Source organism: Ciconia boyciana, chromosome 3 (assembly GCF_034638445.1).
Source record: "Ciconia boyciana chromosome 3, ASM3463844v1, whole genome shotgun sequence".
Lineage (NCBI taxonomy): Eukaryota > Metazoa > Chordata > Aves > Ciconiiformes > Ciconiidae > Ciconia > Ciconia boyciana.
The window spans coordinates 119,275,820-119,419,998 of record NC_132936.1 but is presented as its reverse complement, the minus strand read 5'-3'; the positions used below and the strand labels follow the sequence as shown (position 1 = coordinate 119,419,998).

At 41.7% G+C, this 144,179-nt stretch overlaps 5 protein-coding genes across 25 annotated transcripts; 3 read left to right on the top strand and 2 right to left on the bottom strand.

Moving 5' to 3' along the window:
• Positions 1-30,657: 30,657 nt before the first annotated feature.
• On the top strand, positions 30,658-35,860 carry PROKR1 (prokineticin receptor 1). Its single transcript, XM_072858559.1, has 2 exons — positions 30,658-31,157; positions 35,164-35,860. The coding sequence occupies exons 1-2, from the start codon at positions 30,661-30,663 to the stop codon at positions 35,858-35,860; spliced, it is 1,194 nt and encodes a 397-aa protein (XP_072714660.1). The 5' UTR covers positions 30,658-30,660.
• A 14,394-nt stretch (positions 35,861-50,254) lies between these two features.
• APLF (aprataxin and PNKP like factor) lies at positions 50,255-75,650 on the bottom strand. 5 transcript variants are annotated; one of them, XM_072857409.1, is made up of 10 exons: positions 75,289-75,490; positions 74,168-74,319; positions 72,686-72,812; positions 69,797-69,975; positions 66,612-67,000; positions 60,312-60,437; positions 57,733-57,779; positions 56,262-56,300; positions 50,934-51,018; positions 50,598-50,738 (listed from the first exon to the last, which is right to left on the bottom strand). In XM_072857409.1, exons 2-9 carry the CDS (start codon positions 74,264-74,266, stop codon positions 50,960-50,962), a joined length of 1,065 nt encoding a protein of 354 aa, XP_072713510.1. In that variant the 5' UTR covers positions 74,267-74,319; positions 75,289-75,490; the 3' UTR covers positions 50,598-50,738; positions 50,934-50,959. The 5 variants fall into 5 exon arrangements, 4 of the variants coding, with proteins under 4 accessions (XP_072713509.1, XP_072713508.1, XP_072713510.1 ...); XR_012041742.1 differs by lacking the exon at positions 50,934-51,018 and adding an exon at positions 57,042-57,101 and having other exon boundaries at positions 50,648-50,738; XM_072857408.1 differs by lacking the exons at positions 50,934-51,018; positions 75,289-75,490 and adding an exon at positions 75,514-75,650 and having other exon boundaries at positions 50,255-50,738.
• Positions 75,651-75,849: 199 nt separating this feature from the next.
• On the top strand, positions 75,850-78,553 carry FBXO48 (F-box protein 48). Its single transcript, XM_072857412.1, has 2 exons — positions 75,850-76,156; positions 77,536-78,553. The coding sequence occupies exons 1-2, from the start codon at positions 75,851-75,853 to the stop codon at positions 77,695-77,697; spliced, it is 468 nt and encodes a 155-aa protein (XP_072713513.1). The 5' UTR covers position 75,850; the 3' UTR covers positions 77,698-78,553.
• Positions 78,554-86,425: 7,872 nt separating this feature from the next.
• Positions 86,426-114,658, bottom strand: PLEK (pleckstrin). 15 transcript variants are annotated; one of them, XM_072857383.1, is made up of 15 exons: positions 114,566-114,658; positions 111,697-111,820; positions 110,407-110,607; positions 109,593-109,759; positions 108,251-108,363; positions 107,734-107,841; positions 107,255-107,423; positions 103,414-103,569; positions 97,930-98,111; positions 96,596-96,687; positions 95,676-95,860; positions 93,892-93,996; positions 92,107-92,190; positions 90,860-90,929; positions 86,426-89,969 (listed from the first exon to the last, which is right to left on the bottom strand). In XM_072857383.1, exons 7-15 carry the CDS (start codon positions 107,300-107,302, stop codon positions 89,830-89,832), a joined length of 1,062 nt encoding a protein of 353 aa, XP_072713484.1. In that variant the 5' UTR covers positions 107,303-107,423; positions 107,734-107,841; positions 108,251-108,363; positions 109,593-109,759; positions 110,407-110,607; positions 111,697-111,820; positions 114,566-114,658; the 3' UTR covers positions 86,426-89,829. The 15 variants fall into 15 exon arrangements, with proteins under 15 accessions (XP_072713484.1, XP_072713498.1, XP_072713487.1 ...); XM_072857397.1 differs by having other exon boundaries at positions 103,414-103,564; XM_072857386.1 differs by having other exon boundaries at positions 107,734-107,844; positions 114,566-114,657.
• A 1,249-nt stretch (positions 114,659-115,907) lies between these two features.
• On the top strand, positions 115,908-131,920 carry CNRIP1 (cannabinoid receptor interacting protein 1). 3 transcript variants are annotated; one of them, XM_072857406.1, is made up of 4 exons: positions 115,909-116,236; positions 116,929-117,073; positions 123,708-123,808; positions 130,804-131,920. In XM_072857406.1, the coding sequence occupies exons 1-4, from the start codon at positions 116,058-116,060 to the stop codon at positions 130,832-130,834; spliced, it is 456 nt and encodes a 151-aa protein (XP_072713507.1). In that variant the 5' UTR covers positions 115,909-116,057; the 3' UTR covers positions 130,835-131,920. The 3 variants fall into 3 exon arrangements, with proteins under 3 accessions (XP_072713505.1, XP_072713507.1, XP_072713506.1); XM_072857405.1 differs by lacking the exon at positions 130,804-131,920 and adding an exon at positions 126,436-127,088 and having other exon boundaries at positions 115,911-116,236; XM_072857404.1 differs by lacking the exons at positions 123,708-123,808; positions 130,804-131,920 and adding an exon at positions 121,894-123,345 and having other exon boundaries at positions 115,908-116,236.
• Positions 131,921-144,179: the final 12,259 nt, after the last annotated feature.

Below are 144,179 nucleotides of genomic sequence, written 5' to 3'. Positions count from 1 at the left end.
TAGAAAGGCATGAATAAGCGATGGGACTGCTTTAGATATAATGGGATTTCATGTAAATAAGAATTGTAGGATAATTTAGGTTGGAAGGGACATCAGACCAATCTCCTGTTAAAAGCATGCTGCTTTAAACCTAATTTGCAAGGGTTATGTTAGATACATTGTTGGAGAGCCATGGGAAGACCAACAGAAGCTGTTCTGTACCTTTTCTCACCTCAGAGAAACTTAAAACATATGAACAACATCTGTAACCATCCACTTTGACACAATCCATGTGCTGCTGCTGTTACTAGAAACAGTTACAGAAGGAATTATTTTATTCACACAGATGTTCATTTAAAAAGTGCAATTAGTATTTCTATATATGCACTCTCCTCACAATTACATCCTCAAACCTTTTACTAAAACTATCATTCTTTCACTCAAAAGTAGAAATAGCTTCAATCAAGCTATATGATAACTCACAATATAAAATATCAAGTCTCAGAAAGAAAAAAGGTACAGTCTGTGTCAGAAGCACAAATTTAGAAGCCCTTGCATAAAATCTATTCACCCGGCAGCCAGCACACAGAAGAGGTGTTTATTTAACCTTTTGATGTACAAATAAAGCCTGAGAACACATAGTCTCTCATATCCACTTTTATACATCTATATGTATTACTTGCAATGACTCGCACTGGCTGAAATGAGGTTGGATCAAAAGTTTGGATGGTGCATCTTTGATAAACATCTTACAGATTTCCTCCTTTCAATATTCTCAGCCTTAAGGCATGGCTGATGTCAAACAGATTGAGGTCTACCACTACTTTAGCAACTGTAGTTGCAGAGTAACTGGGGGAAAAAAAACACCTGTTTCAGCATGTTTCAATACCATGTATTAAGAACACTCACACTTTCAGAAGCCTCCAGTAAATGAGAAGTAGCAAGTGCTGTGGACTAAAAAACTGGAAATCAATTTTGTTTTGTTGAGATTTGAGCAATTTTTTATAAAACAGTGGGAACACATCATTGAACCCCATCATTACTCATTAGACAACATGCTTGCATTCTTTACTGGAAATAAAAACACTTAAAGATACAATAAATTAGCAGCTTACAATTAATGGGAAAAAACCCACCAGTCTTACCTTCTTTTCAAAGAACACACCAATAGGTATTCCTACCTGCAAAGTATGTTGCTCTTTCCAGTGTTTCTGCTATAATTTTGCATGCATGCAGTAGGAACTCCCCAATTCTGCTTTTAAAATGATAGGCTGTCTTTTCCAGCAGTTTTTCTGTATAGACACAACAGAAATATCGAACTGGTGAGTTGTACTGCTGTCACTTAGACAGTGGAGGTGTTACTGAGAATTACAATGCCAATAATTAATGTGTATAGTAGAAAAATGCATGTCAAATTGACTTGTAAAGGTCTGCTGTAGCATTATTACTAATTGGCATCTCACTGTATGTAATTATATTATCATGCAGCATAATTGAGTGATAACGCAAAAATAGATAATTCATGGAAGAAAAAATACTAGACTGGGTAATTGTGACTGTGCAATACATGTGGCCTGCACTGAAGTTTGTCATGTCTCATACCTTTTTAAAAAAGTTTCTGAAACTTTTAATGGTTGTTTAAAATTGGCTCCTGTACTTCACAAGCCCAGCTGTAGAAGCAGCAATATTCTTTTACTGGGGCAACTGGTTCTTCCAGAAAAGACAAAGCTTGTCTCTTCTCACCTCCACCAACAGATGGAATAAAAGGTGTTGCCTCACTCCCTACAGTACTTATTTCACCTACATCTTTGCCACTGCTGATCCTGAGCCTCCAGAAGTATGTTTGCACTGACCTCAAGGAGAGCAGCAAATCTCCCTCCAGGGACAACGTGCATGTTACAGCTGTACTCTCCCTGTGCTCAAAGCTGTGAGAAAGCATATGGCCAGTATCATACGGGCCCGTAATGGCAGTCCATCACGCTTGGGTGTGCAGCGAGGCTGGATATCTCTCTGAAAAGCATGTACCTCACTTAAGTTAACCCTCACTTAAGTTAACCCTCACTTAAGAGGCAAACAGATGTGTTCCCACACTCAGCGCTACTCAGTTTGCAAAAAATGCCATCTAGTTTTTAAAGCCAATGAAAGAACATACCACAAAAAAACCAGAATACCTAAGCTGCCACTTCAGACTCTGTATTCATGAAACACAGACAGCCCTGCCAAGACAGGGCACCCAACCTCCTACTGCACACCATTACTGCCCCATCCTGAGGCTGCAACCCAGAAACCACCAGCCTTCTTGCCTCTGCAGTAGAACAGCTCCTGCCCTGAGGGGCTTTTTCACGTTGCAGCAGCTATTTAATGAAAAAAACCCACCAAATAAAAGTACAAGCTCACACAGCCTGCCTCTGCCAGAAAAAAAAACCCCAAGGTTTGCTGTTCTTCAGCACAACCTTCTAAATGATCAAGACTGATCTTTCACAAAGTAGCTGTAATGGTGGCTAAAGAGTTCAAGAGCAGGTCTTGCCTGTGTCTTTTCTGTCCAGAATTCATCCACTTTGCTTTTTACCACATATGGATAGCACAGAAAGACTTTACCAAAACAGTAAGACTCCCTGGTCCCACTTTACAGTAACAGGTTTGTTGAGTTATAACTCGGAATTCTCCTGTGCAAAGAAGTCCAGGCTGTCAAAAACCCTGCAGTGTTATTAATAAAAATGTCTACTGAGAAATGAAACTACTTTTAACCTGTATTTTATTTCCTGAGTTCCAACTTTCTCTCTGCCTTCCCACCTTTCCCCTGCATCTATCATCCAGCTTGAGTCTAAAAATATAACAGCTGAACAGAGGGCATAAGCTGTCTTCATCTACATGCAGAAGGCAACTGCTCCTGCAGTTCATGTGTGTTTCACAATCATGAATTATAGAAGTTTTTGTCTTCTCTGCAAAATAAGCCTAAATAGTCTCAGAATCATTCTGGCGTAACTCCTTGTCATGATGGTAAAAAGGCATTAATTGCACAGTCAAAGAAACTGCATTATATCATTCATAATAAATGACATGAAGATTGAAAATCTTGGAAATAGCATGACAGCTACAATGAAGGACATGCATCATTCTAACCTTAATCATTCCAAATTGTAAGAGTTTCAGATGGGGGTGTTTCAGTGTGTTGCATGCAAGAACCCTGTAAACCCAGAGGAAAGCTTGGGATAGACTCCTTCCAATCTATCCTCGTTAGTAACAATACAAGGCAGTGACTGAAGAGAACGACAACTGTGGAAATAAAAATAAAAAATTAAAAAAGATATTGCAAGTAGCAATATTTGGTGCCTGTAGCACCAAAAATACACATTTTTTAAAATCAAAATTTTGTTAATGATTAGAAAGCCACCAACAGTTATGTTGTGCCACTGAATGTTTCTAGCACAGGAAAGGCACTCCCAGGAAGAAGAGTTTCCTCAGAGCTGAGAATTCTTTCTTTAAATACTCTCATTCTACCCAAGGAAAAAAAAAAAATATATATATATATATTGTTTTTAAGACCAAATGTGCAGCATGGCAGCCTGTGCTGTTTGGAAAATCCTCATGTCTGAACTTCTGACAGGCAAGAGCTGAAATGTCTCATCTGTCAGACAAAGTCAGGGTTGACGGACGGCGTTCTGCACTTTGCTGAAGAAGCTCACCAGCATCCAGGATTTGACTGGTAACAACCTGCGGGGCACAGTGACAGCCCAGTAACTTGGAGCATTTCATCAGGTGTATTTCTAGGATTTATTCAGGGAAAGCTACTCATATGACCCCTGCACCACCCATGGAAGTATCCTAAATACAAGTATGAAAGATCAAGATTTCACTTTTTTAAATTAAAATGGGCAAGGGACAACAATGAAAGTTATATTTGAAAGGTTGATTTTTTTCCTCCCCTGAAAAAAAGAAAACCCACAGGAAACTCAGTAATTCCTCCCTGGATCCCTCATTAAACAGCTAGCTCCTCCTCCAAATGCTTCCATGCAAAATATATACAAATCTCAAAACACAAGTCTCAATTAGTCCGGCACAGACTTTAAGGCTCTGTGCTTCTGAATATCTGATTACGTGCAGATTTAAGCTGCTCTTCTGCCCTCAGAGGTAAACAGATTATCGTTTCCAAATGACAAAATGCACAGGTTATAGTTATTCATATCCATGCCCTTTGTGACAATCACAAGTAATCAACAGCAATCAGATCATTACAAAAGAGCAGGCTGGGCAGATACGAAGTGCTGAAATTCAGCCTCCCTGGGAAAACAAAGTCACATTACCATATGCATAAGAAATGTTAATTTTTGATTGTCTAATAGTTGGGGATATTTCTAAAGACTGTTTTCTCAGTTTTATATCCTCTGTGCTCTTAGCCCCTCTCCTTGGATCCAGTTCTCAGCTTACATATACAGTACCAGTCCTCATGGCTCAGGCCCAGCAGTAACATGAACATACTAGAAATCCCACCTCATTTCCCATTACCTTTTCAGCCCCATCTTTGCCAATGCTGCAATGAGTGCCAAGAGCTGAGCACAGGTGGAGGGTATATCACCATTCAGGATCAATTCACTACCTGGATTACTACTTCTGAGCATGTTTGGAGGGGGCTTGTCAGCCCTGATGAAACGTGTGCCAAAGCGTGATCTGTTCAGGTCTGGCAGGCAGTAAGAGCACTGTATATCAACGCTTGGTCTATGTACACTCTAGGTTAACTCAAGTAAAGCACTTGGAAAGTTATCTTACAGCTGCGGGAGTAGATAAGTAAAAGCAGAGGAGCAACAAATTATCCACCACCAACATACCACATCTACATGGATTAAAGAGGAGCAAACATTGGATACTAGCTTGTCTCTTCTGCACAGTTCTTTGGAGACAAGAAGGGTGGCAAATAAACTCTCAGAATATCTACTAAATAATGTGTCTTCATATAATTAAGTATATTCTATCCAGAAGCCTTCAGCTTTTAGACTATTCAGACAGTTTTCAGAATAATTATCTGAGAAGTCCAATTTGGACGTTGCAGCCAGCACGGATTTTATTGTGTTGGTTTTTTTGTTTGTTTGTTTTTTTAAACTTATGATTGAATAGTTGGAACTTCTATTATCTGGTCAGGGCAAAATGATTTCTGAAAGTTATGAGTACCAAATGATCATGATTTTCACTGTTATACCTATTTTCCTCACTGATTAAAACCTCGCATTTCTTCAGCGATCATTTAATTTATTAGGAAACTAACACAGCAATTCATTTTTCACAAGTTTTGCAAAGCATACACTTGGCAGCGGCTGGAAATCACATCAGGTTAAAAAATGCCAAAACAGAGGCCAATGCCTGGGAGCTTTGACAGGAAGGGAAAGAGGAGAGAAACTGTCTACATAACGCCTCTGAGGCAGGTGGTCTGCTGCTCCAACAGCACTAACAAATCCCAAATTACAACGCTGACGTGGCTGCCTCCTCCTTCTAACAGCACTGCTGCCCTCTCAAATAGCAAGTTTTCTCCTAGTAACATCTCATAATCCCATCAGCAGTAACTGAACTAGTGAGTATACAGTCACAGAAGTCAAGCGTGGGAAGGGTGATTTTAAGAAAGTTATTTACAGATTGGATTTCCATTTCTTACAGCCACTGTTCTCACTGCACAGCCACATCCCATAAACCCAGTTAAATTCACAGAGCCTAGCAGAAAGCAGGGACTACTGCTGAATCACATGTCCTGTGACATTAACTATCTTAAATGACAGGAACTGTTTTTCATTAATTTATTACCTCTTCAATTTCAAAGCAGGTAATAATTTGTAGGGCTTCCCATGCATAAGGCACAAGCAATCCAGTTCAGTCAGCTTCAAAGATCATCACAATTATAAAGCAGCAGAACAAGTGAATGGTGAAAATATATGCTTGCAACCAGACAAATATAGGTAAGAGAAAAAAGTAAATTCTTCCTGTTTTCATGACTTTTGTCACAAAACTAGTGTTTCAGAGCATGGTATGTTTGCATGCTCTGGTCAGCCACGTGGAAAAGGCTTAGGAGAGGCTCACAGTATAGAAGGCTGTGCAGATGCATCACCTCACAAGTGCCCATGTCCTTCCTCAGCCAGGACGTTGGACTCCTCGGGTCCCTACCGCAGGGTGTGTCAGCCAGGCACAGCCACAGCCCACAGCAGACACGGCGACTGCAGCTGTGCCCTGCCCGAGGACACAGGAGCTGTTCTGCAGACTGCACAGGGGCCAGAAATACTAACATAGTGTGCTATGCCTACATCCAGCTGTGAAAAGTCCCATCTGCGCACCCTTTAAAATTTTCCACATCAGAAGAAAAGCAGCTTTTAAAGTACAATCAAGGATGTTCATATAAATAACACTTCTATAGACAGACTGCCTGCAATTTTATTTCACCTGTGGCTTGTAGCCGAAGCATTACCATAGTCACATAACTGTTTTTCTGCAGTTCTGGTGTATGACAGAGTTATTGGCAACACAAGTGCTATTGAATAGTGATGTTCTGTAACTCACCTGCATTACCAATAAATCCCAAACCTTCTTAAATAACTGCAAAATAAAGAAGACTTGTGCCCTTCGTCTCTGAAGACCTAGCTAAGCTCCAATATTTTCTTTTATATCGCAGATAAATCTGTTTTCCAAAGACGCCAAGAATCAGGACTGCCCTCTTGCTGATGTGCAACAACTGCAATACCCAATGCTATCACTTGATGTCTCTGTGCTGAACAAAATCCCTGGCAGGCATGGTCCCCTGCCACACGGCTGTGAAGTGAGCAGTGTGGAAGCTAATTTGGCTTTCTGCACTACATCTCTTCAGCACCCATCTCTCTATGAGACAGACTTCTGTACAGTATGATACAGATGGTACCAACTGCGAGACAGATAGAAGAGCAAAAAAGTTGAAGATACATAAAAATATGCAAGACGACCTTACAACTAATAACCAGTAAGATCAGCAAGAAATAGATACACTTTCTCTTTACTGCCAACATATTGGTGTATGTCAGTTACTTAACATGGAAAGTGAGCAAACACGTAATAGAAAGCTGAAATGTTAAACATCAAACTATTCAAATACAAATACTGGCCAGTCATCCTTAGGAAGCTGTGTTGAAGAATGGATGAGGAAAACCTAAGTACGAAGACATCTGCTTATTTCGGAGATAGCTAGTTCAAAAGTAGGTCAGATATGTTTTCAGTACACTTCTACAGTGTTTGAAATGACTTTGGTATACCAGAAACCTTTCCACCAGATGTACTCTGGCTTAGAGAACTTTTGAGTTAGAAGCAAGTATTACTGGGACTCTTTTGCGGTTACGCAGAAAATTGAGAGATGCACCTGTCCTTAATGATCTTCCATCAACAGACTCACAAATACAAGCCTCTGATATGCTGATCCTTACAAGCATTTAGGAAATTTGGGGTCATCTTAGGCCTCCCCACAAAACCACAAACCTCCAGTCACTTCCCAGCTATTCCTTCCCTGCTCCTCCCTGCATCTTGCAGAAGACAGCAGGCACAGATTTTCAGTCCCACTAAATCTGTCTGGTGGTGGAAAGCAAAGTTAAAAACCTGATCAGCAACTTCAAATTCCTCTTGCCAAGTAAACTGCTGTTCAGAAGAGATGGAAATTGCAATGTGAGCTTGTCTGAAGTGCAGCCAGTAACTCAAATGAAATGAAATATATCCATTATGGGCTTGATCTTTGATTTTATTTTCAGGTAACATGGAACAGTACGCAAATCTAAACTCTAAACGTGCTACTTTGTCCTTTTAATTTTAATAAGGCTATAAAATCTATATCATAACTTTAGAGTGTAAGAACAGAGCAATAAAATCATCTATCTCCAGCTATTTATTTTAATATAGATTGCATTCCTAATTGTTTCCTACCATTTTAAAGCAATTTGCCATTCACTGAACTTCAACAAATGAGATCTTTGAAAATACAGCTATTAAGAGAGATTAATAACAGCTTCTCACCTCTTATCCCAGGAGCCCAAGATATTCTCCCATTATTGCTATTCCTCTCAACATACTCTTCATGCAGAATTAAAGAAAAGGGCATGAGTGAGAACATGGAAGCCATAAGCAGTTTTCAATTGTGAAGATATGGCAAGATAGGCAATAACATTTTGCTTCAAAGCATAGCCTATTTAGTCCAGTGAAATTATTTTGGCTTTTAAAATTGTAAATCCACTTAAAACTAGAGGTCACTGAGCATTCAAGCTGCCATGCAACAGTAGTAGTCAGGTGCCTTCTGATGCTTGCAAAACTCAATGTTAGCAGACACACTGTCATAGTGCTAATGTCTTGTTTCAATGCTCTCTTTGATTAAGATTTGTTTATTACTAAGGAATATAATCCCTCTAACTGTACACTGCTTATGCTACCTACAGTATTTTGGGTAATCAAGATGCTAGAATTTCTGAAAAAGTGAGATTTCTTCAGAGAAAGGTCAGGACAGTGCTAACAAAACTTAATTGCTCTGAACATATATAACTGCCTTCTGAATCTATACAACTTTCCTTTATTTAAGGAAATAAACAGTGAGCAGTTATCAAACATCTGTATCAGATGTTCCAATGCGAGATAAATGCTGAGTCTTAAATAAAGCCAACTATCTATTTTGGAGGTCACTTGATGTTTACTCAGAGAAATCCTGACAGTTTTTCTATGAAGAGTACAGCAGCTAATGCAATACAAAAAAGAAGAATGTTCAAAGCCAGTTAAATCTCTTTGCTAACATAACTACTTGCTATAAATCAAGACAAGGTTGTCACTCCTTTTGGATCAAGGTTAATCTACTCATAACCATTAAATTCACACACATGCTTTATCAAGGATCTATTTCACAGCTTCTCACTCCAATAATCTGAAGCATTACCAGCTGAACAGGGAGCACCATGACATTCCGTATCATAGATGTGGAAAAGCAAGAAAGGATTTGTACTGTTATCTCTGGCTTTCATGCTATGTTTTTAGCTGTACAGGAATAAGATCAGTAGGAATTGGTTAGCAATAAATAACAAGGCAAAGCTATAAAAACATGAAAAAGCATAGGAAGACTGGCACACTATTGGTTTTTTCCCAGCAAATGATGGAGGATATTTCTGCACAGCAACATAAGTGTTAACCTATCTCCTCAAAAACTGTAGCTAAAAGGTGACCAAGCTAAGCCTCAGCATTCCCAAATGCTGGAAATTAGTGAATGCTGAAGCCCAGCCTGTACCCCCTTGCTAACAAGCTGAAATTTTATTTAATTTAGTAGACTTTGCTGTACTAAGTGACAGATACCTAACTAAAAGATACCAAGTTTTCCAGTGAACAATCCTGAAGCACAGAGGAAAATTAGAACCCTATTCTACTGTTCGTATTTCCAGGAATTGCATTAAAAAAAACCCCTAGCAGTAGTAAAAGCCATATGTTTCAATAAGAGTAGACAGACTACTATGTTGCTTTGCAAACACAGCAAATCAATAATGGTTTTACACCATCTGAAGATTTGCCCCTCTTCCTCTACGATAATGTATTAAAATATACCCTGTTTGCTGCAAACCTTCTGGGCAGTTTGTGTGAGCACTGTAAATCTGTGCTAACTCAAAAGGCTAAGGAAAGGCAATGATAAACAGAAGATAAATGCTAACTTGAAAACTGTTTCCTCCACAATCAGAGAGAATTACTTTAAGGCATATTAAATCTAGGCTAAGTGCATTTAGTGACCCACTAGCATTTGCTGCTGAAAACTGCTGGATTGGAAATGTTAAGCCTCTGCTTTGATTAACTATCCAGTAATCTACAAGGCTAGCTCTAAGACACAGAACAGATTTATCTTCAAAAGGAAAAAGAAATCAAAATGTTTCCTCTCATTAACTTTTGAAAAAAAAAGTTAATTGGAGAGGCAGCAAAACACAGATCAGATTAACAGAGAGATGAGGCAGTGACATTATTCTTTTTTGCAGCAGGAGTAAACAATGTAAATTTTAAACTAATTGTCCTATTTTAATGTTACCAGAGGTATTTTTGGTGCCCAGGATTAAACTCACAGCAGTGGCACATTTAGCATATGCAGTGCATTACTGAATGGAAACCCAAAACTGTAGGCTGAGTAGTTTATCTTACATTTAACAAAATTCACAAGATCCTCCAAGATCCATCCTTCATGAAATGACTGCACTGATTACGTGAATACTCCCTTGGAGCACTCACGTGGATGCAGAATGAGCAGACAAGGAATGGATTCACAGCACCAGGCACTCAGAAATTGAAAGGCGCCATCACAAACAATCCAGTAAATCAGGTTTAAAATAGGCTATAGAAGAGATTTCAGTGAATTAGAAGTTCAATGAGTTCATCCACTGACATATGCTTTCCAAAGTGGCATTTTCACAGATTAAAGCAGCGCCAACCTCAGTATATTACAAAAGGTGTAATTACCTGGCAGTAAGTCACACGTTTTTGCTAAGGAAGGTCACTGATGCTTTTTATGAAGATCTGCATAGGTACCGTGCACTTTAAATGGGATGAAGGTTAAGCTTCTTAAATTCACATAGAAAAACAACAGCACATTTAAAGATCCCACATGGTGCCTCATCTCACACAGCCAAAGGACTGGGATTTTCCTCACAGGGATCTGGTGAATGCGGGAAGCCCCAGGAGAGCTGAGGGAGGGTGAGTATTGCAGCCAGGACAGAGCACACATGGCCTCAGCACAGCAGGGAGCTCCAGGAAGGCTTCCACTCCCAAGGAGGCTCTGCCTCTACTTCCCTCCCTTCTGGCAGAAGACACTAAATGGACATGATTCGGCACTACAGTTTTAGCCAGACTCCAACACGTTTCAGCCCATCTGAAAGAACTGAAACTATACAGAAACATGTAACCAACGTACCTGGTTTCCTTTTTGTGGTAGCTTTTCTGAACCCCATAAAGGACTTCTCCCTGCTAAGAAGTCCTGCTGTTTTCAAACTAGAGGAGATTGACATTGGTTTCAAAAGACTCCCTCAGGCACTTTTTTCCACATGCACAATTTCTCAGTGCAAAATTTCACTGGCATGCCTTCACCACTCTGCCAGTTGGGTGCTCATGGCATGGTCTTAACCCGATCATACTTCTCTGAAAGGACAAACACAACAAAAAACTGTCCATCATTTAATGCAACAATGCAGCTGGGACCAAGACCATCAGATCTGTACAGGTAATGTGGTAATGTCTGCTCTTGTACAGACTGAATCTCAAAAAAATTGGTGGTCCTTCCACCTACAGCCCTGCTGAATGATTAATTAGGCTAAGTGGACTGCTGGACTATGGGATTAAATGCCAAACTGAAAACAGGTTGATGGAGCTTTCCCTTCCAACGGCATTTCTCTTGTAAATGAAGGGAGCATCTACTCCAACTGGGCTCCCAGGCCAGGAAGGGAGCAGCATCTAAATGCAAACACAGGTAAAGACAAATACTTTTCTTGCCACCTGAACAAGAGGTAGCCAGCTGGAACTACTCAGCATCAAGCCAGTCAACAGGAGAAGAAGCCCTTCTGACAAAGCATTAAGAATGGCCATATTCTCTGCCAAGATTTAACTTCAAATGGATCCAAGCATAGCCTGAAGTGAACTGCAGCATAACTGTACAACACTGATGAAGCTGAGGCAGGGATGACAGCAGCAAGCTTTTCACCCAGGAGGAAAGGACACAGCTGCCACATGCCAGCCAGATGCCAGCAAGAACAACACAGTCCTGATCCTGACATGGTCCTCACAGGCCACCCAGATGTCTAAATAGCATGGAAAACACTTCATAAAAAGAAACATGCTATCAAGAGAGCCCAAATCATATTTGCTGTTTATCCCCATTTTCTTTAACCTGCATGAAGCCTTCCAAGTTGGCATTTATGCACACCTCTTTTAGGAGCTAGGAGAATTTTAACCTTCCTTTCTGAAACAGGCAAAAGGAGCTAAGGTCTTCAGCATACTGAATACTCCCCTTATTCCCATAGCTCTGCACCAACTCTTTTAATCAACTAAGTGTACCTACAGCATTCCTAATACCTACTGCACATTCAGGATCACAATGTGTTAATCCCAGCATTTGCAGTACTGAAGGTAATATAGGTTGGAGATAAAGTAATTCAAAAAACTAAAATACTGGTGAGGTTTTAAATACCATTATCTATCAACACTACCTTAATTTTACAGGGTGCATACATAGGCATTGCAAAAATCCCTTTGCCCTTGGGAAGGGCTGCAACTTGCTTTAATATTATGGCATCATGGATTTTCTTAATCTTTCCTCAGAGCACCAGAACAATTCTATAAATTTCCTGACTTATCTTGCAAATTAATTTGGAGCTGCAAATATGGCTCTAGAGGCTGATTCTCCCTATGTCTGCACTCTGTTTAATTATGCTCAAGGAAAAGCAGCAGCAGCTGAAGACAGAATGCTGCTGCTTTGCCAGGGTAGTGTTCACCATCATTGGGAACAGGAGTAAATGCACTGCAGATGACAGGACACTGGGGATCTGACTATTTTAACACACCCCTACAAACCCACTGGAGAGGGCACTCCAAGTGCAATGGCAGGTCCATATACTCTAATGCTCTTGGTCTCTAGATAATTCTAAGTCTTGGAATAACTCATGGAAAAAAGGCAAGTGCTGTTCGATACCCCAAACGGTTCATCTGACATTTTGGAGCTTGGGAAAAAACTACATGACTAAAAGCTACGATCAGCAGCTTGGCATTGGGCCATCCAGCCATAAGCATGATTTATATTACATCTGGCTCCATCAGACACTATCCCTATAATAGAGCTATCAGCACCTTAGGTGCAAAACGTCTTTTCTGATGCAACTTTCAAGGTCACCTTTGTAGCACACCAGAAGTTTTAATTGAAGAAAACTTCTATTGAAGGTCATCTGCCTCAGTGGGGGTCTGAGTCTTCAGCCTGAACTGTAGCCTGTCCCCATTTCCATGCTACACTGACATTTCCATTGTCCACGTTTATCTCCCACGCAGTTCATTTGCTGACAAGCCACCCTTTGAGATTAGTGATGCTTAAACAATTTTCTACCTGCTCCTTGATTTTTGTTTCTTTTGTTCATTAAAGAGCTTTTTAAAAAGTCACTTTCTAGGTGTTCTGATTTCTCCTTTAAATCAGCTTTTTAAAATGGCTTACTTATGATGTGCTATGGTTTTTCAAGGTACAGAGCTGTTCATTTGGCATCATGAACAGTTATGAAGGCTGAATTAGGCTTAGTCCTTCTGAGACCAGGACTGGGACATTCTTCCAAGCTTCTTAATCTGTCCTGTTCTGGTCACCTGTTTCAGAAGTGCAGATCTCAAATTAATAGGCAAACAGAAATGAGGCAATTGTGAAGAATCATTTTAGAGCACCTAGATCTTTACTTGATGCAAATCTGTGTAATCAGGGAAACTTCAGTGATTCAATGTATAAAGAGATACCCGTGTCATGCTAAAGAAGCATATAAAACTGCTATTTCTGAAGCTGAGCAAATGTCACAAACCAGGGGCCTGGTTTGTGTGGGCATTATTTTACTTGCTCTGGCAAGAGAGAGAAAACAGTATGTTTTCACACGGTCTACACTGAGCAGCATTTGTCATTAATTATACTGGATCAATTCTGCTTGGAGAGACCTCTAACCCCCAGGAATAACCACTCCCCACCACCCAAGACCATTGATTAAAAACTGCTTCATTGCAACACTTGTTCAAGCATCACCTATGTGACCAATCATCTTATTTAAAGCCAAATCCATTCCCCAGGAAATCCTCTGTTCTAATCCTTTATACTATTCCTCCACTTCCATATTTGTAGAGCAGAGTTCTGAAGTTGCCGTAACACATACCTTTCATTGCCAGGAGCTTTCCAAAAACCTTCCTGGCGCTGCCTGAAGATAGCAGCTGAGCTCTGACCTCCACAGATAGGGATGTTCGCTACCCCTGAATAGTGCACATGATGACTCAGCATCAGTGCCAAATCAGCTACTAGTTGAGCCCAGAGCAACGACTACCAAAGCCTGCGCGTGGTACAATCTACAGAAAGGTGCAAAAGCAGTCTCAAGCAGAGAAGCACCAACCACAAGATCACTTCGACAGTGACGTGCAGAATGATACACATGCAAGCCCCTGCACCAAACATATGAAACTATTTACAGCCAAAAGCTGAAGTGCTCTCACAGAACATTGCTTCTGGCTTAATTAGCGATTGGGTTTTTAGCTACATCTAGTGACTATTGTGAAAACATAATACCTATTAAAATACTTCAGTGATGAGGAAGATCACCTGAATCCCAACAAAAGCAGATGACTGACTTTCTTCTATGTGTTCAGTCTTTCAGGTTGCTTGGCCCTAACAAAGCTTGCCTTTTACAATCACCTATAATTTTGCTTGTTTTGCAGTCCTAAAGTCACAAACTCACAGTAGTTCCCATTCTGCCTTTTTTTTTTTTTTAAATGACAGTCTGAAAATGTTTTTAGCTTAAGTTCTTCAAGGTAAAAATGGGGGCCAGCGTAAGATGTAACATTAAGGTGCACAGCTTGCTTTTTTTCTCCCTCCAAACATAAGTCGTTCCCTGTGAATACTCTTTCTCCCATAGAGAAGACAGCCCAACAGTGATTAAGGTCTGAAATGTGAAAGCACAGCGAGACATTTTGGAAAGGCAGTTTCTGATGGTGAGCAAAATAATATTAAGTGTAAAATTCAGAACAGGATCTGTCCCCAGTCACTAGCTCCTATTTGCTCAGCTTTCTCCTAAGGCTGATTTTAGTTCTCCTGTCAGCCGAATTCCTACAGCTCTTTTGCAGACAATCAAGTAATTTCATTCCTATAATATTTTTAAAAACCTAGGTGAATACTATTTTCCCAAAGAGTAATTGGGAGGGGGTGCGTGGGGGAAGATTGTCTTCTATTATGTATGGACAACACAGTTGAACAATATTCTGCTAGATCAGTACATCCTTCTGTCGCATCTTCATCCCTGCCTTTTAATTCACATTATTTGTTGTTTTCTTCAATAGCTTTGTTCAATAAATATGTTGTCAAATCCTTGGCATTTACATCAGAGCCTTACATTTCAGCAACTCGCCATACTACCAGAGGCTGAACAATGTTACTTGCCCAAGTATCTTGTCATTGCTTCATAATGCATTTACACTGATTCCAGAGGCCAGTCATCACGTCCATAAAGAAATCTCTTTAAAGGGCTATTTCAATAGAAAAATGTAATTTGAAGCTTTGAAAGACCATGCAGAACTTAAAGAACACAGCTTCTGCAAATTTCCTTCCACAGACTTTCAAAAGAAAAAGCAGTTGCTTCTGCATATTGTGGGAACTGAATTCAATCTCAAGGACAGAATAATGCGTGTTATTGTCCCAAGCAAAATAATTTTAGAAAAACAAGTGCTAAGACATTTCTGGCTGCTCTGGTATCAAACTATTAGAAAACAAATGTTAAATCAATTTAAATGCTAGCTCCTAGTACAATCCATACGACGCAGCATTTGCTGAGCTAACAGGCAGTTTACAGACAGATTCATATGTTGGTCAACGTTGGTCTGATTCAGCATATCATCCAACAATCAATACCTCCCTTTGTGATATTCCAGCAATCCAAAAACTGTATTTGAATGCTACCCACTTCTACACATTGCCAAATCTGACCCCATTTCATGTAAGTCACTGCTTTTTAGGCCAGCTGTTCTTTCCTGTGGATACATAGGTAAATCGCTTATCAGTTGTGCCCACACAAGACCAAGAGCTGATAAGATGTTCCTTATTTTCTTCCACCAGCCTTGGACGAATCCCTCACTGTAATACAATTATGTAAGGTTACACATTATTGTTGCTGCTACTACCTCCCAAATGCAAACTGGTCAGGTTCAGTTACACTCTAAGCCCTGAACTTGCAAACAATGAAGAACAAGTGCTCCTTCCTCAAAGAGAAATGTAAATGTATTACATACAACAGACTTAATAGGAGTAAAGCAGCAGCATACTAGAAATACAACCCAACCATGCTAGACCTTGTCGCCTCTTATTCACAGGAATTATATATACATATATATATACACACACAGAGTATATACGAGCATGTATTGTCAGAGAATCTGGGGACTCCAACTGCATAGTAATGCAAGTACAATTTAGGACAGGTCAGACAGAAGCTTTATTAACAATGATCATAGTGAGAGAACATTCAAGACAGCGTCTCCCCCTCTGCTCCCCTGTTCTCTGCCAACTGATTGTAGAGACCCAACCTATATACTGTTTCAGAAAAAAGGAAAGAGGTGAGGAAAAACAATCACTTCGGTGTTAACAAAGCCGGGTATCTGTCCCTTCAGTAGCTTGCTAACTGCCACAATTCTAAGGAATCAAACAGTAAATAACATGACAATATGGAGAGATGGCTCTTGGTGGAGCCCATAGGAACAGCACACCTGGTACTATCTTAGCTCAGAAGTGGGGACTTGGAAACAATCACAGACTGTTAGCTTTTAGTTTAAAGGAATGTTCTTTTACTAAAGATAAATTCTTAGCCAGACATCTCAATCTTAAATATTAACAACTTTACCACCACAGTAAGTATAAATGAGTATATACATGTACACACACATGTACACATACAGATATCTCTCTGTATCAGGAAATACCTACTCAAGTATAAAGTTATATCAACGCATGACTTAAAAGATCCAGGACCTTTATTTTTCAGTTTTCACAGTAACTTTAATAAATAAAAAAATTACTTAGTAAATATTCCACCAAACAATGTAAGAACAACAGTTCCAAGTGTCCACACTGGAGCTGTCCACACTAGGCACTTGGAAACATTTGTTCTATACTCCAATTGGCAATTTCCCATAAAGGAACGTGAACATCACTCCTGAAATCTGTAGCGAGAGGCTACTCCTGCCTATTTCTGAAAATCACAAAGGGATGCTTGTATTGCAGGGGACATTACTGGGAGATATTCCTTTAACTACAAATGTACCATAGCAGCTTCCACAGATGCAAACACCTGTGCATCCTTAGACACCTGGAGAACTACTTTCAACAGACCTATGAAACAAGAGCGAGCACAAACCAACTCCTACAGCATTGGCAGGAGAGAAGTGTGCAGTTAGATGAATTCTAAAGATTTTTCAGGTGTTTGGACCTGTTAACTGTGAAGCTATGATCAGTAATTCCTCATGATCTAAATGATAATATGGCCCTATGTGGTGCTTGTCATCGTCAGGTATCAAAATGTTTTTCAGAAGACAATGATATTATGCTTTCATTTCACAGTGAGAAAGCAAGGAAGTGTGCAAGTTAACCACAGCTACCCAGTAAGTCAATAGCCAAGTCAAAAACCCCAAAACTTCTTCCTTAAATTCCAGTTCCAAATTTTACATATGAAAACCCAAAGATTATTTAAAATAAAATTTTGATGGAGCCTACATCAATTTCTGTGACCTTTAAATTCTAATACTAACATCAGAACTAACAGCATGGGCATCTGAGCCTCTGTTCCCCGCCCCTGGCCAGCTATTTGGTTCATACATCAAGACATATAGCGGCATATTTTTGTAAACTTTCTCTCTTTGTTGTGCAGACTTTGGAATTGATTTGGGAGGAATTTTTGCCTCACAGCAAAATTACATGCCAGATTACAATAACATCAACTAAGCGTGCTTTACTGAGCATCCTTTAAGATTTAGTAATGTTTTTTTTTCTCATATCTATCTCAAAAATAACTATTATTTTCCAAGCATCACAATTCTTCCATAAGAGTGTTTTGTTACCTGCCTATTCTAATACCGTTCCTAAACCCAGCACATATATGTGACTTCATATTTGCTCATACATTGTATACATCAGATCACAGAGGATAAGAAACTGCTTTGAAACTTAGAAGTACCTGAATCCTTCTTGAGCCTGCAGATCACAGAATCAAAATAAAGTCCATGGTTCCAAACCACACTTCTCAAAGCAAATGTTTCAGCGAGGGTGATTTTCCAGGCAAAAACTCAAGGTCCATCCAGAGCAGGAAGAGACAGATCCTGAAGCAAGGTTGCCCAATAAATCTAGGGTCCATCCAGGAGGCAAGGCCAGAGGCAAAATGGCAGACAGGCACAGCTACAGTGTGCCCGGTGCAGGGGGTAGGGATGTGCCCCGAGCTGACTTGAAATTGGGCTCCTGGACCCCTGGGCAGGGGTGTGGGTGGAGGCTCCCGGTGAGGCTAATCAGGGTCATTAAGAGCTACTAGTGCCTACAGAGCTCTGATAGTGAGTTTATGGAATCAACATTTGCAAGAATTGGGATTTTTCATTATCTCTTTTTTAGAAGCTCAATTTAAAGATTTTATTTTTTTTTTTTTTCCCCAGAGAGAGCAGATTTATGCTTAGAGCAGTGGGGGAACCCTGCAAAGTATATCTCTTTGCCTGCCTTGAAGCTTAAAGTGATCAACATCACCATCTGCTCTGAGAAATCTTAGCCTAGTAGTTTACCCCAACAAAGAGAGGAATGAGAAATACAAGGTTTGTCCTATCATTCATCATTTATACCCACCAAATGAATGAGAAAAAAAATATAACCTTTAAAAGTTATGCATACCTGAATACTGAATGTGGTACTGTAGGAAATTCATACTAGATGCATGCTGGAGGGTGGAGGGATGGAATTTTTCAGCCATTTGTATAGAGTCCCATAGGCCCTATTAACTCCGATTCCATCCGATTCACGGAAATGATCTGTCAGTAACTAACAGGTATAATCACATTAAAAGTAAAATTTGACCTTTCAGGAGATAAATGGAAATGTTTGATCCAGTATTGACAACTTGCAGAAACTTACAGGAAATTTGAGGGTTTGGAGATTTTTTATCCTTTTATGCATTAGGTCACATAATCTCATGAAGAACATCTGAGTCATTCTTGAAATCCATTGCGTGATATTTGCTGGACAGGAGTTGAAACAATTTTTCTTTAAATTTTAAATCACATCAATTTTTCAAAGACAGATCTTGTCACTTCCTTTGGCAGAGGAGTGAAGCAGGCATTGACAGACAGTGAGGACTTCAATGTGGTTTCAAATACATCATTTCATAATATAAAGTTAACTACAGCAGACTTGTCATGGTGCATCCGCAGAGCGCTTACAACGGCCCGTTTCCACCTCCCTCTACCCCACTCAGTTCAGCAGTAACTTGTTTGTCTGCCTGTGTGACTTCTGGACAGGTTTATCATCTCTGAGCAACCCCAGTCAACCCAATTACTTCGATTAATTTTTTTATATTTTCCGGATTAGATCTTTTTCAATAGTTCACCTTTATGAAGCAGAAAAGCATTGTTTCTAATGACCGGCAATTTGTGTTGCCTGCCATTTTAATTGCAGAATTAGTTTAAGACTCTTGCGTGTGAGCATCAAGGCTCAAGCCTTAGACCACCCCACCAGCATCAGGAGACTTTCTTTAAAAAACCAGCAAAAGGGCTGCCTCAGGCAAGAGGACCTGTGTACCAGAGCTCAGCTGCAGTCTGATATTTCGCTTCACATCAGTAATGTTTCAGGAAAAAACAGTGCTGCAGCAATGCAGAGCAATGCAAGTAGAGGAAGGAACTCTAAAGCACTGCTGCAACAACCCTTAAAATGATCAAAATTATCTTAAGGCGGTTTTGTTCTGAATAGCCCCAATGTATAAGAAGTGGCACTGGCTTTAGGACCTGTTATTGGTATAGCTGAGGGTTCTCAATATTGTCTTGTATATCCCCTGCTGACTTGTCAGCCATATCTACAGACTTTCCTATGGCTGGTACAAATGCAGCTGAGGAGGAGCTTCCCCTCATAGGAGCAGCCTGGCACACCTCCATCTGACTGGTTAGACTTCCTGACTTAATCTCTTTAGTCAGATCTACACTAGACAGGGCTGGAGGATGCCAAGTCTCACTGTAAAAAAATGCATACTCTGAAGACAACAGGCAGTTGAACTATTCTGGGGAGTGCTGGTCCTTTGACTTTCAAAGTGTACTTTGAAATTGCTCTTCCTTAGCAGGGGACAGAAGTAGGTTCCTTGCCTCCCAAAGGAACCTTCACGCAATGTTTCACACCATCATGCCTGTGCCTTTCTCACTAACCGGGCTGAAATAAATTTATACATGGTCTAGTTTTCTGTGGGTTTAGCAAATGACCAATGAGTTAAGAACTCAATTGGCCAAACAGAATAAAAACACAAGCAAAAAATGTTCCTCTGCCCAGGAAACCAATGCAGAAAGCTCAGGAAAAATCATTTGCCCTGGCAGAAAGAACATTGCGTAATGTCCCTGCATAGTAGGGAGGGGGCAACTTTTCATGGTCTTTCATTGTATTTATCTTTGACTAAAGGCCATGTCAGGTTCAACATGGAGCTACAGACCTGGAATATGCAGCTAGCTCTAAAAGCAGCAAAAGGTAGAAAATAGTAAGGTAGAAACCTCCAGTGGTAAAGTAATGTTTCAGGTACTGGATAGAAAAGAATCTGACAATGATTTGAGAGAGGGTTAGTAAGTCTGAAAGGGAAATGAGCCTTAAAAAACCATCTCAGTGGTACTCAAATATCCAATCTGTCATCCCTTTCTCTTCAAAATGAAATCCCTGCAGCAAAATTACATAAATTAGGGTACTGGGAAACTGTGAATTTTTTATATAGTTAAAAGTGTCTTTACAGGTGTGCTTCCTGGTGGCTAATGACAACAAATCAGTTAATAAACAATTTCATTTGAAAAGGCCAGCTGGGCTTATATTAAATATTTCTTCTGGGAAAACTTTGCACTTAACATTTCAAGTTCATTTAAATAAAAGTTTGCTCAGAAGAATACTGTGGGAAAGAGCAGGCTGTCCATCAGCAGGCCATTCTGCTATATCCCCCAGCCCAGGAGCTAACATACCAGTCTGGAAGGGCTTATCTCGCCTGCCTCCCTCTGCATGGACAGAAACTCCTCCAAAGGGTATCTCACAGCAGCTAAATGATGCTCTAATTCACAAACAGCATTAGATCCACTATGCTGGCCTTTGTGCATTATATACCACAGGATGGTATTTTTCACAGTGAGCTCCTACCAATTTACTTTGGTATCAGTAGTCAATAAGCTCAAATGACCTCTGAACACCTAAATTTCTTCCTAAAAAACTTCCAGAGATTGCATTCTAGCTGACTAATCCATGAAGCTGAGAAATGCCAGTTTTGGCTGAACAGCCCATTCTTCCTGTGTTAGTTTTGTGGTGTTGTGACTATGTCATAGCGCCTGTACAGTGGGTCTTTTAAAATGTTTACAATGAATGGGGTTTGATTTCAAAAGGGCAATACCATTCGCTGCAAATTTTGTTCTCTACCAAATATAAGCCATAGCAGCCTTAGAAAAGGTTGGGACTTAGCTTACATTTTATTCCTCAAGGACTTGTAATTCTGGAACTGAGGGCTGCCCCTTCCCACACAGCTGTAGCTATGCCACATTCTCCTGTTGCCTCTAATTTGTCCATGTCATTTCTAAATACTCCCTGAAAAGCAGACCACCACTGTTTTGAACCAGGAGGTGCTAATCTTGTGATCCCAGTAAGCAAGGCACTCAGGCTTTGTGAATTATCACCTAAAATGCCACTCATTAGAGCTAACACTACAAAGAGGATAGTACAGATAATCTTACCTCCCTTCAGACAGTGGGACTCCTGAGCTGTGCGGTATTGAATGGGTCTCCAACCATGGCACAGCACACCATGCTGATGCCATCTGTAGAAAGGTTACCCCACTTTGGTCTTTTGAGCTTGAACAGGATTTTCTGAAAAGAAAACAATTCTCTTTATCATTCCTACTATCAAACAAAAAGGATGTTTACATGAGAACTTGTTGCTGCACTTTTTAGTTAAAGACAAGGACACACAGGTGGTATAATTGCCAGTCCTGAGGGGAAGCTGCCTGCAGGCTCCTTCGTTACAATCAGCCAGCTAAGATTATCTTGCAGCAGGGGATGCGTACAGCACAACACAGGCACGAAAGCCAAGTTATACATGGGGCACAGGGCAGCACAGCACAGCCTATGCTTACACAGGTTAACTGGTTTGTGGATCACTAACTGCTCCATGGGCAATGGCCCTCCCCTCAGAATTACTATGACCACAAGCAGACAGAAGGGCAGGTTTGCATCCCTGCCAGCACCAAATAGCTAAGAGGTTCCTTTCTCACTGTGGGGGTTTTGTTCGTCCTGCCCCGCGGTATTTAACTCCATCTATACATTGCACCAGGAAGGGAGATGCTGAGCCCTTGGCTCTGACATCCATGCCCCTCAGCTGTCCCTCTCAGACAAACCAGCATGTGTCCTTTTGACCCTGACCCCAATCATCTGTATTCCCCCAGAGCCACAGACAGGCAGCAGCACACCACAATCCCACACTCCCCCACACCCACCACACTCCCCACATGCTCCACCACACTCCCAGCTGCGCACGCAGCAGTCAGCCCGGGAGGGCACAGCCATCATCCCAAAACATGGATGTGCACCTTCTGGGATGGATTTGCTTCACCTCCACCTAGTTTGGGGAACACAGACATACCTATCATCTCCTGTCAGAGCAGTCACTTCTACAGTGCTACTCTCAGACTTCAAAAATATTATGAGAAGGCGGCTGATCTGGCCCTGCAGTTTTGACACCACATTGGAAAAACCACAAAACCTTTTTTAAAGTCAGAAATAAGGTGTGAGAGCAGCTTTTCATGACTCATCCTGACACCAAGATTGTGGTTTCATGCTCTCAGTAGCTTCAAATGAAATTACTGTTAGGCATTATTCTGTTGGGTTAGAAATCATTTCAGGTGTGTGCAGAAATAACCAGCAATATACATAATACCTGTAATAAGGTTTTCACAGTATATTAATCCCTTTCTCAGATTGATACTGAACTCTGACAGCCCTTTAAATCTCAAATAACTTGTGAGAAAAAAAGAACTATTAACTTTTAATGAAGCACCAAAAAATGTCTCAGGCAGTAGAATGGGTGATGAGCTTTAAATACTTCATGTCTTGCTACAGAAAGAAGCTGGGGACCTGGAGTAGATAGGACCCCTCTCTGCATGTGCCTAAGCAAGCCAGACTTCCGTGATTCACACTGCTTGACATAAAAGTGCTTCATAGTGACATACTCTGGTCTGTACGTATCTGTTTATGCTGAGATGGTAGAAATAAGGAAAAGAAGTCTTTTAGGTAAAAGTGGAATTATGGGAACTGCAGAGGGAAATTCTTGGAATCATTCTGCCTGCCATGGAAATACAGGGTGAAATGCCAAATTGCCAATGACAAATGGCAATGGCAAAACCACCACAATAATCAAAAGGGGAGACATGAAGGAGCAGGATTCTGTCTGTGGCAAATGAACGGAAAGTAATGTTCACTGAAATAAAAGGAGCAGAAAAAAGAAGATGCTGAAGAGGTGATACTACAAATCAAAGGGCTTTGTCAACAGAGAATAACAATGACAAAGGAAGTGCTGACAATTTAGCTTAAATTTGAGACTGTAGCTGTAATGGATGAGGATTAAATTTTTTAAGAAATGCAGCATCCAACTTTTCCTACTTAGACCTCCAAAGAAGTCGGCAGATTTTCAGAAGGATGTATCTCCTACTGAGACACTTCAATTAAAAAGCTGCTTCATTTCCAAAAGCATTCTGCAGCTCATAGCACCCACTGAAAAGAAGATGCACTAAGTGTATCTTTGAGTAAGATCCAAAATAAAGACGACTGCCTCTGAAAATCCAAAGGAGCAACAAGCCTGACTGAGATATAGGACATATTAAGCTCCTTTTAGATGTTTCTAAATTCAAAGGCTTTTGACTATGGAGTATGAGTAAACCAGTTCTTGAGGAAGAGACCAAATGCAGACTTCAGATCTGGATCAGAGATATTAAAATGAGGAATTTAAAGCAGGACCATTAAAGTTCTATCTGGTGCAGCTAAGAAACATTTAATAGTCTCATACAGAAGACATGACCTCTACATTACAAAATTTCTTCACCAACAGGCCAGGAAAGCATTTGTCAGAAATTATTTGGGTATATGTAATGCAGCCCAGGAACAGCAGTATAGATCAGATGATAATCCTGAGATCTCTTTCCAAAATGTTGTTCTATATGAGCCATATATTATTTCATCTTAATTCTCTTAGAACAATGTTCAGAAATAAAGAAAAACTGTCTGCCTTCTGCAGTTGTAAACCTTGCCTAATAAGTGTTCTTTTGTACAATGGGCGCAAAGGCAGAAGCAGAGGAAAATTTCCAATTGCCAGGTAAAATCTCCAGTTTTTAAGTTTGAAAAGGCATTCCTAGAAATTCCAAGTAATTGCAGTAACATTCGTTAGAGGCCAATATCAAAACAGAACATTTCAACTGGCTAAACTGATCTTTATCTCCAACTGGCAAAAAGTTTCCAAACACTGATCTTTGCTATTCCATATATGTGGCATAGAACAGACAAAACTTACAGTGCTGTGGCTTTTCAGGAATCTCTGCAAATGGGTTTGACAGTCAGTCTAAAATTAAGCAATCCCTAAGAGCTGACTGGGACTACTGTGACAGGGAAGAGTGTTAGCAGAGAACAAAGCTGGTAAGCGAGTGGGGCAAAGGAGGCTGTCTCAGTGATCTTCTGCCTTGCTGCCACAGCAAGGAGATACATTGCCGCACGCTGCCACTGCCCACATCTGGCACATTACTATCCACCAAGCTGTGAACATGCCCAGGCAGGATTTGGGGAGAAAAGCACTTAACATTTGCCTTTCAGAGGCCTTCTGCTCAAGAGAAGGGTTTGTGGTAACAGGCATTTGCCCTAAGGAAGGCCGAGTTAAAAAAAGCACAAAGCCTAACACATCCAAAAGAAAAGGAAAAAAAAGTAATATTTAAGAATTAAACAAAACATTGAATGTTTAAAGACTGAAATGGGTTTTTTTGTGGTCATTCATGTCATACTACTGTGGCATCAAAACTTGTGCACAGTCCCTGGGCTGGTCCCTGCTTCCTGCACTGCCCCAAATACTGTCACTTTTGCTTTAGGTAAGATGGGCTTCTCCAGTAAGGAGTGCTAAGTGCCAGCTAGGAATATAAACTTCTTATAGCTATTTCTACATATTTCATAGACTATTGTTGAGGGCAGGGAGTGTGCTTCTCACAGAAGATTGCCACACTACGCTGAGCTGAGCAAAATAAACACCATTTTCGTACATGATCACAAAATGATGAACAGAGATGAAGAAAACAGGAAATACAAAATGGAAGATAATTTAAAGTTTTTTAAAAAGAGACAAGTAAAAAGAAAGGAGCTTCTGCTTGGAAGAAAGTCACTGATTGCCCCTGGGTCACCTTGCACATTAAGCGAGCTCTGTGCAGCTCTGCTAAACCTTGTGCCATTCAGCTGTGAGATCTGCCTGAATGCCACTGTCCACAGAAACCTGTGCAGCTCTGAAAGGAAAAGACCTTTTCGACGAAAGCACCATCTCTGCTGTTCCAACACCGCTGACAGCTGTCTTTGTGGGGTGTCACTATGGTTGCTGACAGCCTGCTCTGCTGCTCCTTCAGATGCTTTGCCCCTTTTCCCAAGCTGAGAAGTGATATGCTCAGTAAGGAAGAGGAAAAAGGTGGTAAGAGGGAAGTTAACATGACGACATAATCTATTAATGAAGTCAAACACTTCTCTGCTCTCTCCTTCTCAGGACTTTTCCACAGCCCAAGTCACCATTGGAACAGCTGAGTATGGTGGGATTACTCCTGTGTGCACATTTTTGCCAAACTCCATCTAAAAGTCACTCTCCTCTAGTACCACAAGGCATGTTTTGACGTATTAGAAAAATATACCTAACTCTTTATGTAAGCAAGTTGAGTGTCCTTTTGAACATAAATGTCAGTTACACACTCTTAGATTTAGTAAAACTCCTGAGCCGAATGTCTGGTTGGAATACTGAGCAGAAATACACATGGTTGCAACTCATGTGTGCTGCTACCTTTTGTTTGTTTTTCCAGAAAATCACAGGATGTCTGATGCTTTTGTCACATTTCACCAACTGATTTGTATTAGCAACATTTGTAAAACTCCAGCTATAATTTATGCAAAGCTTATGTAAGTCCCCTAGGATTAACTACCTCACTCAGAGTCCAATTTATTTAGCAATTAGGAAAAATAAGGCAGTAGCTGGTGAGTTTGCTGTTTTGAAATGAAAGGCCAGAGTCCTAAGGTCTGTTCCCAGGCTAAATGCTAGCTTTAGAAACTCATTATTTGAAAGTCTCTAAACAAGTACTTTACATTGCAATTTTTTTTGCATCACTTAGCCTCCAAATAACTTCCTTGTTCAAACTGTGAGCATACTAATGAAAAAAACAACCAACCAGGGATATAAATTGTTTACATGACAGTTTTCAGAATCAGCTTTTCTTTCTCAGCCTGAATTCGTCAAACTGGTAACACTGGTTTCAGGAAATGCACTGTGTCACTGTGTAAAATGTTGTGACACCATTGGGGAATCACCAATAAACACTATCAAGGAGAAACCTTGTCCTATGCAGAAATCCAACACCAGAATCATGTGCTCTCTACAAAATATGGAGACTTTGAAATACAATGTAATAGAGCGTAATCATGTGATAAAATGGATGTCATACATGGGCTGTGGGGAAGGATCTCTCAGTCTCTGCAAGCCTTCCAGTGCCCCATTCCCAGGAAAAGGAGACCTGCAGGCTGCAAAGGCCCTGGGCTAGGCAATGCTGGGACAATGAAAATCCCAGCTGTGCACAGGCAGATGGCTGCCCAGGCCATACCTCAGCCTGGCTGCCCCAGGGAGCTGCTCCTTCAGCACATTTACACCAGAAGTCACAAGAGACTACGGTTTTTGAAGGCAGCCTTTGGGACTTCTTACACAGCACCTGCAGCTGGGAAATCCTCCTGTGTATACCCCATGGCTTTAGAGTCCTTCCACTACCACCCCAGCCCTTGTAGCGGAGCAGGTTACCAGGCCAGTTATTGAGGCTCTAGACCCAGCTTTTAGCTTTCACTCTGCCCATTTGCCTGTAAGGGCAGCCCTCAGGACCAGTGGTTTCACTGTCTATTCAACAACTTCTATTCAGCTACTACAAAGCACTGCCTTGCACAGCATATGCAAATCACATCATTTCACAATATTACTAGTATTTTCTGAGGAACAGCTTGACACATATAGCACAATTACTTGGAGCACAGTGGATGAACAACTGCTGGACAGAAGCTCCATATCAAGCATGAAGCGCAGATCTGGAGGGGCTGTAGTTACCACGGCTCCAATGCCAACTTGCCTTGAGTCAATGGGGATAGACTGTTCTGCAGCAGCTGAGGTTGTGGCCTAAAGGAATATAAATAATTGGGTATCATGTTGCTTGATTAACTCACTAGATAACTTAATGTGAGACAGCTGAACAAAGTCTTAAAGAGATCATGCACGTTCCTAATGTAAAGCTTGCAAGAGCTCCCTTTAGTGTACTAGCTTTTCTTAAGGAACATTTAAGGTTTATGTGACCCATTTTAGGGATCTTTTTGATGTGATTCTGATGTATGCTGTAAGTTCACTTTGCCTCTCCCTATACTTACTATATTTACATTTTTTGTGACAGAATTCAACAAATGTTTAATTGTTGAATTGTACAATCCAAATGTAGATTGTATCTGATTTCCTCATTGTTAATTTGGTTGCATATTAAAAATCCCTTAATGGCTTTTCACCTATTACACTGACTGTTAAAAATAAAGCCAAGCAAAGTATTTGCTGTCAAATTCTTAATGCTGTCTGCTGGTTCCAAGACAGTGAGGACTCTCTGGCCTTTCATAAGTTTTCTGGAAGAAATGTCACATTAGTGGCCCTTTTACCCCAGACATATTGCACATTAACAGATTTCTTTCCTTATCTCCTTCTTCCAGAGATAAGTGCCCACTAGCTCATGAAAGCCAAGTCTTGTGAGCGTGCATTGTAGGCCACATATTTTAGGTTTTCTGCAAATCTTCTACGCTCTTCATGACCTTCTACAGCCTCCTACAGTCTCATCTGCTGGGGACTACATAATGTGTCCCAACTATGCATCTTGGAAAATGTCAGCTAATGTGAATAAGACCAGAGATGCAGAAGAGGAAAGGGGATCTGCTGTGCATTTCCTTTCCTTCTGGAGAACTGGGAAGCAAGAGAACTGCTCCCTGGGGTGTGAGTGCTTCAGAGCAACGAGGAGGCAGCATTAGCAAAGGACACCAAGTCCTTCAGGATTCACTGCCATTTTTCTGCTCTAAGTAATTCCCTGAGAGGGCAAGGAAAGCTGTCAGGGGTCCTCTTATTTACGGCTATTCAATGTTTGACCCTCCTTCTGCAGGAGCTGCCACAGCAGCAGTCCTAAAGACAATAGCCATGGAGAGATCCACGGAGAAGGGTCCCTGGGAAAGTAGTTCACCCTCCTTCCTCCCCCTCCTCTCCACTGAGAGGTTTGTATTTTGCTTCTGTGTCACATCAGGTATAGGTAGCTGCTGCCCAGCACAGACAAAACTCAAAGAGCAAGTGAAGACTGGGGTTTTACACCTTCCATGGTCAGGCTTCGTAACAAAGCTGCTCCGTTGATTCGATGCATTCAGGGGGTTTAAAGCAGGGAAAAAAAAGGGCTGTGCTCTATTGTCTCCGTATTGCACTGCCTCTTTAAAATCAGAAATGCACGGACAGCTTCAAGGTGCCTCCCACTGAGAAAAGGCTTTAGATGCATGCACAGAGACAGCAGAGCCATCCTCCCCTGAACTGCAGGGCAAACCTGCTTGGGAGAGAAATGATCATTCAGCGAAGTCCTCTGGCTGCTTTCAGTGATCCTTTCTCTGCTCCAGTGACAGCAGCACATTTGCAGGGGAGAAACCTGGAGGCTATCCCCAGGGTGCCCGAGACCTCCAAGAAGACAAGAGCAACTGCAGGTACAGTTAGCTGATGGTGTTATGTCAGTTTACGGATGATTGAGTTGTCTTTATTTATTGTAATGCACTCTCTCGGTATTTTGCAGGGAAACCTGTCTGAAACAGATACTGCACCTTGCTTTGACCAACATACAGATTTTGCATCCAAGTATTTATTTCGTATTTCTCTTAAATTAATGTTCACATTTCCAGGCAGCTGTTGGGGTGTCTTGTAAAGCAGTCAATTGTTTGAACTGTTGTTTAGTTTCAGGCTTTGGCTTTCTGTTATTCTGTTGTTCTGCAACTCTCAGTTTGAAAAGCAACGTGGAGACAGAAGTTGTACAAGAGAGTTTCTCTCACAAATGTATTAAGTGTTGGTACATCGGGGGCTGAGGGTGGTTCCAGGGAAAGAAGGGGGCAACAGCTCCACTATGCAGATTGTCCTTTGTAGCCGTAACGGACATTGTTCAATAGCATTTGACACCCTGAAGACCTACTGTCTCAAAGCAGAAAAAGCGGTAATGCCCCCTGATTCCCTTCTGGGATGGGGTGGGACTGTCCTGACAGCTGGGAGTCCGGTGTGAGGATTCCCAGATGTGGCATGGGAAGATGCAAGAAGACAGCCCTCTCAGCATTTTGATACAGAGTAGAGGCAAAATTAGGGAGTAGATTAGATTTTTTCCCTCAGTGCAGAAAATGAAGAAATTTTTAACATTTGGTACAACCAGCAGTACAAAGAGGGGAGCCTGCTCCTCCCCATCTTCAAAAATTCAAGGCACTTTGTCTTGCTTAAGGAAGATTTTCCCTTTCACCTCAAGAGCCTGTTTGTGTAAGCACTCTCCCTATGAACAGCAGATTTGCCTTCACAGCAAAGCCCTACAAGGTGGTTCACAGGACAAAATCTTGTCTGTGCAAATTGGCAGAGCTCCACTGGTTTGAGAGAAGCAATAATGGATTATGCTGGCTGAAAATTTGTTCCCCCTACTCAATTAATGGCTGCCAAAAAGGAAAGAGCTGGCTTTGCTATTTTCTTGGGTCTTGGCAACTCTTACTTAATTAAGAAATCTATTTAGGAGCCTGGACATCAGTTCTCCTTTCATTCTCACCTACCACATCGCTCTGAGACATCTAGCATAAAGCAAAAACTTTGTCCAAAAGGCACATTAGCTACATTTCAGCAAACTGAGGTGTCATTTTATTTTAGTTTTTTTACCTTGCACAGGGATGACAGCACTGTGGGCTTGAAGGCTGGTGGAGGTTTAAACTGGATTTTATACTCCCATATTGTCATTTCACTGTGTGCTGAAAACAAAATTTCATCACTGGTAAATAAAACTTCTGGGTGTAACAACCAGTCTATTATGCAACTCAAGGGATTTAATGATAACAGAAGCATCCTTTCACAGGGTATTTCTTCCCACTGTGCACAGCCAGCAATATTGCTGTGGGGCAGTAAGGTGGCTATTGCTTTCCCTCAAGCACAGTATTTTTGCTGTAATTTCCTCTCAGGAAATGTTTTCCTCTTTTTGTTTCCTCAGGAGATAAATGAGGCTGCTGCTCTATAATCTCATGCGGACAAAGACAAAGGTGACTCACTGCTCAGAAGGAAACTTTGGATGAGGTCTCTCGCCTCCCACCGTCGTGCCCTGCCACCCTGGGTAATTCTAACACGAAACCAAGGGCCAGCCAAGCCACATGTGTCAAAAGAAGACAGACATGGCGATGGAGCAAGCTGAACATAACCCAAATGCTACTGTCAACCTCAACTTTGCTGCAATCTACAATCTCCACGATGGGGATTTAACCTCCTTGCGAAACTTCTCCTTCCCTTTCAATTTCAGTTACAGTGACTACGACCTGCCACTGGACAGTGAAGATGACATGACCAAAACCCGCACCTTCTTTGCAGCCAAGATTGTGATCGGGGTGGCTCTGGTTGGCATCATGCTGGTCTGTGGCATCGGCAACTTCATCTTCATTGCTGCTCTCGCCCGCTACAAGAAGCTGCGAAACCTCACCAACCTGCTGATTGCCAACCTGGCCATCTCAGACTTCATTGTGGCCATTGTGTGCTGCCCCTTTGAGATGGACTACTACGTAGTGCGGCAGCTGTCCTGGGAGCATGGCCACATCCTCTGTGCCTCAGTCAACTACCTACGGACCGTCTCCCTCTATGTTTCTACCAATGCTCTCCTGGCTATAGCTGTTGACAGGTACGTGGGGTGCTGTCACTGCACAAGGAGATGGCCAGAGCTTCTGGGGTGGGCTCTCCAGATTTCTAGGTTTTTAACATGCTCAGCTGTTCTGTAGGATCTGATGTCAAGGTAGGTACTACACAGGCCTGGGTATCTTGTTTCATAAAAATCTAATCACATGAGGTCATGACATTACCCTGGAGAAAACTCAGTGGAAATTTCTTGATTGAACTTTTCAGGTAAAAAGAATGTTGATTTATTAAAATGATTTCTTTTTTCATAAGAATATGCCTGATTCAAGTGTAGGAGAGGATTTATGAAATAAAGGAAAGAGGAGAAAGAGAGAGACAAATCAGAAACACCCAGAGACGAGGGTGTTCATCAGCACTGTATAATCCTGATCCAAACCATACATCTCTAAGAAACCTTCACTACTGGCCTACACAGCTTTTCTGAGTCTAACCTCTTCTATAAACAGTGAAGTAAATACTCTTCAGCAAGAGAAATAGTTGACTGGTGATACAGAATTTGACAGGTGAGTTTCCAACAGGGTTATTGCCTTACAGGATATTTCTTTCTCCCTCTAAGGTATTTTTCCCAGTTTTTGTTTTGGTGTGGAAGAGAGTAGAAGGTAAGACTTCTATCTAGCTTGCAAAATAAGAGTTCTTATCCTCTGTCGTGCCCTACTGAGAAAAACCAACAATCATTAAATTAACCATTTGATAGTACTGAGGTCTTAGCTGCATGCTCCAACCCAGAAGTGGATGCTTGGTGAGTATGGCCAGCACTCTCCTCTCCATTAAAATACTCTCCTCTCATGCCCTCCTCTCTCTTTACACACCTCTCTGAGGATGGCACAGTGGCAAGCCAGGAAAGACTCATGGGTCATTTATGACACCCGTATTTATGGCACTGTCCAGAAAATAATAAAATGCTATACCAACCTGGTTTAGCAGAGATTTTCCTACGGCCTTCATAATGGGGTAAGCAGAACATAATGATATCCACCTGCAGCTTTATGCTGCAGTCCTGAGATATTTCTATGCCTGCCTCTCACTCCAGGAATTTTAACAATATAATTTAATTGTATTCTTTCTTATGACTCCTGTTCTTTTAGCCTCGTGTACCACAGACTCTGACGGACCCAGGCACTGAGGATCAGCTTCATGCTGACATAAGTCTGACACGACTGACTCACAGAAAGCCAGAGACCTGCCGAGTAAAGAGAAAGGCTGTCACAACAAGTCATCTTTTGTGTACAAACACAATATACATCTCTGTATACCCTCTGCATATATACACTGTATGATTCCCAGCTCCCCTTCCCTTTTTTTTTTTCCAATTTCTCTCATGTGCCATTTTATGCTCTAGTCTAATGTTGTATAGTTTTTGGTATGATCCAAAAGACAGATCAGGAGCAGTTAACCCTGCTGATGGTTGTATAGATACAGCTTGTGCATGGCTGATTCAGCTGTTACTGCTGTCAACAGAAGTCTGTGGAAAGACTCTGGGGAAGTTCAGAGATGTTTTGCCTGGTGTGGGGGAAAGGACAATCAGCTCCTATGAAACAAATCCTTAACAAGCATCTAACAAAACCACCTTTGAACAGCAGCTGAGGACTCAGGGTTAAGCTTCTAAACACTGTCGTGTATGCATTACCATTTTCTATTTCTTATCTTTTTCAACTTCTGAAAAATGTTCTTGGAAAGCTCTGCTAGTGCATCCCAGGTTGATGAAGTAACATGGGTCATTGAGCCCTTATGCCTGCTAAGAAATCAGAAGATTTCTAGCATATCTCCCCATGCATCTTTAAAAACAATCCTGGAAAGGATTAATCACTGAAGTTTGTTGTAAGAACACACTGTTTTGGTTTCACTGCCTTTTTTTTGTGTGAGCTTTTGACTTGGTGAACACAGAGAAACCTCATTCATTTAACAATCAACCATTCCATGTTGGTTATGTCATGTGGGTTGTTGACTTCGGTCTCTAAAAAGAACAGGCTTCTAACAAAAGTCTTCCCATGTTTAGATCATTTAAAAGGGCTCACCTGTGTAGAGAGGGTAAGCCTGTTCCACAGGATTTCCCTCGAGTAGGACTCTCTTTCATCTTCCTTGATATCTAGTCACATGAAACGTAGGAATTTCACATATTTAAGGCCACATCTACACTAGAAAATAATGCAATGTGAAAGGAGAGGATCTGAAGCGCAAGAGTTTGTGCTAAGGGTCCAATGTCCACACTGTAAATATTTGAGGGGGTTTAGCTTTAGCTGGGTCCCCAGGACTGAACACCCATGGGCACTTGGTGTGTTTTATGTATACTTTTGGAACACATCTTCCAGGGAAGTTTCATCTGAACTCAGTTCATGTGCTCCAGGACCACTCCGCAGTAACAGCCCAAGTGTGGTATGCAATGACAATCAGGAAAGCTCCCTCCCGACTCTCTTGTAGAGATTTACCCCACACAGCCAAATGTTCTGCTGAGCAGATATGCATACTTATGAATGCATACACATACATTATCCCACAACCTTGTTTCCACAGGACCCGATCTAAAAATATTCATTTATCAGCTCCACAATGAGGCTGAGTAATTCTGCTGTCACTTGACATATAGCCTGCACTATTAAGAGCGATGAACAATTCATCTGCTTCCAAGATCTGGCTGATGAAAAGCGCCACTGACTTTCCGTTTTATTTTAGAATTAATACATCCTGTGGATGCTATCTATGTATAGAATATATACAGATAGAAAAGCCTCTGAATGAATGAGAAATTCCACTTTTTGAAACAATCCTTTGTGTTAAATACAATTGTACTAGGAGGTCTGGAGTGTCTCTGACAAAAATCTCCCTTCAGCAGAAATATCCTTATCTTTCTGGGACAGTGTACTCTAATGTTAGCTCTTCTCACATCTATAGCTTCTTAAAAAATCAACACCACCAACCTCTAACCAAACAAAAAACCCCAGAGTGAATGCCATTTTGCCCTAGCCCCTTTTTAACTTTATCGAGGGCAACTGATGGATCTTGCAAGTAATGTACCTCCGTTTCTCCACGCTTCTTTGTGAAACACTGCAGTATACTTTGCAGCTTTACAGTCATAAGGACTGCAAATACCTAACTCAAGTTTTATGTTTTGGCATATTACTTAACACAGCACATTTAAGATTAATTAGCAATAGTCACCTCCAGCAGATGAAACAAAAATTTGCATAGGCAGAAAATGGATACACAGTCCTTTGTTGGTGGTTTGAAAACATGCTCACCTGTAACCATTCATTAGCATCAGCTTCAGCTCTCTGCAGCCCATGGAATAACCAAGAAAATAATAAAAACAGTTACATATATTTGACCTCTTGGTATAAAAAGCATATTTAAATTGTTCTCTGCCTAGGGAAAACATTTTCATGTTTCTACATGTTTGTCTTTTTACCTGCAACTGACTAGGTGTATATTACTGCGTGTTTCAAACTCTCACTTGAACACGTGCTGTCCACCGAAGAATTTCCAGATGCTGTATCATGGCACGTCCCAGATACGACATCACTTGCATATTTTGCTAGGTCCTGCAAACATATTTGTCAGTAATAGGAATATTCCCTCTCTTTCTCCTCTTCCAGTCTTTCCGTAACTCCCAGACATGTGATCTGTGTTAAAAAGTTTGTGATACAAAATTACAACTTTTTCAGTTTGATCTTATTAACACATGGAGTTTAAGACATGTCTCAAAACCATCCTCAGACACCCTAATGTATGCTCGTATTTTCAGACTGCCAAGTACCCACTGTCCTAATAAACCCTTCAGCCACTCGCTCCAGAGTTTCTGCCTCGATTTAGGAACTCGGCTCTAGGCTGCTACTTCGGAAAATTTTCTTACCTCTCCTCACAGACAAATTTGTCAGGCTCTCTCCTTACGAATGACAGCAATTGCCTTCTGCCTAATTCTGTCCACTTGTATTTTGAACTGTGTTCTGACTAATACTGTTTTCAGACTTCATTTTGAATGTATCTGTCTGTTCTAGGTATCTGGCCATTGTTCACCCACTGAAACCACGCATGAATTATCAAACAGCAACCTTCCTAATCGCCTTGGTCTGGATCGTCTCCATACTTGTAGCTATCCCATCCGCATACTTTGCTACTGAAACGGTGTTATTTATAGTGAAAAACCAGGAGAAAATTTTCTGTGGTCAAATTTGGCCAGTTGACCAGCAGATGTACTACAAATCATACTTCCTCTTCATCTTTGGCATTGAATTTGTTGCACCTGTGATTACAATGACCTTGTGTTATGCCAGGATCTCTCGGGAGCTTTGGTTTAAAACTGTACCAGGATTTCAGACGGAACAGATCAGAAAGAGGCTTCGATGCAGAAGAAAAACTGTTATGGTACTGATGTGCATCCTGACTGCCTATGTTCTCTGCTGGGCACCCTTCTATGGCTTCACAATTGTCCGTGACTTTTTCCCCACCATCTTTGTGAAAGAGAAGCATTATCTTACTGCTTTTTACATAGTTGAATGCATTGCTATGAGTAACAGCATGATAAACACCATGTGTTTTGTAACTGTAAAAAATAACACCATGAAGTATTTCAAGAAGATCATGTTGCTCAGATGGAGATCAACATATAATGGAAGCAAATCTAGCACAGATTTAGACCTGAGAACAAGTGCAATGCCAGTCACAGAGGAGGTAGACTGCATAAAACTGAAATAAATTTTCTGCAGTTCTAATCTCACATATTTTGGAGAGGGGGAAAAGAGGAAATAATGCCTCCTCAGCAGCTTCTCCCTTGTCTGTGGGAATACCCACCATTGGTGAGAGCCCTCAAAAAGCAGCCGACTATGCATTTCCACAAGAACTCTTTTCACTGGACTGCTGTATAATCCCATAACTCAGACTGATGCTGTGCTTTAGTTCACCCATCCGTAAATTTGGGATGCAGACACTCGTTTTAGTTGTTTAAAATTTAAGGTGAACAAAAAAGTCTATGAATGCATTAAAGCATATTACAAAGATGGAAGAGTTGACTGCTGATCCTAGCAATGATGCCTCTTTGTCTCTTCTTAAGAGAAATCTTTTAACCCCTTTGAGCTTATCATTTGTACCTTTAAGCTATTTAGTGTCCTTTTCCTTCCGCTCACAAGAGGAAAGATGGCAAAAAAGCCCATTTTGCTTCATGTCACTCTTTATCATCTCAGTTTACCCCTCACAATTAAGCTCCTTGAAGTCTACAGACCACCAGCTTTCTATTGTTCAATGTGCAGCATGCTCTTATGAAAGACACGTTCTCTACAAAGCTAAATACTGCTTCACAGTCTAGTGAAAGCCTCAAGTCTCTTCCTGTGACACCTTGTTTAAGAATATTTTATCAACATTCCACTCTGTAGTTTTATGTAGAATGCTATTCTGTTTATTATGTGTTTGGAAATGGCACAGCTACATATTGAAGGGACCTGTTCCCTTCTCTCACCTCCAGGCACCCTACGGCCAGCTTCTGCTGCCTTGAGTCACTGAGCTCTCACAGAATCAATCACAAAATCATAGAGGTTTTTGTGACATCTCCAGATTGTCTAGTCCACGCCTGTGCTCAAGCAGGGTCAGCTAGAACAGGTTGACCAAGGATTGTGTCCACTTGGGCTTTGACTGACTCCAGGGATGCAGACTCCACAGCCTCCCTGGACCACCTGTACCAGTATTCAACAGCCCTCACAGTGAAAAAGTGTTTTCTTCTGTTCAGATGGAATTTCATGTGTTTAAATTTGTTTTTCAGTGGGACCCATAAAAAAGAATAGCATGTTAGTGGGAAAAAAATTCACCCTGCTGAACCAGGCCTAGACATCTTATCAAGTTTGTGTACACCTTCAAGATAAAGTACAAGTAGGGCCAAAATAGCATAGAGATCTTGAGACGATCTGTCCTTCTGCAAGCAATGGAGACAGACTCTAGACTTCAGCAAGTTGAAGTTGAGTTGCTCATTGTCTGGTCAAACGTGAGGCAACAACTCAAGATGAATTCTGCATTGCCTCCCCCAGTGCTGTTTTTACTATTCTGATTTTGTGCCATTCCAGGACGGGTGTTTCTTAACTGATAATCGTGATAAAGCAGGTGACAGTAGCAGTAATACGTACTCATTTAAGCTACACATAAGATGTCATGCACTTTTGTGTATTGAAATCAAGTCTTTTCTATTGTGATGACAAATGCTTCCTGTTTTAAAGTATGTGGTACCGCCTACTTTTGGAGTAAATGGCTTTTGTAAATAATTTGTCTATTCGTGAATTTAAAGTGAGCAGCAAATCCTGCTAATAAAACAGTAAACATGGAGTCAATATCAGCATTGTGAATTATTTTTGACATTTTTCCCTTAGCCATAATTTTCCTACCCAAGTGACTAATGTGAATTATCCCATTTCTGCTAAAGAAAAACTACCAGGCTGACCAATTAAATTTAATGGCAAAAGGATATTCAAATCCATTAAAGTGCTCAAATCCTCTCGTCATTAGCTGCTCTTAAAAAATACACATTGGAGTGTATACACGTCATAATTTGCTCTGTTAGGCAAAACAATTACTGAAATCATTCTTCAAAATGACATTTTTGAATAGGGATAAGTACTAAATCCATTTGTTTCCCAGCCTGCCAAAGAAATTGAAAGGACCAGAGAGTTGGAGTATTTCATCATCAAGAGGCTTAATCTTGTAATTTCTCCTGAAATCTCATGGTTTCTTCTGAAACTATGCACCCATATTTATCTCCTGAAACCCATACTAGCTATTGGGGATTAGCTAGCAACACTACCTGTTATTAGAGTGTCCCGATACTCTTTCCACCTATTTTTCCTAGACTTTTCTTGGTGCAACAAAGCCAAACAACTGACAATTTTCCACACCTGGAAATCCACCTCAGGCTGAGTTATTTAAAAAAAAAGTTCAACCCCCACCAAGCAATATAGTATCAGGCAAAAACTGGGGGAAAGAATTACTTTAAAATTCTGGAAATCACTCTGAGAGCTGCCCAGTGTTCTCAGCCATCACCACATGGTGATGTCCCTGTGAAGGGTAGTAAAGCAGCAGCTGCCACAGCCCCTGTTGCGGATTTAGGTTTTGGGGTCTGCAACATTGCTGTATTTTGACATTTTGAGGTCTTCCCAGCAGCAAAGCAGTGTTTCAGCCTGAACCACTGGACACGGCAGGAGAAAAAGCTGTGCTTTGCCCTCAACTGCATTTGTTGTGAGCAGCATCCCCCAAAAGAGGAGGATTCCCACTGAGGAAGGCTGGCGGTCCCCTGTTTCCTGATCAGAGCAGCCAAGCAGTCACATCGCCCTTAGCCTGCATCTGCACCAACTCCAAACACCCCAAAACTAGTCACAGGCTTCAATTTCAGGGACCAATGTCTGCTCCTAAACTGAGCTCCCCATAGGGCCCAGAGCCCCCAAGGGCCTTGCATGGGGACAGAAATCCCATGGAGCTTTTTTGTCCCCATATAACTCATTTCATCTAGGGAGTAACAGGGTATGGCCCCCTCCATCGGCCAGGGCCTGCCTGCCACCCATGAGTGCACTTCAATGGAGAATTTACAAGACTCTTAAAGTCACTTAAATACTCCCTTTAAGTGCAGAAGTGTGCAGCGGGGACAGGCCCCAACCTGAGTGGCTCCCTCGGGCGGGGGGGAGCAGGCAGGCCACGGTCCAACCAGAGCACCTGAGGGTGGGAGCCAGACCCCACAATCCCTATAGCTTAAGTGAGTTGTGCAGGGAGAAAAGAACAGAAAGGCTTTTTTGTACCCACACAACCCAGGCTAGGGAGTGTGGGTGCCAACGGGTACTCCAGAGATGGGTGCTCCCTCGTCTCCCTGTCACGTAGGGGCTACCCTGCTGCCTCCTGCCCGGTGCCTCCCTGCAGAAACACTTTCTCACTCACACTGAATGGCAACATTTAGTGAGGAAATTGAATATGGACTGCACCTACCTGGAGCTCTGCTTGCAAGAGCCATGCTTAAACAGAGAAAGAAAAGCACAAGCTGGGAGGAAGGCAGCATCTGTCACGGAGGAGAAGCAGCCCCTTCCAGCACAAGCTCTTACCCACTGGAAGGCAGATAAAACCTCTGCAGCCACCAGCTGCCCACTACTATCTCCAGTGGCACAGCAGCAGTAAGGACTTCACTGTGCAAGAACTGTGGGATGTGTCAAGGATGAGGAGCGGGTGGGGGTGAGGCATCCTCCCAAGAGCTGTTAGCAGGGTTTAGATAACCATGTAGTGAACAAACCAGATGCCACCATGTCTCAGTTGCGGCTTGCTCCAATTTTTATTGCCAAAAAGCAAAAATATGGTGCTATCACACCGGATTCCTAGTGAGCTGTCCTCCTGTGGCACAGCTCCCAAAACTGCTCCCAAAACTGCTCACTTCCTTCTGCAGCAGCTCCTCCAGGGATAACTGAAAGTAAAATCCAGTCCCTGCTCCTTCACACTGGCTCTCCCAAAAACAAAAAAAACCCAGGTGTAACTGGAAACTAAAATGGTGACCCTGAATGGCTAAGAGAGGATTAAGAGAAGAAAAAGCAGTTATTCTCAGCAACGGACACTGAAAAAATAAAGTATTTTAATAAAGCAATAGCAGGAAAAGAAACTCCAACCATTGTCTCTCTACCAAAGGAGGATTACCTGCAAAACCCCAGGCCAGGGTGGGTCACAACAGCCAGGATGTGAAATTTCCCTGAGGACTGACTGACTCACTCAGGTGCTCAGACTTAACCGTGCTCCTTCTTCTTTCAGCCTGGCAGCCTTTCCTGTGGCAACAGCACCCTCCAGCTGCTGCCTCTGCAGCACAGCATCACACGCCTACTGCATGGCCCTGAAAACTGGGCCAGCTCAGCCAGCTTGGAGACAGGGCCATGCAGATATTCCCAGGATTCCCATGCCTCCAACAAGCAGCAACAGATGCTTCAGCTTTCGGCACTCAGGCATCTAGGTACTTACCCAACACTTCTGGTGTCTGCATCCTCCCTCACTCCCTGTGGCCGCAGAGCTGTGACCCTCGCTGGGTGCTTGGGCTACCCTTTCCAAACACTCGGTATCATCTGTACTGAAAAAACCCACACCATTGAGCAGAAGAAAGCACAATTGAGACAAGACAGACACTACTCCCTTTGGACTCACCAGAGATCCTGTTTTCTCTCCTCCGCTCTGTTAGGATCCTGTTTTGCAGACTCTACCCTAACACATGTTGCCAGGAAAAGCCCCAAAACCACCGATGAGACAGGGATCACTGCAGCTTCCAAAGTGACCTTCCTAATACCATCCAGAACAAGAGGATGAGGGACAAAACCTGATATAAAACTACCAAAAGAAGCATGAATAATAAGAACCAACACTGAGCACAAAGTTGCTCAAAGCACAAAGACGCCTCCCTCAAAACCAGGACTGGTTTTGTTTCCAAGAACAACTGGGCGGCACACTGAAGGGCTGCTCCCGGGTGGTGCGGAGAAGGACTCCTCCAGCGCGGCACGGTGAAGGACTCCAAGAAGAGCCAGGCGGCACAATGAAGGACTCCTCTGGGATGGCGTGATGACGGACTCCAAGAAAAGCCAGGCAGTGTGATGAAAAGCTCCAAGAAGAGCTGGGCAGCACGATGAAGGGTTCCTCTGGGGTGGCACAGTGAAGTGCTCATCCGGGGCAGAGCAGTGAATAGCTCCAAAAAGAACTGAGCATGCAATAAAGGACTCCTCCGGGGCGGCGCAATGAAGGACTTCAAGAACAGCTGGGCAGCACGATGAAGGACTCCAAAAAGAGCCAGACGGTGCGATGAAGGGCTCCTCCGACTCTGCACGATGAGGGGCTCCTCCAGGGCAGTGCAGTGAAGGACTCCAAGAACAGGCAGGTGGCATGATAATAGACTCCTCCAGGGCAGCATGATGAGGGGCTCCTCCAGGGCAAAGTGATGAGGGGCTCCTCTGGGACAGCATGGTGACAGGCTCCTCCAGGGTGGCGTGGTGACGGGCACCAAGAAGAGCCAGGCAGCGCAATCAAGGGCTCCTCTGGGGCGGCACCATGAAGGCCTGCTAGAGGAGCTGGGCCACACGATGAAGGACTCCTCTGGTGCGTCGCGATGATGGGCTCCTCCACCACGGCGCGATGAAGGACTCCTCTGGTGCAGCACAATGAAAGGCTTCTCTGGGGTGGCACAATGATAGGCTCCTCTGGGGTGGCGCACTGAAGGGCTCCTCTGGCATGGCGTGATGACTGGCTCCTCCGGGGTGGAGCAGTGAAGGACTCCTCTGGGGCAGCATGAAAAAGGACTCCAAGAAGACCAGGGTGGCATGATGAAGGAGCCTGGTGAAGAGCACCAAGAAGAGCCAGGCAGTGTGGCGAAGGGCTCCTCCAGGGCAGCGGGATGAATGGCTGCAAGAGGAGCCGGGCTGCGCAGTGAAGGACTCCTGAGGTGTGGTGCGATGACGGGCTCCTCCGTGGCAGCATGATGAATGGTGCTGCCGGCAAGCTGGCGACAGCGGTGGGCAGACACCACTGGCAAGCTGGCAATGGCCTGGCAGACACCGCTGGCAAGCTGGCAACAGCGTGGGCAGATGCCGTGGGCAAGCTGGTGACAGCCTGGCAGACACTGCTGGCAAGCTAGCAATAGCATGGGCGGACATCGCCAGCAAGCCAGACGCAGCATGGATGGATGCCACTGGCAAGCAGGCACCAGCCTGTGATGGGTATTCGAAATTCAGTGGGTATTCCGCACCCCCTACTATCAAATTGGATGGTAGAAAGTGCTTACTGAAAGGGCTTACTGAAATGGAGCCTTAAGCCACAAAAGGCCAAGTGGGATACTCGACTTTCCAAAATACTTCATCAATTGAATAATCAGTATGGGCCCACTGGGAGCCAAGCACTCTTTACAAAAACTAAACCTCATGCTCCACCTCCTGATGAAAGAAAATATCCAATAGCATTACTGCCAGGACAACCTGTCATGGTAACTTTACCACAAATTGGAGCTGTACCTATGACTCTAACTAAATCTCATGGCCCACTTGCCTGGGAAGCTACTGACAGCAGCAGTGCAAAACACAGAATTAGTGCACGATGGATTTTTCCTTCTTTTTAATGGGGCAACCTGTCCGGAAAACCCCACCGTGACCAGTTTGTTTTACCCTTTTATCTTGCAATACAGATTTTGATAATACTTGCTTCCCCACGAATGCCCACCTGTCTCAACTTAATTGTAATCAAGAAATCAGCCACAATTGTGTCAACACAGATAAGCCACCTGTCTTGTTACTAACAGACAGCAATATAAATGTGACTTGTAAAGCACAACCACCTGTTAATGAGGGATATACTTATGTTATGATTATTCACAGTAACTCTTACACGTCATATAGAAAATGCTGTAACATAAGTCATTGCTCAATACATGACACAGTGAAGGGACACTATGATGTTAAAATATCATGCAAATGGAACGCTCTGAAGGGACGCAACATAATACTAGGAACAATAGCTCTCAGAATCACCAAACCTATCACAATGATGTCCGTGCCTACTCTGAATACTCCCCTAGTTTTACTAAGGAGCCTTACTCAAAGAACCCTAGAGAAGCCATGATCCCAAGCCTGTGTTACATATACCAGAAGTATGGGACTAAATTCTAGACGACTTGGCCCTCTTAATCACAGTAATGCACAGAATCAAAGTATATTTAGAAAGTGAATGGAGCAAGGATCCTAAGGGTTTTAACCGAATTCTCCGACTCTGGGGAGTGACAGGCCAGGAAATAAAAGCAGGATGTCAGATAATCAATGGATCCACCTATGAGAAGGCATCTCAAATCGCTGTGAACATTACATCAAACCCAATAGCAAAAGATACAAAACTCTGCGCCTCTGAAAGACTGAACTGTTGGTACAATTTTATCCTAGTACAACCTGTCTTTGCAGTATGCCTCTGGGTTCACCACAACATGAGACGACCCACCTTATCCTTTAAATTTAAAACAGACATTACTGAGCCTAGTACAACAACATCCGCCCCAATTGTAAAGGATAAGAAAACTCTGTCCCCACAAATTTCTAAAATTGGACCCTATGCCATCAAATATACAGGCCAGCAACAAGTGCTATTTAATCCACCATGGTCCCTCAGACGAGTGGAACTATCAACACAGATCAATATCTCTGCAATTAAACCTACTTGCTGGCCATTCCTAAGTGTGTCCCATGCAGGATGGTTAGCATGGTTGCATGGATGAGCCCTCACCTCCCCAAAATGATCAAGAAGAGATGTGACTGGTATTTTAGGAAAAGGATTAGGAGTATTAAACAACATGGACACTGAAGTTTTAGCAAACAAAATAAGCTCAGCAACAAGTAATTTACACAAATTAGAATGTTCATTGCAATCTTCTCTATCGGCACTGGGAACTAACAAATGTCTCTTATCTGATATATTACCTCAATGGGAAAAAATTAATTAAAAAGACCACCAACTAATTGTGGACGCACTAGGTGCAGCCCAAATTAATGTCTCTCTCGCTCTTAGTTGTATTCAAGCTCAATTGTGGGTACAATCTACTCTGGCAGCAATTGTAAGAGAAAGTGAAGAGGGCACCTTACCCACTGAAATTAAAAAAGTAATCTGGGATAACGTAACTGAATCTGAAAAGAAATTCTAATCCTAGTAGCATCTAGTCAATTTTACCTATGACCCTATTGACAAGTAAAGCCACAGCTTTTGTTCTAACCAAACGCAATGCTTCGGTATACCCCATATGCCCAATCATTGCACTGGGATTAAATCACAATGGAACTGTCACCCGTCTGTTAGAACATAAGAGTATGGGCCCAACAAAATCGGAACAAATGGCAAACTACTGACATTGATGCATGCATTGTATGGAAACAACAGTGATTTACTTGTGCAAGTAATACCATTAAGGCCTAAGACATTTGTCTTGACACAGAACGATGTGTTTGTCATTTTGAAATACATCCTAATGAAACCCCTGAAACTGTACTTGTATACGTTGGAAACGGACGTGTTTGTATGAGAACCCTTGGTGATTCTGTACTTAAAGACAATACCACTGTAGATGTATACAATCACTCAAATATTTGTATTTGTAATTTTACCAAATTACTGAGATGCAACTTTAACTATTCAGCTCCTGTCACAACCCACCAACTGGTACAATCTAACTATACATTGCGACGAAGGGCTCCTCTAGGGCAACGCGATGATGGGCTACTCAGGCGTCAGGCGATGAGGGGCTCCTCTGGGGCGGGGCGATGAGGGGCTGCAAGAGGAACCAAGCTGCGTGATGAAGGGTACCAAGAAGAGCTAGGTGGCGCAATGAAGAGCTCCTCCTATGCGGCGTGATGACAGGCTCCTCCAGGGGAGTGCAATGATGGGATTCCCCAGGGCAGCATGGTGAAGGGCTCCTCCTATGCGGTGCGATGATGGGCTCATCTGGCGTGGCGCTACGAAGAACTTCTCCGGCACAGAGCAATGACAGGCTCCTCTGCCACATTGCGAGGAAGGACTCCGCCAGGGTCATGTGATGAGGAACTCCTCCGGGGTGGCCCAACGAAGGGCTCCTCCAGTGCGGCGTGATGATAGGCTCCTCAGGCATGGCACAACGAAGGGCTCCATCAGGGTGGCACAATGAAGGGCTCCTGCAGCGCGGTGCAGTGAAGGGCACCAAGAAGCGCCAGGCTGCGTGATGAAGGGCTCTGGGGCAGTGCGATGAAGAACTCCTCTGGGGCAGCACGACAATGGGCTCCTCCAGCATGGTGCGATGATGGGCTCCTCCGGGGAGGCACAGTGAAGGGCTCCTCCTATGCAGCGCGATGAAGGGCTGCAAGATGAACCAGGCTGCGTGATGAAGGCCTTCTCAGGGGCGGCACGATAATGGGCTCCAGAAGAGCTGGGTGGCACGATGAAGGCCTCCTCTGAGGTGGGACGATGAGGGGCTTCTCCATGGCGGCACAATGAAGGGCTCCAAGAACAGCCAGGTGGCACGGTGAAGGGCTCCTCCACGGTAGCGCAAAGTGTAGCAACAGGCTACACTTGGCTTTCAGTCAGGTAAAGGAATCAGACAGCTGGCTTTGAAGGGCGAGGCGGCAGCAGCAGAGCCAGAGCATGAGCACAAGGTACCACTACACTAGCTTGTGAAATCTGGACTAGGTGTCAGCTAAGCGAGGCATTTGTTTCTACCAAGTTTTGCTTCTGTTCAGCTTTTCACTGTCAAAATACTCTGTCTTTGCAACTTGAGTTTCTTACCTGAAGCTGGAAAGTCACCCAAGAACTGGTCCCATCCATATATAGCAGAGAAGCGCACTTGGTGACCAGTCTGCTCTAGTCTCCTCATCTTAGTTTCAAGCTCATCACAAAATGCTGCAAGAGAAAAGCCACATTACTACAGTCTGTTCCAGAAGAAAAATAAAGCAGAGACATTTACTTCTGGGCTGCCAAACACCAGAAGCCAGCAAATTCTGTAAATGGGGACCTAGAGGGAAAGCAATGAGCAAGCCAGTGCACTTTAGACCAGACCCTACAAGACTTTCACAAGTGTGAGGGCAGTGGGGTCTCTCTGAAAGCCCCCTCCTGAAAGCCCCAGGCACCACCTCCTCTCCCTGCAAGCAGCAGGGATGGCAGAGCAAGAGGCACCCACACCACAAGCAAAGACACATTTGTGACACTGCTCTGAAAAAGCTGACTCCACACCACCTTTTCAGTCAAGCACCACAATGCTGGCCAGCACCAGAGTTAAGCCTGCTCAGGCAACTCCTGCTTGGCTCGGGTGTGATTTACATACCCTTCTCTCCATGTCCAGCACAGGAAGACTGGAGCACAAAGCCCCTCCCCACCCCCCCACCCCCCCCCGTGTAGCTCAGTGCATGGGCCAGGCTTCATTTATTCCACACAAATAATTCTGTCTGAAGAACAGGTTTTGAATGTGCTTCCGTTCACGAACCTTCTTACCTGGCCCTTGTTTCAATACTAAAACAACTCTGTTAGTTTCCAAATGCCAAGGGTTAGTTTCCAAATGCCAAATGTTAGTTTCCAAATGCCAAATTTCCAAAGGGCCAATGTGTAATGACCTCTTTTGAGGTCAAAAGAGGCAGCACCTGGGGTCTCCAGTCTCTGACTCTAGTGCTCAGCCTCTGAGCTGCTGGGGCCTCACACTTAAAACACCCAGTGTGACACCCATATTACACGCCCTGGAGCACTCCTTGTGCCTGTGGCAGCTCCGGGCACAGGCTCCGGACCTCTAGGCAGGCTGCCCGCCGCCTGCTCCCCGCAGGAAAGCGGCTTTCTCCCCTCGCCAATACCTCAGGACAAGGTGTCCGCTCCCTCCTCCTCCTCAGGGCAGCGCCGCTCCGGCGCGGCGGCAGCTTCACACTCAACGCCCCGCCTCGCCTCGCGCCGGCCGTTACCGCCCGAAGCTTCCCGAAGCCGCGCGTGCACCCGCCGCCAGGGGGAGGGGAGGGAGCTCCGGGGGAAGAAGGGGGTCGCCGACAGCCCCGGCCAGAGGCGAGAGCAGCCCGGCAGAGCTTCCCCCCACGGCAGAGCCCGCCCCAGGGGGCAAAGGCTGGCAGGGCACGGCAGGTAAGCCCAGCGTAGCTGAGCCCTGCCCAGCCCCGACGGCCCCTCACTTCAGCCCCGGCCAAACCCCACCTGAAGCAAGCCCCAGCCCCGCGCTGCAGACCTGCTCCGGCCCCTCCTGGGCAGGGCTTGCTGAGGCGGCTCTGCCCTGACACAGCCCGGCTCCAGCCAGGTCTTGGGCACGGCCTCCAGGCCAGCTTCCCTGGGACGGGACAGGCCCTGCCTCGCTGCTGCGAGGGTGGCTTCCTGTCCCAGCTCTTTGGCAGCCCTGGGTCAGGCCAGGCCTAGCTGCCCAGCGCTGCCCATCCCGACACAGCCCCAACACGGGGGAGCAGGAGGGCTCGAGGCCGCAGGGAGGGCTGAGGCCACGCACAGCTTGGTGCGGGAGTGGCAAGGCCCAGTCAATGCTGGGTTTGGTTCCGCCTCAGCTCTTTCCCCGAGAGGAGCCTGTTCACATCAACAAGACAGGCACATGAGCCGGTCAAAACACATAGCGGTGGGTGTTGCAGAGGGCACCATGTCCACAAAGTCCTCCTCACCACTGACTGGCAGCCACAAAGAGGACAGTGGCGCCTTTGACCCGCTGCAGAGAGGGAGGGGATTTGGCCAAGCCCTGTAACGCTCTTCCGTGTCAGTACCAAAAATGTTCATGTTGACTTCCTAGAACAAAACTGTAACAGAATAAACTGGGAATAAACTTGGTAAAGCTCTGTAGTTGAGCATACAGAAATCTCTCATTCCCTTGTTGTCCAGACACAACTTTGGTTTGTCACAGCAGGATAGTGAAGAATTAAGAGGCAAGAGGAGGAAAGAAAAAGTAAATTAAATTGAAAATTCATTAATTTAATTTTAAAATTAAATAACATCATTTTAAGTAAAGAGTTAAATTTCATTTCCCACTCAAAGAAAGTCATTATCCAATAGTTCATGTGTATTCAGGCAATCACAACAAAAAATTACAACAAAGAGGGGGCTGTGCTAAAGGAGCAACAAATCGGTTTCCTTCTCTGACAGTGTAACACCTTGTCACGGGCAGGTACCTGGATGTGGACTACCAGAAAGCCTCCACACCCTCTCACCTGATGTTCCCATAAACAGGCTAACAGAGGTTAGTCTCGATCAAATTACTGACAGTTGATGGAAAACCACTCCTGAGAGGCATGCCTGGGCTGAGGGGCTTCTGTTAATTCTCATCTGAAAAAAACACTGTCTGTTTCTGAGGATGACCCTTCAAGAAAGACACCAATTGGAAAGCATCCAGAGACTACAACTAAGAAGGATCAAGGTTTCAGGAAACATGGTCTCATAGGATTAATCATAGGATGAATGGACTTGTTTAATGTCAGGAAGAGAAGGCAGAAGAGAGGTGTGTAAGGGCCTTTAAATATCTAAAAGGATGCTGCAAATGAAAAGGGAAATAACTTCTCCCTGTGCTCCATGTTGACGACAAGGAGGAACAGGATTGAAGCAAAGGAAATGCAGTTGAGGTGTTTCAGAGGCAGTTTGAAAGAGATCTATGGTATCATGAGTTAAGGAGGAAGAATTACGGTTTGCACCTCATAATGCAAGGAACGGAGAGCTTACACATCTTAGCCCTGTCCTATGAAAACAGATAGGTACCCTCTAAGGTGACGGCCAAAGAAAAGGTCTTCTTATTCACTTCATTTAAAGTACTGTGTTTCAAAATACTTTTTTTTGGGGGGGTAAAGATTTCACCAGTCTATTTTTTCAGAGCTAATAAGCATATATTACAGGGTAATTTGATGCAGAGACTACATGGTGAAATGTTATACTCTGCCTTTTGGAGGCAATTAGCATAGATTGGCCTTTTATTATTTCACTAATATACCTACAGAATAAACTATAATCAGAGTGAGTCTAATCATAGGACTCCCTCTAGACTTGGCCCACTAAGTTGTGGTGCATTCATGACTCGCTGAACAAATACTGGGTAACTCGACATTTGAGGGTCTGCTGAGTGTCTGAGTAGTCTCATCTGTACCTCAAACGGAGTAGTTTCATATTCCAGTATCCTGGAGTTACAAGTTCATCCCTCCAGAAGATTAAAACTATATCCTGCTGTTAAGGAAAGAATACAAGAATGGGAAAATATGCTTAAACAGAGATAACTTCAATCTACCAGTATAGAGCAGCTTGATTATGGCTTTGACTTTCCCACTGTGTGCTGCTTTGGTCATACATAATTTTTTCAGTCCTGATGTATCAGTAATAAAACTTGATCTATTGTGCAAAACCAAGAATTACTTCTAAATTTGCTTTTGTGACTACATATCTGACTGGGAGCCTCCACTGATAAAAAGCTATTTCTACTTTCAAAGTAAAGGCTACTAGCTCCAGGGAGCAGCTTAAATAGCCATTGACAAGATAACGCTATGATACAGAATGCTTCGGCTTGAGGAAGCATTCTGTATCACAGAAGTCATCAGGCACTGTAAAAAAAACCCCACCAACTAGATTCTTTCTGTATGAAATAGCTTTAGCAAACAGTAAGCCACTGGCCAACAGAAGCTGATGTTGTCTAAATTCAGAACCGTTACCCATTGTGAATGTTTATATTTTCACTATCTACAATTTTTGAGAGAAGTGTCTGGCACACAATTGGCCAAAGATGATCTTGCATCCAAAAGCAGCCCAATGCCAGTTTACAGCAGTGGCCATTTTATTTTAAGCAGCAAATATTTTGCCACACAGCTGAAAAGCTTGAGTGTATTTGGATGTGTATTTTCAACCATGATTGGGCAGATGTTCACAGAGGAGCCAGAGCCACACAAGAATGCTTCCCCTGCTGAATTTCAGGATTGTGTCCAAAAAAGTGCCAAATTCACATGGCTCCAGTCAACTGTCCTGAAACATACTAAAACTTTTTAACTTTATTTCTTGAAAGCTCAGGAAAGTTTTGAACACGCTGAAGGCAAGATCTTCCAAAGTGTTTAGAAATCACGGAGACACAGTTACAAGTTTTTCCCACAGTCTGTTACAAGTTTAATTGTGCAAAAATACAGTCATCAAGACTTCAGCTTTGTTGTGAACTAAACACAATTCCAGTGATGTGCATGTATGGAAAGAGATACTACTGTAATTAGAGCAAATACACCATAATTGCTGTTGAGACCACCAGTGGTTTGATACACTGAGATACTGTTCAAGGGATTTAGACAATCTGTATTTAACTACTGTACATCAGGAGAATCAAAGAAGTGACACCTAAAAGAAAAGCTAGTAGCAGACCAATGAGGTTTAAGACTGCACTAACTCAAAAGAAAATTTAAAAAATAGTTTAGACAGATTCCCAAGTGATGGCCAAGAACTAGTCTGCGATACTGCAGGTGTGAAGTGTAACTCCTCTTCATTCAACACAGTATATGTTGTGTTTCATCAAAATAAAAGGCTTTCCTAATGCCAGTATTTCTGTCAAGCACAGGAAGATGAAGCATTAACAACCTTTAAAATTGTATTTCAAACTATGAGACACCAATGGTGTTGCAAAAGAAATAAATGAGGGGGGGGGTGGAAAAACCATAAACAAAAAAAAAGTTTCAGAGCTCAGGCCTCTGGCTCCACCACTTAATAAAACAAAAAACACCCATCAAAATAATACATATGGACAAGAAAGGCATTACTGAATCCCCTTGCCCCCATTAAAATCTTCCTGTAGTGCCTACGTCACTGAGGAAAAAAACAGTTTTCCAAGCAATTCCTCTCCTTGCGTGTCCATGTTTTAACACAACCAGATGGGACATTTGTAATGTTGTTCCGTGCAGCTACTTTTTGGTCTTAACAAATCTACATGCTTCTTGCAAAAGCGTTTCAACATCTTCATTATCCTTGTCTTCTGAACTTGGTTCCCAGTCAGAGTCTTCATCAGTACGTTCACACTCCTCTTCCTCATCATCTATAAAGCTGTCAGTAAGGTCATATTCATTTGGTTCATCATCGTCACCATCTTTCTCCACAGCCTTTTTTCCTGTAGGGACAAAAATGTCCTATATTCATGAATCATAAATACAGAAAGAAAGAGACCTTCCAGAGACTTATCTAGTTAGCCTCTCTCCTCATGAGGAGAGTATTAACTAAAGCACTCTACCCAGTGCTTAATATTTTGATTTTCAAGACTTCCATGAAAAGCTGTACCATCTCTGACACCTACTGCAGCACTTACCAGTCTGATCACTTAGAAAGTTCTCCTTAGTGGCTCTTCTTCCAGCACTTGGAAAACAGTATCAGGCCTCTTCTGATAATGTCTTCTGGTATCAGAAGATAACAATATCAGATAATGTCTTCTGATAACTCTCCTTTCCTTAAGGAGTGGCACATGCAATTTTCCTAGTTGTCTTCCTGCTACTTCTGTACCTAAACAATACATCTACCTTGCCCTTTAGCCTCTAGGTATTGCTAGGCGGCTATTTTGACCCTAGATCTTCTGCCTTCGTCCATACATACTTACTTAGGTCTACTTTATACTCATACCCTTTGGAATCTGACATGGCTTTTAATTTCCATTCACTTCTTTCCTGAGCTTCAGGTGAGAGCAAGGAATCTGCTAGATCACTCTCCTCCTACATTCTCAACTGGGATCCACACTGGATAGTCTGTACTTCCTTTCTGAACACAGGTTAAGGAAACAACAAACGCCGAACACTTCTTTCCCGCGCTGGGTGCGGCCTACCTGTTTCCCAGTTCAGTCTATCCTGTCATGCTGCTTTCTAATCTGCTGTCCGTACATCTTCTTCAAAACTTACATTTTGTGATCAAATTGGCTTCTGCCTTCATAGTATTTCACAATACTCTGTATTGGCAGGATTCAAAGACTCAGAAACCTCTATTGACAAGAAACAGATGCTGTTCACAGCATGTTCCTAAATTTTTTTTAGACAGCTTGTTTTGCAGTATTCTTTTAATTGCCTGAATATGTTGGCACATTTAAACCTAGTCCCAGAGGCAGGATAAGTCTGCTATCTGAAGAAACCTTATCTATCTGACTTGGTAGTGTCTGTAGAAAGCTACTGCCATGGCAGCATTGCCTTCTCCTTTTATTTATCAGCAGCTGTGAACCTTCAACAAGTTTATTTCCACTGCTTCCTGATTCTGGCAGATGTGCATAACCCTTGCTCTACAAGTTTACATCGTCTCCCTTTTTTCTTACATGTCTACAATTCTTAACTAGTCACAGTCTGTTAATATTCCAATCACGTGTTATTCTGCCCTTAAGTCGTACCTCTGAGTAAAACTATGTTCATTCCTCTTCTTCCCAGCCTCCAATTTTTGCATTATCTCATCTAGAGATAACCTGTCAATGATCTCATACAGATAATTTACCTGTTAAGTAATTCTTGTCATCATCTTTCATATGAAACTATAAACATGGGGTTGTTTTCTCAGCTACAGACCCCAGTCCAAATCATCAACCTTTATATTAACCATAAGCATTTCTTAGCAACCTCTTGCAACCTCAGGTCAGAGCCCCAGGCACTCAAGCTATGCATGTGGTGAACAAACGAGAACACCAGTACCTTATGTAGTCACATCACATCCTCTCTCAGTTACATTTTTCTACTAGTGGGAACATTCCTATACCAGAATTATCTTATGGTCTGATCAACGTTTTATACTCTATAGCAACTCTCACCCAAGGTTTTCAAAAACATTTACAGCGTTAGTCCAGTTTCTCAAAGACACACAATTTTGTGGATGAATTGCACTGTAGAGGCACTGAATGACCTCCTAGAATAATGTCAGCCACATGTGACACTGCCAGTAATATAACTGAGAAATATCCTATGGCTAGCAATCTATATTCTTTGAAGGACCGACTGTGCACCATCTAGCAGAAAATCCTGAAAATGCCAATTGGAGCTGGAATCCACTATTATGCTTGCTAGTTTATTGTTTATTAGACTTCAGAGGAACTTAATCATGTCCATGTTTACCAGCAGAATTTCTTAGAAGAATCACAGACTATGGTCCACACGAGGCCCAGGGGGATACTCGACTTTCCAAAATACTTCATCAATTGAATAATCAGTATGGGCCCACTGGGAGCCCTGGGAGCCCAGCATTCTTTACAAAAACTAAACCTCATGCTCCACCTCCTGATGAAAGAAAATATCCAATAGCATTACTGCCAGGACAACCTGTCATGGTAACTTTACCACAAATTGGAACTGTACCTATGACTCTAACTAAACCTCGCAGCCCACTTGCCTGGGAAGCTACTGACAGCAGTGGTGCAAAACAGAATTAGTGCACAATTGATTTTTCCTTCTTTCTGATAGGGCAACCTGTCTGGAAAAACCCACCGAGACCAGTTTGTTTTACCCTTTTATCTTGTGGTCTCCTCCAAGATGAAAATAAGGTACATAGTCCTACTGCTGTTGCAGATTTTTATAATACTTGCTTCCCCATGAACGCCCACCTGTCTCAACTTAATTGTCAATCAAGAGGCAATGGCGTGGGCAGACACTGCTGCCAAGCTGGTGACACTTGGCAGATGCGGCCAGCAAGACGGCACTGCCATGGGCATACATGGCCAGCAAGCTGGTGCCAGCCTGGCAGATGACACCGGCAAGGTGGCAACAGCCTGGGAGGCACCACCGGCAAGGTGGCAACAGCCTGGGATGGGTATTCCCAATTCAGTGGGTATTCCATACCCCCTACTATCAGATGGGATGGTAGAAAGAGCTAATGGCTTACTGAAAAGGAGCCTTAAGCCACAGGAGGCCCAGTGGGATACTTGACTTTCCAAAATACTTCATCAATTGAATAATCAGTATGGGCGGACACTGCTGGCAAGCAGGTGACGACGTGGGCGGACGCCGCCAGCAAGCTGGCAATGGTGTGGGCGGACATCGCCAGCAAGCTGGCACTGCCGTGGGTGGATGCCGCCGCCAAGCAGGCAAAATACTGATTACTTCTATCAAACTATATCTATTTCTTTATTTTTCCTACAAATGTAGGAGGAGCACCTATATATCCCTAGCAATGCTTTTAGATTTCAGCAGTGAATGATGTACTTCCTTCCATGTCTTCCCAGTCCACCTCTTTCCACTACAGTTTAATTCAGCCCCAGAGCCCCTGTGCTGCTCATTAAGCACAATTCCGCCTGTTCCCTAGTACCACATTTATCAAGATGACCTTGGAACTTTCTCTGAAAGTATCTGCTCCATGTGGGGAGAAAAAGCTTGCTGACCACCCCTTTCCAAGAGTTATGTTTGGAAGTGAGCTGATTAGCATGCTAGAAAACCTACAAAGAAGTGTGTAGCAGAATCCTGCCTATTCCATAGCCACAGCAGGTCATTCATCCAGGTAGTAACAATGTAGTGAGATCACTCAGTAGTGACAATTTAATGACAGCATAACATTTTTTTTTTTTTTTTTTGCTTCCCCCCTTACAACTATTTCCCCAGTAACTAGCCTTAGATTATTTCTCAGAACATAGCCCACATTCTCTACAGGAAATTTACAATCCCTCTGGTAGCAATTAGACTAAAAATGTTTAAACATGTCAAGTGTCATGTAGATGGTACCCTTCTTTTCTTGGCTGGTGGAGTTTAAATACACTTGTACGGAAATCAATCCTGCTGTGCTTAACAGTGCAGTTGTGCCAAACAGCATGAAATAAAGGTTAATGGAGCCCTGACTGTCTGTATGACCTTGCACAGCTCGGTACAGCTGCCTCAGATGTGAACTTGCTGAGCGCAACCTTTTACAAGCTTTCCCCTCAAGAGAGCTAAGCAGCCAGTCAACAAGACAGTGGGGAGGGGAGAATCAGCAAATATGAACAGTACTTTAATTCATTAATTCCCTTCTTTCCCCTGTGCACAGAGTATCAATTCTTCCCTGGTTCTTACTTAGTAAGAGGAGTTGAATTTGACAGATTGAATTTCACTTCCATGTTAAAGTTTTACACACTTACAACAGAAGCACTTGCCCATCTGTAGTCACACTTGGCTGACCACTTGCCATGAGCTGTACAGACAGGATCTACCATTCGGGTAAGGAAAGCGTTCTTATGAAAGGCACAGCTACAGTTTAAAACCTTCAAGATTAGATTTAGACTTTACATATACACACAGTCCAGCTTGCTTCATTATAAAATCTTAACCCCTCACTGCTCTTACAGTGCTACTAAGAATTTTCACCATGCTGTAATACACATTTCTACAAGGGAGCAGCAACCAAGATGGGGCTGGTACTTGCATCATGGGATGCAGCAAACCAGACAGGTAATATATACACCTCAGAATATGCTAGTGCACAGATACAACCCTATCAAGCATTCAGTGATAGCAAAAGTGCACACATACATGATAAGGAAACGGGATGGGAAAGAAATTTCTCATCAGAAAGTATAAAAGCAACCTAGTGCATCCACCCGCAACAGAAATGGAGGCCAAAACACTTTGCCTAGAAAATTAACTACAGCTATTTGCACTTTTATTTATTTTCTCTAGAAGGCAGATCTCTCTATTTTGAGGATTTCTTTAGAAAATGCCCAGCCACACCTTGGTGATCTCAAGGAAGACAAGCCAGTTCCCACTTCCACTTGAGATGCAGCTGTTCCACATCCTCATGCCTTGTTCAGGCCAGTGAAAGCGAAGACTGCATATCATCAGACTTTCAGACTGTTCTTTAAAGTTCTTTTAAATTATTTTATAAAGAATAGGAAGCTTCACATTTGGAAGCTGAGAGACAGAAGAAGCCTGGAAACAGACCTAAAGGATATTTAAAACTGGACTCTATGCACCCGCAACATGTAAGTTAGCACTGTTGGCAGCAGCAAAGCAAGCTAAGTGTGCCACTGGTAAATGGAGGAGATGTTCATACGCAATATTACAATTTACATTATCAAGAGAGACTACACCTTGCCTGTGCTACTACATAATCCTCACTGATGACTAGAAACTAAAGTAGGCAGTTTACAGTGAAAGCTGCCCACAACTCAAAGGGATTAACCTTCTTCTATGCTTTAGTCCTAACAAGCCAGTATCTTACCTGAAACATCGATACCTCATATTAAGTATAAGAAAAGCTCATCAGCACATGCACAGATATCACTTTAAAGTTATTTAAAAGTGAATGCAAGGCAGAAGGAATATCTCAATATTTCAAGAGCAATCAATCTTTACTAGTTAAGGGGCAACCTTAACTAGTTGTGGATGAAACATTGGATTCCTTTCATCCTATTATGACCCTTGTGTAAGGAAGGAAGAATCGATTTAGCCACATGTGTGTCTCCTTAAAACATTTGTTTGTTTTCTTGTCTGCTTCCAGGGAAGTACAGGTATGCTTATCCAGGAAGCCTGGCACAAATCCAATTTCAGCACTATTACTTGTAAAAATGCAGGCAGGGTTTTACTAAAATAACAACTACTTCCTCCTCAGGTAAGTATTATCAAGCATCTCCAGCACTATTAAATGCCCAAAAACCAAAGCAGATCGGCCATGTCCCATGCTGATGTGCCCATTCACAACATTAGAACATACTCACCATTCTTTGAGGTTCGTTGTCGGGTTCCTCTTTCAGTTACTAAAGAAAAGAAAGTTATCAGTCAGGACAGAGTACAACCTAGCATAAGGGTTATTCACAGAGGTTGCTACAATAAAAGACTGACCTATTAAAATAAATGCTGCAATGACTGTGCTATATTTACAAGCATAAAAACTATTCTCCTGCCCAAAAAACCCTTTTTTTGGTATTGAATTATTCCTGAGAGAATACCCAGATGAACTCTTCTTACAATTACAAACCATTCCATCTGCAGAAAAATGTCATCAAAACTGGTGTTTTTATTTTTAAGCAAAAAATTGGTGTATTTCAAAGCATTTAAATATTTTACACCATTGTTTCCATAAATGCAATTTCTCCTTAATAATGTCATAATCCTGATTCTTTGAAGTAAAATACATTATCATTACATTTCCATAACTGTTCTGCTCTGAAGTATGGTTTATTGCATTGGCGTTTCAAGTGGGAAAAAAATCTCGGAGTCCAATAATCAAGAAAAAGCAAAAAAAAAATGCAAAGTATCTCTTTGAATTCTTGAAGAACAGACAAAATGTAAACAGTACATTCCCCTGTGTTTTTCAACAAGTCTAGTTACTGGAATATAAAAGACTAGAAAATTTTAGAATAGAAACTCAGATTCGGTTTTAATTATATTCCCTCCAAGCCTCAAGAGAACATACATGCAAAAATTTGTTCTCTCAGTAAGAAAGTCACTGGTCAAAAAAAAAATTAAAATAAAATAAAAAAATATGACAGACATGCCTGCAATGTTTGTTTTAGAGCATCACAAGACTTTAAAATTGTATGTTACCACAGGATTTCCTATCAAAAGAAAAATAAGAATAAAAAGTAAGTATGAGATCTTAAGATATAAATCTATACAGTTAAAATAAAATATTTCCGTGTACTCATTTTCCTATAGGGATAGGAGAAAAGCTATAGAAATAATTTACTGCAGTAGCCATTTGAAATGTTGCAAAACACTTCAGTAACACCTAAATATATTCCGTTTTCATTGTAATACTCCAGCTCTGAATGAGGGAAGTAGAATACAGAGACCCAGTAATATCACAATATACCATGTTTAATTTTCAATAAATCCTATCAAACTCATGAAAATAGCCACTTGCCACACAGCATTTTTCTCAATATGTAAGATACAAAGCATAAAAACTATGTCAATTGTGTCTGACCCAGCCCATCTCACTTCAGTTGAAAAACATTTGAAGAAGTGAGTGCAAGTTTGCAGCAGCCAAGCAACCTTCCTTATTAGAGACAAGGGCAGGACCTCACACTTAAGAAGAGCAAGGGTGCAGGGCAATACGAAGTAAGCTGCAAATGCAGTGTTTTTCACTTACAGTAGCTGAAAGCATTTTAGTCCAAATTTTTGGTATCCATTTCTGGGTTTTGGGGTTCCCTCCCACTTTGAGCTATATTAAACAACTTGGCTTACCTGGAGGTGCACTGTGCTTGTATTCTAACTTGTGCTGTGGATTCTTCCTGCAAAGAAGAAAACAGTAAAAGCTTGATTTGCCACCTTGCTCCACACTTAACAAGCCCAGAACTCCTTGGTATTTTATGGATAATTTTCTTTTTAAAATAAAATTCTGTGACCAGTGCCTTACTGCAGTGTCTCAGCTTATAGAATGTAGGGTGGAAAAACATCAGGTTACTCTTGTGTCAGCATTAAAAAAAAAAATAGATGGCTAATCAAAACCAAGAGATGAGAGAGTTTCCAAAGTTGTACGATAAGATGCATTTGTTCAGCATAACAACAACTGATCCAATTATTTACTCTCACTAAAAATGAAACCAGAACATAACTTCTGGTGCATTAAGTACAATGCATGCACAGTGCATTACAGGTCTGAGACATCCAGGCATAGCTTCCACATGCGGAAACATAAGGCTACAAATTAAATAGTTTGGGCAAATTACAGAATTTGGAAATAACTGCTTGTCTCAAAGATCACAGGGAGAGGCCACAGAAGGATTCTTCAGGGAGATTACTCACTTCTGCAGTATGCTGCTGCAACCCAGCAAGTTCAGTTTACAAATCTGTATGTCTTCTGTTAAAAAAAGCGTCAAAGTAATGAAAGAAAATTTAAAGTCAGCTTACTCCTGGATCTGCAATACATGTTCCCCTCATTCAGGCTGTGATCCAGGTCATTAACACACTGATTGATCTTCCCCCCCCAGTTATCCAGTGCTGCTCTACTGCTTTAACTTGGTCCAACTTCCATTGTGCTAATCTGTGCTGTTAGTACATTAGAGGCTTTTCTCAGGGCTGCATGTTAAGATAGTTTCAACACGATTTATTTTTGTACATAAAATTTAAAAAAAATTCTAACATTGGAAGAAAACCAGTTCAGTTGTCCTAATTTTTGCTTCTGAAAATAAGCAACAATTAATGCCCACTATTTGAGAACATTGCTTGAAACTTGAGATGAATTTTTGCAACTGCAGAAGTTTCTGTATATTTTACAAAATACCCTTGCCTTGTAAAATCAGTTGCTTATTTATGTTTTCTTATTCTTCAAAGACCAGGGTAATACAGTTAGTCTTCAGTAGAAAAATCTTATTTTTATGTCAAATAACTTGTGACAAATTCACACGCTTCAAGTTGATTTACAATTCTATAGCTACTGCCATCCCAAAGTACATTATGTGTGCATTAGAATTTTCTATGTGTGCACTAGAATTTATTCAGATAGTTATCTGAATTAAAAAAATGGAAATACAGCTTCCTATTAAATACACTGTACTGGAACAAGAAGAATTGCCTATTTCAGTATTTTACTACTATCGTCAGCATCAGACCACTTCATCCCTACTCAAGGCATAGCATTTAGATCATTTAATTATGCTCCCTTCAAACAGTAGTGAACAGATAAAGACAACAAAAATAATAAGAAAACCCTTCAAATTCCATCTGTTGCTTCGTTGAAAGAATTATCGCTTTATGGGTGCCTCCTTTCCTCTACCCCCAAAGAATGAAACACAGATTAAGAAATGATCAACTAATACAGCACAGAGGTTGTATTATCTGGAAGGAGAGATAATTTTGGTTTTGGATAAAGTATCCATTGTACTCCTGAAAAGTATGTTGGCGATTTCGTTACCGGTATAACCCCAGACTCCTCATCCCGAGATAAAAAATTAATCTCATCGCTATTTTTCAGAAGAGAAACACTTTTTCTCCATTAGCCAAACATAACATGGCTTTTTTCTTAAATGCTACCCTGATTTTATTACATTTCAGAGAGAACACACTCTTTACGATCACAACACTTTCTGGGAGAGAGGGGAGAAAATGTTTCTGCTCAGGCACAATCTTTATTAACAGCAGCCGTTAGTTTCAATATGGCCCCACAGAGGTGCTATGGCCTCAAAATATATCCTTTTGTCCAGTGTGTCAATTACACAGCAATCATTCAACTCTGCTAAATAAACGTGTAAAACCTAGACACTGAGGAAAAAAAAGGGAATAAAACAATCTTTTGAAGAAAATCAACAGTGCTTAAAAGAAACTGCAGTCAGCCATAAACTGGATTTTATTGCTGTTACCCAAATTATGCTTTTTAACAAATCACATATTGATTAAAATAGAGTTTTTGTACAAAATCTCAACAAATACTTTATCAAAATTTAAACTAAAAGTTACATATCATGAACAACATATAACAATAAATTATTGTTTATATAAAAAAAGAACAGTTTACTACATGTTGACAAGTGAAAAAGTGTTGCTCTCTAGGTCATTGCATAGGTTCCAAAAGTCAAGTTTTCATGTTCACCAGCTGAAATCACTAACAAGTATTTTGCAGAGACATTGGTGCTTTAAAGGTCACAGCCTGTCCACAGTAAATTTCAGAAAGCAGTGCGACTTCAGACAAAGCCATAGCAATAGGCCACACTCAAGATTTAGCATCAAGAATTACTCATTATTCTATTGCCATTTTGTAACTCCGGGGAAGAACAGTCTTAACCTGTAAAACAAGAAAAGCCATTTTGTTTCACAGTGTTTCTTACCTGTAACAAGCTGTTCCATACGGACATTCCGGCCGGTTATCATTGTTATCCTGAGTTACGATCTCTGTTTCATGATAGTCATCATCATTAGGGTGACTGAACTGCTGAAAGTGAATGGGATTCTTCCTGCAAAAGACAAATATGTATCGAGAACTGACTGTTTCATTTAAACACAAGAAGCGGAGAGAAGAAAGGTGTTACTGAATCAGTGACAACTCATTTTTCTGTGGTTATGTAAAGAGGAGCTTTTAATGTTTAACTTCATGCAGAATGTAAGACCTACTTTCAGGATAACAGAAGAAAAGCTTTGTTTCTGCACAGGGTGCAAAAGAAGTTAAAACAGGAATTTTCCTATTTGCCATCAGCTTTAAGTTTCAGACCTCCAACACATACACAATCTACTGATGTAGTCATATAGCATAAATCTTACTCAGTGGACAACTTGCTCAGTTACGACTCCCTCTGGAGCTACCGAAGTGTGATAGAAACTTCTACTTGAAGTCTTAGCTCAAGTTGGAAAGGCCAACACGTGGCAGCCAAACAACTGCAATACTAAAAGACTCCCACACCCTTGGCTTATTGCATATTAGCTTCAGGCGACCTGTCTCAACTATTATTTCTGTTCTGTATGCAAGTTACTACTCACTTGAATACTTCAAATGCCAGCATATTATTCCAGATAGAGCAATCTATTGGACATTACATTGATTATGCTGTCAAGTTTGGTTGGCTACCATGACATTTTATTTGAAGTATCAAATTACAACGATGACACAAAGTTGTACCATAAGACATAACAGGTCTGCGTGTAGTTGAGTCACACGAATGTTAGTGATGAGAGCACATTACTAGCATCCATGACTTTTTGCTCTACAACACTTATGCAGTTGAATCCAAGGTGAGCAAGTAGTGAATACAAATATATGCATAATTCAAAGAACATTTCTGTTCCTTCTAGGCAACAGGTTTGTATACACACCATACAACACAAGAACACCACCACTTAAAGAAGAGTTTGCTTTATAAAACTTCTGTAAGTGATGTTAGAAAGAACACAGAAAAACAGGTTACGATTTCAGGATAAATTAATGTGACAGATCAAAACATACTACAAAAGTTATGTCAAAGCTAACATACTGCTACCAATAGTAAATCTACTTTTTCCCTATGATTTTTTAGAGATACTTTTTTCAAGCATAATATTTAAAAGCAAGAAATGTGAGATATTTTAATAAATTATTTTCCAAGACATCCACAAAATAGTTCAGTGATTTACCACACTAATACCCAGAGTACATAAACTTCAATGTGCTTGTGCAAATTATAAAAAGTGAACTGCTTGTGTCAAGCAAGAGGAATGACAACTTCAAACTACAGTATAATTACTGTTTTAATTTACACTCGTTACAGCTGCATTTAGAAACACAAAGCCAGAAACATGTATGTAGCTAGCTACATACACAACAGCTTCCTCATTGATCACAGGCATTCTTTCCTTTAAATTCACAACTACCTCTTATGAACTTTACAGGGAACAGTCAATATTAACTTCAGCATTTCAACTACCATCATAACAAAAAAAGCTTTTGCAAAATGATTACTTAAGCACTGTGAGTTCTACTAGCCATTCAGGCCTCCTTTTAGGCATTTGAAAAAGATTAGATATTTAGTATTAATACTTTAAATCTCCATTTGCCTGGTATGTTTCACTCAGGAAACTCAACAAGCAAGCTACAGATAAACTCTTCAATGAGCTACTTATCAAAGATCCAGTGTCCCTTGGATCTATTTACATAGGTGACAGACTTCTCATCCTGGTCTTTTAACTTTTGCAAACTGTAGGGTAAGTAAATACTGTTTCACTAGGTACCATTGCAAGGTTGCATTTACCAGTCATTTACTCTACCACAAGTTCTCAGGAAACATCATTTCTTACACCAAATTCAGGCTGGCTGCCTACTTCTTTTCCCATTTAAAAATAAATAGGATGAAACCAAGTCATTTTAGAGGCTACTTGCTTTGTTTTCTAAATGCATAGAGCTAGCTTATTAGCAATATTAGCAAGAATTTTGAGTCACTTGAGACACAATTCATCTTCTCAAAGGGATACAAAAGCAACTAATGTTCTGCAAAATCATTTTTATATTTATTCCTGCAATAAGATACATGTAGCATCACAGTCACCAAGGAAAGAAGGCCTAACAGCTGTCACTTAGCCAACCTATTGTATGTTAGGAGATATCCATTTCCTTTCAAAAATTTCCTTTGAAACCTACTTGCACAACACCAAACAGCCCTTATTGGGGTGGGGAAGGAAAAATAAAGTAGTATGGGAGGAAGGAGGAAGAGAAACAAAGAGGTCTTGATGTACACTCCCTATCACAAGACTTGGGGATCCTTTGGGCCAGTGGATGATGCTCCTTCAAATTATACATTACCTGTGAAGCATCTTAAAACGTGTCCTACTTCAGATGCTCAGGACTAGTAGAAACATCTTACCTTTACCTGGATAATTTATACTTATTCCACTTCTATGTGTTGTGCAATGATATCCAGCAAAATAAATAGAAGCAGAGAAGTGCCCAGCTTATATTAAGCAAACATTTTCTGTTCTTGCAAAAATCTAAAGCTTCTTCTTTTTATTAAGGGTTTGGTTTGTTTGAAGGGTTTTTTTGTTGGGTTTTTTTTTGGTTGGTTGGGGTTTTTTTAGACACAGAGATTTGAGTTGTAAGAGCACAACATCTATCATGCCATGAGTTGCACTCCAAAGTTAATTAGTTTCACAACAAAACCTCACTGTACAGGAATGTGTTATTCACTTGATCAAAACAAAATCATTAAGCTTTACTCACACAAAAATTAACCAATTAAAAGCTTATGTTAAGAATAAAGTTTTATGGGAGATTTGCCTTCTCATAAACATACTCACACAGTTACTGCAACGCTCCTTTCACAGAAGCTCTGAATTTGTGTACTCACGCTTCATGATGCAGAGAATTATGTGCATAAAAATTATGCAAATAAAACTGATAAAGTTCTTCAGAATCAATGCAGTCATCTCAGGCGGAAGTTGAGTACTGCTCAGTGAAATATTTAAAACAGTTTTTTGTCTGTGCAGCTACCAAAAGCAACTTAAAAGCTTTTTCTAAAGCAAGTTTAACTGATTAGGTCAGAATCCCTGGCTCTTCATAATCAATTCAGAAGACCCCTGCCATCTCAAGGACTTATTTTCTCAGCTACTAAAGAAACTGGTAGTGAAAATGTAATGAATTACCAGCACTAGTTATAAAGCCGTAGAATTCAAGCCTGAAGTTATGCCACAACTATGCCTAAGATGTTTGTAAGTTCTAAATTGTAAGTCTTATTGGAAGACAGGACTCAAAAAAAAAAAAAAAAAGACAGATGCAGGTCTTCAGCTGCCAGATTTACAAGCTTAAGGTGAAAGGAAAAACACTTACTTTCATAAACAAACAAGGAGCAAAGTATTTAGAAGAATGCACATACAAATCCAAAGATTGGTTGAGCATGCCCTGCTTTGACAGCTATGGGACAGATTTACACACACCCAGTCAGCAGAGCACTGTATCACAGGCTAGCAAAAGGATAGAATTGTGGACAAAAATTGTGGGCTACAGTTTAGAGATGAGAGTTCAGGTCTACCTCACCCCTTCTATGCAGCCCTTTAAAAATAAATCCAAACCCAACCACCCTTTTCTTTTTAATTCCCTATTCCTCTAAGTTCAGAAAAATGAGCAGCAGACAAAATGAACACAAGATGGTATTCAAAGAGTAAGTTCTTTGACAACAGATATAGTCAGATATAACATACACAAAGCACTTTGTCTCCTGGTGATAATAGCAGTTTCTTTCAATTTGGTAAAGCTTCAGGCTACCTCAGAAAGAGAATCTGACACTGAAGGATGACAACAAGAAGTATCCCTGGAGCAAGAGGTGTGCATCAAGCTCAACTCTTTCAAAAGCAGTGTTTTCAAATTCATAAATGAAGAAACTGAACTATGGGTTACAAAGTTATCTCCTATATGTTTAAGATATGTGTTAGAGAAATCTAATAAAATTAATAGAACTAGCATTTAATCTTTTCAATTTGTGCTATTTTAGTAGGCACCTACCAAAGGTACCAAAGTCATATCCAAAAGACAAGTATCTCTTAATAGGAGTTTACAAAATAAAGACTAGAACTCTGAAGAACATTTAGTTATTGGATAAATTACATTTTATGAATAAGAAAACTCACCTAGAAAAAACACAACTTTAAGGAAATGTTATGGTTACCAAAGCAGTACTCATTTAAGAAGCTGACTCCTACAGCACATCTTGTTAGAAGACACCTTTCATAAGGTTAAAGTAATGAAGGAGAGGGGAAACCAACTACCCATTGTACTCAAAAGAGCACTCAAAGCAGCCCCTCTTCCTTAGCAACTCTAAAAACTAGTTTTTGCTCAAGGGAAACACTACACAATGAAAAACTGAATATGCTATCAATGTGTTCCTTCAAAGCACCCGTTCACATCACACTTACATACACGTTCTGTTAAAAATACGGGTAACTGCAATGACTTGCTTCACTCTAACACAGCTATCCCATCAATGCAGAAAGACTACTTGGTGGCCTTGTATTAAAAACAAATACTAAGAGAGACTACAAAGCATATTTCTTTTGCTGCAAACAAGCAGGTTCAGTCTCATGACATTTCCTGAAGATCAAAGCTGATGTTTTTGATACTTCATCTTTACAAATTTCTCCAACAAAGTAAGATTTTGTTGTTATTTCAGAGCATTATTTTTTCTTATAAAGCAATACTTTCCAAAAGTATTGCTGCCAAACATTTTAGAATAAAGACCCAAGAAGAAACATGCACATGCAGACTCCTATTCCATATTATCTGTAACTAAAATTTGCCTTCCTAAACATTAGGAATCCTTCAGCATATCAGAGCATTAAATCAGCTTAAGCCCCATACAGGGCAAAACGTGTCTGAGCAAAACTAAAAGAAGCTGGAGCAAACTAGAGGCTACATTTGTACTACTGGATCAGCTTAACTGCCTAATAATGAATGTGATGAAAACATGTTTTAAGGGCAAAAATTGAGATATGTGAAAGAAAGCCACATGAAAACTGGAAGTCTGATGTGTTCATTAACACAACAGCTTTATGCTTTTGATTTACACAGTTATCTGCAGCATTAGGCACACCAAACATATACAAGAACCCATTTACTTGTGCTTGCTTGTTTTCTAAACAACCTCACTGTCGTCTCTTATTGCTGAAGCCCCAGGGGGAATAATAAAAAAATAAAATCACAGGACCTACTGTTTCCTGGCTTAGCCTTATCTTTTGTACTTACAATGTACAGGGATTTACCTAGAGCTCAAAACCTTCTCCTAAATGCAGTTGGTCAGGTCATTGGTCATTTGCTAGCCTCAAGACCACCTCTAGATTTGTATCTTCCCCTTCATGTATCAACACATGGCACTCCAGATCTTTTCTGAGCAGAAAGAATTAGCAGGAGACCAGGCACTCAGCACTGATGTTTTGGAACTTCACTGGAACATTTGTATCCCACAGATTTGTAAGACAGATCTTTCACTGTGAATTGAGAGGGTATGAGTGAGAGGAGAGAGAAAAAAAAAAAAAAGAGAAGGAAAAAAAAAGCTCTTCACTTGTATTACCAAAGACGCTGACCAGATAAGGGTTAACATGGAGTTTGTGAGTACGTCTTGTTCTGTTTTTAGGGAGGGAGTGGAAGCTAATGAAAAAAAGCAGACTGGCCAAGTTATAATAAAAGTAATTCTTGATTATTTAAGGAATGACAGATAATAAGTATTTTAAACATTCAGATCACAAAACATGCAATTATTTCAATAAATACAATCATCTTTCACAAAACTTTCATTTGCTAATAAAACAAGCCTACAGGGTCTATGTTGGGCATTTCAACCATTTACGTCTCTTCTCCCTCCTGGTACACGCAGGGGTTTTTTTTAAATTTCTTTTTAAAATGGACCTTTGTTTCTTATTTCCTACAACATTTCATCTTTTAATTTGTTGAAGTACTTCACCCTTTGTTTGGGTTATATTAGCAGTTAGCAAGACATCCTGGCTCCTCTTTTCATACTTCTAAAATTGCTGTTATGCCATTTGTTTCTCATCAGTCCCCTGCTTACCAAAAAATTTTTTTCAAATCAAAGCTTGTAACGACTTTACTGTTTCCTCTTCCATCGCCAATACATTACTTCTTAATAATAAGCTATCTTAAGCTAGTTTTAATTTTGCTTTACCTGTAACAGCCTGTTCCATACATGCAAGGTGTCCTCTTATGCTTGATCTGTTTGGAGCTTTCTGAAGCATCTGCACTTCTGGTTGAATCAGAAATCTCAGTCTTGTAATCCAGATTTGCATCAGTCTCAAGAATCCCTTCCTGGGCACCAAAATACTGGGAAGTCCTGCCCCAGTGAGCTTGTTCGCTTGTAGAACCAGTAATCTGCTCTTTGTTTTCTGTTTCCTCAATTCTATTTTCTTTACTGGAGATCTGACCTACTCTTTTAGACCATTTACTATGCGGCTGCCTATCATTTTTTTCCAGAGAACTTCCAGGGTTTTTTGTTCCAGTCTTGCCATTTCCTTCCATGTTTCTCATGGTACTCTCAAGAGGAAATCCAGATGTATTCTGTGGAACAAGGTTACATTTTGAAGGACCTGAAAATTTACACTCTTCAGAATTAAAAGCTTTAAGGTCAAACTCTGCCTCATCTCATCATTCCTGTTTTCACAATCAGAGAATCATAGAACAGCCCAGGTTGGAAAGGACCTTGAAAGATCATCTGGTCCAGCCTTTAAAATCTTCTACTCCACTTTCCAAACTCAAGTTAGCTGCTAAATACAGCTGCTGAATGAAAGGCTCAAGTTAAGAACACACATGCACAATTTGAAGAAAAACTTAGCCTAGAGCTCCCGTCCTCAGCTTCAGTTTCCTCACAACACAGTCAGGCTCATCTCTCACCACCTCAGTTTGTGAATAGTCCAAGGACTTTAGTTTAAATTAACTTTTAATCAAAAGTACCGCTCCTGAAAAATGAATGGGGGTTATACATGTGAAGATATAGTAGACTCTCAAAGAATGTATACTCCTATACAAGAATCAATTTTAATCCCTTAAGTACCAAGATATATGGAATATATATATTTATCTGAGAGATCTATGGGAATTCATGATATACACCTTGAGCTTAATCCCACCCCAATACATCTTAAATGCTTCAGCTTGTGACTAAATCGGAAAACAGTTTGTCAGTAGATACCATCAGGCAAAGATTTCAGTTTTGACAAATACTGCATTTTAAATTTTGGAACACACATACATTTAAAGTAAGATAATGTGCACTTCAGAAAAAGAATATGGGATACATAACCAAGACAAGAACATTGTCCCATCAACCAAGACATTACCCGGAAGCACACCTATATTGATAGGTGAACTACTTGGATACATCACGGAACTATTCAAAGGTCTCTGCTCTCTACAGTTTATTATCTAAGTTCCCCCCACCAGTAAATTTACACTTAGTTTACACAGATGTGTTTGGCAGAGCTTGAAAATCAGCTGGTGGTGTCCTATTTGATTTTGTTCCTTTCACTGCAAGCCTCAAAATGTTAACCAAAACCAGAGACAATTACATTTGAGCAGCAATGTGATTAAGAAAAGGCAAAGTCAGCATTAATATCAAATGATCCTGACAGCAGCATACTTAGTAAGTCAAATCAGAGACAAAGATGACTCTTTTATCGAGACTCACAAAATAAGGCTCAGCAAACAACTGCAGTTTAGGAAATAAGCCTTCATTTGCAAAAGGAGGACTAAATTACTCTAATTTGCCACTCCTACTTGTGACTCCTCTACTACATACTTCAACCCACTGCTTATACTGTATATAATGAGACTAAAGACTTTCACATTTATTATGATGACCAGTTAAAAAACAAGTTGCAATCAAGGAAAACCAAAGACAACAGCAGTACTGGCACTGGTTATAACACGTATGTGACCACACTGCCATCTGGCAGCTGCTGGTGCTGAGAAGAATTAAGATTCTTTTTACTTCCTACTCTACAGCAGATTTCCTCAATCGCTTTAAATATGACAGCAGGAGAATGATTTTGGTTTTGATATCAAAATTCCAATCTTTTAGAGCTCTCTGATTATTACTTTTGCTTATACTAACCCATTATTTTTTCTGCAAAGTTCTGAAGGCAATTTCTTACACTGTGCTCAAGGTAAAAATTAGTTATGAAATTATTAGGAGAAAGTAAGTAGACTTCATACTTACAAACGGCAAAATGAAATAATTCATTATGTAGTCACTCACCTTATAATTTGACAAAGAGAAAATAGCACTGCAGCTGGTATTACGATACCTAGCCAACAACAAAGCTCACCACTCAGAACACTTTTTCCAGATTAAAAGATACCACTATGTTATATCAAAACTACCCTCAAGGGTATGCTCTCCACGAGTAGATCATTTCCATTAACCTTAAGATTTAATTAAAAAAACAAAACCAACCCCCAATTGTTTTCAGTGTCAAAACCGATGAAGCATACCAAATTAATAGTATTTTAAGTATTTTATCAGATCCTAGAACAGATCCAGACCATTCTAATGCTAGAGATTAGAAACACCTCCCCTGGTTGTTCACTTAAAGGAAAAGTCAGTGAAAGCCTCACTTAGCTCTCACCAGCGTATGTTTTGTTTGGTTTTGATAATGATCCTTCTCTTTTCATTATTTGCAGGGTGCTATCAATAAGCATTTAACTGCCTATAAACGCAGCTGTACTTTAAAGACACACAGACGCACTGACCAGATGGACTGAAGTGTCTCTTCACTCATTGCCACATATTATTTTGTAATTCAGATGACCTTTTTTCTTTCCTTTTTTTTTGACTTAGATTTTTAGATAGTGGCATAAGCACACTCCCTGCTATCTTTCTTCAAAACACAGCAGTTGCTAAGCCACATACCATAATATTCTGATCATAAAACTTCACCAACTAGAATGGCACTAGTTTGGGAAAAGTCCAGTGTGCATTACATCAGTGTCATACCATCACCTAACCCTAGAGGGTTCTCAGAAAAAGAAACCACACACCAAGCCACTTCTAGGACCAGTACTTCAGCCCATGTCTTCCAGCCTCTTGCTGTAAAGCTGGAAGTCTGGTATTTCTGTGGAACATTCGGGGCCTAAATCCCAGATCCCGAGAAGGAAGTGCAGAAGACCAAGTCTCTGAAGACTTCCAGGATCCTTGCTATAGAGCTGTCCAATGGACTGGCATTTCAAAATAACTGTTAAACAACAAATCACAAGCAGAACACATAGCATGTTGTAGACCCAACCTTCAATATGACATTGCCAACTACATTCTCAGTTTTTGAAATACCATGGTTCTGCCCTGAGCCAAAAAATTACCTGAGATGAAGGGACAGGGATGAAAAGACAGCTCCTTTTCCCTTGATCTTGTTCTTCACCTTCAAAATCCTCTATAGTTTCTTCAGAAGCTAATCTTTTTTTCTGCTGCACATTTACTTCTGTTTTTAATGACTCCATATTACTTTCTCCCCTTCCTTGGCCTTTTTTCACTCTACTACCTTAAAAGAAAAATAAAAGGGTACTTTTGGAATGCAACTTTTTACAGTGAAATCCTGATCACATTAGAAACCTAAAGCTACATCGAAGCAGAACACTGGGCAAAAGGCATAAGACATAGCAGCACTTATGCCTGTGCTGTCTGAACAACACATTTTTCACTTCCCGCTTATAGGAATAAAAAGTATGTTTTAGAATAAAACAGATGTTTCAGGGGAAAATTTGAAGGAAAACAATAAATATGTGGCAAAGGATATTCTGGACTGACTGACAATTTCATTTACACAATAGGAGCTGATCAAGTAAACCAAACATCCAAGGACAACTTTTGCCACAGACCTTTCAAGTCAATGTCATTTCAGACTACCAGTTTATACACACAAACATCAATTAATTAGGACATGGCAAAATCAGGGTATGCCCACTTGCCTAGTCAACCACATCATGGTTGGCCATTCATCAGCCTGTAACCGACAGAAAGACAACTAATGTTGTGCTTCTCTTTGGAAAGCTTCACATCCCAGAAAACTGTAAGTTCTCTGCACTGAAGTAGTATTTTCTGGATATATAGCTGGGAAACAGCCAGGGCCATTGTGCTGGTTTTGTTATAGCTCCATCTGCTGCAAAACCCATTCAGAAGGAAGATACTCGATCCCATTTTGCAAGACTTCAAAAACTCTTCCCCTTCAAAAATATAGACATGCCAGAGACATCTGTAGGAAGCAAGGAATTTTCCCAAATGTTAACATCTGACTTCAAACAACAAATTGCTGTTCCCTTTCCAGTAAGAAGACATACAGAAGAGAAACAAAAGAGCAGCCTTTTCATTTTACTCTCCACCTTTCCGTCCAATACCACCCTAAAAAGATGCAAACCATTTCACAATTTCAAGGAAATAGGAGATTTGCATAAGAGATTGGTTGTTTCATTAAAGCAGCCCATTCTAAGCTGGAATCATTAGCTCACGTAATTAATTTTTAAACGACTCCAATAAGGTTCATATGTACCCCTAGCTCCCTCAAGGTCAGGCCTTCAACAGCACACAGATACCCCTTGCCCACACAGCTCCAAATCTCAGCACCTACATGATCATAATGTTCAGTCTTTGAAACAAACATTATATACACATATATAACAAACATTACAGTACTTGTGGAGAAAAAACACAAACAAAAAACCCCACCCCACCAAAAAAAAAGCCACAAAAAACCCCTACAACACAAAACCAAACATAAAAAATAACAATCACACTAGTGCAGGACTCAACATAGCCAGAAGTCCTCTGGTACATGCAATTTTTACATCCAAGGGAATAAGCCAGCAGAGAACAGTCTAGATTTGGAAAGGAAGAAAAAAAAAAGTAAAGTTTCCTTTGCTTCTTATAATTTTCTCAAATTTAGCTTTTGAGGAAAGGAATAGGCAGGGTAGCCGATGGCATACGACTGAGGTGTTTAAAGCCAGAATTGGACAGGTCAATCCATCCAGACACCTGCATTTACTCCAAGAGACAACCAGCAATTGGTCAGACACTACATGAAATACTTCTGCAGGCCTGCTTGGGCATCAAGAGCCAAATTTTTCCATTACAACATCTCAGCAGAAATCGTAGGTGGAAACAGAGGCATTAAAGAATAGCTATTGGACACAGAGGAGCGGACATGCACACATCAGCCACAGCTCATCCTTAGACTGACTAACGAAGGAAACTCACCAGTTAGCACCTAAACCACCTCATACCTCACCACAGAACGGCAAGCAGGGCAAGGCGTGCTGTCTTCAGCACAGAGAAAGACAGAAACGCTGGGGGAAGCATTGTTAATGTATGTAGCCATTTTCCTTCTCTTCTCTCATTTCTTTAGTCCTCCAGTTCCATCAATAAAAGTCATCAAGGCAATAAATGCCTTGCGATAAGTTTGTCAGAGAACGTCTAATGGTAGTTTTAGACCTCTTTACAAGTTCCCAGGACCAAAGCTGGACATGCTAGAAGATTTTCTTGGGATTGTGCCAATGGGGCACCCTTGTGTCTCCCATTGATAAGAGACTAAACACAGTATTCTGCTGCTGTTACTGCTGATACACAGTGGTAGAAGTTTATCGTACATTCAGCAATTTCCTTTTGTGGGAAGGATAAGAGGGAATGCAATACTATTTTAGCCTCATACTAGTAAGAGACTACTATAATGTGATGAACTGCTCCTCCTAGGAAGAAACTTTGGACTAAATTATCACGTCTGATTCAGTCACAGTTAAAAATAAGCTAAACACGCACCACCACCCAAAAAACTCCACCTTTGAAACCTGTGAAATTAGAAGAATCTAAATTTAGAAGGGTAATCAGTGACTTAAATGTGGAGAAGGCTTGGAATTAAAGGCACAGAAACTACATAGAATTTACACACTAAAAAAACAGGTGAGTTTATAGGAAAGGGCTCTAGAACATCAGATGTTCAGCTGTCCAAAGAGAGTATATTACCTGGCATAAAAAAAAAAGAACAGAAAGAAAATCAACTGATCAGAAAGAGCTCTGTCACACCCGCAGGACTGATGCCAAAGGAGACAACATAAGTCAGTCTCTGTCAGCTGCCAGGCACAGAACACGGAAAGAAAAGTAACAAATTAATACTTTCTACCACCACAATTATAATTTAAGAAAATGAGATCAAAGCACATAAACGTATATTGGTATGCAAACATACTACACTGCAAACCTACCTCCTTTCATTACAGGCTCAGAAATCCTCTGAACCAGGACGTCTCTTTCCAGCATCCAAGATGGAAGCACTCTCTTTCTTTGAATAGATCTTGACTGTTCACTTTCACTACCATCAGAAGGAGCAACCTGAAACAATAGTCACTGTTTAGTACCTTTCTTCAGTTACTAAAGAGGTGGAAAAACTAGAACACAAGTTTGTACACAGTTACATCCTTCAAACACAGCCTGGATAACTACCTATTTTTTAGATGGTGCCTATTGCCTGTTTGTTTGTTTGGGGTTTTTTTTCCTACTTACTCAGAAAAACAGCATCTATAGAAACCTTCATGTAGTAAAAAAACCTCCTTAGACCTTTGGAATAAACGTATAAAAGGCTACAGACTGAAAGTTTCATAGAAGAGCTGTATCAGCACCTTGCTGTAGAGTTTCAACCCACAGAAATAAGAGAAAGAGGAGGTTTAACAAACAAATGCCTATTTGTCAAAAAAACAGAAAAGTCTTGGTAGCATTCTCTCAATTCCTTTCTCCAAAAAGGAACCACACTCTAAACATTAAATACACCAAAGTCATGTTCAGTACATACTTATGTACTGAAAGTAACACTATCAGTTTGAATCTCTACTTACTAAAAGGTAAGTATCCATTCCAGGAATCTCATCTACAGTAAAGGCTGGCATTTCATTTGTTCCACATAGTTATCTACTGGACAATGACATTGACCAATGCGTCCTTTTACCACTATATTGCTGGATACACAACAGAAGACCTAAGAAAAATCCCACTGGCTCCACACACTATTTATCAGAGTGTCTGAAAGCTGTTTTTACTCAGCGACATTTAAAAAAAGCAAAAGACGCTCGCTTTGAAAACTCTCTTTTGCTGGACAAGATGTTGGCTGCCAGGGAAAAACAAGAGGGTTATTTATCTGTACGTTTGTATGGATCTTGACAGCACAGCTCCATCACAGCTGTACGGTTCAAATGAAATGGGCTGCTAGTACACTATAAACAGATATTATAGCCAGCACAAGGTATCTACAGTCCAACTGCACACTCTCCAGATATAAGTTTCAGAGGCTTTTAGGCCTGTTGGGAGAACAGTCATTCACTCCCCTAGGCGTTCACAGGTACAGCACAGCTACTGATACAGACCAGAACCAGACTTTATTCTGTAGGACTGAACTCGGCTACTGTGTTGTTAGTTCAAAATATTCCTGTAACAACAGCAATTTTAGTGTATTCCAGAGAACCAATTACTGCAGGGTAATTATCATAAACATAAATACACAACAGAAATATATTTATATACTTGTATAGCATACAATCCCAATCAATAAAACAACAGATATTTTGAGCATACAACTTTGTCAGAGGTTACTTCGGGGGGGGGGGGGGGGGGGGGGGTAAAAAACACAACACCTTTACTTCATTTTCAACACATGCTTACAAACATTAAATTTAATTTAAAAATTAAGCACCCACCAAATGTCTGTAAGTAGTGTCATTTTTTCTCATTTTTGCAGTTCCCTGTATCTCAGAGTTGGAGCATGCCGGTTCTATTAACGATGGACTAGAAGACATCTCAACAGGATGAACAGTTGGTCCTTCTTCTGCTTCAGCCTCCGGATTTTTTTCTGAGAAAGTAAATTAATTTTTAGCTAGCCAAACTCATCATGAATATAAACATATACTTTTCACTTAAACACAGAAGCTGGTCTGAATGTTTGCTATTAATACACTTCTAAATTCAACGTAACACACTCTTACATCAGCTTACAGAGGAAATAAACGTGCCTTCCTTTCCACCTTTCACTGAAAGTATTTTGAAAACCAAAGATCTTCCAACTGCTGCTGACCCCTACTGTAATGTGTTTTGTTTAAGTACACAATTTATACTAGCCACTGCCATGACAAAACTTTGAGAAAGCTTAGATTACAGCTTAGAATTTGCTTTACCGTAAATCTGTGCAACTTCTCAAAATATGATTCTGTACTAAAAGTCAGATAACAACGTTCAGATACCGTTTTCAGGATCCGATGCCCAATGAATCCGGCATTTCTTGTTAAGTTCTCACCAAAGGCTACAAGTCTGCAGCTCTGAGGTGGCACCACGTACTCAGGTGCTTGAAGCTGGTTTTAAAAGCCTCAGCTCAAAGCTGCCACGTCTGAAATGCTTTTCAGTCGTGACAGCACACTGAAACTGCAATTGTTTTTCCTTCAGCGCTTTGCCCTTCCACTAGGCAATTCACTAGCACAAAGGATTAGAGAAAAAAAAGTCTAATTACTGCTGTATTAACTACACAGCACCACTCGGGAGTCACTGTTGTCCCTTCCACAGCTTTCTGCATTACACAGGAGGCACAGGCTGCCCAGCTGAACTTTTCATTCCGTGGTGAAGAGAAACACCAGAGGCCAAGCTCTGCCCGCCCGCCCCCCCCCCCCAACAGCCCCCTCCAGGTCCTTCTCCAGAGCTTTCAGTTCTGCACGGGCTCCCCCCGCCCTTTCCACCCGCGACGGAGCCGCCGGTGCAACGAGCCCGGACCCGGGGCTCCAGTTTGTGCCCCTCTAAACCCAGCGGATCGAGACCCAGAAGCAACCCTGACCTCGGGGGTGCGCTGTCTGCAGCACACGGGCGGCGGGGAGCGGCCCGCAGCAGCGCTGGGAGCGGCACCCGTCCCCTCACGGGAGGCCGGGGGGCGAGGCCGCAGCTGGGCCCCTCAGCGCGGGCGGCCGCGCCAGCAGCAAGGGGAGGTGGCGGTAACTCGGCGCCCGCGGCCTTGCTTCTTCGGGGGACGGGACGGGACGGGACGGGGCGGGGCGGGCCTCACCTCGGGGACGCCACCGCCGCGGGGACCGGGCGAAGCCCGGCAGGAGCCGCCGCCGGGGCTCGCCCGAGGGCCGCTGGCGCGCGGACGCCGCGTGATGACGTTCACTCGGCTACGTCACTCGCCTCCGGAGCGGCGGGGCCGCGCCGCCTCTGCGGGCCCGAAAAGCGACAGATTCGCCTTAAAAAAACCAAAAACACACCGACAGCCCCCCCGCCGCCGTGGCGTGACGCAGCGGGCAGAAGGCAGGGAGATGGCGGCGGGCGGCAGCGCTGCTGGCCGCGGGCCCCTGGGGACGCGGCGGTGACGGGGGCGCCCGCCCCGCCCCGAGGCCGCGGGGATGGAGGGGCAGCGCTCTGCCGCCGGGACAGCCGCGCTCCTCCCTGCCGGCCGGGAGAGGGCGGGAGGACGAGGAGGAGGAGGAGACGGCCCGGCCGACTTCGTGGCTCTCCTCCCTCCGGAGGTCAGCGCTCGGATTTTCAGCGACCTGGACGTTGAGAGCTTGTTTCACGCGGCCGTGACGTGCAAGGGCTGGCACCGCGTCATCGAGAGCAACGAGCGCTTATGGAGGCACCACTGCTTGAGCGTGAGGGCTGTCTGCCAGCGGGAGATCGACTGCGATCGAGGAAATGGATATTCCTGGAAGGTAAATTTAACGTCAGTGACGTAATGTCGGCAGCGTCGAGGCTTCTGGGATTGGTAGGAGAAATATGTAAAGAAATTACATCAGCACATATCGTCTGTCCCAGGCTAACGGGAGAACTGCTGTAATTACAGCATGGCTCGGTAGTGCACCCCAACAGCTGCACATCTGGTTAAATACACAGAGAGATGACAGCAAGGCTGTCCCGTTTCCTACCCAGGACCACATCTGGCCAGCCCAGCACACCCCATTTAGTCCCCACACCACCCCGCGCGGCCTCGGTACTGATGTTCATCATCGCGAAGTCTGCACAGCCCTAACATGGAAGAAAGCCCACATGCCAGTAGACAGGGCCAGGGGGGAGAAGACAACATAGCCCCGGCTAGGCAGTGTGTGCTCTCAGGTTGTATTTCACAGGTGAGGAAACTCATCCTGGGTAGCTCTGCTTCAATACTCCTTAAGTGACATGCATCCAGGAGAAAAAAAGTCAGGGTAGAGAAGAGGAAACAAGCAGGAGCTCTGAGAAGCTGTTTCGAAACTCTCCCCACACACACTCCCAGTTACAGCTGCTCTGAGGAGTTGGGAGCAGAACATGCTGGAAGATCTATCACTGTCAAGTCCAGCCTGGAAGCTGAGGTAGATAAGGAAAGGAGTGGTTTCGCAGTTACTACTCTGGACCAGCTAGAGGCTGATCCTCACCTCATTTTAGCTGGTATGTTTGAGAGCAGGGGGGCAGTGGAGGGGTGAAAAGAGAGAAGCAGCAGAAAACAAACAAACAAACAAAAAATCCCCAGTTCTGGACTCTCACATTTCAGTAGAGTTGTTTCAGTATGAGGGAAAGCCACGAGCGGTTGCCCTTCAAATGTACAGACCTTACTACTCTTGCACAGGAATTTCCAGAACTCCTTGCACTGATTCTCTATTTTATCTGGAGGGGATTTGAAGTAGAAGCAACAAACACCAAGCCAGCAGTTTCTTGCAGTAAAAGGTTGGCTGAAGAGAAGAATCCAGCCAGCCTGCATTAAGAGCCCAAACAAGAGTTAAAGGTCACAAATAACCTAAATAGGAAGAGAAAGTGAAAGGCACCTCTTTTAAGGAGAAAGATTAGTTCCTGGTTTAGGGTTTTCATCTTGACCCTCAAAGAATTGAGACAAGAAGCGATTCTCCACCCAGCTTAGAACAGAAAAATTGGAAGTAGACCAAGGCCTGCTTCTTGGCAGCAGTGCACCTTCCTGGGCTTAGCATCTAGATATCCAAAAGACACATTCCAAATCCTTTTTCTAGCATTATTCTTCCAATGCAAAACTTACTTGTATTGAATGAATGAATAACAACTTAAACCGGTTCATTTCCAAGATTTGAGCTGTCTGTTTTTCCATCAGATCACATTACTGAGAAACTACTGGAAAAGCAAAGTGAAGCAAGAATGGCTGAGTGGGAAATACAGCAACATTCCTTCACAAAACAGCTTGCCAGAGAAAAGCATGTATCCGATGGACGTCGACACGTGGGGAGAAATCCTGGAAGCAGAACTTGAGAGATGAGAAACCAGTGCTGGTTCTTGCAACTCAAGAACCTTCTATCAACAACTCACAGACTGCCAAACTGTAAATATTTTGCCATTTAAAATCAGTTGTGTTTGCAAATGTATGATGAAAGCTTCTCAAAAAAAAAAAAGTTGTCTATTTTTTTTTATTTGCACTTTATCTGATTAATTTTCTGTAAAGTTCTAAATAAGACTAAATATTCAGTTGTAATTTTATATTTGTAAATTTAACATTCTGCTGTATTGTCAGAAAGATGTTGATTGTACTTTCAATTTGCACTTTTTATTTTGGAAGAGATGACTTTAAAAAAAAAAGCACGTGTGACAAAGTGTATCATATCAGCAGCACAACGCGAGAGCCCACAAAGGAGGGCTGGGGAAGGGACAAATCCAGACATTGGAAAGAAAAGAAGAGGACAAGGCAGCCACCTCAGGATCAGCTGAACATCCCCAGTGCCTATCTCAAGGGACAGAACCCTCACAAGCATCATGTCTGAACCTGCACCCACAGAGGTGTTAGTCCTCGGCAGCGCTGCATTTCCACTGCCTGGCTGTGGGATTTCTGGATTAGGACTCACAGATGCAGGCAACGGGCAGGACTGAAGCAGCCACGTAACTAACAGTCTCTCTGCCATTAGCTATGCACTTTAGTCATTTGCATGATGAGGAGTGGAGCAAAATTTAGTACTTTAAACAAAGTAACTTAGATAACCATGCAAGATAACACAACTTCATATATTTTTGTAGTCTGGCTAAAATACATTCAGAAACTGAGGTTTTTCCTATATGATGGTCTCCCATCACACAGACCCTGCTTTATCAGCACCGATTTTTGGCACTGACTTTAAAAACTGCTGCTAGTAAAAGAGGAGATGCCTGTCACATTACTGAACATAAAAGTGACCACAAAATCAATTTATTACAATTCTGTTTGAATGTCTCCTTTCCCTACCTACTTTGCACTAAAGAGTAAAGTAAGTGGGAAAACGCTGGGAAGGTCCCTATTGCTTGAGGTAATTCCTACAAAATTCAGTCACCCACCTGGGAGCAATTTTCTATAGGAAGACTTCTACCATGCTTATGAAACTTAGTTAATATGAAGGGATTTCAAATCAACTACTGCGGACTTTGGCAGAGGACCTTCTGGCAACCTAAGGCCAGAAGTGTCCTGCCATGAACATGAGGCTCAATGGCACTAGATCAGACTCCCGTTAGATGCAGAGTTTACTTAAATGAGATCCAGCCCCTACCTTTAACGGGGCCAAATAACACTAGATGGAGCAGTAGAGCAGTTTTGCTCTGAAAATACAGACCATGGTCCTCTGGGCTAAGATCCAGTAGCGTTTTTTGTTCGATGGTGCTGGGGGGGGTTAAACAAACCATTAGTTTAAACTTGCTTATGCATTTTTATTTTCTCACAATTATCGAACCATTGCAGAATATCTGGTGAAAATATCTAGTATTTTTTACACCCCTTTATTGCAAGTGTCTGGACTCACAGGCTGTTGTAGGTGCCCATATTTACAGGCCAAGGAAGAAACAGACCAGCCAGGTAAAACTGGTAGTTCTAAAATGTTTCCAACAACAGTATGTTACCTGATGCCTTCTTCTAGTTTGGAGCATTCAACAGATTTCATCAAAACTGAGCCACTTCCCTCAGCCTCCTACATTTTCCCCATTAGAACGGGTTTTCAGTTCATAAGCACCAGTACCTTTTCTAAATCATGAGTAGCGTATCTAATTGAGACAGATTTCTCATCAACAACATTGCGTGACACGATGCAATGACTGGATAATGTTTCTTACACATCTTTTGCGATTTATTCCTTATAGGTAAATTTTAGTCCCAGGATCAGGACCCCATTGTACTAGGCTTTATAAAAATGCGTAACATCTCCCTTTACTGCGACAAAAGTTGATGCTGCTCTTGTGGGACAACTGCTGCGTTAGCCAAAATGGATGCAGTACGCAAAATTCACTGAAGTTTCTGCTATCACCCTGCTGCCAAACATGGCTGAAGCGTAACACAGAGTAAAGAGCATTGCTAAGTATAGTGGGTGTAGCACAAAGCTCAACGAATTGCAGACACTGCTTCCTTTATTATTAGCTATTCTGCACCAAGATTATATTTAGTTAGCTCAAATTAAAAAACCAACAAAACAGACCACACCCAAGCACAATAGTTTTTCCACTGAAGGTGCTGCCTCACTCCCTGCTCACAGTATCTTTTACCCTGACTTTAAGAGAGCTAGAAGTGAAAATAGTGCATATAAATTAATAAAGAATAAAATAATACTAGCACTACATTCTCATCACCTCAGGAGTGCCCAATTTATTAATCATAAGACAGGAAAAGTGCACAGTAATGGATCTAGTCCCTCACCCTTCTGTTACATCCAGTCTCTGTAACTCCCAAACATTTATCCCCTCTTTCTGCTCCTTTCCTGCCCCTCAGCTGTCAGGTCTCATATATTTGTCTCAGGATACAATTTTTAAATAGAATAATTATTCTGGTATAAATCCTGGCACAGAGTTGTTTCCCTGTGCACTTAGCTGTAGCTTTTCCCCATTCTCGCAGGAGTGTAGGAATTGCCAGTATCTGTCCATGCCTCTACTTCTGTCCAGATCAGGTGGCTGTGCCTTTTTAAACACACAAGGAATTAAACACTCAGCTATGCAATTAGACAAGGCCTGGATCTTTAAACCTGGAGTAGCAATGGTGTAAGTTTCTCATGAAAAAATCTATTACTGAAAGAAAAAAACAAGTATTTAAATACAAGTTATGAAAACAAAGCTCTCTTCCCCTCCCCACTCTGAGCCCCTCCTTTAAAGGTTTTAATTCCTCCCGGAGATTTCACTACATCAATTCTGATCTTCTGTTCTACCCCACTCCGCCCCAGCACCACCTACTCAGCCTCTCAGCTCCGCTGCAGGCTGGATGTGCTCCCTTCCCTTTAAAGACACCCCAGCAACATCCATCGCCCCAAACAGTGGCAATTCCTACACCAGCTGGTTTGGGCTCATCTCTTTCCCCTCCTACCTGCGAGCAAAAACCACTGAAATGCCAGCAACAGGAAGACCGTACTGGTGCCTACATTATCACTAATGCGTAGGTATCCTTCCCCAGAGAACGTCCTGAGCAGCTAAGGCCAGACACATAAAACCCACCTACCACCCCAGGGCACGTGCCAGCTAGCCTCACACCTAGGTGGCTGGTGAAACCCTTTTTCCACTCCAGTGCCCAGCTCTCTTACCCGTAAGTTTTTGAGGAAGTGGAAAGTTCTACTTTAGCAAACCCCGCTGACCTTCCTGCTACGTTCACATGCCACTTCTACCCTCCTACTCGGAAGGCGTCAGCTGCAGAAAGGTGCCCAAGGCACCCATCACCCAGGCATTCCATTAGCCACACGGCCCTCCTGCTGTTCACCTTCCTGCCCGCCCAGCTTTCCTAAGACAGAAAGACTATTCGAGAGAGTGCACGAAGCTTACACAGTCCAGAGCAAATAGGATGTCCTCCACCCACACACCCCAACTGTGCAACACAGGCTTAAACCAACCAGGCTTCTGGGATGAAAAAAACTTTCCCTGCTGCACAAAACGTCCTGAGCTGCTGCACACAGCTAGACATCAAAATGCCAGCACTGAAGCTCAACCTGAGGTCCCCTGAGGTCAGTATTTTATTTCTGCATTTCCAAAACCACCTGTAGTGTTAGAACCTTCCTTGCAACTACTCAGTCTTGCAGTGCTCCATTTTTGAAGGGAGGAGCTGACAGCGTGGCTTTATTTCATCATGGTGCAGGATGTGGCTTTGGGCCATTGCCATTAACAGTCAGACTAAATGAAAAAGAAAGCATGAGATGTTTAATCACTACAGACTTTTCTTCATTAGGCCACGGAAATTTCAATTGACGCTGATTTTGGCAAGAGAAGTGTTTCTGCTGGTAGGCTGGCACTAATGTTTCACGTCTCTATCCTGGTCATCTCGGGAAGGTACCAAGTGACAGTTACTCCAACTGAAGACAGAACAGTTGGGCTCAGGACTGGGATCAGCTGCTTCAGCCTGTGAGAGCTGACAAAAAGGTAATAAAGGCATACAGATGGGAGGATTTGGGGGGTGGTGGTGTTATTTTCTCTGCAAATGAACTTGGGTAGAGGCATATCACGTTCCCAAGAGCATCCTGACACTTCGCAGTTGTCTTTCAGCATATTGCTTGTTTAGAAAAGTCTGTCCCCAAAAGCATGGAAGAAATCACCTGCTGCATTTAACACTGTGAGTCAGCAGCAGCTTCTGATCAGCACAACAATGCTAAGAACTGGGGGTGGCGGGCGCGTTCAGGCCTCAGTGCTGAGCTAGACCGACTTCTACTATTTTGATAAACAAAAAAAACCCGAGCTACAACTGTGGGTAGAAGGGTGAGAAGGAGAGAGGTGATGGATGGCAAACTCAGAGGTCCTGGGGGACCTACCAAGATGAAACCCAAGAGGACCATTCTATGTACAAGGACATAGGGGCGTGGAATAAAAAGCAGCCTGCTAGAGCATGCAAATCAGGTACAACATCAGCTTTTTTTTGATTCACATTTAAAAATATTGTTAGAACAGCACACGGTCCTTAGAATTCTTAACAGGCAAAGGAGCTGCTGCTTGCCAATACGGAGGTGTCGACGGCATAGGCTGTTTTGTTGCTGAGATGCCAGACGCTGGAAGCTCCACACAAAGACTTCTCCAGATGCCACGGGACACCATTAGCCATGAGATAATGTATTAGCCATGGCACTAAATATTGCTTTTAAACATCTCGGTGATCTCGGAACACCAAATACAAAAGGCCACAAGATGCTACCAGCTACCTATTGCAGGATTCAACTTGAAGGCTGAATTGAAGGTATAGGTTGAACAAGTTGGGAACAGAGGGAAAACTTCAAACAAACAAACCAACCACCTTAAGCCTTTAATCCTAACAGAGGAAAAAAGAAAAGTTGAGAAAGGCAAAATATATTTTTTGCAGCAGCAGTATCTTACAGCTAGCTAATAAATGAAGTATGACAATACCCCATAAGAACTTTACTCATCTGTTCAATTGAGGGAATATGTTCAATAGCTTCCACTATTATTCCGTCACAATGCTAAAGAACAAGAATTCTGTACAAGTTTAGCTAGGAAATCCTAACACCTAGGTTTCACAAGATACAGTATGTAGCCATTTGACAGTATAGCCAATAACAGAAACATGCCTCAAGTTTCACCTAGTGTGGCTGACCAAACTAATCAGCTTTTCTAATGCACCTTTATTTTTTAATATCACTAGTCTGTAGACAATTTTATCACTAAATTATGCTGCTCTTCAAAGTCATTCTAACATGCAACTCTTATCAACACATGTACTTAGAGATAATAATGCTGGGGGCTCCTCAAATGCTTAAATAGGGAGACTATGACAGCACTCAATACCCATAAAGTAACCAAACATCCATATAGAGCACGTAGGTATGAAGAGACGAGAGGAAGTTTCTGCTGTTCTAGAGAGGTGACTAAAGACCACGTGGTATGTTGTAGCATATCTAAAATGCCACTAGGCATTTATGTTTATGTATCTGAGTTCCACTCTATGAGGCCTAAAAAGCAGAGCCACAAGCTTTCTTTTTAGATTATAAAGTTTAGGTCAAAATAGCTTTAAGAAGAAAGAGGTGGGGTGGGGAGGGAGAGGAGAAAAGGGAAACTGAAGATGTAACTTGGGAAAAAAGCCTTCCTTTAAGTAAAAATATTAAGTTAAAAAAAAAACCCCAACCTTATTTTACCACTTATGTGCCAGAATAATGAAATACTTCCTTTTATTAATCAGAAACCTGCATAGGAGCGTTGAAAGTCTGATATAAGCAACTCTTCCTATTATTCAAAAGTATCTCACACATGCGTGTTGATTTTGTTACTCTATTTTCACTATCACATACTAGGGAAACACACAGCAACTTAAGCCTTCAAAAGCAGGACACCTACATACACGCATAGCAGAAGCAATGAAGGACAAGAAAGATAGTTTCTTGTTTTTCTTTTTATATACTTGGGTGCTTAAGGATTTTCAGACTTTTCCTTATGATGTGGAAGCAGGTACATGAAAAGACTGATTATACCTTGATTTATATAACTGATACTCCATCAGTCTGCCATAGCTTGTTGTAGAATATTTGATAAAGAGAAAGGGGCTTAATGGCAATACTCTAAGAAGAAAGTTCTCAATGTCCTTTTAATATATGAGTTTGAGGACAGGGAAGATTAGGGTGTCTAGTTTTGGATTTTTTAGATTTTTTTTTTTATTAAATTAGTCAATCCCCACTTCTTCCTCCTCCTCTCCCTTGATCACTCTGCTTTATTAATATTCAAGATTTTGGTGAAAGACATACTGAAGGCAAATTTAAAAAAATTACTAACATAATTTCCCTCCCTTTCAACTGTTGGAGTCAAAAATGCATCAGTTTCATCAGCATTTGCCTTCAATTCGTTTCCTCCCTCGTTCTCAGTAATCTTTTAATGGGATGGAGAAAGAGAAAGAAATGTGTTATGTGTTGCCATCTTAAAGGCAGAGTCTATGCAGGGAAGGTGAAGAGTTTTACTATGCCCTGTTACACTTACAATGGAAGTCCAATGAGGTATGAAAAGCTGCATTTTCCTCAGCTTTCATACACAGTTTTACTCTCCCTTCAACCAAACTGAAAGGAAAAAAATTAACTGTGGAAAGCCACAGTTTTGGTTCTAAATGCAAAGCAGGAAGTCCTATGTTCTAATCCGGGGGGGGGGAATAATCTTATTTTGAAGCCAAATGAGAAGCTCTATTTCAAGAAGTCTCACAAGTAACAACAAAAGAAGAACCTTGCTTTCAGTCAGAGATTCTTCAAGGGTGTTTTTTGTTTGCTTGGCTTGCAGATCACCAACCTGTGATTTTAAAAAGGTAAAGCAGTTCCAAAAATACCTTCAAAAGGTGATGAAGTAACCACATTCAAATTATTCTTCATGCATCAGATTCAGACTTCAATTATATCATCATCCCACACAACAAAAACAACTCAGATACAGATGGCAGCTCCCTGCCACATTCATTTTGCAGATCGGCCAGGACCAAGCCTCATTCTCATACTGAAGCTACTTCCACAGAGCTGGCAAAAGACAGTCTCCAGTCCAGCGACTGCCGAAGCCAGGTGGAAGCCCTGCAAAGGTTCCACATTGCAACGAGGCTCCCTTGAGCAGCCGCGCCACAGGCGGTGGGCAGGCAAAGCCACCTGGAAGGGCACCAGCGCTTCACCAGTCAGAACACTGATCCTACCTCAACCATTTGCTTTTTAAGCCGTCTTTGTGTTCCTTAGTGTCACACAAGTAACACAGAAAGATATGAGATAAATACTCAGGAACCCTGCTCCTGGGTAGTGGAGAAAGGGTTATAAAGCAAGAGAAAGACCCCTTACTCACTGTCAACATTCATCAGAAGAAGCAAGACTAAGATTTCCATCCTGTGTCCTGATGTTAAAGGGCAAACATCTGACACTTTATACACTGAGAACTGCTCATCTTACAGGCTAAATAATATAACTATGCAATTACTTAACTGTATAATCTGGAAGCAATCCTTCAAAGCAGAGGCTGTGTGAACAGCCTTGCATTTTATTTTATCCTAGCTTCAGAAAAGAACCTCTTGCACATTATGGCATATTAGTAACTTATAAGACCACATATATTCCACTTTTATTTACTTTAGGACAAACTCAACATAATATATTTACTTAAAAATTATGCAAGTAGGCAGGCTAAAGAACTTGGCACTATGTATTGCACGGCACATGCAGTTTTCTCAGGCTGCCAAAACTATCAAACCCAAAAACTCCTCCAAGAAAGGTGGCTGGTGAGCAGAAAAGACTAGAGCACACATCCCCCTGTTAGCCAGCAGGAAACCCAAACAGGAGACAGAAATTTGAAGCCCACCTTCAAGTCTTCTACTGCACGAAGAAGTTCACACTGAGCACGGTAAAATCTCTATACATCAATGAGAAGACCACAGTTTACAAGTGAAAATACGTGCACTTTTCAAAGCACAAACTGAAGGCACCCACAGAAAAACCAACTACCAACAACCAGCACGGGACTGTTATCTACTCATTTTGCCTTTTAAAGTTCCTCCCATAGTCTCCTACAGTTTTAAAAGGTACAAACTGAAAAAACAACAACAAAAAAAACAACTCCCCCCCCCAACCCCACCCTACTAAAATGTTTCTAGTCCTCACCAAAAAGGATAAGGGAAGTTTTCAGGATTCTTAGTTTTGCTGCTACCCAAGCCTGAACTCAGAGCAAATGGAAATACATTACAAACAATAAAAAGTGCTTATCCAGAGCCCCATGAAGCAAATTGTTTAAACTTAAAATAACTTCTGAAGTATTTGAGAACAAATTAGGAAAAAAAAAAGAAGTAATTGGTGTTTACCATTTGTAATAAAGTGAACTCTAAGACAAAAGACAGAAGCAGGATTATTACATTGAAGAATTACCTGCAATGTTACAAGAACAAATGCAAATAAAAACTTTGTCTAAAAGAGAAATTTGACAGTACATACTAGATCATACCTGAGAGGCCTTAACTAGTTTTTTCCTCTTTATGAACAAACTTTGATTAAAGATTCCTCAATAAACTGTTCTATTAATAAAAACACATTTTCAGTAGACCTTTAACACTTTCTGTTTTATTCTTTCAAATAAAAAGCAAAGATAGCACACTGCAAAGAACAGCACCAAAATAACTACATTTAGCAACAAAATTATACTAACCTTACCCTTCAGAAGAAAGCTGCAGTGCAGGGAAAGTAAGCAGCTCTTGGAAGCCACTGCTAGAGACACGTTAAGACAGAACGACCTCCATATGCAGTGTTTATTGGATTATAGGAAGAAGTGACACCTGTGGCTGAAAGCTTGTTCGGCAGCTGCAGCCCTCATAGATGTCATTTTTTCAGTGTATGTGTGCATGGTTTGCTTTGTCCTGTTTTCTTTTAAACCATGGAAGAAGGAGCTCTGTGTCGACATGGGTGTTTTTATGAGTGCATGGTTAATAAACGTTCCTGAAAACCTGACTGTAGTAAGCACACAGTCAGCATTCCAGGGGAGGGAAAACTGCGCAGCATTAAGATGTGGCAAGTCAAACACGAACCTAAGAGGATCTTTATAGTAGATTATACCTTATATCTAAAAGTCTTACAGTAATTGAAGATTATAAATATAGTCCTTATCCACAATGGTTTATTTGCTGTCCTTTAGTCTATGAAAAAAGACTAATTCATAAGTAAAAAAGGAACTGATGTTGATGTAGTAATTGCTGAGTGCACAGAACTGTGATTTAAATAGTTAAGAGGGTGAAAACGGAGGAAGCACAGCACGTGAAGGTCTGCTCTGCTATTTTTCCTCTTCCCATTAGTACTTCCTTGTACTAGGCCTGCTCTCTCTTCTCTTGTGCTAGTATTCAGGATACATGCCTCTTCCCTTCCATGCCTCCTGAGTAACTAGGCTGGCCTCATAATCTGTGATAGACTTGTAGTTGCTTTTTAATACTGAATTCCCTTGGACAAGATCTATTTAGTATCTCTAGAAATTGTAGTGATGTAAAACTAACCTTCTTTTTTTTTCTCATATACATATCTATTACAGTAGTCTTCGCCACCTTGTCTTAACTCCAGTAGCTCTCTCCTTAGTGACTTTCGTGACTCAGTTCAAGGGTTGTGACAATTGTCATCATCTCATGCACAACTCCTAAGGTCAGACTGCAGGTGGCATTCAGGTACCTACTTTGATTTTCAAAAGCACTGCCATGAGTTAGGAAACCAAATGTCTTTGAAAACTAGCCCCATAAATAACCCTGGTCCCCAATTCGTCCCTTGTGAAGAGCTTATCAGAAAGGTCTGTGAAATGTATTGTTTTTCTTGTCAGGCCTTGTCTGAAAAGGGACTAGAGCACATTCACCCTGGAATGTAGAGCCACTTATTGATGTCAAGAAATGTGTGAGAACCTGACTAAAAGGAAGAACAGTTTGGAGTCACTCCCAGTACCACTGTCAGGCAAATGAAAGCATTTATAGCAGGAAATGTAGGTAGGGTGGCATCAGACATACAGTTCCAATCTTTCCGTTTTCACCAAGAAGCAGAGACACCTACAAACCCTTGTGATCTATCTTCAGAAGAATTACTTATGAGGTTAGAGACCCCATTGGTATAGTCTGGTACAAACATCAGAGCTCTTCCACAAATACACTGACTAACATCATCTACCAGAGAAAATACTGTTCATGGGCAGCTGTACCCTTGACTGGGCACAGGGAAAAATGACAAGGTCAAAGACTGGTAAAACTTTTTAGTTTTATTAAAAATTGGCAGCTGCATCCCTCCTTTGCTAAGCTAGGCAAGTTTCTGTTGTTTGGTCGTGTGGGTTTTTTCTCTGTTTTCCTGTGCAATAGGATATTTTTGAGTTAGTGAGCTCTGAAAGCAAAAATAAGCAGCAACCACAAAGCAATTATCAAGAAAGCAGGCTGAGCAAACAGTATCTTTTTGCCCTAAGTCTTCCCTTCCTCAGAATGACAGACCAGGCTTCAGTGATCCTGTCAGCTTGCGTGAGATACAGGAAAGGCCTGCCAGAAACCGATTTCCTCTAGATGTCTTGAATGGGCATGACGATGCAGTATCTGCCAGCCTGCTGCCCCTGCAAGGCTGTGCTTTCTTTGTGATAAGCAATACAAAGGCGAAAGACCTTCAGGCTCATTAGCTCAGATACAGGTATAATTAAGCAGAATTGAAGAGAACCTTTAGCTCCAGATTTATTTTTAGACTGAAGAGATCTGAATAAGAATTCTTAAGGATAAGGTACCTTATTAGATCCATGAACAGAGTTTTAAAAGTTTTGAAGTTTACTTGCACTCAGAAACATCAGGCTGGATCAGGAACAGTCTACATGCAGGATCTGACATTAACTTGACTTTCAACTCCTGCTTCAAGTTTAAGACTTAGAAGTTTGATACATACAGTCAGACAAAAATATAAGGACTGAAATATAAGGATTGATCAGGTAAACTGACCTTGTCAAATAATAATGTTTATTTCATTTACAGCAAGCATAACATTTCTCTTATATTAGTAAGGCACAGAACCAAGGACTGAGTATGTTGCTGGAGGTTAAAAAAGAAAAAGAAAAACCTAAACAAAACCACTTCAATGAGTAGTTCAAGCAAGTAACCCATGGATCTTTTCCCATCTCCTGTAAGATTCTTAATTCAAATACAGGTCAAATCAGCAGTACATGACATCCTAGCAAATGCTTCGGAGACCTAAATGAAGGGAAACAATGGTTCTAGAGCAGATTCCTTTGGAGAAATTTAGCAAAGGTCAAAATCAGGTGATAAAGAGGTTGAACTGAGATTGCTTTGTGTTTTAAATACTGTGGGAAGAGGCTTTTCCTCATACCGCTGTCATTGAGTTGTACTTGCTTTCCACATGGTGTTCCATAGTTGTCTGCATTCTTCCCTTCCTTAACACTGAAGGATTATAAAGGAGTGGAACAGGTTTCCAAGTGAGTTGATTTTGTTCTTTAAATCTATGGCATTACTTGTATAGGTGAACAAGCGGTAAAAAGATCTGGTAAAGAAGAAAATGTAAAGTTTGTCTTCGGAGGACTTTGAAATATCTGAAGATACTGAAACACAACACAGGCTGAATGGTAGGTGCCTAGTTGAGTTCCTCACTTACAGTCAGTGACATGACTCTGTCCCCTGTTAATGGTGAAATTCTCACTACCAGCTCTGGCAGCAGGGAAAGGTATAAGGTACAACCTTCCCAAGGCAGATTGATTACTCTAAGCAGCACACACTAATATGGCATGTTCTATGCTATAATTTAGTAAAATATTCCCATAACACAAGTGGAAAAATGTTAGTTTGTTAGTTTGAAAAATGTTAGCTTGTTTGTTAGTTACAGAATTGAAACTTGCTACCCACCCTCACCCCCAACCCAGAAGCCTTAGGATGCCTTTCTGGATGATACTGCTTTCTCTCAGTGAAATGCTAAAATTCCTGTTCCTAATTTCAGTTGTTTGTCTTCTTGCTGGCAGATCATCTTCATTTTCCAGTCCTAGCAACTGCCTGAATTGCTTTGATCCACTCTGTACGCTCTGCGGATGAGGCTGCTTGCAAGTAATAGTGGATTTCATTTGCTGTGATGATTTCAAAGAGGATGTTGTCAACATCATACTTCTTAGCTACAGGGAAGAAATAAGGAAGTCAGCTATGAGAGAATAAACTCTTGTATTTACAATGTTTCTTCCTTTACACACTGTAAGGAGATTTCCTTCCTTTCTACAGCTGTGCCTGATCAGGCCTTCGCAAACAGATTGCAAGATTGGGTCTATGAGATAGGTCTCTCTCTTGGAGAAACAACCCATGAATTCTGCACATTTCACTTTCAGGAGACTCTGGTTAATGGATCTCCAATCATGGAAGGATGTGTAATCCTACAGACAGGTCATATTTCCCAAACCTTCCCATGCCTTCCCAGCTAAAAAAAAAAAGACATTTAAGTTCATGTCACATCCAGAACCTCCAGTTCTTTTCATATCTGCCAGCACAGCCTCCACAGGTGCTGAGATGCCAACAGACTTTTTTGGTGGGTATGATCGTCTGCCTCTCCTGCGGAGAGGAGAATGCATGGAATGAGTGTTTCTTGTTCTTTGCAGCAATGCTTAACCATTGCTGTTCCCACAACTTCTAGTTTTGGAAGGAACAGAATGCGAACAGTAATAATTTGTTGGCACAACCATTTCTAACACAAAGCTTCCATCCCAAATTTATCAACTACAAAGAGCAAACTGAGCTTACTTTGTCTAAGGCCAGTTATCCTAACATAGGGATGGTGTCATCCTTTTGACAAGTCTTCTCTAAACAACTGACAAAACACAAGATTCCCTGTTGCTACTTTTACCATGGTATCCTTCTCCAGTAATTAAGACAGCAATAGAGAGGCTAGTTACTAGCAGAATTACTGAATCATTGCACATAGATTGCTTTTGAGTAAAAACCACCTGTGATTTCAGGCAGACTGAAAGAATGTACCAAAAACTTATTACACAGCTCATTCAATATGGTTCCTTACAGTCTGGCATATCTTCCACTGCTGTCACCACACAGCCTCTCAAGTGAATTGCTCCTAGTGGTTCTTCTCCCTGGTGAGGACATGAAATCAAAATGAAATGCAACACTTCTGAAACTGTTCACATGTTAATACCTGGCTACAACTCCAGAATGGAAACAAAAACATTTGCTGACTTAGTATGTCACCTGGGAAACCAGGGGATCCTCAGTCTGTGTGTGACATGGAGGGTAGGGGGTGTGGTAGGGGGAAGACCTGCAAATAAACAGGAAATCTCTTTTGGGATTTGGAATTCAGGATCTGCAGAGTATTCAGCATGTCCTGAACAAAGGTACAAGAAGAATATAAGCCTTGTGCCAACTAGAACTTTTCTTTTGATGTCACAGTGAATAGAAAAAAAATATTAGTTAGAAAAAGATACGATCTTAGAAGTATTCTTACCAAGCAGCAGGAGCAGCTATACCCTTATTTAAAATTTAGCCTCTTGTGCACTTCAGGACTGTGATAGTCAAAGAGTGGGTGAAGAGCGGGTGCATTTTTGTTGGCGTAAGTTTCAAAGAAGCAGTCCCTATAAGCTGACACACCTCAGCCCTTTGGAAGGGGATGCCAGGAGTGGGAAAGGCAAGCTGGGAACAGGGAGGTCAGAAACTCCTCAGTACTGATTCTCCAGTGTGTCTAGGCTGCGTCTGCCAGGGGGGACAGGCACAGCATAAAGCACCTGTAACCCACAACGGCACTGCTCCTGCAGCAATGCAGGATGAAATAAAACCTGTGGACTGAATCTACCTGAATGCCAGCTTTTGGGGGGCAGGTTTTGCCCGTGGCAATGCTCCTTCCTTTCTTAGGGCAGGGTTTGGCCCGTTAGAATTACACAAGAAATGGAACGCCATGTCTCAGCCTAACACAGAAAATACCTCAATTATAAACTGCAAAATGACTGTATTGTGTTCATTTGCACTTATGACCTAGTTCATTTTAATCAAGTGAGAGCACCCATTAATTCTAATTAATCACAGATAAGAGGTGAGAGCACAGTTCAGTGTTACCTGTTCCCAGTTCTGGGTGGCACTTGCCACCCTGACTTGGCAGCCCCAGAAACCGTCCTTCACTCTGTTTTTCCAGAGGGGGGCGAGGCCCTCTGTCCTGCTTGGTCTGCCCTATCACACATTCCCATGCAAAAACTCCATTCAGATATTTCTACAAGGCGTTGGCTTTAAAACAAACAGGGAAATAAAGCAAATGTCTCTTACTCCAGCAGGATCATAGTAGTGAAGATATGCAGGGTCATCTCTTAAAACAAACTTCCTCACTTTCCAGTTCTTCCTCCGATGTCCCTAGGAAAATTCAAAAACAGGCATGTCGTGAACTGCTTTGCCTGCAAGCACAGTCAGCTAACCCACATGTGGGAGAACAGGCAAATACAAAAGGGGAAAAAGCTGAATCCTTTGGACAGGAAATATTCACTGGAGTAGGACTTGAACCTAGCCTTTCTGCATCCCACTGTTTTGCACAACAACTGGGCTGTCACACTGGTTTCTCTTTTTATTTTTTGTACAAAGTAGAACAGCTTCAACACAGGAGATTCCCCTAAACACGTCTCGTAGTCTGGTAGCTATGACATTCACATGAGGTCTGTGAGAACTGGGCTTAAATGCTTGCCAGAAAACATGTCTGTGAAATGTCTTGCAGGAAGGTACCTTGAACTATTGGCAAGAATGAGCTGAAGGTTCTTTTCTCCCTGCAAAGACAACAACAACAAAAAAGTTTTATCTGGCTCAAGCACCCTGGAGAGGGTTTGTGGCTGAGACGCTAAAGCAGAAATAAGACCACCTTCCGATATGGATGTAGATGCCTCATTGCTTTTAGCAGATCTAGATTTTCCCCACCCATCATTTCAGTCTTGGAAACAGGCATTCTCAGCAGAAGCAGCGACACTTCCAAGCAATGATCCACAACTCACTGAGGGTGACCAAATCCAGACTAACACTGGTAGAAGACTGTCATGAATCACTTCCTCTCAGCATTTCAAAATATTGGTTTCTCAATTAACTACGCTGTTTGCAAGGAAGCTCTTACTAACTAGGCAGAGGTGAATGTGACAGGGTAAAAGCTAGCAGAAAGATGCATATCTAATTTCTTCCATTGCTTTTGAGTAATCTGATTGAGCAAGAGAAATACAAGTGAGCATCACCAAAAAGTTCTTAGGCTCCCAAGGGATATTTTAACAGTGGAAGTTCAGACTTGATATTAGGAAGCATTTCTTTACAGAGAGAGCAGTCAAACACTGGAATAGGCTTCCTAGAGAGGTGGTCAATGCCTAATGTCTGTCAGTGTTTAAGAGGCATTTGGACAATGCCCTTAATAATATGCTTTAACCTTTGGTCAGCCCTGAAGTGGCCAGGCAGTTGGACTAGATGATCACTGTAGGTCCCTTCCAATTGAACTATTCTATTCATTGAAGAATCCCGGTCTTGCCTTCAGTTCACTAATATCTGTTTGCAAAGGCCTCAGAAAGTAAGGATCTTACCGTGACATTCACCGTATTGCTTAAAGTTTTGCTGGAAAGGAAGGTATACAGTTATTGTCCATCTTACAGATGGCACGAGATCAAACGTTAGTGACTGAAAGGACTCCTTTGCTCAGGTACGCTGAAAAAGCCTGTGAAAACTGGCAACTGAATCCAGTTGTGTGTCCAAAGGGACACTGGATTGGCAGCCTTTTTACCTGAGTTCAGTTCTGCATTGTACCAATGACTTGTCACATCTCCTGCTTTAGCGCTCTTTCCTAATTAAAACTATAAACTGTCTTATTTTGTAATAAGAGCAATAAACCTTGCAACGTTGGGCAAAGCCCTGCTGCCATGCTACAACAAGCATTCTTTGTGCAAAGGTAAGAGGGACAGAGATGAAACCTGTCATGTGTGGAGATGGCATAGGCTAGTTTCTCTCTCCTCTAAGGCTTTTAGGTGTAAAGGAGTAATCTTGTATCCATGCAACATCATCCCAGTGACAGGATGGAACACATGCAATACTTACCTGTTTCAGCAAACATCCTTGTTTGACTACTATGCCTCTGAATTCTTCTTTCAGGACCACATCATCATCACTAGAATTTCCCTCGCAGAAAAACCCACTGTCTGGCTGCATGACCACAAGAGAAAATTCAGAAGTTACACAGCTGCTGCATGTTTATGTACATGTACAAATCTGGCTTCTCTTTGGCTTCCCTCCACCCTGTTTTTTGCCACCCAAAAAATCAACCCTTTAACTGGAAAAATCTCCCAGTGAAGTTGAGGAGTTCTCCAAGTCACCATGGAAGCGTTTCAGTGTGAGGTAGGACTACACCAATGGATCTCAGGGCATCTGAAGAGAGCTGGAGCACCTGTACATATGTCAGTGCCTCCATTCTCCATGATTCTTGGTGTCACATTTCCTCCATGATGAACAGGCTGCCTCAATCCCATGATGTCACAGGTTTTTAAATGCACAGACAGCAGTTCACATGAAGCAATGTCACACAGCCAATACACTCCAGGCTGGCCATCCCTGCACCCAACAGACCCTTCCTCTTCCTCCATCCATCACAACCATCTAGAATTTGGGAAGAAGAAATGCTCCATCTAGGCTGTCTTCTCCAACAACAAGAACTGGCCCTAGTTTTTTAAATTTGCAATGTTCTATGGCTGTGATGTTGTGATGTGTGCATGGAGCATGGGCTGTCTCAGGATCCATGCATCACATCCATTGCACACCAGATAAATTGTGATGCTACTTACTGAAACCTTACACTGTTCAAATTATGTAAATGTAGGTAACCATTCGTATGGCTTAGAGTAAACGTCTGTGCTATTTGTATGATAGCAAGTCAGACATTGACCTGCTGTGGTCTCCTCACACCACATTGGTTTTGAATCAAACTAGAAACAAGCTGAAAGCAAGCAGAGCGCACATGGGCTGCTAGGAGAAGTGTCCCAGGTAGCCAGGAACTGTGATGGCCACAAGGCTGCCTTCACCAGCAGTGTCTCTGCTTCCATTGCTGCACAGCTGAAGTCTCCCTACCAGGGACACATTCTAGGAAAACAAATGAAGTAATGGGAGATTCATTTTGCTGAAGTTGAGTGATTCTGTGTGGTAAATATAAACAGAATTGTAATACTTCAGCATTTTACTTGACAGAAGGCATACTTTTTTTGGTAGTGTAAGTTCATAAGCCAAACATCTTTAAAACAGTATTTGACTGTGATTGTGATATTACAAGTTCTCAAATCAATCTACAGAATATGAAGCAATAAACTGAAAAGGTTGGGTAAGCTACCCAGGACAGGACCAGGTGTTATTGGTGGATATTAAAAACTTTTGCTTCTCTGCTTACAGGCAAGCTCTGTCTGTGTGTGTGTGTGCACACGCGCTGAGTCAGATTTGACGGCTCTGCACAAAAATGGGTTTATAGCTTGTGGCACTCTGAGAAGCTGCATGATAATGAATTACTGTCTTCCCTTCCACTGAATCATCAGGGGAACTGATGGCTAAGTTCTGGTCACTGGTGAAATTAGCAGGAACAAAGTTAAGTTAAAAAGAACCCAGCTTGATCTCAGCACTCAGTTCACACTTAGAAGGGTGCCAGAAAAAAAATGTCCTGCTTACAAATATTACAGTGAGCCAGTTCATTCTGAGTATCATGTAGAGAAAGACAATTAACATAGATCTCTCCATTTCTGTAGAATCTTTCCTCGAGGACTTAAGAAACCCAGTAAGAAGCCTGAGAAAAGCAGAGCATCAGCAAGTCTGGGACAATAAAAAAACCAGAATACGACACTCACAAAGTAATAGTAGGCATCGCTGAGATCTAAGAAGGGGGTGTCTGACAGTCCCTCGGCAGCAGCCTTGGATGTATCCCCTGCAGGCTGTAGGTAGCCTTCACTCAAGAGGGAAGAGGCAAGCATGAGACCTTCTTTGCGATTTCGGATGGAGTTGCTAGACACCAGCCAGTCAATCACAGAGGTGCCTGATTACAAAGGAACAAACAATATCAGCCACAAAAGAAGACAGACACAAAGCAGCCTAAAAATACACAGGCAACAAGCCTACTCCATCTATTCATCAGTTTCCTGAAAGACAGTGACAATGCAGAGTGCTAATCTGGAAAGATGCCTGGGTCATCCAGTGAGGTACAGCCGATCCGACTGATGGCAGGGGCCAGTACAACTCTGTACTGAACACTGTACCTGAGGGAGAAAAGAGCTAGGAGGGGATGCAGGGCTGAGCTGGGAAGCCTCAGGGACAGGGACTGAGGAAGTACGAAGGAGATCCAAGCCTGGAGAAGGCAGTCTTCCAAGCTGCTATGTTACTGACACAGTGCTGTCGAAACAGGGTGACTTTCAACTCTAGCATACACAGATTTGACTTGGAGCAGGACAGGAATTACAATGTGACACTGTTGATGAAAAATTCAGAAAGGAATAATTCTTCTGGAGTTAAGTGTTTCATGCAACTTTCTACAAAGATCTACTTCAATCTTTCTGGCACTGGTTAAATTTCTTCCTCCTCTCTTGCTTACCGTGGCCATAACTTTTTCAAGTTTTATCCTTTGAGCACCTCCTGTGTTGGTCAAGAAAACATCTGCCACGTTTTCTTCTCAAACTTCTGTGCTCTACAGAGCTTAGAGCTGTTTTATCTATCTTTAGACTCTGAGCCCTGTGCTCCCTTTATTGTATGGAAAAGAGGGACAAGAGCTCCTTACCTGTAAAGCAGTGATTGAACACCTTTTTATCTTTTTCCAGTTTCAACTCCTTTATTCCCTTTTCAGGATCTTTCATTGAGAGGTACAAAGCACTATGCATAAAAAGAACCACAGAAACTTTTAGCAAATCAAAAGCTTTAGCCAGTTCGTACAATAATATCATTGTTGTTCATGGGGTCTTCATGATTTTGCTGGCATATTGTGCTCTGCAGAGCTATAGCATGGCTTAGTTTAATCTCCTGAAAAATTTACGTTGCAAAGCCTGGAGGCCTTACTACATCACTGTCACAGCTGCAGGAACAGAGGGGGGAGTGCACAAACAGCTCACTACACCCCCATATTTTGAGAATGGAACAACTTGTGGTGACTGTAGCGTGAACAGAGGAACACCCACTGCTGAGGCACCTCCTCAGGGCCCCGCAGCCTTGGTGCTCACTGCTTTGCACTATGTTCCCCCAAAGGTCCTTGGCTGAGCAGAAAACGTGTCGCTGTGAAATCTCCAAAGCCTGCATGCTCTCAGAGGCCCTAAGTAACCACAGTGAACCCTGGTGTGACTTCCTTCCTCCCACCCACTTCTCACTTGCTCAGATCTAATTCCTTGGAGCTCTGGAATGACAAGAAGGACAAATATTAAATGTCACAGGCTAAGTCCTTTGGCCTGTTTGCCAGGGTGATCCTCTGCTGAAGCCTGTGAAGTCAGATTTAGTTGGATCTTGGCCCTGCACAGTTTTACTGTCTTGTAAGGAGCATTGCAGCCTCATTTGTATCTTGGTATTTACTGCTCAGAGGCAAAAAATAAGTTGTCCTTAATTTTTTAAAGTACTGACAAACAGATGGCTTCCTGTATGTGCCCTTTATCTCTTCTTCTCCCTTTGCCAGTTCCAAGTACTCTGGCAGGCACCACTCTTCCCTCACCATCCAAAAACTAAGCTAACATCAGTGTTTCTCTGGAGAGCAAACAGAAGGTTTAAAATATTTTTGCAATAAGTTATATATTGTATAAAAATGCCTCTCCTGGAAGAATCACACTTTGGCTGGGGTCTGCTTTTGCACTGCAGTGTGCTCAGAAATCTCCTTATCAGCAAAATCCTTTGATAAATAAGCATGTTTTGGTAAAAGATGATGTATTCAAAATGCTCTTCCCAGTTCTGATCGCTAGCTCATTTCTGCCACATTGTACCCTCTGAAACTGTTAGTCATGCAGAAAGGACCCTGAGGGAAACCAGAGAGGAAGCATGGACAGACATGCTCATAGCTCTTCCAGACCAAGGTTACACATCTGGCACGCTGTCTGCAATGGAAGTAACTGGGGGAACAGAGCTATAAGAACAAACCTCAGGTTGATTGTTTCAGGCAGTCTGATAGACTTTCTTGTGGATTTTCTGGCAAACCTTTGACCTCCATCTATGCAATGAATTGCTTTCTTGATATCCCGTACCCAGGCATCTCTCTCCTCCAGGTAGGCAGCTTGAAAAAAGTGGTCCTGCTGCTTGGCCGCAGTGAGCTTGAAGACAAACTGGAATGGTAAATGATGTTTTTTTAAAAGTTACTTTGGTGTAGCCAGTTGGGCACGATTAACCTAATACCACCATGACATACAGCCTACCTGTACCTAAGGGACTATGGAAAGTGCCTTAGAGCCACAGTTAAATTAAAAAAAAACTCTGAAGAAAAACATGAACAGGCAGTGCAGGTAACTGGCTCCTTTTGTTATTTCCCTGTGAGCAATCCTGACATTGGCAGTACACCCAAGGTGAGTGGCACTGATATAGCTGCTGATTTTAACTTTTGCTGGGAACTTCAACACAGTTGAAAGGCTGAAGTGCCCAGCCCCTGCAGGCTTATAGTGGGTGTAAATTTGTCTTAATGTTTGTAGAGATGTGGTCGGTCTGAAGGAGGGAAAAAACCCCACATCATGTTGCTCAGCTACTGATTCACAAGGGGAGAAAAGGTCACAGTCACGTTGGAGAGTAGCTGAACACATTTGCAGCCTAGCAAACCTTTAAGGGCTTGGTAGGGAGATGATACATCCAAACCTTGGCTACACCTTATGATGACTACCTATCTAAACACACTAGCAACAATGGAAAGACTATATTTCCCAAAAATGAGAAAAGATCTTTTAAAGGTAGTTCTAAGCAGAAAAAAGTAACACCAACCTGAAAAAAAACCCTCACAAAGTTCACACTGTTTGATCTCGTTTTCATCCAGTGATCTTTTGGATGGAAAATCTGGATCTAATTACTCGGGCAAGAGGGTTTCCACTTCCTCTAAAATAAAGTTCCCCATAAGTGGAACTGTAATTTGTTCCATAGTTGTATTAGCATAAATTCAACAGGTTCTGACTCAGCAGGCATCTAAAAATGACAAGCTAATCAGCAAGCAAACAGCATGGCTTTATGAGGGCAAGTAAAGCAGGGACTATCGTCAAAGAGCAGAGAGCAGTGAATCTACAGCAATGAAATCAAAACACTGAATTAGTCTACTGAAGCTTGCATTTGTAAATGGCACATTTCTGAACATCCTTAATATGCATCTTCCGGATTGTTGCCAATGGAAAAATTCCGATACCCTGAAATTGTGCAGAAGTCCCACTGACTTTCACGGAAGACAGATTTCAAACTTACAAAGCAGTGGGTCCTCAAAAATCCATTTCAGACAGAAAAGTAACCATTTCTTATCTGACACTTTTCATATTTCCAGCTACACCCACCTTTCCCATCATGCAGTAAAGAGCTACATCCTGAAAATCAATGTATGGTGCATGTGAAAAGCAAACAGACAGATCTCTCCAAATCCCAATATCCAAGAGTCATGCTAACACACCAGATTAACAGAATGAAATATCAAAGCATTAAAGCAAGCTTTTAGCAAAGGAAAGAAAAATCAGCATTCTCAAAGTCGAAGAGCTGAGAAGCAATGTACAGTGAAATGCTAAAGAAGAGTTTTCATTTCCAGTATACAGAGGAGTCTGGGAAAGCTCTTTCTCTTAACTTTAGCTTTTAGAAAGCTAGGCCACTAAGCTAGACATCCAGGCTTCCTCTGAAATCAGTGAAGAGGTTGAGTCTCCAATCCTAGAAGTGACCAAGTCTTCCTCTGATGATGCGTATCTGTTTGTGCTTTTGAGAAAATTAGACCATTAGACTGAACTAAACACCAACATTTTAGATAGTTTAAGTTAGGACAAATGAATCTGACTATGAGCAACCATACATGATAATGCTATCCACAGGAAAGCCATGGGAAAAACACAGAAAGCACAAGTATAGCAGAATTAACATCACATTAAGCAACGATCGAACTTCAAATCAAGAATAACAAGAGTGGTGAATGCATTTTGAAATAAAATCTCAAAATATGCAGTTGCAGCCTCTTCTGAACAGGCTATATCTCTGTTTAACAAATCCAAGATTGCTTCCTTTCCCCTCAGCACCTGCTTTTTGCAATTGACTTCGTAAACAAAGTGGGTTGGTGACGTGCCCTGAGTTTTCAAGCTAGGCCCTAATGCAGATACATAAGCCAGTTCAAAAAGCTGAAATCTAACCAGATGAATATAAAAGTCTGCTCATGGCTCAATAGTCCCTTCTCCAAACTGGGCCCAAGTGAGTGAGACTGGACTTAAAACTAACCTAATGAGAATTATCCCACTTGTCACGCTACAGAACTCCTGTCCTAAAAATATACTTTCATTTCTAGCCATATGAAGTAAATGTAGGCATAAGAACCAGAATAATTCCCGTAAGAGGAATAACTGTATGTTTTGGCACATAACCAATGAGAAGGCAGGATGGAATGCAGAGGCATTGGATTCAACAGTATAGTAAAGCTGTGAAGTGTAAGATACAAAATCAAGATACTACATTTTCAAGGAATACATGTAGAAATTTAGGTTTAATTATATTGGGCAGTAACTACTTGTAAGAACAATCCCAGTGATGGTGTTGCTTATATGAATGAGCATGTTGCAGTTTTGACTGTTTGAACAGTCCAAATTTTAAGAGAAAATACGTCTCCAGGACTATTGGTCTATGGACTTGCAGAACGATCTCACCAACTCAGTAAGGAGGATCTGATCCAACACCTACTGAAGTCATTTGGATTGCTTCCACTGAATTCAGCAAACTCTGCTTCAGAGTTTGCTGAAAAGGTGTTTTGGGTGCCTCAACCCCCAGGTCTGAGATCATTCCTTTTTTCTCTATTCTCCCTCAGAAAAGGCTCCAACAACTAAAATAAAACATAATGTAAAACTCATTATGTAAACTCATAATGTAAAATGAAGCATAATATAAAACTCATCGCAGTCAAAGGAATGATCCTCAAAGACTTCATCATCCTTTGATAGAGATGCAATGCATCTTCTGCAAACTGGTACATCCTCAAGCAACCCTTTGGGCAGGTGAGGATCTCTCTCACTCTGCCTTCAGCAGACATCAGATACTTCAAACCTCTCTGCTATTTTGTAGAATACACATACGCTGGTGAATTATCTTTTCGTTATTGTTAAATGCGTTACTGTTACTGACATTTCCAAGCAACTACTATAGACCAATACTGACATCAATGCCTCTGTGGGAGTTAAAAAAAAACAAAAAAACCCCCCACAAAACTGTTTGGAAAGGAATGCTTTGTGAGAAAAACTTAATTTCTACCATTATAATGTAGGATCTGTGATACTCTTGAACATAGTACCCTTCTCCCCATGCATTATACCTCATGTATAGAGTAAGGAGTGCTGTGCTGAGGCTTGTTAATTAGATAATGCAGGAACATGGTTTCAAATCAGCAGAATTAGAACCAAATGTGTGCAGGTATACTTAATTTCTGTTCCTTTATTTGGTGATTTAATGTTCCTGCCCTGTGCTCTAGTCCCTAGATGTAATTACGCTTCACCTTTATTATTTATGGTTTGCAAAAGACCTAAAGCCAAGTGCTGTAACAAAGAGCTCCCAGCTGGCGCCCAGGCAATGCACTGACACACAGCCATGCTGGCTGAAGCAGAAGGTCAGATCCCAAGCTGGAGGGGTTAAACAGTAAGGTTTGCTCAGCCATGCCCAAGGGTGGCTCAGGCAGGAGCTGTTATCAATAAGGAACAGTAAATGGGCTTGACCAGCAGTCAGTCTCAAACCCTTCTGAATCAGTTGGACAATCGCCCTTGCCAGCTCAAGGATCAAAAAACCTATGATGGGCATGGGGTGGGAATGCCTGATCATGCAATTCTCCCTCCAGGCAGGATAATACAGTCTCCTTCTGTGGACAACCCCCAGTACCTACAGGGAGCTATGAAGAGCACTAGCTCTTGATGATCCTGCTCTGGGTGGGATTTCCAAGGTAATGACCCTCTAAAACTTTTTGTTCCCAGGAGAAGCAGCCATCTACAACTTCTTTGACTCAGCACAGGATTAACAGCAATGTTTATTCTCTGTCCCATCCTTTTATCGTAGTGCCTCAAAGAGAGCTTTTAAGTTAAGAGACCTTTTTTCTTAACAGATGTAAGTCTAAAAAGACTCCATAAAAATCAACTTCCCCCCCCCCCCAAATATGGGGTCTGCACAAAGAAGGAAAAAAAAAGAAAAAATAGAAGAAAAGAGTAAAGGAAGGAAAAAGGAAAGCCAGCAGGTCCAAACCTGACACCAGGGACCTTGACCCCACTTACCACAAAACCTAAGGACAGGTATAATTCTCCTCACTTTGCTCATATGAGAAAGTGAAGCTTGCTCTCTCATGCACTCTCTCACACTTTCTTTCTATCTTTCTAATGCTCTAAGAGACTTCTATCTTTATTCAGGCATCCTTGTGGTAAATTTCTTTAAACTGTAATTGGATGATCTTCCAGATTCTGGGGAACCACTTTGTCAGAGGAATTCCTAGGGGTATAATGCCTATTTGATGAAACTGAGTTGCTGAAATAACAAACGACTGACTAAAGATATGATTCTTTGCTGATACTAGAAATCCTGTTTTACCAACAACTATTTTTCAGGAACCCTATAACAAAATATGTATGCTTGTACATTTATTTTCCTGTATCTTATTTTCTGCCAAATAAGACACTGAATTTGTGAATATAGTGATCTGTGTGTTTCACTGGGAATTGGGACCTCAGTCTGTGCACTTGCTGCCCTCCACCTTAGAGATCCCACATGTGTAGGCAACATTTGAACTAATTTCTCTAAATCAGTTTCAGTTCTTGCTCTCCCTCTCTCTCTGAGTGTAGATGGGACTCTTAGTCACTTGCAAAAGCCCTACACGTAACAATGCAGTGTGCGATTAATACAGATTGCATTAATGTGAAGTGTGTGGGGTTGGGTCGTTACTAAATGGTAATAAAAAGGTTTGGAATTACAGCTTTACTTGGGCATTTGTGTCACAGCATTTATCTCCTTCCTGTCTGAGCCAGCCAGTTGTTGCTCTTTGACAATAAATAAATGCTTCCGCTGGTCATGAAATAATTTCCCACACCTTTATTCTGTGGCAGCTAGATTTATATTTAATACAGTAGTTGTGCCATTCAGCTGCTAAGTGTCCTCACAACAATATAATTTAGCTCTGCTCTCTGACAGGCTGAGAGATTTAAAAAAAAAAAACCAAAAACAACCAACCTCTTTCTGAATTGCTCCTCTTGAAGTATCCTGAATTTTTCCTGAGCAGTCACACCTTTCAAATACTACACAAGTCCAAGCCTGCTTGTGACCTTCTAAGACAAGTGAGAATTGCCACTAGTATGAGTGTAAGGAATTTGTAACCACTGGCCTTTTGCTCCTTCAGTGCCTCCAGGAGTATAAATATACTGTCAATCATTGTTATAAAAAAGTACTTACCATTCTTTTGCCAAAATCTTGGCATGGGCTGTTAATAGAGCTTCCTTTTAGTGGGACCATCCCTTTGGGGCTGTTGTCAGCCTTCCGCTTGTAGAATTCAATTCCATCTTCTAAAAGCACGACCCACATCGGCTTCCAGGTATTAAACATGCTGCCCTGCATCAATAAATCACTATGTATATTATGTTCAATAAATCACTCTTCATATGATATCCACCGAAGATATGACCTTCCAGGGAGTGTCTGACTGATGCTAAAATAACTGTAGTTAGTGTCTCAAGGGGAACATACCACAACCGCACCCATCTTACTATGTGGTTAAAAAACATTGTTGTTATTCTTCTGACCACTATTAATTTCCCCTTGTAGTCACCCCAGCCATGAGTTTTTCCAAAATTGCATTGCCTGCCCCAGCAGGTGTTTCTTTTCAGTATTAGTTAGTCCCAACCACTGTCTTCAAGATAACATAGGGGCAATATTATGAATAATCCTCAAAATTTCTGGATGTGAACTAGCACATTAATTTGCCTCATTAATTTGGGCATCCTGTGCTATATTTAGGACTTGATGCTACAATACAGTCAGTCGTTGAGCCTTGGCTATCTGATAAGGAAGCACACATCGCAGAGGATTTCTAGACATATAAGAACAAACTGTAAGAGTAATGAATAGTTTAAGGGCCTGAGGCTGCAGATCTCCAACTGCTGTGGTGAGGAATTGAAGTGCTTCATTTCATCTTTTAAAGCTTTTACTTCCTATTCGTGAAACACAGCTGTTAGATGCAAGAAATACAGAGATAAAGACAGGGCTGGATCCTACATATAGTGAAACACACAGCAAAACTCTGAGGGACTCAGAGAGGAATGACTCGTCTCTCTGTGTTGCGCATGATTAACTGCTAGAATTACTAAGACTGTTGCACCCTAGCTGATGACCTCTCTGGTCCTGCCTGCAACCAGCTTCAAAAGTGGTCACAATCCCAGATACCCAAGTGACTCACTACTCAGCCAAAGGAACATTTAGATATGCTGAATACCAAATACCAACAGTTCCTCTGAAGAGTTACCAAAGCACAACCAACATTTGTGGGCCCCAAATCAGAGGCCATCCTTCAAAAATATTAGTTTACCTTGCTCGTTCTGTTTTACAAAGAGAGACCTAAATTTATCCTCCCCCTCCTCCAACTCCATCCACAACATCCCTGTCCTCCTCAGACCATGGTGGCTGAGCAGTGCTAAAGCTGCAGACAGAAGCAAGGCAGCCAACGCTGTGCTGTGCAAATGGCTTGTTTTGATTTGTTAAACCTGAGAGCTGGGCAGAGTTAGTTATATTTGCATTTTGTATTTCTGCAGAAGTGAATGGGACAGAAACATGAGTCGTCTTTTTTTTTTATTCCCTAAATGAACCCTTTGTCTGTCACATCCTTTTTTGCTGCCCTACCTTCCAAGAAAGGCCTTTTGCACTCTGAATCAGACCTTATGTGCAATTACAGGGTTGGGAGGGAAAACTGTGAGCCGAGACCTTATTAAGAGCAGGACCTGCTTCCAGCCTCTGCAGCCCTCACTGGAAGCAGAAGGTGCCCCACAAATTAATGCTACCTTCCAAAGGAAAGGCACTGCCCTGGGTGTTCTCTGGAAACCCATCGAAACAGGGAACTACAAAGAAGAGTCTCATCTGGGTACCACATATGTGTTGACTGCTGTTTTCTTTTGATTCTTTTTTTTTTTTAATAAGCCATAAGAATTTACCATTTTTTGAGAGCCCAAATTGACCCACTCACTGATTTTCTGCTAAGAAATCAATTAAGATGATGAGTCAAGACAAGAACTGTTTCCATTTCCTTTTGTTTGTGGGTTTATCACAGGTTACAATACTTCTGCTCATAAACAGACAAGTCCGGTACTTCCTGAAGATCAGACTCTGACATGGTCTGCCAATGGAAGACACCGCGGAGCAGCATTAGACTGGCAGTCTCAGATCCACACCATCAGCAAACCCAAACATGGTCACATTGTTCTAATCTATAACATCTCATGAAAGACAATAAAGCAGGTTGCTGGATTTGATTTTCCTGGACTAAAAATAAAATTGTCACACCTACTCCAAAGACTGCAGATAGAGACAGGCGTTCCTTGAATTGCTCTCTGAAATCATTAGCCACTTTAAAAACACATGCAACTTCCCTTTGGTAGAACAACTTCTTTTTATAACATCTGCAGCACTACAAGATTAGAAAATTAGCTGTTTCTTATGCTCAGAAGATGACACAAGGTCCCCAACAGAGGTTTAAGCTGATCTAAATCAACACTGAAGTCTGAACACACATTTACTGGAGGTCTCAGCTAAACCACTGACCCCCAAGCACAGCACTGTTCCCCAGCCTAATGTAAATATCAAGAGGAGAAAGTCAGTGACAAATGGCTTTCACTCTCTGCAAAGAGAGCTGTGGCTGCATGGATTACTCCTTTGGGAGGTCAAATCCTTGGTTTCACTTTACAGGCATAAAGGAGAGTAGAAGAGTACATAATTAGCAGGTAAGGTTAATCAGGGGCACGCTCGTCCTTGCTGGAAGCTCTGGTTGTGGAATTCACAGCAGCCTCACTGATGTATCAAACAGCTGGTACCCGTCTGATCTGTATCTTCTGCTCCTTTTGCCCTCCAGTCCTTCCTCTAGCACACTGCTGCTCCTCACCACCAGCATAAGCTCACTTCTGTAAGAACAGAGCCATTTACGAGGCTATTCTAGGAAACGGGCACAGTTTCCACTTCTCTGTTGCCATTGCAGCAGCGCCCAGCAGCAACTTTAGTAGTACCTGCACAGAGAGACATTTTGGGGACCCAGCACCCACAGGAATGTGAGGGACTGACACTGGCACATCTGTATGCATCTTTTCCCTGGCATACCCAGCCAGGCACACAGTTTGGGATTGTCCCAGTGTCTAAGTTTCCAGCCATTCCCCTGTCCTGGAGGAATACAGATCGTGAGCCGCTTGCTCTATATATCAGGCCATTGGAACTAGAGATCTGCAATCTGCACAGCACGAATTTGGCTCTCTCCCTCCTCATGACAGCATCACTGCAGCTTTGCGATTATGAACTTACTTCCTTTCAGTGTCAGTGGAAATAAGACTGAGGAGTGGCCTCTTCACAACACTGGTCCCAGATTAGAGATCCCTCCAGCCAGCTGTTCTAATGAGTGAAATTCTCATTTTGATGAGCAGAGACACCACAGGAGAGAGATCCTCTCTTGCTCCAGGACCAAAACTGTTTAGTTAGGCTGCTTTAAGCCAGACTGATCTCACTAAGGATTGTCAAGGCCTTATCCTATGGGCTCTACCACAAAAGACTCCAGAGCAGAGGTTGCTGTGGGGCAGCGACTGCCTTCCCAAAGAAAGGAAGTGCCCGTGGCCCCACACGCTGTCTCTAGGCCAAGGTGATCTGACCTCTTTAATCTCACTATGCTTCCTTGATGTTTAACTCAGTGATTAAGTGCAATTGAGCAGGCTGTGGCCATTTCAAGCTGTTACCTGTTTTGCCAATCTTCCACTAAGGGCATTAGGTTACTTAATTCAAATACAAATATTTTGATCCAAAGGTACATCTGAGATACGTGCAAAATGCCTTATGTAGTATTCTGACAAGATATAACTGCTAGCACGTACCTCTATAATCACTAAGACCACATTGTTTTACTGCTCAAGGAATTCTGTTCATTTGCCTTTACTTTTTGGAAAAAATGATCCTTTTTTCAATAACTGAAACGAAAGTATGTTTCCCTACACCTCCCCAACCTGTTCAGAGTTAGCTTCCTCCTCCACTCAGTCCAAGACTGCCCACTTACCTTCTTAACCAAATAGCCCTCCCTTATGCGCATTGGTTCTCGCTCCATGTCTCAGGCAATCCTGCTCTTGGGTCTATCAGCGCTGGCAGTTAAGTTGCTCTGGCAGCAAAGCCTGTGGGCTGGCGTTTTTACAGTACAGCTGTGTCACTTTCACAAGTTCCTCTGCCTGCTAATCACATGAAAACAAGCCCGTTTCCTCTTACAGAGTGAGAGATTGGGAAACGCAGAAGCATGTGTGTATTTATAGTTTGCCTCTGACAGAACAGGCAGCAGCCTGACAAAATGCTCAACTGTATCATACATGGCCAGCCTCGATGACAAAGTCCTGGGAAACTAAATAAGCATTTTAGTGCCCAATCCCAAGAAACCAGGCCCACTCTGCAAATAGATGAACTCTAGCAAAACAACAAACAGGGTGGTGTCCTGTGTTGCTGCTTGGTGCATGCCAAAAGGACCTCAGGGACAGGTTTCCAACTCACCGGTTCTGTCACTTCATCCCATCTTTGAAGTCTGACTCCCAGTGGGTGAGCACGTGCGCTCTGGCAGTGAGCTGGAGAGCCCTCGCTTGGTTAATGACGATGCGCCCTCTGCTGATACAAGAAATGTGTTTATCAGACTTGATCAGGTTTTGGAGTTTGATGCTGAGGCCTCCCAAAGAGGTTAGCTGTCAAATAGGCATAAATGGATTAGAGCAGCGCATTACATAAAGCACAGCAGAATGTCACTTTCTACAAGCATCTTTTACTTGCTGCAGGGCTCATTTGGCTATATTTGGTAAAAGATAAGGCAAAACCATAATTTTCCAAAAGCTGATATATACCAGAGTCACAAACCCTCTTCCCCATACAGAAGGAAGGGTGGTGGTATATGGGAGGCAATAAGGAGGCTGCTGCATTGCCAAGAGCAAAGTATTCTCCCATGCACAAGACTCCAAATCACTTTTACAGCTGCATGCGTTCAGATAAGGGTTAAGCCCAGGGTTACTCCGTCTGTCACCTCTGCCACTTGTAAAGATCCCCAAACAGGGACTTCTTCTGCAGACAGAAATTCCTCTTCTCCATTTGACTCTCTGTCTCAGCCTTCACTCAGAAGTATACAGAATACAGGGTCTGTGATAGAGGATCAGAAGGTTAGAAGAGCCCTCAGAGACTTTCTCTAGCCGTTCCTCACTGATGCCTATTTAGTGGTTCTCCCACAGATGAGACTCCACTCCTTCCTTGGTTATCTGTATTAGTGTTTCACTATCCCAGCTGCTGAATGTTTCTCCTCACTGTCTGAATTGAGATTTTCCTTTCCAGACCTTTCTCAACTACCTGCTGCTTAAATGACCCCTCCAGTCTCATCTTCAGGCAGAGCACCTGTCTGCACCAGCAATCTCAGGCTATACACTTTGCAGTGCATTCTGCCCAAAGCATACCTTCTTGTGATGATTTTATGTATTATTATGTTGTTTGGGTTTTGTTTCTAGAACCTACAGAGTCTCAGTACATTGTTCCTTTGCTCATGTAAATCATGCTATTGTGAGGATCTGATTGCTATTAAAGGCCCTAGTTGTTGACCAAGTCAATCATCCATTAGGCAGTATGCAAATCAAAGATTCAATATACGCTTTCCAATTCTCTGGCTGTCAAGTATACTTGACATCAGCCAACAGAATCTAAAATTATTAGAGAGACAGAAAGTCACACATAGCTAGTAAAAGCTTCATGCTCTTTGGAAACCAAGATAGAAGTAAAAATTTATCACTAAAAAGTGATCAAAAAGCTTTGTGTCACATTTACAGTAAAGAATCTGCCTGCCACTCCCAGGGCCTGGAATGAACTGAAGATGCATTCCAGAGGTGAGATGATCTAACTGAATTTCTGAGTTATATTTCTGTGAAGGCTCCCTTCATTTCCCACAAGCCTTAAAATGACGCTTGATGGACTCAGGAGCTTGTAGACTCCTCCTGTATAATGTCTTTTTTGGTCAGTAATTCCTTTTGCTTTAAGAAGGTGAATTATTTCCTCCTCTTCCCTTTTATTCCAGTGGTTCCATCTTTGGGAAAAGGTACATTTTTTTTTTTTTTCCTCTGATTGGGTAACCCAAAAATACAGGTCATAGGTAATGACAACTCAAATTAAATACCTTTCACTGTATGGCTGGAAGCCAAACTATCCCTTTAGTAGCTGCCCTGAGGCCATAATGCTACAGAGCCTGGGGCGAGCATTAGAGACCAAGAACTAGCTCACAGTTAGCTCTTCCTTCTGTCTCTACCCTGCTGCCCCTCAGACCTGAGGAAAGGAAACCCCTTCTCCAGCTGGAAGGGCTTATGGGGAACAAAGACAAAAGAACCTACCAGCATTTTCCTCCCTGTAGGCAGTCTTTCCACTGTTTTCCTGCTCACCTGCTCCTGCTGGTTCAGTGTTTGTGCTGAGTCAGGATGACAGGGCACTCCACATAAACTGATGATATGAAATGTCCAGGGACAGATCCTCTTCAACAGAACATCTATATGACCTCATACTAAAAAGTTTAATGTGAACAGAAAAGGATGCCAATTCCACAATTTTGCAAAAGCTCAGTTTCTCACTTCCCTGCATGAAAAGCCCTTGGAGGTGTGAAATGCAATTCTAGACACAGTGGCACCAAGCCAATGACTCCAGAATTTACCATTAGCTACTTAAGCAACTCAGGTGTCAACGCATGAAATGACCTCTATCCAATATTAGCTGGAAGCAACTACTTTTATAACACTTGTTTTCTCTATATTGTTTCTATTTCATCTTCAAAGCTCAGCTACTCCTTTTGCCCTTCTACCTCACATGTCTGGAACAATCCTTTTCTTTTAATACTAAGGCTTGGTTTCATTTATCACACATCGCCACAGGGGAATCAGCACTTCATCTTCCCCCAGGCAGAAATGTGCTGATCAGCTAAATCATTCACGAGAAGCAAAATGGTCCTTAACCATACAGTGGCCATGGCAGGTGTGAGGGACAGCCTGGACTGCTGATGCATATCTTCTTTGTGCAGCCATTCCTCAAGAGCAGCACCAGGCATAAGAGAGAGGAAGAGCTGTATTTCTTCCAGCTCTCCACAGAGGGGAGGATAGAGCTTTGTCTGGCAGAAAGAGAAAGTAACCTGCATTGTGGAAACCTGGTATAACTTACCCTGTTCTCCCCATTTCTGTCTGAAGTAGGTAAAGGTGCATGATGCTGGATTAGCAACATTTGTCACAATAGCACAATCTGCAACAGAGCTGAATATCTTAGCTCAGTTTACTGGCGAGTGATCTGTTCTTGTACGGGAGATCTTGCTGCTGTATTTCCTCAGAAAATTCTGGGTTTTTTCTGCTACTTCAGGGTCCACTCCTGCAAGCATTTAAAAATAAAAGTGATCAACCACATTTATCTGAGCAAGTGATCTAGCTGAGAGACTGATGGGCGTTTATACCGAAAATTGGAACTGTATCTTTACACTGATGGGCGTTTATACTGAAAGTTGGAACCTTATCTTTACAAATAAACGTGTCAGCTGCAAGGAAGATAGGCGGTTTCTCAGCTTGTTACATCAGCTTCACTGCTCTCTCTACCAGCCCTTGCGTATATGTTTTTCAACCATGTTTGCTGCATTGTAAATGCCATAAGCCCACTCCATCTGTAACAGAGCACGTGAGTTCTCCATAAATATGTATTTCTCCAGTAAATCAAGCTGCATTTCCAGGGGAAATTAAATCAAAATGCTATATGTTCAAAATGGTTGTCTACACGGGAAAAATAATATACACAAGTGATTTGCAAAGGTGATAAAGACTCAGTCCAGCTTATAGTTCAGTAAAACCCCTTCTCACTTCTGCGCAGAGGCAGAGGTCTCAAAAGAATTACAGTATTAAATTGAGAGCTGGCAGGTGCAAGCCTCAGCACAATTCACTCCATACAGAATCACACATATGGCTATTTTTAGCAAACGAGAGATTGTGGCTTTGCATCCACTTCTCAAAAAGAAACCCAAACCCGGGACATTTCCAAATTTAGCACTGTGTTAAGAAAGGAATCAAAGAGGGGCAAGCATGAAAAGACTATTACAGGTATTGTCCATGCCACCTTGGAATCTAAATGCTGTGGGTTGGCTGTCATAAATAAACCATCTTGTTCTGACCTCAAGGCACATTTTATATATTTAATTATTGTGGAGCTATGCAGCAGGATTAGTGCATTAACTCTAACTGCATAAATGTTAATATTGAAAAGAGCTTATGCAGTTGACATATTATCATGTCATAGAGATAGAGATAGGCATAGAGAGATCATATTGAGTGGATGCAGTCGAGAGACCAAATGGATTTCTCCAGAATGTTTTCTAGACAAATTGGACCAGCACAAAGCATAGGCCATGGCTTATCTACGTATTAGCTCTGACTTTTCACTGGAGGCATCCAACCTCACCTGTGACATACTCACCCCTCCCCTACAGTAGTTCCCCATCAGTGATACATGCAGGCGATGTAGCCACAGCAGGGAAGGCCTAGGCACAAGAGAGAGGTCTTGGAGGATGAAGCTGCAGCCTGAGAAGCCTTTCCTAGTTCTGGGAAGAAAAAGAGAGATGAGAATAGCTGAGCATGCTGGCTGCAGCTTACTCGAGGGAGCTCACCACTCCCTTCAAAAGCACTAAGGGGTTCACCAGGGCAGAGGGGAGTGCTGCAATGTTCCTGCCCCAAGGGAAGGAAATTAGCTTAAAGTACCTTGCTGACTCCAGACAAACAGGCTGGGAAGCCTCAGGTGCCAGGGGAACAAAAGGTAAATTTGAAGGACTGAAAAAACCAAAAAAAGCAGCTTTGCACTTTACAAAGATGTCCTGGTTTCGGCTGGGATAGAGTTAATTTTCTTCCTAGTAGCTGGTATAGTGCTGTGTTTTGGATTTTAGTATGAGAATAATATTGATAACATGCTGATGTTTTAGTTGTTGCTAAGTAATGTTTACACTAGTCAAGGACTTTTCAGCTTCCCATGCTCTGCTAGGCGCACAAGAAGCTGGGAGGGGGCACAGCAAAGATAGTTGATCCAAACTGGCCAAAGGGCTATTCCATACCATATGACATCATTCTCAGTATATAAACTGGGGGGAGCTGGCCGGGGGGCAGCGACTGCTGCTCGGGGACGGGCTGGGCATCAGTCGGCAGATGGTGAGTGGTTGTATCACTTGTTTTTTTCCTGGGTTTTGTTCCTCTCTCGTTCTCTTGTTGTTTTCCTTCTCATTAAATTTGTTTGTTTATTTGTTTGTTCCAATTATTAAACTGTTCTTATCTCAACCCACGAGTTTTCTTACTTTTGCTCTTCCAATTCTCTCCCCTATCCCACCAGGGGGGGGGGAGGATGAGCAAGCAGCTGTGTGGTACTGAATTGCTGACTGGGACTAAACCACAACAAAAGACATTAAAGATTCCAACCTCCATCCCTCAAACGTAGGTGTAGAGAATGGAGGAATGGACACAAATTTATCTCTTTGTTCCTAGAAGTAAATTACTGCTATGGCTTAGGAGAAATGGGACCTTGTCCTAAGTCTGTGATGATCTATTTAGCTTTGAATCTTGTAAACGTCAGCACATTTGCTCTGTGCTCCTGGCAAAACCACACTGCCTCCTTCTTCCTGCAGGTATTTTGCTCCCTACAGAATATCAAGCGATTAATACCAGATAACCATGCAGCAGCCTGGGGGCTGGGACCCACAGAAAATCCCCACGGGGACTGGAAGGGCATAAGTTTCTCTAGCCAGGGCCCACCCCACCACCCTCAGTGAGGGGGCAGCCCACAGCATCAGGCACCTCCATAGGGATGAGCTGAGGTCAAGCCAGGTAGTCAGCCCACAGGTCAAGATCAAGAGCATCCATGGCTGGATATGTCTGTGGCAAAGCTGGAGACCAGCACTCCTAAGCATAACTCAGGAAAGGACTGAAGGCCTAGGGCTGAGCTGAAACAGGGCCCATGGGCAGAGGTGTGGGTAGAGGCCCCAGTGAGGCTGGTCAGGGCCATTAAGGTGGGCAGCAACAAAACTAACCTCCCAGAAAGACTTAGCAAAGGCAATCCCTCCCCTTGATCTACACTGATAAAGAGCATCTGGTAGGATCAGGTAAGTAAATGCACTAATGCATGCAAAGTTATCAGATCCATAAAAAGAAAGGCTATGCCTACATTTAAAATTCCTTCTTCATAAATGTTCTACTCTCACGTTTCACTTTCGCATGGTAAAACAGTTACTCAGCCTAAGCATACATAATCCATAATATGATTTTCAGTTCTCCCTCATGTTTGCCACATTTTGCCATAGTGGTCCGGAATAAAGTCACAGCCTGAGCTGTGTCCAGAGAAAGATGATCACTCAGGCAGAAATAATAAGGGAAAAAAACCTCGTTATAGATCCAACCTCTCACGTACTTGGGAAACTAATTGCAATCAATGTCTTCAGCTACACACAATTTACTACAACATGATATGTCTGGCCCATGAGGCGAGTAAAACTGATCCCTGGCAATGGCCATTATTCTTCACACACCACTTTAAGTGATCCTATCAGATTCCCGATGTGTAAGGCCTCTATGATTTCGTACTGAATTACATTTAAACTTACAGAAGTGGGAATTGCTGCAAGCAAAACTTTCAACAAGCCACAAAGTGCAGCAGTTTCAGCAGAATATAACAAAAAATTAGAATTCTCTTGCAATGAGCAAAAAAGATAGGGAGAAATGCACATGGTCTTCTTTTGTGGAGCCATACTGTTATGAGATACGTGTCTATATATAGCAGCTGCTTCCTCATCTGAAAACCTGTGCATACCACTTGATTGTCTGATAACTTCCAAGATATTTTCAAGACCATTCATTGTTGACCTTGACAATGGTTGGAGGGATTCATTTTACCTAACTTTTGGTGGACTGCTTTTGAGGACCTTTAAAGTCAGCCAAGGTCTTTGCAACATATCGGTGGAGTCCACTGTATGATTCGTGATCAAATGTTGGCCCCCACAGTGGGATGAGTTGCTCCTGCAACTTACTACTTGATTAGATGCAACTACCGTTTGATTAGGTGCCTTTTGACAATACAAGAGTCTTAGGTGACTCACCAAGCCTGAAAGATTCTTCTCATACATTAATGTTGATAATGCTGCTACCTCATCATACATAGGGAAATGTTGGGGATTTTTTAATAGCATTTGTTTCACTCTTGACTGTTCAGTAGGAGAAGCAATAACTGCATTGTGTAACAACTTCCCTATAGGGAAGTCCCTGCTGCCAGTGACTGCTATCGAAGGTGGGAAGTTACTTACAAAACTCACCACATACACAGTTCTGAGAGGCAGGGATCATGCCCTGCTCTTATCCTTGTGGAAACCTGTCTGGCTGGACACATTATGAAGCCTCTTCTTAGCTGGATACCTAATCAAGACAAATACAGTAGGAAGGGGTTTTTTTGCAGAGGTTAAGTTTTCAGCAGAATGTATTATTTTGCTTAATGCTCACAATAAAATTAATTCACTAATTAACTTGCATGCACAAAGAAATGCAGCTGGGTAATGCTACATCTTCCATTTGGCTTAGCAATACTACATGTCAGCACCATGTGTACACCCCAGCTTTAGAAAAACAAAGAAAAGATCAGGTCCAGCACAACATGTAGCTGTGAAATTCTCCTAACAAAATCATTAACTCTGCCATAATGTCCAGTCAAACAGAAAATATATTTGTGGCCCAAGTCCTGTGTCCGCTATAAGAATATTGCAGTTTTAACAGCAAACAAGAACAAATGCAAAAGAATGGAAAGGATGCACAACCTGCTCCTGGGTTAAAAGCAATCTCTAACTGTTAGATGGGAATGAGACCTGCGGAGAGTTGAATTATGGTACAACTTCCAGTTTCAAAGATCTTTCTCCCAGAAGAAATGGTACCAGCCATAGGCAAAGAGTAGTATTAGACTGAAAGAAATGAGATCTGATCTGATACTGCAATTACAGCAGGATTCTTTCCTATTAAAATAAGATTGCAATAAAGTGATTTAAAAAATCCCAACAGAGACCCTGACCCAAATATTGATGTTGACTTCAGGGAGCAAGAAACTGACCCTCACTCTAGGCACGGTGGCTCACAAAAACCTTTTGCCGTACAGGGAGACGGAAGAGCCACAAAACCACCCCTTCGCTCTCCGCCCTCCCCTCCTTCTCAGGCAGCTCTGGCTCCTGCGTGCCGCTACGCAGATGCTTCAGCCCACCCCAGAGGGCTCGATCAGCCCGCGGGAGACGGCTCCCCGCGGTGAGGGGACCAGCAGTGTGATTTGGGGGAGGCCCCCCTCCGCCGAGACCCCACTGCGCGCTGCCCACCGGCGGAGGAGCCCTGCGGGGCGCTCCCCGCCTGCGCCGCTGTCCGCGCCCGTGGTGCTGAACGGCGGCGGCGCCCGCCCGGCCCGGGCCCCCCGTGCTCCCTCCGGGCCGAACGGCGGGATTAAGGCTGCAGTAATCGGGGGGGGGCGGATTACCTCCCTGGAAACCGGCTGCAAGCTGAGCAGCTGCAAATGTCCCCCAACCCGGGAGATGGGGCGGGGCGGGGGGGGCGGCATCCGCCGCCCAGATGCTGCGCCGCGATTAGGGGGAGGGAAAAAAACAAATATATCATCCGCCGCTTTTGGGAAGGGCTGGGCTGGCTGGGATCCGGCAGCCCCTCCTCTTCCTCCTCCTCTCTCTCCCTCGCAGCCTCGCTCTCCTCTCCCGGCCAGCCGCCTTCCGCGGAGGGGGCGAGACGAGCGCAGAGCCCGCAGCCCCTCTCCGGCGACAAGCGATGGGCGACATCCCCGGCCTCGTGAAAATCAGCGTCTCCCTCAAAATCCAGCCCAACGACGGGGCGGTGTATTTCAAGGTGGACGGGCAACGCTTCGGCCAGAACCGCACCATCAAGCTGCTGACCGGGGCCAAGTACAAGATCGAGGTGGCCCTCCGGCCCGGCACCGTCCAGGCCACGTAAGTGCAGCCTCCCTGCTCCAGGCAGCTCCCCCGGCCCTCCCTTCCCCGCTGCTTTATTTTTAGAAGTTTAATATTTTTTCCTGGCAGGCTGACAGCACGGGGTTTCCGTAATTTCTCCCTCCCCACCCTTTTGCTTTGGTGGCCCCGTTTCTAAGTCCCTGGCCAGCTGTTCCCAGTGCTGGCTCGGGCAAGAGGCTGCGTTACGAGGTCGCTTCCTTCCCTCTCCCTCCCCACCTTCTCCCGGAGCTCTTTCAAGCCCAGAGCTCCTTTTCTCCCTCCTTCCCCGCGGTTCGCCCTGGAGGCAGAGGGAAGAGGCCTCTCCAGCCCTGCATGTCAGGGATGCACCATGGCCAAGCCTCGCTGCAGCATGGCAAAGCACAGACTGGCACCAGGGAGGATGCAGATGGGGAACCAGCTCTGGGTGGAGAGACAGCCCTGGAGAAGGGATTTGGCTAACCTCTCCCCAGCTACTCAAGATGCCTCCTGCCTTTCCTTTCTACACCTTCCCTGGGTGACTGCAGAGCCCTGACATTTTTCAGGAGCCCCAGTGAATCAGCAGCACCTGCAGGTCTGCTAAAATCCCTGAAGCATCCCCCAGTGCAGAGACTGCCAGCCCACATGCTGGCTCCAAGCTGCTAGGGAAGGGGACCTGCGGGGCTGCTGAAAGTCTGGATCCTGTCTCTTTGCAGGACAATGGGCATCGGGGGCGTCAACGTCCCACTGGAAGAGAAATCGAGGGATGCACAAGTGGCCTCTTACACAGGGATCTACGACACAGAAGGGGTGCCCCATACCAAGAGTGGGGAGAGACAGCCCATCCAGGTCAACATGCAGGTATGTGGATTCTCCAGGCCTGGCATGGGAAGACAAGGGAGGGCAGCAGGGGGTTGCCTCCCAGAGAGGGAGTTGTGGAGGTGAAATATTCCAGGGCAAAGTCTGATAACAGCTGCTGCACTCAGCTCTCTGCTTTGCATCAGTAAGACTGCTGGTCAAGAGCGTAGCTGGAAACACAAGCCCTGCTTCCCAAGGGGAAGCCAAGAGAGCAGCAAGAGCCAGAAAGTAGTAGGGGGATTTCTAGAGATTCGCATAGCCCTTTGGGGTGCTGCAGGAGAAAAATAGGAGCTGAACTTCTCACCTTTTCTGCAGGGCATATTACAGACTTCAGGCAACTCCCACCAAGGTTCCTGGCTAGGAATCCAGTCCCAAGCCCTTGGCATACAGGGACCCTCCTTTTTGCCTGCCAGCACTGCCAGGTTTTTTGGAGCAGAGCAGGCCCCAAGCACAAGGGATGACTACTCTCCCCTTCCACCTGTCACCTGCAGGATGCCCAAGGACCTGACAGAGGCTTAAAGCATGTGTGAGAACACCCCCTCCCCCCCAAAGGCTGTCTTCTCCCTTTCTTTCCCCATATGCTTCCCATTATCATATTATCTCTGCATCCACAAACCTAAGTTCTTATTCAAGTGGCTCCTCACCCCAACCTTCAAGAGAAGCTCCAAGGGCCAGAATCAGTATATGCCATGGCCCCAAAGTGAGATGACAAAAGCTCAAGCCCGTAAGGCAGCAGAGCTGACAGAAGACAGGAAGAGCAGTGGGCAGATTTCCACAGCACTCTTTGGGTGGTATGCTCGGGGTGCAGGGGACGTTTGCTTTGTTCTGGCTTTGGTTTGGTTGTTTGGGGTTTTTTTCCCCTCTCCTGATTACAGTTGTGAGGGATTCCTGATATTTATTCTGTGCCTCCTTGGTACCAAAAAGGGGAAATGGGGCAGTAAGCCATCTTCATCTGAAGCTCTCCTTAAGGGTCTGTTCCAACTTATACAAGTTTAGGACCTTGCCAAGCCCACCAGATTTCAGCTTTCTCACATTTGCTCACTGCACGCAAGATTTCATCTTGATCTTTATCTTTACCATTTGTTTCTAGAATCATCATTTAGCATGGCAATCCCCTTCTAAATAAGACCTGTAACATCTCCATTTGGCATTTCTAATAATTACAGCATGCCAACAATTTTGGACCCCCACATTACATTAACAGTTACCACTTCATAATCTGAGGTTAATAAGACTACCCTGAAGTATTTGTCCATGTTAATCACTTTTCTGTACAGTCACCTCCTTTTAACACCCAGGAAAATCAAACACCCAGTATGACTTCTCAACCAGTAGAACAGGGCTGCTGGATGCCACTGTTGAGTACTGCAGTTATATTTCACAATGTCCTTATACTAGGAGGTGAAAGGGCAGCACTCCCAAAAAACTAGCTGCTTTGACTAAGGCATCCCTATTTTGATAGCCACCTTTACCCTTAAGTGTAGCACTGATGTGAACTCTGAAGATCTGGAAGTTTAACTTTTCTTATGAAGAAAAGCAAGTCAAATCACAAGTGAAGTAATTCCAAGAAATGCAAGGAGGGGCTGATTTTCAGGTACAAGCTCTGAGATGGTTTGTTGCAGCATCAGAATGAGTGGATACAATATTTGTCCAAACAGTTGCTTTTACAAATCAAATCCTGGGATATTAACCATGAAGCTAACAGGATTTTCAAGCATTAAGCAGGTCCTCAACCCCTTTTAGGATCTGATCTTGATAGATATGTTCTTCAGTACACACTTAGATGTCCAAAATTGATACTTTTAAGTATTAAATGCAGGCAACTCAACAGGGATTTACATGTTTAACTCATCATTTATCTGCTTAGCTAGACAGAGCCATAACAGATTTAGGGAACCAGCCTCAGATACCCCAGTCTGAAAACTGCTTCTAATACCTACTTCCTGAATCTTCAAAACTGGGCTTATTGCCTACAGCTCTAAATTTTCCTATTTCCTTCAACTATGAGGAACTTCAGTCTCCACTTCCTCTTCTATAACAGGCAGGATCCTGATGCATCCTAGGGAGATAAGGATACTATTTAAGGCATAAAATCTGAACTCGCATTAGAAATAGACCGTGAGGTCAGTCCTGCAGTTAAAAACCGGTCTGATACTACCAACTTAACGCCTAAAAGCCAGAAAGTTTGTAAGAATTTTTTTCCCACCTGCTTTAAAGCTTTAAACAAATAATTCTTTGTGCTCCTACTTTAACTGGCTGGTAGATGTCTTACCTGTTACAGCCATAGTTTATACGTGTAAAACAATAATCCCACTTCTGAATGCCAGAATCTCAGGATGCATTTGTTACCTGAATGCTCAAGTATGCACACTATCCAGAAACTGCTGAACTGACTAGCAAATGGTGTAAACTAAGCCAGAAACCTCTCTTTGCATCTAATTTTATTCTTGGTCAGACTAGATTAAGATTGAATAAAGAAGCCAGACCTCCATTCCCATAATAAATAGCCATCAAATCACCCTAGCATGCAAATTCAGAGGGAGTGATTAAATAACTGTTCACGCCTATAGCAGTGGATGACAGAGAACAGCAGACAGGAAAACAGGCTTCTAAGCCTGACCTACAAAGAGTAGAGCCATCCCTCCTCCCTGGGGAAGCTTGTATACAGGCCCAGTGGAGGAGCTAGGATTCAGCTGCAGGAGCCACAGGAATTCAGGGGAGCTCTGAGGATGCAGAATGCTCATTACGCCACAGAGCTGCTGCATCTGCTAAGTACTGGGCTGGCGGGGAGGCACAGGGTAGTAGAAAAGCTCTGCAATTAATTATTTCCTTCTCCTGGAAATCCACAGCAGTCAAACTACTCAGGGCAGCTCAGCAAACTGGGTCATTGGAAGAAGATAGAATTTGTTTTCTTCCTTTATCTTGTTGAAATTCAGATCCTCCATACATTAATGAAATGAAATGCTGCTCTTGTATCATATCATGTTCTACAAACGCTATTAGAAATGCCTTTTCTTCCTCAGTTTCCAGACTGAGGGTGGCTGATGCTCCTCTCTGACAATTTCTGTGTGGATTGTGCACAGTAATATCCAATGTGCTTAACCTTTACTATCTTGCATTATGAGTGTATCAGGATTATTATCAGAGAAGATTAATAAAAAAAATCCTTAATTAAGGTTTTAGTTGCTGGGAGAGATAAAATAGCCTGTACATCTGATTCTCTTTGTCAAAGGAAGTGGCAGAAATATTTCAGCTATTCCTTTAAGGTAACACTTGCAACTGGAGCCAAATAAAAACCTTCCACTAACAGTACACAGCAATTCCTGCTGTTGTCAAGGCTAAATTAAGTTACCACAAGGGGCTGGGGGAAGGTTTAAAGCAATGTCCATTACGCAGTAGCAGCTTACAAACCACATCTTGAATTTAAAAAACCCCAAACGTGTCCTTCTGAGAAAACTGGATACAGAAGGCTCTGCTTGCTACTCAGGAAGAATCACTGTGTAAAAGGGCTTTCATACTGACTTTGCAAATGTGATTATAATAGGCAGATGATCAAAGGTCAGCTCCCAGGCACATGATGGGAATGGAAAATAGTCAAGTGAAGAAGCTGTCATTAAAGTGAGTGATGGAAATATTTAAAAGGCAAAAATGTTGAAGAACAGAGTGTCATTCCATAGCGCTGAATCCACTATCAAGTATCTTCTAACAAAATAGCACAATCAACAAACCATACTACTGGGACCAACAACAATATGTATAGGCTTCACATCCACATTTTGGATTCTCTGCAGGGTCTCAAGGCACAGGAACTCAAATTTTACATCACCACCATAACTGAAGTCATGATCTACCCTTGTTGAGCCTCATTCATATGGTTTTTCTGATATTGCAAGGGTATCGAGCAATGGCTTCAAAAAAGTGAGAGATTTTATTTTGCAGAATTTAGTATAGCCATGGTCTCATTCAGTTCAAAGTTGCAAGCACAATTAGGCAACTTGCAGTCAATCTTCACTATACTAGACACTATACCCTTCACTATACTAGACACTATACCAGACACTATACCCCTTCACTATACTAGACACTTATCTGCTAACACGCGCTGCTTATCTCCTTCCTAGCCTCTATTACTCATATCTAAGTTTGAAAAGTTGCACTATCACAGTACAACTACCAATTACAGAAATGCACAAAGGAGAACTTCTTTTACTTAAGTTTCATGTAAAATGCAGAACAGAATCCCAGGGAAGGAGTGAGCAGTCTAATAGCAGCATGTCTCAATCAAGACACTGCAAACACAAGGCTACAAAATACAGGGACATTAAATATTTCAGATTGAGGAAAAGAAGGAATCTTCCCAGTCATAACTGCAGCATCTAGGTATGCTATAAAGGTAAAGTGATGGCCTGTATCACTACAGATCACTGCTACATGATATGCATATACAACCCACTTTGAGATCCTCCTGCCAACTACTGCTGTGTCATCTTAAGAAGGATTATAACTTTGATTCTTGCTGTTAGTAACATTTATCCATCTGGGAACTTGAACATTTTTACTCTCTTGCCTTTCGCAGATGTAAGAGCAAGAGGACAGTACATGGAGAGTCTGATCCTTCATGTTTTATGTATGCCTAAGCATAAAAGATTTTATGACCGCTAGAGCAGGCTTTATAGGTCTTTGATTTATTGACTTGAGGAACAATAACCCTTATATCAGCTGTTTTACATTCTGCAGTTTCATAAGATTGTTGTTTCTCATTAACAGAGAGGAACCAACAAAATAATCAGCTCACTAACACTGATATTCCCTCTTCCTCGCAGTTTAACGACATTGGTGTTTTTGAAACAGTCTGGCAAGTCAAATTCTACAACTACCACAAACGGGATCATTGCCAATGGGGAAACAGTTTTGGTAGTATTGAGTACGAATGCAAACCAAATGAAACGCGCAGTCTTATGTGGATCAATAAAGAGACCTTCCACTGAAGAGATGTGAAACCAATACTGCTGGACAATCTCCCTAAAGAAAAATCTACCTTTTTAAACCAGCAAGAAGCCTTAACAAAGGCATACTGTAACGTTGCTTTGTTCCATAAGGTTCCAACAACTACGTTGTATATACAGGTGGTGCCACTAAAATCTTTGCCTATTACTGTATTTTAAGTTTACCATGGCATCTGCAACATTCTTTATCTGTCACCCTGAGAATACTGTAAAGTTCATGGTAAAGAGTATTTGATTGCTGGGTAGAAAGTCATACCATCATAATACTGTCATAAGTATTTGGATTATCCCCACTAAACAGTTCCACTAGATGTAACAACTTTTGTGAAGTGTTTTGCTTTATTGCTTAGAATTTGGATGCAACATCACATTGGCGATGTCTGTATTTATATTTGTGTTTGCTCCTAAATCGGTGTGCTCCTTCAAGCATTTTGTCATACATGTCATCCCAGTGGACAGCAAAACATGCAAATTATGGGTGTTTTTAGGTTTAGCTAAATGGCAGCTACTACACTGTTGATATTGTGCTTTCATACCAGGGAATTTGGAAACTCATTCTCCCTTTTGTTAAGTGCTGTAAGATACTCTGTGAAAAGTTTGCTAATTTACCAAATCTCTCAAAATTCTTTGTTGTTAAGTTTCCCAGTCTCTGAAATAGCTTTAGGCAACGGTATAAAACGTGCTAACCTAAATGAAGGAAAAGCAATAAATCAGTTGTGGTATCAAAGACATCTAACAACATGGCTAATATCTGTCTTAAGACCATAATAGTATTCTTGAAAGATATAGCAGCCATACTTAATTTAGTTCTTAGAGTGAGAGTTCTGATAGTAATCTCAATTTTTATTTTAATGACACATTGCTCAAATCAGTAAAATCCTACAAATCAACTTTTTCAAGCCTAACCACTGTATTGTACAAAAATCAACAGGATTTCTGACCAACAAACACTCAGCAGTGTGAAGAGTACAGATCCCAGTGCATGTTTATACATGCATTGCACTTTCAAATAAATATAAGCATGTAAGCATTTGCATGGTTATGACTAAAGGTGCTACATAAACACTAGATCAGTGTTTAACACGTACAGACAACGAAAAACAAACATATCTTTTCTTTCAGTAAATAAAGCAGGGAAACAAATACACTGTCCCATTCCCAACTTGGGCTGAAGTAAGCTGTCAGTTCTTGCATATCTGTTATTCCTTTTGTGAATAATTTGTAAATTGTGTATGTAAATGGTAACCATGACTTTTGATCTTTGTAATAAAGGACTTAAACAATTTCTTCTCTAGTATGACCATCTAAATGAGTTGAAAATACTGTATCAAAAAAGGTAGTGATTTTCAAAAGTCAGACAGCAGAGGGTATGTAGTCAGTGCTTTCTGAGAACCCAGTCCAAAGTATCTCATGTTCTTTACCCAAAGCTACTGTTTCTAGGAAATACAGATCCAATGTGCTAGAATGCAGACAGTTAATGGGATAACACTCAATAGAGCTTATTGATAAAATTCAACTGCATTTTGTTGCACTAACATAGTGTGGAAAGTAGAAATTTAGGACAGAAGTGAAATACCAAAGAAATATTTTCTTCCATTGAATTATTAATCAAAAAGCTTGACTGTTTGCAGATTTCTAAGCCAAAAGAGCCTGCCAGTAGCACTGATGTAATACACCACTGGAACAGTGAGCTAGCCAGCCACCTCTGTACTTCGAGGCAATATTACAACAGGTAAATTTCACTGCAATGAAATTCTAGAAATAATCTTCTTCATTAACTTCTTTCCTAGACTCTTCCTAGACTACAGAAATAATTCTTCAAAATTACAAAAATGAACTGAGCAAATTCAAATTGAAATTCAAATGAAATCTGTACTTCCGCCAGAAGTGTTATTGCCAGCACTTTAGCAGAAGTTTCCAGATAACAGGCTTCAATGATACCAAACTTCCAGATGTCAATCAATTCTATGTCTGCACTACTAGAAAGCGCTTTTATTCTGCAACAATTGGCATACTTTGGTTTGTTTGTACATATGAACTGAAACCACATCAGCAAGAAATATGTATGATACATAAATTAACAGAGAAACTTCTGTCCTAGTAAAATTAAAATGTGTAAGACAGGCCTTCACTTTGAGCTCAGCTTCTATGAAATCCTTGGCCCACGATGTCCTAGCCCTCCAGCATTTAAATGTTACAATGAATAAATCCAGCCTGTCCTGGTACAGGAAGGCTATTATTCTCAGCTAGCAGGAAGCACACCTTTCTCAAGGTAAATACGTTCATATTAATGCCATATAAGGCAGCAATTTTCTCAGGTCCTAGCAAGCCCTGGAGCAATTCAGCTGAAATTCAGTTCAGCGGGTGGTCAAGAAAGAGCCTGCAGATGGAGTGAGTTGCTTTTAAAAGGAAGGAGAGAACAGCCAGACCAACTGTGTCCTGCAGGCTCTATGTCCTGATACTGAACATTGCTGCCCAGGACCACAGGACCCCTTTCAGACAGTGGCAGTGATAAAAAGGATGAGGACTGGTTAACAGCTTATCTTGGGGAAGGTGTAAATGGCATTTATCAGCTGTTTTATCCTTCTCCCCTAGATGAGGTTTAAGCAGAAAGAAATGTGGCTTGATAGCCTTGTATTATTCCTGCCTAAACAGAAGATTATTCATGTGATGTTTGTTGAGTAGCCATACCACCATGGATGACAATGCTGATACTCTGCATACATAAAGCAAAGTAGTCCCATCGACTTCCCCTTGCTCAATGAGTGCTTTGCTAACACAGCAAACATTTGCTCCTAATAAACGAGGCACAAGATTTTAGCAGTTCTCTGAAAGTAATGTTTTGAATCTGTTTCATCCAGGACAACTCTGGTGAATATTCATAAAGCTTGAGTCACTAAACTGTTGCTGTGACAGTTTTATGCATTACTCATTCAGCAGCATTTAATCTCTAGACAAGTTTGTTCTTTACACACCTTTTTCTAATTAGGCTTTCCATTTTTGGGCAGAACTCCAAAATTCAGAACAGGACACAATACACTAAGCCTAAATATATATTTATTTTTATTCATTACAATGTCAGGAAACGCTGACAATGTATCAATCCAGCTGAAACCACAAAGCACTCATATCTGAAGGTTTTACACAAGAGACTTCAATATTTTTCTCATGCAGTGTCCAGCTTTCATTTTCATAAGAAAGATTGAAACAAATATACTGAATCTTTCAGAGTCACTTTTTCATCTTTTTCATCTATATTTAGGTAGCAGTTAGCACTTTCAGACTGCTGAGTAAAAGTATCCAAGAGCAAGTTATTAGTCATGATTATTACAGTTGTGATCCTGCATAGGGCTTGCATTAGATCATTAGCATTTGCACAAGGCTTTGTGTTTAGTGCAGCTACTACAGGCTTTGGTATCTCCTACCATCTGACTGTATCTGAAAAAGAAATAATACTGCTAAAGTCTCCAAGCTCTACTAACACAAGTTAGGGAGGTTTCACGGGCTTCAGCTGAGGCTCTGTCCATTGGTTTGCTGATGCAGAGTCACCCTTAGCGATTCCAGACTAGTAGAGTATCAGAAAACCTCGTTTATTACATTCTTCCTGTAAAAGATGTGAATGGAACTTCTGTACAATGAAGCTGTAAGTTTTGTAATACAAAGCTTTTACTTGCCAGCAGAGGTTGGTTTCCATTTGGTTAAGAGCACCTGCATCATTATGTAAAATTGACACATGTGCTACACTGAACAGTTCTATTCTTCTAGAGTCTCTGTGTAAAGCTTTGATTAAATAAGGATGTGGCACATTGTAAATGCTAACCTCTTTTTGAGATCTGGAACAAGTACTGTGGCTTTCAGAATTCAAAGCATTGAGCATTGCCTTAATAGCTGTGTGTCAACCCCAAAGCACAAAGCAGCAGTATAATGAGTCTTACAACATTCATGTTTTCCCTTACCTCTACAAAGCTCACAAGCAATGACTGGAAAGTCCCCTTAGTGCAGCTAATCCAGATCTTTGGCTAGGAGAGACAGGCACTCCTGCCTACAGGCCTTCCCAGCTGCACGCGTGGCAGCTTTTGCCAGCATTCCTTGGACTGCTTCCTTTTCCCCTCTCCCCAAGACCAGCATTTAAGGCTTCAAATCCCTGTGAGCCCTGGCTTTCAGCCTTAGGAAGACAAGGCTGCATCAACCCAGGAAAAGCCAAACCAGTCCTCTCTGCACTGTTTTCTCTGTCCCTACCTCAAAGTTGTTGATTATTTCTCTTATTAGTCAACACAGCTTAGTTCTGTGCACTCAGAAAGGATAATCCCATGACTGACCTTATACATTACATATAACATTCTCTGCCTCTTCCTGCAGAAGAAATTCACAAGGATTCCAACTGTATCCCAACTATAAATAAGAAGAAAATGACCAGCCACCAAAAAGACAAAGAAGTGAAGTTGGACTACAGAAAGCACTGCTGATGGTCAGTGGTGGAGGTCTTGCAGCATCTGCCATTACAGTGCTGGAGAACTCAGACAGCTACATAGATTGTTTCCACAGTGCTCCAACAATCACTGAATTTCTCTGTATAGTAAGATATACACAAGTGAAGAATCATAAGCTTCATGAGTTCTCCCACTGCAATCATTGAAGTTTGTAATCTTTTGACCTCCAGTGAGTTGCACCACTCAGGTATGAGTACATAGATACAAACAGACCTCCACTGGAGACAAGGCTCAAGAGCAATGACAGCTTTTCCATCAATGTTGATGCCAAAAATCTTAAATTAAAAAATAATTCATAACAGCACATCTGCATTGACCAAGTGTAAGGCTTTGATATTCTGTTTTTCCTCATTTGGACAAACTTGAGTCTCAATGCTGCCATATACAAGTGCTTCATATGCTATTCACAAGGCCTTTGTTTCCCTCCCTCAGAGAGCAGACACTCCTACTCCCTTTATCCCAAATAGCAAGGAACAGCCTGGTGTCCCATCCAGTAACTTCTGCAGCCTTCGAACAATCCTGAGAGAAGCAATAATAAACTATCAGTTGATGGTGATGAAGGCAGCACAGGCAAGAACCATATGACTGTGCTGGAGGCAAGATGGACCTTCTGCCCATTCTCAGCATGGTAACTGCAAGGTTAGGTGCCATCCTGCTGTTATGGGAGTGACTGTGATAACGTCATCTGTAATAAGCTGCAGCCTATGTGCTACAGGGACCAAATGTTCTCAGAAGCTTGAACTGAATCATTACGAGTTTAATGTGAACCCCAGAGGACCTTGTCTGCAGAGAAATGGCAGTAGCATGCAATAATATCACAACATATACTATTTTCTGACTATGATGGCACTCTTCCGCTTCGTCTAAGTTGCTATGCCAACAGATTCACCTAAGGTACTTCCACATTTCAAACTTATTGTAGAGAACAAGCCCTGGCCAATTCTATGTATAGAATATATAGTCTAAAGTTGGTCTTTTTTTTCCCTTTTTTTTTGTTTTTAATTAACTGTATGATTTTTATTTCTGGCTTCAGAGACATCTCTGCCTAAATACTACACTACAGGCAAGCTGAGCAAATGCAAGAAATACCACTGTGTGAAAATACAACCATGGTCATCCCTGTTCTGTATGGAAACTATGTGACTGCAGTCCAAAGATTTAAAAGCATTAAAACAAAAAAAATGGCTTCATGCATCTTTCAGTTCTGTCACAGACTGAACACTGTTCAAGAGGCTTGCAACATTTTGTCTATCAGAACAAGGCAATAGTCATATATAAATGTGCTGATCATCTAATTTTCAAATGCACAACACTTATACTGAACTTTTCTACCCTTGAGGTGGATGGTTAAGAAACCAAGAAAAGGTGCCAAAGGTACTCCTGGTAAAAAGTTCCACCAAAATGTATGGAGTTAACATGAGGAATAAATTTGCCCCAATATGCTAAAATGTGGATTAACTGCCCTTGCTTAAAACAGAACTGTAAGAATTTAGACCTAACCATTTTAATACAAATTCAGTACAACTCACTGAGGAAATACTTCCAGGGAGGTTGTTCATTTTAAATACAGTGAAAAGATTTCCTCCACAGATCATTCACCCTATCGTAGCAAAATATTTCTTTTTTCTCTAGGGATCAAGAACTAACATTTTGTGCTTGCATACAGGTACAGAATCAGTTATATAATGAGCTAGCAGAGCTGAAAAATTTCTTGCAGGTTTTTTTTTTTTTTAATAAAACCAGCTATCAATTCTTACTTCCTTATGCTTCTGCCCTGCAATGCCAGCAGCAGCCCTCAAGCACAAATACACAAGCAAAGAAGGAATGCTGCCACATACTTAGCTCCAGGACTGAGATATGATCCAAACAGCACAGGAAAGGGACATCATTAGCCACCTCATCAGTCCTCCTATAGCCTTTATTCTTGGGCAACCATGACTAGGACAGGTAAGCACATGTTTTTTTCCATGCACTCCAGTCTACAAATCCATGAGTCATCATGCCTTATCTGAGACACCAGCTTCTGTCCAGATATCTAAAGGGAAAACAGTGGAGGGGCATGAGCTTGGAGTCATGGTACTACAGAAATAGCAAGAGAAACAGAAGAATCTCAGACCGTATTCAAAGACACTGAGCTTCTGACCCACAGGCAGCAGGGGAAACAGTCAACTAGGAGTCTTCATATGAAAATGAAGCCTGTACTTGGCACTGGTGAGGCTGCACCTCAAATACTGTGTTCAGTTTTGGGCCCCTCAGTACAAGAAGGACATCGAGTTGCTGGAGCGTGTCCAGAGAGAGGCAATGAAGCTGGTGAAGGGTCTGGAGAACAAGTCTTATGAGGAGCAGCTGCAGGAACTGGGATTGTTTAGTCTGGAGGAAAGGAGGCTCAGGGGAGACCTTATCACTCTCTACAACTACCTGAACGGAGGTTGTAGTGAGGTGGGTGTTGGTCTCCTCTCCCAAGTAACCAGCAATAGGATGAAAGGAAATAGCCTCAAGTGGCATCAAGAGAGGTTTAGATTGTATATTAGGAAAAATTTCTTTACTGAAAGTGTGGTCAAGCATTGGAACAGGCTGCCCAGAGAGGTGGTGGAGTCACCATCCCTGGAGGAATTCAAAAAACGTGTAGATGTGGCACATCAGGACACGGTTTAGTAGGCATGGAGGTGTTGGGTTGACGGTTGGACTAGATGACCTTAGAGGTCTTTTCCAACCTTAATGATTCTATGATCCTAAAATATAACGATACCAGAGAACCCCCCAAAAACTTCTTTTTGTAGTCTCCATCTCAGTCACCTCTAATAGTCCTTCCAGGTTCTTGCTAGAAAGACTGCTCCTAACCTCAAAAATCTCCTACAGAACTTCCCATGGTTTTTATTGGTAAGTAGCTTTAAGCTTCTGGCTCACTAAGCTCAGTGTCAGTAGCTTTCCACAGATTTCATACCAGTCTCTGAAGTTTTCAGATCTCACTGGCTAATCTCATTCTCCAGGCAGCCAGTAGTTGCTAGTGAATACTGTCACAGCTTACCTACCATCCCCTAAAGTCCTGTCTCATCTTTCATCTGTAATGGAGAGACAGAAAAGGCTTTCTCTTCTCTCACCATTTGCTGTTCAATCTATTACTCATTTGCCTTGAAGGCTCTGCAGTAAGTAGCTATTTACAAAACTTGTAAGGTCCCCAGTCATTCAATAACTTTTAATGTAATAATCCAAGGGGCTGGGGGAAACAGCACTATATTCCGTATTATGGGATGGGCAAGGAAGCCCTTGTACCTCCTACACAGGGGCATACCAACTGAGTACATCAATACCCTGTGGAGCAGCACTTCTCAGAGATACTAGAAAGTACTCAAAGCAGAAGTTGGCACAGCTTGGACAGGCAGGGTTCATTGCTCGGATGTTGTGCCACTTTCTACTCTGGTTCAAGTAGCACCACTGTAGCCTTTGAGCTGCATTCCTGTGAGGCACAGCTACAACAGAAAAGAACAAGCAGCTAAGGGAATCAGAGAGCACTTCTTAGTTCCCAGGTCAGGGTACATGCCCTGCCTGAACTCAAATTCAACACCAGCATAAAATGTAGACATGCAGCAGCCCCCTCCCTCCAACTGCTGTATCCTATTTTCCCACAGAAATGAAACCTTGGTGAACAGTCCAGGTATAAATCAAGACTGAGGGACTTGCTATATTCTTATAGGGAAGCCTGGATAGAACACTGTGTTAACCTGTATCACACCATGTCGAGGCTAATCTCTTAGCAACTGTCTCACCCATCTTTATTCTAATCAAAATACCAAAATCTAGACATTAACCATGTTACCAACACGGCCTTCTTACCCGCTCTGCCACTACTGATTCCCTTGAAGAGCAGACTATGAAGAGGATAGCTTTATACTGGGAGAAGAAGCACAGACTCTCCCTGATTAGCACATACTACCTGTTTTCACCTCTCTGGCTCCAAAGAAAAGACAAGTCTAAACTGTTTAGCAATCCACCTTCTGACAAGTACGTCATGCAAGCTACACTTGGCTGTGAAAAATCAGGAAACTGGAATCCTAAAATCCAAAGTGATTATTTCTGCAGAAGGCATCATTTTTACATTGTTTTCCCTACAGAAAGGAAGTGTTTTCTCTGTCAAGACAGCGTAAGGTAGCCCAGGAAGACTCACAGACAAATTTCACTGTCACTGTTCCCATTTGCTTGTTCTAAAGACTGTATTAATTTTCTTTTTATTTTTCAGAGTCTTCATTTCTGCATGCTACGGATCTTGATGTAAGCTAATAATTTGTGTGGACAAACAATGCAGTTACTTAAATAGCCACCTAGTTTTCTCTTTTACTGTACCTCTGGTAAAACAACCAGTTCTTACTTTCTGGAGAGAAAGATGACAAGAACTCACATACTCATATGTATGTTCACACACACAAGCACACGCATAGAAGTGTTTTAATGTGTTGGACATTAGTACCAATTTTAAACATTATTTACAAATAAAAAGGGCCAAAACCCAAGTTAACAGCAAGTTCAAGAAATCCAGGAAATATTTCTCCTTTATGTGTTCATTACAAGTGTCATGCAAACACCTTCCATTCCATGAGATTCACACTTGTTTTACTCCACATTTTATTTGATACTGGAGAACTTCAATTGAGGATAAAAAGTTGGAATCCATTTTAGTCTATCTCCTCCTTACTTTCTGGGCTTTTATTAAAAAGTCATAGAAATGAAAGATTAAACAAGGTAATGGTCCTTAGGATGCTGTGAAAAAGTAGGCTGGCTCTACCATCTCTCAGATCAGTTATGAGTTACCTGCTGTGTAGCCCCTTTGATGCAGAATTCCTGGAGAAGGACAAGGCTTTAGTGCAATCTGCATCAGGTAATCCAAACCAGTGCTTTAAATTACTGCAAAAACGCCAGAACATTTCTCTGCAATTCTGTTTTATCCATCGTCCACAAATTTTCAAACACTTAAAGCGAGCAGGTACAAATTATTAGTCATTACAGTCAAGAATAAATGCCCAGCTCTGATAAGTTCTCCCCTGTATTTTTATCATTATTTCAATTCCCACAGCTCCAGTAAAAGAAAATTAACTGCTGAGGGTTCAGGGATTTGAAGCAATGTTCTTCCAGCTCACAGTTGCTTCACAGAAATCACTATCATGTGAATACTAAAAACACAGCAAAACTTTTACTTTACTTTTGTTCTTGGTAGTATATCACAATGAACCGTAGAACTTACAGAGTCTAATTTCCTGTCCGTCTCCTGTGCATTCTCTGGTGCTTTAATACTACAGTGCAACTCATATTTCAGCCCCTCTGTCATTATGGACACTAATTTCAACCACCGTACTCTGTTCAGAAATGTAATTTCATAAAACTTGAAGCAACTCAGTATGGGACCTCAGCCTCTCTCTCGATTTTCATGAAAAACATTTAACATTGGGGGTGGAGGGGTGCAGAGGAGGAAGAAGAGCAGGACAAAGCGTGCTCAACATAAGCTTCAATTTCATAAGAAACCAGACTAGAATTGCCAGAGGGGAAAAAAGCAGCAATCAAAAATACTCCAGGCAATCACTAGATGGTGCTAAAAGAGGAAATATGTACCATGAAGGAACTTTAGAAACCCAGGAGCTATCTGTAAGCTGTAAACTACAAGAAAAAGACTCCCCATCCCCTTTGTAACTGTGTAGGCCACTTCTCCCACACAAACACACTACAGTCTTGCAGAACCTAGTGCAAGTACTTATACGCAAAAGGGACTCCCCTTCACTATTGCTATGTTTCTTTTAATTCAAACTGGCACCTGAAGAGCAGCAGCCACTGAGTACTCTGTGGTCCAGAAGGAGATCAGAGACAGACAGAAGTCCAGGGAGCTCACGCACTACTGAACCTCACTAACAGGGCACTTCTGCCAGCATCCCTCATTACCCTGACTTTAGCCTTCGTTGCATGCAGCCTCATGAGAAGTTTCTGCTTTCCCACAAATTCAGGAGTTTGCATTTCTTGATATGCGCAATCATAAGGACTATTCATCCAAGCTATAGCACCTTCACAGTTCTTATGAGGATACTGCTTCCTTAATAGAGCAACTATTCCTCACATCAAAGATAACTCCAAACTGTATCAAAATGAGCAGGTACACCATACATTTCTAAAGACAGAACCAAATCTGACTTCACCATTACATATCAAAAATGTGCCAAATCACATGCTTCTGTAACCAAAGTTATGTCCATGTTGCTGTGTGCTACAAGCTAGAACCCAGCTGGCTCTGAACAAGATCATAATTTAGCGTTTTGTCAGTTAACAGGATCCAAATAACCAATCTCAACACAGCATTTTCTGCAGTGGGTCAGCACACTCTGTGCTCAGTCCTCTACCTGGCAAAGAATCGGAGTTGGTAAATGTGAATCTCCACTGTAATGCTAAATGATCTGTCTCTCCCCACCCCCTCTGAAGTGCTTCATTCTCAGGGGAATAACATTAGCATTTATGGAAGTAAATGCCTCAGGGTTTTGCTAATGTGCTAATGAGCTAGAGCCTTCCACCTTCAGATCACAAGCATGAATCCTATTCAGCTCAAAGGTAAAAATACTGTTTCTAGCAGAAATTTGATATCAAGATGAGTTCTAGTTCTAGCTCCTCCATCACAAATTCATCTTTATGCTTTCTGTGCAGTTGTATTTTCCAAGTCAGACAGGGCTTTGAGCTCAGCAGAGCCTTCTACCAAGGACCCCCAATTGCAGCAAGATCCAAAATCATTTTGATACAGATCTTCAGTATATACAGAACAGATTATCACACTTCAGAAAGGGAAAAATAAAAAGAATTTTTTAAAAAGTAATGTAAGTACTATGAACTGGAATTTACAGAAGTGCCCAAAATACAGTGTTTTTTTCAGCAAAGAGCTACAGAAAGCAAAATCTGTATAAATATCAGCTGCTTTACACCCCTTTAACACTAAAAATTCCACTGTTATTATATTAAACTATCCAGTTTTGCCTACACACAACAAACAGCTATAACTGATATACATTTTAGAAAGAAGTCATACAAAATCTGCAGAACTTCCTTCGAGAAAAAAAATAACAGGGAACAGGGTGTTGAATTCCAGCATCTACCACCTATAGAGCTTGCGCCCCTTTTTCCTGCTAATTTAAAATCACAGTATTATACTCTAACATTGCTCCTAGTTACTGCAGAGGTTTCTCTCTTCCACAGGAGGGAGCTTTTCTCTTGCAAAGGTAACTGAATCTCTTTCGCAGTTCTCATTTTGGAAACGTGTAGGAGCTCTAAACAGTTCTGGAGGGCCCCACGCCTGAAAGCTTCCACACAGGATTAGCAAAGAAGATTCAGAAAATGAAGAAAACCCCAGAAAATGAAAGATCAAGCATTTATAAGCTAAACCATTCTTGAACCCTTGTGTTACATCACACTATTACTCCTCCCCAGCCCCCCCAATCCTAAGACAATTACTTATAGAGCAGAAAAACCTGAGAATGTCAAGTCCAACACCATTTATGTCAAGACATATGACATATAAACTTCACTCATGTGACTGAAGGTATCAGCTATCCAGATAGTACTAGAAGAGGAACAATAAATCACAGTAATTCAAAGAACATAACATCTTGAGAAGAAATCTGGCCTAACAGTTGAGAGAAGTAACTGAGTACAAATTTGAAAATATATTTTAAAGGACAAATGAAAGCAGTCCTCTCTCTGGACAACCATTTATTAATCCAGCAAGTGACAGTCACCTTTTACTAGGGTTAACCTGGATGGCTGCTTTTTCCAGAAAAACAGCTCACTTCCATCATTCAAAACTCTGTGCCACACTTGATCTGCAGCTCTGAGCTGCAATTTCTATCAAGGTAGCACTGTGCTATCATCACGTTTCACAGCTGCTACTTCCACTACTGTTTCCTTAGCAAAAAAAAATAAAAAATAAAAAAAATCACAAAATGCAGAGGTTACAAGCCAAGTGGGAGCGATGCTTAAGCTGTGCTGTTCTCACCACCTTATAGCTAGAGAATTTCATATTCCCTGCTAAGTTCTAGTCCAATGGGTATATCCTCCTCCTGATGTGTATAGCTAATTCCCATCGTCAACAGTGGGAATAACACATGCACACAAAAGGGACAACGAGCCCTTGAGGCCTGTTGTAGTAGTAATTTCAAAATATCAGGGTAAACATATTTTGCGTGTGATAGGTAATAAGCCTGGGCACCAGTTTCTGCATTTATGCAGAACACATTATGGTTTTGTAAACTCAGAGCACTAGAGATACCCTACTCACCTGGTTTCCAGCTTTGTACGAGTTTCAAGAAACGGTTTTGCCATGAATAACTAACTGCTATATATACAGATCTATACACACAGATCTAATCACAGATCAAAGCTCCATGGAACAAAATTGGGTAGAAAGGATTCGGCGAAATACATCATCTGCTCCAAAGGTCTTACAATCTTGGTTTATGACTAGCCACATAAAAAATAGCACATGCTGCTCAGAACTCTTTCCTCCTATTAAAGTAATAACTTAAAAAAAAATATTACAACTCTTCCCTGTCTTCAATACTTGCTATTACTTCAAAGCCAACTATGGTATAAGCATGCGGGCTGTGTTTTGGCTTACGCATAATCAACACTAGTAAAGATAGATTCAGCCGCAGGCCATGGCCAGCTAAACAGAAGGCTAAATGTTAAGTCAGAAAACTCAGCTCTGGTGTGATAACTTAGTGGCATTAAATTTTCTTTTCTTAAAGCCCTATCTAACATTTTAGAAAAAAAAAATACATCCAAACAATCATCAGACCATGTCAGATCACACTGTATGCTCAGGGTAGTTTTTAAGAACAAAACTTTTGCCAGGTTAATTACCTGTGAACAGGAAAATTATCATGCTATATGGTAAATGTAAATTGCTAAAAAAATATTAATAATGAAACAAAACAGGCCAGATAGCATAGTCTGAGAAAGACCGCAAGTCCCAATACAAGCAAAGGCAACCAGAGAGTCTTGTTTGTATAACACTTAATAAGTCCCAGAGGGAAAAGGGACAGCTGTGTAAAGCTGCCTTGGTTGTCCCTTTTTTTATCGTGATTATATCTGTTGCTGATGTTTCATAAAATATAATGTCCAGACAGTCTCCTGAAAATTCAGTGTGAACACTGATAAAGCCTGAACATAGAAAGCAGATTAAAAAAAACATCCTCAGTGATACATTTTGGAAGGTAGCCAAGATCATCTTGGAAGGTTAAATCTCCTGAGGTCAAGTAAAAATCTTTACTGAGGAACACTGCATTTTCAGCACTCATTTGACTTATTTTGAGTACAAGGACTTAAAGTGAACTTGACATCAAGTTTCCCAGTAGGACTTGTAGTAGAACTGTACAAAAACAGCATGTCAATATTTACACTCATTCCATGACTTCTGTTCTATTTCTTTAAGTAGATTTTTTTTTTTTTTCCCCTACATTTGGAAAGAAATTAGGGACTTTTAAAAAGATCCTGAAAAGAATCACTCTCTTATGACTTGAAACTGCAACTGAGAAACACAGAACACTGGAGTAGATTTTACTCTAAGATAAAAAGACAAAGGACAGAGTACAAGGTAGGTAATTAGAATTCAAGTCTGGGAAACAAGAATTACTTGGATTCACTCCAGTTCCAATAATCACTCTTATAAACTGATCCAGAATGTTTTAACTAAAGCTAGATACCTAGATATATAGCTTGAATTTCAGAATTGCTAAGCTTCCATGTGCTTTACTGGACTTGAAAGAAAAAGGGACATTAGAAGCTGTAAGAATCAGAAAAATCTCAGACAATTCTGAAAAGGGAACAATTGTCCCTTGTTATTTAAGGCATTTCCTAATATTAAAGATCTTTCAAAAATTACTTTTCAAATAAAGTTTAGAAAAACACATGCCAACTAAAACCTTACCAAACCCTTTTCATTTTCAAGCATATTTAGCAGAAATGAAATATTTACACACAAAAAGTTAACTGGAAGTTTGGGATGCTTAATTTGTTTGATCTAGTAGCTGGAAATTCTTGTAACAGAAAATTTTCTACAAAAACCTCCATAAGTAGTATTTCATAACTACATAATATTATAGACTACTTACCTCTGCATCATGCATGTAAAATGACTATGGCTCATAGACATAAGACTGATAAATATCAAGTGTGATTTTTTTTTTCCTTCTAAGTATTGCTTTCTAACAAGATGAAGGGTTAAAATAATAATTTGGCTCTCTAAGTTTCTCTTGGCCTCAACCCCTTCTCTTATTCCAAATTAGCAAAAATAAATGGTAGGGTATGATCCTTACTAAGCTACATATCTACTTAACCCTGAACATTAACGAGTACCAGATCTTTTATCCCAATATGGTTCCTTTTTGTGCTACTCTTGCATAGGAGGCATACCACAATTTTAACTAAAGAAAAGGAGATGTGACTGGAGAGTCCAACTGCAGTCTCCAGAGGGCATGATTTAACTCCTGCCTGACAAAGCGAGCACAGAAAAACAGAACAGTTATCAAGACTTTTCTGCTTCAATTTGACTGCTATTTGAGTGTGAAACTTGAACTTTGGCAACTACGGTGCCTCCAGCTTAGGAGCAAAGTCAATACATTGATTTGGAAGCTCACTTTCACAGAACATGAAACACTCACATGATGCTTAGACATCATTACAACATGTATGAAGCTTTACAGAAGGCATTGAATAATTTTAAAAGTTTTACAGTCCAGAAAGGCTTTATTTAAGGTTATATGACCTGCCTGGTAAAAGAGAGCATTTACAACATTCTATGTGACGCACTGCCATTTCTGAGTAATTTGCATCTGTGAAATATCAATGGAGACGAAAGTGTTCTTACTTACCATACTTTGAATACAATTAAATAAGAGCAGGAGCCTGCAAGAGTGCCTGCATTGAAGTAGAAGTGTAAGTAACTAAAAATTAAAATTCTTCACAAAAATACCTGATATTTAAGAAAAATTATTTAGAAAGCATATAGGTGCCTTCACTGAGATTTGAAACATATCGATCATACTGAAGCAGAGGAACAAAAACTGATCCCTTTTTGGTAGTTTAGCTCCTCCCTGATGCACATGAGTATTGGAATCATTCCAAATTGCTTTTAATCATGTCTATAACGGGAAACAATACTAAAACAAAAATAGATCAGCAAAAGTAATTGACAGTAGAAAAAAGGGCTGAGTCCAGTTGTGATAAAAGGTTTCAGACTCCATCAAGTTCACTGGGATTTGAGAGTACACAAACCGTGCTAAGTCAGGCCATAACTCTATTAAATCTCTATTTCTAACACTGTTCTGTGAACTTTTGCACCTGCATTTGCAACACACCAGAAAGCTAGCACAATCATCCCCCCAAAAGCCAGTTGTCTCAACTTTTCAGGAACTGAAAACTAGGGAAAAAAAATCTGCCCATAGTACCAGAAATACAGAAGTTTGGTTTCCTGCGCACTAATATCCCATATTTGGTTGACTGGTCTTTAAAAAGTTGAGACCTCCAGTTGAAGCTTTTTATACAAGTGGGAGAATAAGGCGTTGGTCCTCTATGGATTTTTGGTGTTTAACAAAAGTTAGGTTTATATGTCTTCCCTCCTGTAAGGATAATACAAAAAAAACCCCCACTTTCTCCTCTGCCCTGTGGCCTGTTTTCACACAGGGAACTTAGTATTTTGAAGGATTTTGCTTGTCAAATGCAGCTGATCACTGCATACACCTTGTTCCTTAAAGCTAGCTAAAAAAGGCTTCTCAAAAATGTCAGTGGCAGTAATGCTCCTTCCCTTTGCCATGTTTGTTTGGGGGGGGGGGGGTTGTGTTTTTTTTTGTTTGTTTGTTGTTGTTGTTGTTTTTTTAAAGCTCAAATAGTTACTGGCATTCACACCAGCAAAGATGCATCTATCTAGAAGATTTTAAAATAAAAAGGGGTGTGTGGGTGTAGATGTCTAATCCAGAACAGTTATAGCCATAATGTAAGCTCCATTGTAGCTCACTGCCAGCATACCTTAACCCTCATCTGGGAGGACCACATTTAGCTTTTGTATCCACTCCCTGGAAGAGTAGCAGGAACTCAGATGTTCCAGCAACAGCATTCTTTTCATCAGCAGTGCCAGAAATTTAAAGTGCACAGTTCTTTTAGGAGGCTACCAGATCACTCAATCTGGCTAATAGATTAAAACCTTGCACAGTATAACACCACATATGGAGAGCTGCAGACTTGTTTTCTTGCATCTATGTTCTTTTTTAAACAGTACTCAGAACACACACAAGATGTTTTTATTAGAACTGCAGTGAAGGACACATCAGCTATAATGAAACAGTAAAATTTAACTGCTGCCAACAACATTCTGCTTTAGTCTACAGTCAGTTTGAGCTTCTGCCCAACATCCACTTGCTATCAGGCTCCCACAGGGTGACACTAAGCTGCTTCATCAAGAGTCTTAAAGTTTATTTTGCTTTTACTGCAACTCTTTACTATACAGTTGTGCAGTAGTAAACATGACCTTAACATTGAGTGGAAGTTTGGCAACAACTTGATTGCAAATGTAATCTACAACAGCCACAGAAGTTAACCAAGCCAAAAGCAGAGTTACAGTTCTTAAAAACTCAGACTATAAATGGCTATACAAGATCACATTTCACGCTGAGGTTTGCTAGCATGATTAACTGTAGTGCTGTGTTACACCTGCAAATCATTTATCTTTTTGCAAATACTGCAGAAGTAATGTAGATGCCCCAGTACCCAACTGTCTTCAAATCAGGTAACAGTACAGGAAGAGTAATAAATCAGTGGTACCGCTTGAAATATCCATTGTTAAACACATGTGCAAGTCTCCATGTGATCAGGACCTTGGATGCAGAAGTGATGATCTGAAGTGCACTGGAAAATAAAATGGCACCATAATTTTGAAGGCTCAAAACGAAGGCCTGGTTAACGTAGAAGATAAAAAGTAAAAGCCCCATCAAGTTTTTACGATAAATATGTTTTAGAAGCTGAGTCTGTGAAGTTTTGTAGTTACAAAACACATTCTATTGCAATGTTTTATAAGGCAGAGGGAACAGCCAAAAAAGGAATACGTCTGAGATTTATTTACAAATAGGCTACAGAAATAGCTAGCTACTACCCTTGCTGCTGTTAAAAAGAAAGCTGAAGTAACAAGATGAGGCTTCTCTGAAAGCAATTGTCTAGGTACAGATAAAAAGAAGATAAAACTGAAAATAGAGACACAGTAAGTTCATTGTAACAGAGCTGCCAAAGTGAACATTCTGATAAAACACTGTGGCTACTTTTCAGAAGTCAGCATATGAGAAGAGACATCAAATTTTCATCCTTTTAGCATTTTCCTTTCTCAGAACAGCACTTCAGTATAGGCTGTAGATATACTTGGCTCAGGAATATACTGCTAAAGTCACAAAAATACTTCAAAATTAATCAGGGTTAGATCATTTCATCACTTAAACTGGCTTAACTCCCAACCCAATACCTGTTTTTCAATTATTTCAGCTACAGCATAGTCAGGCCCTAAACAAGTAGCTCCAGCAGCAGCTTCATAATCAGCTTAATTTGTAGCTGTCTCTCCCCAGACTTATCACAACCACACATTATTGTCCCTTCCCAGTGCCCCACTAGTCCTCATGCAATCATGTGGTCAGCCAGATCAGAAAGGTGATTTGGTGTACACTTTGGGGAGGTTATTTTCCAGTCACATAAGCTCCCTGATCCCACCACGCTTGCAGTCACAGGAATACGAATAGTGGCACAAGGGAGATGTGAAGAAAGTGTAGCAGGGACTAGCTGTGCCTCAACCAACTGTGAAACCACACTTTCATACAGAAGTTCAGGCCTTGCCTCACTATAGTATTTGCAACCCTGCTCAGCAAAGCACACTGACTTGAGGCCTCAGTTACTATAGTGATGAGCATGGAATACATGTTCATATATAATTAAATAAATTCTCCCTTCAAGAAAGCAGTTGTCCTTCTCACAGGCAGCTACTCATTGGTAGTGTTAGGTTTACGGTTGGACTCTATGATCTTAAAGGTCTTTTCCAACCTATACAATTCTGTGATTCTGTGATTTTTTTTTAACTAAACAGATGTAAAAAAGTATTAAAGTTTTAAAGCTTAATGATCACTATTATTCATTAGTAAGTTAATGATAATTTAAACCTATAGCAAGAATTTAAAACAGCACATGAAAAATTAGTCAATGAGAATCCCATCTCTTCCAAAAACTAAACTACTAAACTCCCTAGAGATGAAGTTAGTGCTTGGTTTTATACATTTTAAGTTTTTGCTTAAGAAAAACAGGAATGATTAATAAAACTATCTCATCGTCTAACAAAGCTTAAGAAATACTTATTTGAATTAAAAAAAAGGAGTTCTTTTCTTCTATGCAATCACTAAACTAAATCACCCCTACTTGTAAAACATAAGCGGTATTTCCTAACTCTAAGCTTACTGTAAAAGCAGTAAGCTGATATAAGCAAGTTAGCTTAGTTGAAATGCTTAGTTCATAAACTCATAATGAGTAGCTTACTTCCTTTTTCAAAAGATTATGAATCAGTAATTACAGCAGAATCATCTGCCACAAAGATGAGTCTTCCGCTTAGGGTTTTGGGGAACCCTTTGCCACAACATTTACATGTAACTTAGACTGTTTTTTGATTAAGAAAATCCAGTCCTAAAATGTGATCACTAGTCATATTCCTTAGCATCTAAAATGGCTTTAAATTTAGAGTAGACAAGATTATTTCCTAGGATCAATGACTATAAAAACTAATGACAAAGTTTGACCTAACACTGAATTCCTCCCTGAAGAAAAGCAAACAGTTGGGAAAATGTGGCAGAAACCTTACTAGCTGATGAGCTGCCTCATTCTTTCCACTATGATTCCATCTGTTGCCAGCTCTTCCCTGTCCACATGCACTACACTCCCTCTGACTCTCACCCTGACCCAGATCCAGCCCTGGTCTCAAGTCTGATAATGAAACCCAGCTTTACCCACCCAATAGGTGTCAATAACTACACCTGTGGTTGGAGGTGGTGCTTTCGTGACAGCAGGCAAGTAAAGAGGCTTTTACTCCCAGCCACTTATTACTGCTCTCTCCTTTCACTGACATTTTTCTCCCTTCTCCCCAGTCTGCCAACATAACTACATGTGTATTTGCTCCCCAATCCAATTGTCGGAGTAGTTAACTTTAGAAAAACTTCAACCACATAAAGTGTTCAAGCTAAGAGGAATAATATTTTAAGAACTGAGTTAGAAAGCCACACACAGGTTCATGCACGTAGATCATATGGGGGAAGCTTCCAGTAAGAAGGGCAAAACCAACAGTGCGTGCTCTTTTCCTGCAGCGCGGCAGGAGCCAATATACACAGCTGGCATTTATCCACACACTATAACCTAGTGGTAAAGAACAGCGAGATCTTAACCCCAATACAATCATTTAGTAACATTTCAGCTTTTACATTTAGGCTGTAAATTCCTCCAAGGCAAAGACTTTCTCCTGTGCCTTGCACACACTGTTGATACACAAGAGATAATAAAAAGATGTACAGCTGTTCACAAAGAAGCAGTGTAATTTTGACTTGCTCTAAGAATAGGCCAAACGCCTTCCTCCAGTTCGCATGCAAATTTATTACTGAAGACAATGCAGGTATTTGAGGGAAGAAACTCAGCTTAGAATCTGATTATCTCTTCAGGGACGATCCAAATCAAAAACATATCTTCTGAAACACCAAGGTTTACAGCTTTGGCACCTTCTATCAAAGGATTTTTAAGTGACAAACATTTACATATTTATAGAAGCAATCTTTGTTTCAATTGAGTAGTTAGCTATACCTGCAGGGAGCAGCATGTTATTGCAAACTAGTAGTAGAAATTGCAAATTAGTAACTAGATAAAAGGAGATTTAATTTGACCTAATTATCCTTAAAAACCATGCATTACTATTAATTAACAAAACATTAATTTACATTTACAAGATAATCCATAGCAAGGGACCAGACATCCCCAAACACTGACACTAGAGCTATCAGTTGTGCTGAAAGTCAGGTAAATTGCTTATTGTACAGCTAACCAATCTCAAAGTGGATTTTCTTATTATACCTTTAATATTTTGAGTTGGTTTCAAACTTCTAAGATACACAGTCTTAGAGATCCTGTTTTCATTTAAACATGAAACAGTAAAGAGTTTAGTCGAGTATCTTTACTTAAAAAACTGGATTCACCATGAATTTAGACTGTAGTACTGAAGCAAAGAAAATATGCAGGTTTTAAGATTTTTCTCCCTTTTAATACCCGAAATTTTATTAGTGAGCTATTCTGTTTATCTCTTACGAAAATTTTTTCAGATAATAAAAAAAATGACCTAACACTGTTGATATTACACTTTGAAACTTTTATAAGTCAAGAATCCTTAATTTTTTAAATTTTTTTTTTCATTTTTCCTCTACAAAAAAGCGTTTAGGCTGGACATGTCAAGCAATGTTGGATTTACCATATATTGCACATATTTGAATATCGTGTACTTTTTTGTAAGTAATTAATGGATTGTACTATGTAAATATCAATGCACATATAAACACACCATGTATTTGTATAAGAATTTCTGAATCCTCCATCTAGTAGTGCTATGGCCTTTCAAAGAGGACACTTCAAAAGAGCCCTTAAAGTTTACATGCCCACCTGATACACCTAGTGTGTAAGGTCACATAGCAAATGAGTGCCAAATTTGGTGGTAAAAAGCCTCTACTTACCACCACTCAGTGGTGTGAACAGAGTATTAGTGGACGTGTTCCCAAAGTGATATCCAGAAAAGCATGTACACTAGAAACCTTGTCTTAAAGACTTTAGGGTTAACACTTATCCACCTCACAGATGTTAAAGTGATTGATTTGTTAATAGTTGTAGCAAAGAATCACTGTGATCCTGATCAAGGTTTGGAATCCCCAACCCTACAGGAAACCTAGTACTGAAGTACTTAGTAATCCCATAAAACAGAACAGAAATAACAGGGTGTAAGCTAAACTTTATGCAGATAAGAATGTCTGGCCCTGTTCTGTGGTCTTCAACACCACAGCAGCAGGCAGGAGCACATTACTACAGATTAGGACACATTTGACCAAGGTGTGGTTCCTGGACAGGACCACACACCACATGGGGACAGTTAAGGATGCTGGAGAACCTATATGCTAGCTCTAAGGGAGTGGGCAACAGGGGCTGCCCACAGCAACAGTCCTTCATTGGTCTGCTCAGGGATTCAGCACGCTCCCAGCTCAATCTCATAGCTCAGTGGAACCAGACAATCCCTAGGAAACTATTGTCGTCTCTTAACTGGAAGTTATCTGCAGAGTTATCTCCAACCCAAACTCTCTCAAAGTGTAATTATCCCAAAACTGTAATAAGATACATAAGAGAAGGCTCAAAGCTGGCTACTCATGAATGGAGATCTTGAGCAAATGCTTAAACTGGCTACTATGATGCCAAGAACTGAGTATTTTAAGCTTCCATTATGTTCTATAGCATGCATCTATAGACGTATGCATTCAGTGAGAACGAACACCCACATAT

Coding starts and splice junctions, on each gene's coding strand:
- PROKR1 (XM_072858559.1), top strand. CDS start 30,661: ATGGCGATGGAGCAAGCTGAACATAACCCAAATGCTACTGTCAACCTC. Junction 31,158..35,163: donor CTGGCTATAGCTGTTGACAG/GTACGTGGGGTG, acceptor TGTCTGTTCTAG/GTATCTGGCCATTGTTCACC.
- APLF (XM_072857408.1), bottom strand. CDS start 74,266: ATGTCTTCTAGTCCATCGTTAATAGAACCGGCATGCTCCAACTCTGAG. Junction 72,813..74,167: donor ACACTACTTACAGACATTTG/GTGGGTGCTTAA, acceptor CTATTGTTTCAG/GTTGCTCCTTCTGATGGTAG. Junction 67,001..69,796: donor TCCCTGTCCCTTCATCTCAG/GTAATTTTTTGG, acceptor CTTGTTCCACAG/AATACATCTGGATTTCCTCT.
- FBXO48 (XM_072857412.1), top strand. CDS start 75,851: ATGGAGGGGCAGCGCTCTGCCGCCGGGACAGCCGCGCTCCTCCCTGCC. Junction 76,157..77,535: donor GAAATGGATATTCCTGGAAG/GTAAATTTAACG, acceptor TTTTTCCATCAG/ATCACATTACTGAGAAACTA.
- PLEK (XM_072857383.1), bottom strand. CDS start 107,302: ATGGAGCGAGAACCAATGCGCATAAGGGAGGGCTATTTGGTTAAGAAG. Junction 103,570..107,254: donor AGGGCTATTTGGTTAAGAAG/GTAAGTGGGCAG, acceptor TTATTGATGCAG/GGCAGCATGTTTAATACCTG. Junction 95,861..96,595: donor GTTCAATCACTGCTTTACAG/GTAAGGAGCTCT, acceptor CTTTGTAATCAG/GCACCTCTGTGATTGACTGG.
- CNRIP1 (XM_072857404.1), top strand. CDS start 116,058: ATGGGCGACATCCCCGGCCTCGTGAAAATCAGCGTCTCCCTCAAAATC. Junction 116,237..116,928: donor CCCGGCACCGTCCAGGCCAC/GTAAGTGCAGCC, acceptor GTCTCTTTGCAG/GACAATGGGCATCGGGGGCG. Junction 117,074..121,893: donor CCATCCAGGTCAACATGCAG/GTATGTGGATTC, acceptor TCTTCCTCGCAG/TTTAACGACATTGGTGTTTT.